Source organism: Sceloporus occidentalis, unplaced genomic scaffold (assembly GCF_023333645.1).
Source record: "Sceloporus occidentalis isolate IW3139 unplaced genomic scaffold, rSceOcc1.0.p SCAF_295, whole genome shotgun sequence".
Lineage (NCBI taxonomy): Eukaryota > Metazoa > Chordata > Lepidosauria > Squamata > Phrynosomatidae > Sceloporus > Sceloporus occidentalis.
The window spans coordinates 193,946-324,495 of NW_028317275.1; the positions used below are offsets into that span (position 1 = coordinate 193,946).

The window sequence follows — 130,550 nt, forward strand, 5'->3', positions numbered from 1 at the left end:
CCCTCTATCAATTAGGAGACCGGGATTTTTCGTTTTGGATCCAACCACTGCACTCAAGGTTGTCTAAAGAAGACAACGTTATGTGTCTCTCTCCTGTCCGAATCATCCCAAGAAATACCTCCTCCTTATGCTCACTTTAAAGATGTTTTTGAGAAGAAGGGGGCAGACAAACTCCCTCCTTATCGATCCTATGATTGTCCAATTGAACTATACCCAGGATCTGCCATCCCTTTCAGTCGCATATACCCATTATCCGAACCTGAACTTCCAGCATTAAAAGACTATATTGACGAAAATCTCGCTAAAGGGTTTATTAGACCTTCTACCTCCCCAGGAAAAGAATTATGGTGTAGGAGAAAGAGAATTGTTGGCGATTAAATTAGCCCTGGAGGAGTGGCGTCATTTGCTGGAAGGAGCATTATACCCCATCACCGTGTTCTCCGACCACAAGAATTTAGAATATCTGCGCTCGGCCAAACGCCTTCAACCACGGTTGGCGAGGTGGGCCTTATTCTTCACACGGTTTCAACTTCATATTACCTACCGTCCGGGGTCCCGTAATACCAAGGCCAACTCGCTCTCCCGTATGTATGAAGTTCCCAGCATGAAAACTTCTGAAACAGATAACACCATTTTATCCCCATTTTATCCCCTTATAGTTTATTGCCATGACCCGCACCGTCTGGGACTCAGTCTGACAGTATTCTTCACGTAACCACTTACCAGAGGCCCCTGAACTACAATACCTGCACGGTCTCTACTATTAAAATGACCTTGTTTTTGTCCCTCCAGAGGTCCTGCAGGCTTTTCACGATACACCCATCGCCGGACACGGAGGTATCGTACAAACGTCAGACTTGATCCAGCGGTCTTTCTGGTGGCCTACACTGAAGGAAGACATGAAGGCTTTTGTGTCATCCTGCTCTACGTGCGCTTGAGCCAAAGAGATACCTAAGCGTCCCACAGGCCTCTTACAACCTCTTCTGTCCCATCTAAACCATGGACAAGCATATCGATGGATTTCATCACCGACCTCCCACCATCCAACCACTTCACTACGTTACTAGTGGTTGTTGATCGCTTTTCAAAAATGGCACACTTTATTCCCTATGGACATCTCCCATCCGCCTCCGAGACGGCTACGCTCTTCGTCCAGAACATATTTCGGTTACATGGCCTACCTGATGATATCATATCTGATCGGGGCTCGCAGTTTACCTTACGTTTTTGGAAGGCTTTTTGCCAACAACTCCAAATCCAGCGTTTCCTTTCCTCTGCCTTCCACCCTCAGAGCAATGGTCAGACAGAGCATACCAATCAAATGCTCGAACAATATCATCGGTGTTACACAGCCTACTTACAGGACGACTGGTCTCTTTTCTTACCGTTAGCAGAGTTCGCGTATAATAATCATATCCATCGCTCCATCAATATGTCACCGTTCTTCGCCAATTTTGGATATCACCCCACGATGCTACCTGGAGCCCCTATACCCAGTGTCGTCCCCTCGGTTTCTGAGCACGCCAATAGACTAATGAAAACTTTTTCCCTTCTTCATGAGACCCTGGTTACGGCCCAACGTTGTTACAAGAATTTTGCGGATCGTCATCACAGCGTTACGCCACTCTATCAAACTGGTGACAAGGTCTGGCTCTCTACTAGACACCTCAAACTCTCATGTCCTACTAAGAAACTTGGTCCCATGTACATTGGACCTTTTATTATTAGTCGTCTCATCTCCCCAGCAGCAGTAGAATTGAAGTTACCTGACTCCATGTCCATCCATCCAGTGTTCCATGTGTCTCTACTCAAACCGTGGAGAACTAACCCGTTTCCAGGTCGGCTTCCTAAACCACCTCCTCCAGTTCTGGTAGACAATGTCCCTGAATACGAGGTCAAGAAGATACTAGACTCAAGGTATCACCATAAAAAATTACAGTACCTTATCCGCTGAAGGGGTTATGCCCCGGATGAAGATTCCTGGGAGCCTGCCGACACCGTACATGCTCCAGAGCTTCTCACTTCTTTTCATAATCAACATCCTGATCGTCCAGGTCCTGAGAGAGTCCGGAGACCTCTCGTCGGGAGGAGGATCTGTCAGGGTCCGCAACTCCGGACCCAACGAAGCTACTCACCCGAGTACCTGATGCCCGCGGGTACTGAATCCCGCTACGCGTCCCCAGCTTCTTCCTCCTCTGCCCGCATGCCTGCCACTAGGCGCGCGCGCTCGCAACAAACTTTATGCGTCCCCGAATGGAGACGCTGGGGAACGCGCATGGATGACGTCACGGTTGGGGGCGAGGCTTCCCCCAGGCGGCAAGCTTTAAATCCAGCACTGTGCTTATCTATTGAGCTTCCCGTGCGTTTATTATATTCTCCCTGCGATTTCTGTGTACCGACCCTGGCTTGTCCTCGACTCTGCTGCCCTCCATTACCCGACCCTTTGGATACTAAACGGCGTTCCTGATATTTTTGGTTTCCTGACTCTGGCTTTGGATTTTTACCTCACTGCTCGCTATTATCCTTACCTCGGCTACGTTCCTGACCTCTGCTATTTCAATCTGCCCTATTTTAAGATGCATTTAGCTGTTAATCGCCTCCTGGGGTTACGTCCCTGCGTACCAGACTCCACCATTGAACCAGCCTCACATGCCTTAAGGTGAATGTCAGTCTGGCCGTGACTGGCATGCTGACTTTATAAAAATTGTTTAATGTACTTAAACAATTAAGTACCCATCACTTATCACACCCTTGATTCATCACAGCAGTGAAGTTCATATAGTGTGGAATGTGGAATCTAAACTCCTAGAAAAGGTTGCTTTTCTTCTAATGCTTACACCTTAGCAAACAGTCAACATAAAGGAACACACTGAACCTGATCCTTTGTGTAACCAAAGGCTGGGTGTTTCACACTGCATTCACATAATTACCGGTATATGTGCTATAGGGAAGTTTCTTTCTTTACCTATGTACTGTTGCATACCTTCATCTTCACTTAAAAGATATCTTATTTTATAGTGGTTAAAGTTCAGATCCCAGAAATATGCATCCTATCATATTGGCATTCTATAAGTATACCCATGCTAAGTGTTGTAATGTAAAATAACATATTAACACTTAGTCGTGAATTGGTCAGGTGCTTCTACCAAAAAAGACATGATCCCACTATTGATAATGGTGGCAATCAAATGGTCCTAATAATAGTCCATATGAGAAATAGGTAAAGGTATTTCGAATTCAGTTATCTTTATTCAAGACTGGAATTTACTATTGACAAAAAGCACCAACTGTGAAGTCAACTCAATTTCACCCTAAGAATCTGCCATTCTCCCTGAGATTGATGAGAGACATTCTGAGAGTCATTCTAATTCTGAGAGTTCCCAAGTATGGTGATGTTTAAATTCACTGACAATGCACTCTGGGCCAAACATAGGGTCACTAATGTCTGGGTGCAAAACATTTTTTGATGCCCCCCACTTCCCACAGTGCCAGTGTGATGCCCCCCAAACAACATTACACTAAATGTGTCAGTGACATCCGTCACTCTGATTTTGAAGAAGCAGCTAAGCAAGAGGGGCAAAGCCATAGCTAGCCTTTTTTGTGCCCGAGGCAAGAACAGAACATTGTGCCCCCCACTATATATACAGAGGTTATTTTGAGGAAAGTAGATAAATAAATAACAAGGAAATTTATGATAATAGAATTGCAGAGTTAAAAAAATTATAGTAAAACAAATTTCCCTAAACCCAGCAATGTATTCACATTTTGACACTGAGGGTATGTTCCACCAATTACCATCTAAGTAACTTCTGTATTAGCACTGGGTAGTTAGCATAGAACATAAATGTATCACTATTATGTATTAATTTTTTAATGCATATTTTTTTCATTTTTTGATGCCCCCCACTTCCCACAGTGCCAGTGTTGTTACCTTTGCCCCCCAAACAACATTACACTAAATGTGTCAGTGACATCCGTCACTGTGACTTTGAAGAAGCAGCTAAGCAAGAGGGGCAAAGCCATAGCTAGCTCTTTTTGTGCCCGAGGCAAGAGCAGAAAATTGTGCCCCCCACTATATATACAGAGGTTATTTTGAGGAAAGTAGATAAATAAATAACAAGGAAATCTATGATAATAGAACGGCAGAGTTAAAAAAAATTATAGTAAAACAAATTTCCCCAAACCCAGCAATGTATTCACATTTTGACACTGAGGGTATGTTCCACCAATTACCATCTAAGTAACTTCTGTATTAGTACTGGGTAGTTAGCATAGAACATAAATGTATCATTATTATGTATTCATTTTTGATGCATATTTTTTCAGTTTAGTGCACACAGCCTTGAAACATATAGATTGCATTCAGGCCCATTCCGAGGCAGGTCCACGGGGTGAATTCTGGGTGCTGGGCAAGTCCTGTAGATGCAACCTGGGTGCTGTGGTAAGTCCTATGAGGGCATTCTGGGTGCTAGGCAAGTGCAGCGGATGCATGAATACTAATGTGCATTTTTCACTTGATTCCACTTTGGTAGTTTTCTGTTTGTTTTTTTAATCTAACTTTGTTAACACCATAAAAATCTAATTTGTTGATCTGTGATGAATCAATGCTCATATTCTTTACTGTGAATTCTGATGGACCAACATTTCATTGTTTAATAGTTTTTTCTAGCCGGTCCTTTTATATGCTTAGAATAATGCATAATACAGTTACTTGGTGTAAAAACATGTAAAGCTTGAACCAATGTCCCAACACATAAAATTAAAAAGTGAAATTAATATACTGATGTGATGTTGAGAATTATGCTAGACCACCATCTGCCACATTATATCGTGATGGGAGCAGAGGCGTATCTACTGAAAATAGCGCCTATGGCAAGCACTGAAATTGTGCCCCTGTCCAAATAAAAACCCATTTACTAGCCCCTGCTGCCTATATATATATATATATATATATATATATATATATATATATATATTAGTCCCTGCTGCCGATAGCGGGTATAGATCAACACGCAAACCCAGATCAATTGAAATTCACTTGTGATCTCAGCACTGAAGGTATATATCAAATAAACAGAATCAGACATACAAGTCCTGTATTTGCAGGTATACAATAATAATATATGAAACGTAGCATCGCAGGTATAGATCAACTGAATAAGACATATTAACCCTGTATTTGCAGGTACACATAAATAATGTATGGAAACATAGCATAGCAGATATGGATCTACAGCATAACACAAAAACCCAGCTTTGCAGGTAAAGATCAATTGGAATTCACATAAAAACACGGCATTAAAGGTATATTTAAAACCCCCTAAATTACAGGCATAGATCACAGGTTGCACACCGCAAAGCCAGCCCTGGCGTCCACACTGCCGACATAGAACCTGGCCAGCACCCAGATTACACACATAAGATTTGCCATCTTTGTCCCCAAATAGCCCACCACAAGTCAACTTTGTCCCCAAACAGTCCGGCCAGTGCCATCTTTGTCCCATATACACCCTGCCTGTGCCATCTCGGTCCCCAAGGCTCAAACCTCCTGCTAGTGCCATCTTTGCCCTTCCACAATTATACATCTATGATACACAAACACTTTTACAGTCACTCACTAATTCACACTTTAATTCAGACAATTCATCCACACATTAACTCATGCTCGCCCTCATTCAGACAACTCATCCACACATTAACTCATGCTCTCTCTCATTCACTCAATGCATCCACACATTAATGCACTCTTTACTTATATCTACCCCCTCCCTCATCACTTTTTAACCCCCTCCCTCATCACTTTTTAACCCACCACCTCCCTTACCACTTTTTACCCCCTCCCTCCCTTACCATTTTTTACCCCCCTCCCTTACCACTTTTTACCCCCCTCCCTCCCTCCCTTACCACTTTTTACCCACCTCCCTTACCACTTTTTACCCCCCTCCCTCCCTCCCTTACCACTTTTTACCCCCCCTCCCTTACCACTTTTTACCCCCCTCCCTCCCTCCCTTACCACTTTTTACCCCCCTCCCTCCCTCCCTCACCACTTTTTAACCCCCTCCCTCCCTCCCTTACCACTTTTTAACCCCCTCCCTTACCACTTTTTAACCCCCCTCCCTCCCTCCCTTATCACTTTTTAACCCCCTCCCTCCCTCCCTCACCACTTTTTAACCCCCCTCCCTTATCACTTTTTAACCCCCCTCCCTCCCTCACTCACCACTTTTTAACCCCCCTCCCTCCCTCACTCACCACTTTTTAACCCCCCTCCCTCCCTCACTCACCACTTTTTAACCCCCCTCCCTCCCTCACTCACCACTTTTTAACCCCCCTCCCTCCCTCCCTCCCTCACTCACTCACCACTTTTTAACCCCCCTCCCTCCCTCACTCACCACTTTTTAACCCCCCTCCCTCCCTCCCTCACTCACCACTTTTTAACCCCCCTCCCTCACTCACCACTTTTTAACCCCCCCCTCTCACCTTGAAGTCCAGCGACGGGAGCAGGATGTTGCTGTCTTCCTGCACCGCTCGCTGGTGCCCGCTGCTTCACTGCTGAGCGCCGTAATATGACGTCATATTTCGGCGCCCAGCAGTGAAGCAGCGGGCACCAGCGAGCGGCTTTTAAACACTGATGCGGAGGAGATAGAGGGGCGCCTAGCAACCGCTCGGCGCCCCTCTATCTCCTCCGCATCAGTGTTTAAAAGCCGCTCGCTGGTGCCGGCATTTCATGCAGAGCGCCGCAATATGCCGGCATATTGCGGCGCTCTGCATGAAATGCCGGCACCGGGATGGGGGTAGAGGGCTCGTGGAGGAGCATCAAAAAAAAAAAAAAAAAATGCCGGTGAGCGGCATTTAAAAGCCGCTCACCGGCGCCCCCCTTGGGATGGCGCCCATGGCACGTGCCATGGCTGCCATACCCTATATACGCCTCTGGATGGGAGATTAGCCAGACCACCGTCTGTCTCTGTCTTGCTTTAATGATAAGTGATACACTGTACCTCCCTGATTGTCTGGATCACCATGTAATGATACAAGTATATACAATATGCCGTATTGGCTCGAATATAGGCCGCACCAGAATATAGGCCGCACACTTAAAGTTTGGTGCTATTTTAAAGATAAAAATATTTTTAAAGAAAAAAATACACATTAGTGGAATGGTAAAACAGTATTTTATCTAATGAACAGGCATACATGTATTTTAACATTTTTGGTATCTATTATACAGTTTGTCAGCATATGTTATATACAGACAGAAAACCAATAGCCATTTTAAGGTCTTAATTCATAATGCACATTACTTATAGATATGCCCATCTGCCCCTTGATATGCCACTCTGTGCCCCAGATATGCTTTTTAACCCCTGATATGCCACTCGGCCCCTAATATGCTTTATGCCCCCTGATATGCCACTCAGCCCCTAATATGCTTTATGCCAGGGGTGTCCTCAAACTTTTTAAACAGGGGGCCAGTTCACGGTCCCTCAGACCGTTGGAGGGCCGGACTATAGTTGGCAGTATAGTTCCCCCCACATTAGGCTGGCAGTATGTTCCCCCACAGGCATACAGGCTGTATGCCTGTGTACTGCCCCATTTCAGTGTTCCGACCACCGCTCCGGCCATAGCAGGACCGGAGGATCGGTGGTCAGAACACTGAAGGGACGCGCCGCTGGTAAACACTTACTTCCAGCGCGCGTCCTTGCTTCTTCGCTTCTTCTCTTCTTCTCCGCTTCTCCGCTCCTCCGCGCTCGGTTGCCATGGGTGCACGCATGGGATGTCAGTGACGTCGCTGCGTCCGCCTGCTCCCGGCGGTCCCCACGTTTTTAAAGTAAACACGTGTCGCAGGGACTTCACAGAGGCATCCTTGTGTTCCGAAAGCATCTTTCGGAAAACACATGAATGTCCTGAGGCAAAAACACCCGGCGGGCCAGGTAAATGCGCTCCTGGGCCGTAGTTTGAGGACCCCAGCTTTATGCCCCCTAGATATGCCACTCTTTCCTCCAGATATGCTTTATAACCCCTGATATGCTTTATGCCCCCTAGATATGCCACTCTGACCCCCCTAAAAATGCCCACCTGCCCACTAGAAATGCCCACCTGCCCCCCGATATGCTTTATGCCCCCTAGAAGTGCCACAGTCAGGCTCAGTATATATTGATAGGAAATATGCTGCACCATCCTCAGTGTCAAAATGTGAATAAATCACTGGGTTTGGGCGAATTTGTTTTACTATTATTCTTTTAACCCTGCAGTTTTGATATCATATAGCCCAAAGAGGTGGAGTAGGAAATGTGGTTGGAGGGGTTATGTTTGTTAAGGGGAGGAGTTGGCAATATTGCACCCAACTGAGGGAGGCACCAAAAAAAAGTTTGCATCCAGGCTCGGCCCTGGGGAATCTATTAAAAAAATTGGGGTCACAACATTTGTGAATAGAATAGATAACCAGAAAAAATCTTCTTGGTTTCCAGTTAGGAAACTAAGTACGTAGGTGCATCAATGATGAGTTATAATGAAATATGTATAGCCCTAAATGAAATTCCAATGGAACCATATTTTCTTTTTAATCATACACCACACTTTATGGCAATGCTAAGTAGTCCCTCCATCCATTGTATTGTTTGCTACAGGCAGTATGATGGAAGAATTGTTTTAGAAAACAGCTTTAAAGAAGTTTATGTCTTCATTTTTCCCTCCGGCCCAGCCCGGACAACCATTAAGATATTATAGAATTCTAGGGACCTATTTTGTTGAGCTTCGGGAGATAGTTTACCCCCATTGATATCATTGAGCTAAAAAGCCTTGTTCTAAATTTTAATTTTAAGCTTAGTATAGAATACAAGTTAAACTTTATATCTATTGGGGATATGTTCTTCAGTTTTCTGCAGTTAGCATAAAAATATGCATCATATAAGTAGTTTAAAAACTACTTGGAACATCCACTTAGAAACACTGAATGTTCGAATAAGAACCATTCAGCCCATCTAGTCTGCTTTATTTCTGAATAATTTCCTTAGTCCCTGTCTTTATCTTATAGCTAAAATAGCCATATGCCTACCTCATGCATGATTAACCATTTCAGCTAGAAGACTATTTCATGCATCTACTACCCTCTCAGTAAAGTAATATTTCCTGATATCACTTTTAAACCTTTGCCCCTCTAATTTAAGGGGAACCGCTGTTCTAGAGATACAGTCTCCGGTACTGTGTAAAATACTCACTTCCCTCTTTCTACCGCTAGTACCTCTCCCTATACAACCAAGCATTTTCTGCTGCTCTATTGCATTGTCTATCTACCTTTAAATCCTCTAAAAAATTAATCCTAAATCCCTTTCCTTAGATGTTGAGATTAGGACAGTAGAAAATATTCTATACTCTGCCCTTGGGGTTTTTAGCTCTGGCCGTTTTATTCCAGTTTACCTAAATTTTTTGTAATTTGGCTTATTCCTCCAGGAATATCAACACTGTTGCACATCTTTGTGACATACCTATCTTCGATCTGCTATCTACAATCTTCTATCATTGTTTGCATCTCTGCAGACATAAGACTTTCCACCAAAATGGCAATGCTCCCAGTGACGTCCTATGTCTGATTGGAGGATCGAGGGGAGGGCGTCGCTGAAAGCGCAGTCAGTTTGCCCGAAGAAGATGAGGAAGTGGTCAGCCGAAGCAGAAGTGGTTGGCAGAGAAGGTAGGGAAACATTTAGAGAGCGTGAGAGACATGATGAACGGGAAAAAGAGAGAATGTGAGAGAGTGAGTGAAAGTGAATGTGGGCACTGGGCAACAAATTTCTTTGAATTCAAAATGCCCCTGAATTTTCGGCCGAACCAAATGGGCATCGGACGTCATTTTTGCTCAAAAACAAACGGGCCAAAAATTAAACAAAAAAAAAAGTCTGAATCGTTTTTGGTCCATTTGCACATGTCTACTCATTGTCATTTTTATTAACTGAGGTCCCTTTCCTTAGTTTTAGTGTGCAAAAACTGAACAAATTTTTTTACTGAGGCAATCAGCTAGATCTGTCTACATACCTTCCCTCTTTTGGTTTTATTGAATTAATCCTTGTTTTACATTCTTTTTCTCATTTATGCATCTTATCCATGCATAAAGTGAAGTTGTACATTAACCAAGCATACGGATACTCAGTATAATACTTTTAGATATACGCCTGTTCAAAAGTAGGTAGTCAAACTTGTTATGATCCTAAAAGACTACTATTAGGATTTTTGCTTCATTGCAATCATTTTAGTGATGAAAATCCATCACACTGAATTTTGATGTAAAATAAATTACTTTCCACTCTTACAAAGTATATCTTTGAAAGAAAACTATGCAGTGATGTTAGTCTCTATGATCTGACTCATAGTTTTGACACTGAAAATTACCACAGTGAAGGTGCATCTTGTGAAGATTTGTTTTTTGGTGTGAATGGCTGGGTACACTTTTGGTCTCCTCTTGAATATTTCAGTGTCCCCTCTCTATGGGAAGGGATCAAAAAGATCTGGCAGGCCTGCTAGACAAGGACAGAAAGAAGGGCTTGCAAATCCTTTGGAGGAGTGTTCCCCATAAAGATGAAGATTTGTGGGTCCAGTTTCCATTGTGGCCCTTACTTTGACACTTTGGCACCAACCATCCTTTTTCACTTCACAGTAAAGTACTGAGCCTCGAGCTTAAAAAAAAAAAAATCTACAAACTGAAGCATTTACAGAACATCATAAACCTCCAAACAAACATGAATTATGTATGAATTAAAGTTTCTGGTCATGTTTTGTTTCCAAATTTATAGACTTGATTGTTATTTATCAATGACTAAAAATTGTCACGGAGAGAACATTTTATAACTTTATAATTGGATCAAACCTGTTTTGCAACTATTAAAAAGTAGGACCCTATAATTCATACAGGCTGTTAACACGGGGAGTGAAGTTATGAATTGCTTTAGATACCATGGTTGGCTGTCATGATTTCCAGCCAAATGTCATGCTGCATTTGGTGTGCATAATGCCTAGTAGAATGCAGTTTAGAATAGATTACACAGTTCACTTTACATACCTTACATGCCCTAGTACCTTTATAACAGGTTTTATTAAAACCCTTTCCTTAAAGTCCTGGGTTCATGCTAGTGCTCTGGGGTTCTCCTGAAGCCCACGGTGCTCAGAATGGGCCTTAGTGGGCCGTTGACTGTGTGCCGAGCAGGGATAGGTCCTGATGGCATTTTTTGAATGTGGGGGGAGGGGTTAATGGTGGGCTATTTAGGGGTTTGGCGCCAGTGGAGCAGTCTCCATTTTGTCTCACCTACCACTCACTGTTTGTCCCACGCTCCCTCCCTGTTCCTTTTGTGTGTTGTGTTCTTCTGGTGTGTGTTTGTTGTGACGGTCGTGCGTAAGCTTACCAGGTATCTAGGGGGTTAATCCTGGTAGGTGGAACTGGGAACCTTAGGTTTGGGTTTGGGCATCTCGGTATGTCCTTCCCTGTGTGGTTCCTGGATAACCTGGTAAGCTTGGGATGGTTTACATTAAATGGTTAATGTTTAATTATGTTAATTTATGTTATTTATTGTTCTGTGTGTTGGTCATTGTCCTGTTAACGCACCTATTTTTGGTTTTAGGTCTGCGTGGCAATGGCCTGCATTTAAATAAATTTCGGCTGTGGCCTTTTACACCCAAAAAAATCTATGGTTGTCGTGTCTTTATTGGGGGAAAGGTTTGTGTGTTCTTGCAGGGGCCTAGCCCGGGAGTAGAGGCTACTACAGTCAAGAATATGAGGCAAATTTAGGTCATGTTAGTCATAAGAACAAGAGCGAATCTGGGAAGAGCAAATAACACACAGACACAAAAAATCTTATGAAATACGATTTCTGAGGGATTAACCTAGTGTTGAGTCACTCCATACCTTTGCTTGTGATTCAGCATTAACTCACTCCACTACCACTATAAGTAGTGTGGATGTTTATTTAAAAAGGTTGACGTTCATGTTTTCATTTTACAGGTGAAAAAGTTAATTGTTACAATTTGCATCACATCTACATAAAGCGACACTCTAGCTGTCATATGTAGTTTAATGCATATTGTAGATGGGTGGTCCATTTAAATTACACCCTTGCAAATGCATTGTGGAGTTCTACAGACTCGCCTTACAAGCAATTTTCCAGTCACCCCCCAAACACCCTATCTGGCATTCAGGAAATGTCTTTGGCTAAACACATCTCCTAATTTTGTGATTTACCTACCTCCAGTCAGCTCCACTCACATTGGAGTCTGACCAGGGCCACGTGTGAATGCACGGAAAGGGCTCCCACTGATTTGAAAGGGGGTGATTTCCTGTCACTGATTGGCTGCTTCATATGCCACAAATAATCACAAATAATCAGACCACAGCATCTACTCATTGTATTAAGTTTTTTAATATGCATTTCTTTTTAATAAGGCTTTGTCATTTTAGAACACAAAATGTGTTAGACGATTAGGAACCATATATTGAATTAACTTTATTTCACTTGTAGTACTTGTAGTATGTACTGTGGAAAGGGTTAAAATACAATATGTTTATCTTGTTTCTTTGAACTTGAGAGACCGTCATTCATTGGTTGGATCTGGATAATCCAACTGTAACGCAGGTCTTTCAACTAAACATTTATTTAACTACTTGTTTTAAGTCAAGAATAAACACAATATCTGGCATGTTTGAGCCCTCCAAGGACTGAAGATGTGCATCTATTATGTAAACTAATGGCATATTGCTTTAAATGCAAGGTATCGTAGCATCATAGAATTAGAAAAAGGATTTATTTTTCATCTGGAACACACGTCTTCACCTTTGCATTGTACTTTCTAAGAACTATAAAATGCAAAGTATTCAAATTAACCTTACTGAATAAACATCAATGATATCTCCAGAGTCATCTAAGTATGTTGGGTAAAAAAAAAGCTCTATACATGGACCCTGCTAACAACTTCCTTGCATTAGTGCTATTAGTATGATTCAAATGGAAGCCTCACAAGCCTGTCATGTAATCCTTGAGTCAAATTTCGATTGTAAAACTGTTTGAGAAGGGTCCGTCTTACCTTCTGTTCTTAATGTGATGCACTATTTGTTATGAGTGCAGAGTATGACAGCCTTATATGAATTTAAAAAAAACAATAATAATCCACAAACTCCATCTGTACTAGACTTGTGCACAGCAGGCAAAATCGATTTGGGCAAAATTTTTGTTTTGTTTTTGCCACATTTGTTTTTGGGCAACAAATTTTATTTCCCAGCCGTTCTTTTCTTTTTGATTCAGAATGACATTCGGGGGCGTTCCCAAAGGGGGAGGACCCTGACACCTTCTGGACTCATCTTTCATTACAGAAATTTATAAAAAGGTTCCAGCGGCAGTAGTAGCAGAGCACTGGGTCAAGGTTGGCAGACACATGCAGCCCTGTGGAGCAGGAATTAATTTCTCCAATATTATGTAATATATATATATTATAATGAAAGGTTTTGTCACCAATATGTACTGTATTTGCTCGATTATAAGACGACCCCCCAAAATCTGAATATTAATTTAGGAAAAAAAGAAAAAGCCTGAATATAAGACGACCCTATAGGAAAAAAGTTTGACCAGTAAATGTTAATTCATGTAAACTATTTTTTTTAAATAAAGCTATAATTGAGAAAACTATTTTGTTTTTATTTTCCAACCTGCCCCCCCAGTTATGCACATCTGCCCCAGAAATGCCTTATACCCCCTATATGCCACTGTGCCCCATGATATGTCTTTTAACCCTCTAAATACCACTGTGCCCCATGATATGCCTTTTAACCCTCTATATGCCACTGTGACCCATGATATGCCTTTTGACCCCCTATGTGCCACTCCACCTCCAGAAATGTCTTATACCCCTATATGCCACTCTGGCATAAAAAAACCTTGTCTTATAATCGAGCAAATACGGTATTTATGGATGAAGAATAATAGATGACATGATAGAAAGATAATATAAAAAATAACTTGTCCACAAATAAGAGGTTTGGCTAGAAGCATACATGGGCAACTATCTTAATCCCTTAAGGATAATGGGCGGTCCCTAAACCCATTAAAAACAATGCATTTTGAGCCTGTACATGTACTTTGTCATTAAGGGGTTAAATGGCTAAACTCTACTCAGGAACGGCGGAAAAATATCTACTTTGGTCCCTGTAATACACTAGAATACTTGTCCAATCCACCCTACAACAGTACATTTTCTGCACTAAACTATTTATTAAGCGAAATGTCACTATCACTGTCTCACACTCCAATTCCCATCAGTTTGTAACTGCTGCTATTGACAAGTGGCATCAGCACACTTATATATATATCTAATGCTTGTCTATTCTCTTCTTGTAAATGCTGACTGGTCAGAGTGAAGTATGGCCTCTGATCGTGATTTTCTGCACATGGGAATTGGCCATTGGTTTCAGTTAATTCTTGTTAATAAAAAGTTATCTTCCTGTGCATTGTAAGTAATTACAATGAACACATATTGTATTGTGCACTGTAAATATGATGTTTTGTGTGGAGACAATGGGATCAACAAATGTATTTAAACATCATACCATGTTAATACATTTTTTATCGCAGACTTATAAGGAGTGGTTTACTTATACATGTGGGTGTATTCATATTTGTACAAATACATTTATTTGTGTTAGTTTCACGTCACTAGGTAATTGCTTATTTCTAAATAAGCACATCCTTCCTGTAGCAACCACTTTTGTATTATTTAGTGGAGGGTTTTGCTAATTGTAGATTTTGTCTCAACTCATGAGTCATACATTCTTCCATTTATTATAAGTTCAATATCAGGTTTCTGGAGGAAGTAAAAAAGCAAAAAAGTTTTCCCTGTTTTGAGTAATTTACTTTTGGGTAGTGCTGCAGACAGTCAAATTAATGGCTAGCACAACTGACCAGCCTTGACTGAGCTTGTATGCCCTTGCATGCTGACGCTTCCAAATCAACTGAAACATTTATTAGCATGTGACGGAGACCCGTACTCGGACTGAGTAGCTCCACTGTAGAAATCCCTCTTGCCATGAATGCTCAATTGCTCAAGGGATTAACCCTTCATATTCATATTCAATATAAATAAAATAGGTAAACTAACAAAAAGCATGACACAAAAAAAAAAAACTGCTAACTGCAGGTAAAAATCTATAGAAATTAATATATATGTAAAAAAAAATAATAATAATAAAAAAAATTATATATATATATATATATATATATATATTTGACTTTCTAAAAACATAATCAAGACAATAAAAAGGGGTGGTCTAGGTCCAGCTGACAAAGGCACCCAGTGCTGCTGTACAGGAGCCAAGTGTGAGCAGTACTACATTAAGAAGATGATCTCTAGTTATAGAGTTGAAGAAGACTGCAGCACCTTGCATCCACTGTATAATTTTCCAGGTTTTACATGTGTATGCAACATATGATGTTTAGATGCTAAAAATCAGAGACTAACTGATGGCAAGGGAAATGGTGGCAACAACATGGATTAGGTTTTCACACTGGTCCTGTTTTTTAGTTTAGTGAAAAGAAAAATGGAAACAATAAATAATTAGACTGAAAATTAATGAAGGGAGTTATATAAATGAGTATAAAGATCTAGCTGACTGTCTGAATAAGTACCTTTGTTCAACATTTACAGTGAAAGGTGAAGGAAAGGGACCTCAGTAAGATAAGAAAAATAAGGACACATGTAAAACATTTATGTTCACAGAAGAATATATTCTACTTGAGCTCTCCAAAGTAAACAAAGAAAAATCAAAGGAACCTAAAGTTATTAAAAGAGCTTTGGAGTGTTCTGGTAAAACTATTAGCAGTCACTATTGACAGGAGTACTTCTAGAAGACTGGAGATTTGTAGCAAGGAAAATTCAGCCAACTACATACCAGTATGCTTTACATCAGTAGTTGTGAAATTAATGGAAATAAAGGAAAGAATTGTTAAATATCTGGATGTAAGTAGTATCTAACATTAGAAACAGTATATGTGTACTGCAGGAAGATCTTGTCAAACTAGTTTCTTTTTGACTGGGTAAAATAATCTTCCTGGGCAAATACGTGATTTAAGTATATTACAAAAATGGTTTGACAGCTGCAGTTCAATGTTGATAAACGTACAATAACGCACTGTGAAGATAGAGGGGAGATGTGATAGAAACATTTAAATACATAAAGGGATTTAACAAAGTACAGGAGGGAAGTTTATTTTAAAGAAATGTTAGAATAAGAGGCCATAGGCTAAAACTAAATAGTTAGAGGCTTAGATGTAATGTAAGGAAGTTTTACTGTACTAAGAGGGTGGTAGATAAATGGAATAGCCTCCCAGAAGAAGTTGGTACAGGCTAATACAGTTAGGGAATTTAAGAATGCGAATAACGTTTGAGTCTTTACATCAGGAACGGAACAGTTCTTACCTGCCATCAAATTCTATGTTTCTAACTCAGATTTCCCTACTTTCCACTGTATCAGAACAGGGGAATTTGGCAAAACTGAGATGCTTATAGAGGAATTTCTCTTTATATAACAATATACTAAAACTTCAAGATTAATCTTACAACATACAAAGCAAATTCCTATCTACCCTACTGGAAAAACTATAGCTACTCTATTATTATTTGTTATGGTTTGACAGGTGGAATGTACCAGGTGAGGATAAAATAAGTACAAACCTATTTGCTTTCGTTTATGGAAAAATGTTGCAAGTGAGCCTTATAGATAAGAAATGGAAAAACGATTTATTTTCTAAAAAAAAACAACAAAAAAAACCCGTAATTTTACATAAGCATTTTAAAGCATTATTTAATAATGCTATTATTGATAATACTATTTATATTATTGGCTCATATATATTAAAACATGTTAGAAGATAGGTGGTTGTAGTGAAAAGTGTATTTTGCAGTGTATTTTTCTAAACATCTGAAAGTTCTCTGAAACTGGCATTATATGTTATACTGTCCTCAATATTCCTGGCATCTTTTATGGATTATGGAGGTCTTGAATGGTCTCTGGGTCTTGAATGTTTTCACCCTTCCCCAATGATTTTACAATTGAGGTCTCAACTCTAATAGTCTGTAGTATAGTCTTTTTGATAGCACAGAAAGCTCAATAGAAAAAAAATACCTCCATTTTGCCGTTGCATACTGCATTTAAACATGTTTTCACTAGTTGAGGGCTTTTTATTTACACCAGTAGTGATTTATATGCCTATTTGATTGAGCACTTATTTAAATGGCAATAAGCTTTAAAATAAACTCTAGCAAATAAATGGATACCAGCATATACCAAAGGCTGTGGTCAGGTTGCAATAACATTTTACTACAGCTGTTGATATCTTTGATTTTATGTTTGTCTCCGTGCAGCATTGTGTTTATTGTAAATTATTTGAAAAAGGGAATCGGTGGAGGGGCACCATGACCTGGGTGAGGAGCATGGATTACTCATCCTGAGGCCATTTACATGCTCTTGGCAGGCTTGGCAGGCTTTCCCATGAACTCCCTTCCCCCAAGCTAATGAGGCAGGTAAAGGGGGTGCACTGAAGGCAGCCAGGCTAAGAGAAAGCTTTTTTGGCGGGCCATGTGAGTTTTAAGAAAGGAGAAATTCCCACCCTCTGTCCTCTCTTTTAGGAGGACATGTTTGTCAGTTGGCGGTTGATGGTTACCGTTGGTTATTAGAGATATGTAGTTGGCTGGTACGGTGCTGAGGTATGGTTGCGCTCGTGTAGCAAAAGCTTAAGGGCAGACATACAGAATACTCCCTGGGCATACGCTTAGGTGATACGGATGTTGCTGTTTGGCTGCTGGTCTTTGGATGCAGGCAGTCTCTACGGGTGATTTATCTGGTTACACCCATACCAGCCGTGATACTTTTATTTCACACATACCTACTTCTAAAGTTCTAAAGTTGATCCAAAAGAAGGCAAAAATTACCAATTATGCCACAACAGAGAAAAATCCTTCTTGATTCCATAGTGGCAATCAGATTACTACTGTCCTTTTAACAGTTGCAGCCCTTTATGTTATGCTTAACCAGAAAAGCATCCAGACCTTTCTTAAAAATATCCACAGCGTTAGATAATACAACATCCTTAGGCAGAGAATTCCATTGTTCTTACTGTAAATCTCCTTTTCTCAAGTCTCAACTGATGACCCCATGTCTTTTGTAGAAACCTCTTGGTGAACAGAACACTAAGGAGCTGTTTATACTGACCTTGTATGTATTTGTACAATGTGATCAGATCCCCTCTTAGACATCTCTTTTCAAGTGAAAACAAGTTCAGTTTTTCTAGTCTTTCTTCATAACTAAAATTCTCCATTCCTTTAATTAACTCTGTAGCCCGCCTCTCCAGCTCTATAACATCCTTCTTAAAAACTGGTGCCCAAATTTGCACAGCATATTCAAGGTTAGGCCTCACCATTGCTTTATAAAGAGGTCAAATTACATTTTCATCTCGTGATTTAATACTCCTCTTTATACATGCCAATACCTTACTGGCTTTTGCAACCACTGACTGGCACTGCACTTTGTTGCTAAGTCAAATTGATGCAACGTTAATGGTGGTATCATATAGGTTGAAATAAAGATTCAATGTTATAGGTGTGTCATGGTTGGGATGATTTTAAGCATTAACCTTGGCCAATTTTTAACGAAAGCTGAATAAACAATCTTGTTAAAAATGCTCCCTGGGGTATTGAGGACCGTGGTTAACAATACTAAGGTCATGGCAATTCTACAAAGAGGAAATGTTCAATTTGTAATGGATGAAAAGTTTTTAAGATCAGAAACAACATGGGTTTACTTCAGGGAGATGATGGATTTTGATTGGGTGACTAAAATAATAGATCATAGTGGTGCAGTAGACATTGCTTATCTAGATTTCAGTAAGGCTTTTGACACTGTCCCGCAAAGACTTATAAATAAACTTCAATCAGTGGCGTCGGCAGGGGGGAGCCAGAGGGCAGGCCAGGGCCTCCCCCTACATCATACCCTACCGTGTGCCCCCCCAATTGAAACACGTTTTTTTATGCAGCCGTGAGGAAGCGCTGATTGACCCGGAGGAGAGAGAGGGGCGCCGATCGGTCACTCAGGAATAAGTTTTCAGCAACCGCTCGGCGCCTCCTCACTCTCCTCCGCGAGGCTTCTGTCCTGGTCGCAGTACCAGCGTTTCATGCTGAGCGCGGGAATATGACGTCATATTCCGGCGCTCAGCAGTGAAGCAGCGCACGCCGCGACAGAGCAGCGAGACAGAGGCCTCACGCTTCTGCAAGGTAAGTGAACTTCAAAGGAGGGAGAGGGTGGTAGATAGAGAGAAGGGGTGAGAGGGGGTAGATAGTGAGAAAAGGGGGGAGAGTGTAGATGGTGAGAAAAGAGGGGCAGGGTAGATAGTGAGAAAGGAGGGTAGTAAGAATATTGAAATAAAGAGTCAAAGTAAGTGAGAGAATAAATGAATTAATGTGTGGATGTATTGTGTAAATGAGTGTGAGAATTAATTAATTTATGAGAATGCATTAATGAATATGTGTAAATAATTTGTGTGAAAGAGTGAGAGAATAAATGATTGAATGAAAGTGTGAATTAGTGAATGACCAAGGGACCAATGTAGGACAGGTAACGTGTTTATGGGATAAATGGTGGCACAGGGTGGGCTGTTTGGGACAAAGATGTCTTACGCTGGGCTGTTTGGGAACAAAGTTGACTCATGCTGGGCTGTTTAGGGACAAAGATGTAATGTCTTATGTGTGTTATCTGGGTGCTGGTCAGGTTCTACGTGGGTAGTGTGGACGCCAGGGCTGGCCTTTGGGGTGTGCAACCTGTGATCTATGCCTGTAATTCAAGGGGGTTTATCTATACCTTTAATGCTGAGTTTTTATGTGAATTCCAATTGATCTATAAATGCAAAGCTGGGTTTTTGTGTTATTCTGTTGATCTATATCTGCTATGCTATGTTTCTATACATTATTTATGTATACCTGCAAATAGAGGGTTTGTATGTATGATGAATTCATGAATGCTGTTTCCATGTGATCTATACTCTCAGTGCTGAGTTTACATGTGATTTCTATTTGATCTGTACCTGCAGTGCTGGGTTTGTGTGTTCTGTTGATCTATACCTGCAATGCTATGTTTCCATACATTATTTATGTATACCTGCAAATACAGAGTTTTTATTCAGTTTGATCTATACCTGAACTACAGAGAGTAAATAAAAGAGAGGTGTGGTTTAGTGAATGAGAGGACAAATAGACTCTGGGGATGAGCATCATGGAAAGTGCAGTTAACAGTAGATGTTAGCTGTGACTTACAATTCCCATGATGCTCAGCCAGCCAGGTGTCCACATGACTAGGCATTGTGGGAGTTTAAATTCACAACTAACACCTGTCATATCATCTGCTGTTAACTACCGTTCACATGAGGCTCAGCCAGACATACTGCTTCCATGATGCTGGCTGAGCATCATGGTTAGTGCAGTCAACAGTAAAGCTGCAGATGCTGGCTGTGAACTACAATTCCTATGATTTTCAGCCAGCCAGGGTCCACCATAAAGCTGACTGAGTATCATTGGAAGCCTCCCTCCCAGGACCCTTACACACTGCCTTTACACACACCTGTCCATAAACACACACATATACACATACTCTGTCCTTACACACACACACATATACATACACTGCCCTTACACACACATATACAGATACACTTCCCTTACACTCTGCTACAATGTAAAGTAGTGAGTGTACAGCCTGTATAACAGTGTAAATTTGCTTTTCCCTTAAAAATAACTCACAGCCATTAATGTCTAAACCTTGGCAACAAAAGTGAGTACACCCCTAAGTGCAAACGTCCAAATTGGGCCCAAAGTGTCAATATTTTGTGTGGCCACCATTATTTTCCAGCACTGCCTTAACCCTCTTGGGCATGGAGTTCACCAGCGCTTCACAGGTTGCCACTGGAGTCCTCTTCCACTCCTCCATGACGACATCACGTAGCTCGTGGATGTTAGAGACCTTGCGCTCCCCCACCGTCCGTTTGAGGATGCCCCACAGATGCTCAATAGGGTTTAGGTCTAGAGAAATGCATGGCCAGTCCATCACCTTTACCCTCAGCTCCTTTAGCAAGGCAGTGGTCATCTTGGGGGGGTGTTTGGGGTCTTTATCATGTTGGAATACTGCCCTGTGGCCCAGTCTCTGAAGGGAGGGGATCATGCTCTGCTTCAGTATGTAACAGTACATGTTGGCATTCATGGTTCCCTGAATGAACTTTAGCTCCCCAGTGCCGGCAGCACTCATGCAGGCCCAGACCATGACACTCCCACCACCATGCTTGACTGTAGGCAAGACACACACGCTTGACACCATCTGAACCAAGTAACAACTTACCTGCAGCTGCTACAGCCATAGCAGACTCATGCAGACGCCGCCGGACCTTGCGCATGCGCAAGCCACACCTGAGATAGCCGACCATTTACTCCTGTGGCTGTATACGTATGTGCAGCTCATTTCTCTGTCTATTTGTGCACGTGGTTTGGGGCGGGGTTATCTGCCAGGGGCTTATTTTAGGGCTCTTTAGCTGTCCACCAACTGCCTGTCAAAGAGATTCTTGCTTTGTTTCTCTGGGCTCAGTTGAGATTTTGTGTTGTTCCAAGTTCTCACTTCGGCTTCGGTTATCCTGACTTCTCCAGCTCTTGACCTCGGCTTCGTCTCACGATTATCCTGACTTCTCCAACCCCTGACCTCGGCTTCATCTCATGATTATCCAGACTTCTGCAGCCCCCGACCCGGCTTTGTGTTGGTCCTCCAGTACCATTGTGCCTGCTCTGGCTCGTGCTCGGGTTCGATCCTCAGCTACTGATCCTGACCATTCCTGGCCGTTACAATAAGTTTATCTTGGTCTCATCGGACCACAGGACTTGGTTCCAGTAATCCATGTCCTTAGTCTGCTTGTCTTCAGCAAACTGTTTGCGGGCTTTCTTGTGCATCATCTTTAGAAGAGGCTTTAGAAGTGCGCGGCGTATGGTCTGAGCACTGACAGGGTGACCGCCCCCACCCCTTCAACCTCTGCAGCAATGCTGGCAGCACTCATACGTCTATTTCCCAAAGACAACCTCTGGATGTGAGGCTGAGCGCGTGCACTCAACTTCGACCATGTCGACCATGGCGAGGCCTGTTCTGAGTGGAACCTGTCCTGTGAAACTGCTGTATGGTCTTGCCCACCATGCTGCAGCTCAGTTTCAGGGTCTTTGCAATCTTCTTATAGCCTAGGCCATCTTTATCTAGAGCAACATTTCTTTTTTTCAGATCCTCAGAGAGTTCTTTGCCATGAGGTGTCATGTTGAACTTCCACTGAACAGTATGAGAGAGTGTGATAGCAAATTTAACAGACCTGCTCCCCATTCTCACCTGCGACCTTGTAACACTAACGAGTCACATGACACAGGGAGGGAAAATGGCTAATTGGGCCCAATTTAGACATTTCCACCTAGGGGTGTACTCGTTCACGATTATAAAGAGATAATGACAGGCTATCCCTGTGCACTAACAACAGGCCGTTCGTATAAGGTCGAACTTCTAAAATAAAAAGCCAGAGCAACCATTTTCAGGTTGAGTGACGGGACCAAAACCCCTAAACCGAACTTGCAACCAATAAACCATAATAAAACCGAGACCTGAGCATCAACACCTACAGGACTGCCAGCGACATGGAAAAATTCCAGCCATTGCCTACAAACCTGAGTATAAGCAGACCTCATAGCCAGAACCAAGGAGCGACTGATGAGGAATCTCACCTGTCTCCAACCAGACTCCATATCCAATCCGGTATATTTATGTCCAATTGGTCACATCACTAAATACACCTGGGACTTGCACCGACTGAATAAACAAATGTCACCCCCTGTAGTGCTAAGAACTAAAACCAACCCCCTCACATTGAAAAAGAATGGTTAGGTACACCAGGATGAATAAACTCACCAGGCTGGGGGAATGGGCCGAGACAAGCCTAATAAATGTGTCTTATTAACCTGATTAGTGTGTCTTGTTGATCTTATGGTCCACTTGGTTTAACACTGGGTGTAGAGTTGAAGTGCATTGTAATTTGTCATGTTGCCCTCATATTATACTCAATTATTCTGGCTGGAAAAAACCTAGTTAAAAAACCACATCTGCTTTCAAATGCAAGATGTTTCAGCCTCCTTGTACCTTTCTCAAGCTGGAACGTATGATATTTAATACCATATTTATATTTATTTATCTACACTCACTTGCCACTTTATTAGGTACACCTTGCTAGTACCGGGTAGGCCTTTAGAAATGCTTTCATTCTTCGTGGTATAATTTCTAGAAAGGTGAAATCAGAGATTTTGGTTCATATGGACATGATGGCATCATGCAGATGCTGCAGATTTGTCGGCTGCACATCCATAATTCGAATCTCCCATTCCACCACATCCCAAAGGTGCCCTATTGGATTGAGATCTGGTGACTGTGGAGGCGATTGGAGTACAGCGAACTCATTGTCATGTTCAAGAAACCAGTTTGAGATGATGTGAACTTTGCGTCATGGAGCATTATCCTGCTGGAAACAGTCATCAGAAGATAGGTGGTCATAAAGGGATGGACATGATCAGCAACAACACTCAGGTAGGCTGTTGTGTTTAAACAATGCTCAATTGGTACTAAGGTGCCCAAAGTGTGCCAAGAAAATGTCCCCCGCACCATTACACCCACACACCACCAGCCTGATCCGTTGATACAAGGCAGGATGGATCCATGCTTTCATGTTGTTTATGCCAAAGTCTGACCCTGCCATCTGAATGTTGCAACTTTTCTCTTTTTCAAACCCTTCTCTGTAAACCTTAGAGATGGTTGTCCGTGAAAATCCCAGTAGATCAGCAGTTTCTGAAATAATCAGACCAGCCCGTCTGGCACCAAAAACCATGCTATGTTCAAAGTCACTTAAATCCCCTTTCTTCCCCATTCTGATGCTTGGTTTGAATTTCAGCAAGTTGTCTTGACCACGTCTACATGCCTAAATGCATTGAGTTGCTGCCATGTGATTGTGTTAACAAGCAATTGAACAAGTGTACCTAATAAAGTGGACAGTGAGTGCATCTATCTATCTATCTATCTATCTATCTATCTATATATATATATAGATATATATATATAGCTATAGATATCTATAGATATAGATATAGATATGTAACCTACAGAGACACAAAGTTTCAAAATGTAAAGATTACATTGATCATTGTATGCATGAGTAATATAGGCTTAAGTGCATTGGCTATTGTGGGGTTTCCTGTATACCCAGTCCAGGGTGGCAGCAGCTCCTCTACCGCATAACAGAGAACCTCCGGCACCCTGCAATACCACTAATCAGTGAGCAGGTTAAAACAGAAATCCTTCCTCTACACCCAGTTGGCACAGTTTTCCATTGTTTCCTTCTGCATCTGGGGTATGATGTCACATCCAGATGCCCAGAAGCAGAGCAGTGCAGAGGGGGTGGCAGGCAGCTCTGCCCTGGGTTTGGCCTAAGGTAGCACCAAAGAGTACCGTATTTGCTCGATTATAAGACGTCTTCTAATCGGGGTCGTCTTCTAATCAGACCTCAAATAGAGGGCTGATTATGAGACTAAGATCCAGATCCCCCGCACCGCTGCAGGGGACCTGGATCCTCCTGCCCCCCCCCCACACACTTACCGGTGCTTCCTGCTGTATTGCCGGGGCAGCGGGTTGATGTCTACGTGATACGCGTAGACAACGTCCGCTGCAGCCGGAAGGAGGTGTGGCTAGCAGCGGGGGTTGTCTGCGTCCATCGCAGATACCTTCCCCGACTGTCAGAGATCAGAGTGCGGCACCGGTGCGGGGAACTCTGATCTCTGACAACCGGGGAAGGTATGCGCGACGGACGCAGACAAACCCCCGCTGCCAACTCCACCTCCTTCCGGCTGCAGCGGAAGGAGACGTCAACCCGCTGCCCCGGCAATACAGCAGGAAATTGGAAGCACCGGTAAGTGTGTGTGTGTGTGTGTGCAAGTTAAATGGGGGCATAGGGCATTTCTGGAATGCCTTATACCCCTATATGCCACTCTGGCACTTAGGGGGTTAAAAGGCATATTATGGGGCAGAGTGGCATATAGGGAGGTATAAGGAGGCAGAGTGGCGTTAAGGGGGCATTTAATAGAGCACTCTGCCTCCTGAAATGCCTTATACCTCCCTATATGCCACTCTGCCCCATAATATGCCTTTTAACCCCCTAAATGCCAGAGTGGCATATAGGGGTATAAGGCATTTCTGGAGGCAGAGTGCTCTATACAATGCCTTTTAACTCCCTTAATGCCACTCTGCCTCCTGGAATGCCTTATACCTCCCTATATGCCACTCTGCCCCATAATATGCATTTTAACCCCCTAAATGCCAGAATGGGATATAGGGGTATAAGGCATTTCTGGAGGCAGAGTGGCACATAGGGGGTCAAAAGGCATACCATGGGGCACAGTGGCATATAGAGGGTTAAAAGGCATATCATGGGCCACAGTGCCATATTGGTGTGGAAAGCCTGGGGGCAGATGTGCGTAACTGGGGGACAGGTTGGACAATACAAGGAAATAAAAACAAAAAAAATATTTTTCTCAATCATAGCTTTTATTTAAAAAAATAGTTTACATGAATTAACATTTACTGGTAAAACTTTTTTCCTTTAGGGTCGTCTTATATTCAGGCTTTTTCTTTTTTTCCTAAGTTAATATTCAGATTTTGGGGGGTCGTCTTACAAACAGGGTCGTCTTATAATCGAGCAAATACGGTAAATACATCACTGTGTACACCATGCATGTTCACCGATGCTTACCATTCATTGTGACTTAAGAATATTTTTTTCATGTCCTGAAAGTCAGGATTGTTCAGGTATTAGTTGCTCAATTTACAGTAATTCAAGCTTGCCTCATGCCTCCATTGTAGACCTGATCTCAAGTTACATCATAGAAGACACAGGTTTACATTATTCTATTGCTGTCTTAGAATTTTGTGTTTTGCCTATTAGAAGAATTTATGTAGAATTTATGTAGAATTTATGCTGTCAACATAGTTGATTAAATATCGAATGTGTGCTATAACCCAAATTATGTAATTTAGTTGTTTAGCTCAATTTAATGTAAGATTGACATTTTTTCTGTAGTAAACATTCACAATATAACTAAAATAACCTCTCGGTACTTGAATATATTTGATTGTAAAATCCCTTTAATATGAATGAACAAGAAAGTGTTAATATTAGTAAGAGATTATTCTGGAGGAGTCATTGCTACTATGTAGGACCATGGGATATCTATGCGCTTTCCAAACCAGGTCTCTGACCATCGTAAAAACAGATGTTGTCACCATAGATTCTAATGGTGCTGCTTCCCTGTTGGAAGTTTTTGGGTGTAAGTACAAAGATTTTTTTGCTTCATTAGTTTTTGAGGTTGTCTGGTGTAACTTCACCCAAAGAGTCAATAGCAGTAATATGGAAAGATCAACAGTTGCAATACTGTTGGGTTGGGACAACCTAGTATTTCAAAAGGCTTGTTGCTTTCTCTGTGTACATATGAATATTTACTCATCTTCCTCCATTGCAAATATTCTTAAACTGGTTTTATTGTTAGGACAATCAGAGTTTAAGAAATCTATTAATCTGCTCGCAAGCCTTGAAGAGGACGCTGAGAACATGAACGTGACATTCAGGTGATTTGGAGAAGGTGTTTACTTAGTATTTTGTGATTTTCCAGTGAAGGACATGCTTATTATTGTTCTGGACTTTCTTTACCGTCATGAGGACGTCAGTTTAGAAATTCCACTTTCTACTGCCTCATTCATAATTTTCACATTTCAAATGTTTCATGTTTTATTAGTATCTGATGTTGAGGTGTCTTGATTACTAGTCTTGATTTAGTCACAATTTTAAACCATAATATTGCAAGCAGGTAACCTTTCTAGCACTACTAATGTAATGTAATGTCTTCCTTTGCCTAAACCTTAAAAATCCCTAAATCTAAATCTTTCTACTCGTCTGGCTCACTCCCTTAACACTCCCTTTGACACCCTTAGCAGGTACACAGTGGTGTGAAATTGTGAAGCCAGCTATCTTAATATGTTATTATCATTGAGGTCCATTCTCCTCGATTAATGTCATATACTAATTTGAGTTGACAGTAGCGTACCTAAAGGGGGCGGGGGAGGAGGTCCACCCCGGGTGACACTCATCAGGGTGTGTCGTGACGGATTATAATAATAATAACAACAATAATAATAACAACAACAACAATCTAATAATAGAATATGAAGTAACAAGCCAATGTGTAACAGCTTAATTAAAAAAAGAATGGGTGTAATGAAGATAAACACATGCAATACTCACAGCATACCAGAGCACACAATTGGTTATTGAATTGAAAAATGAGTCATAAAATAAAAATATCATTATGCTTACCCTTCATAAACAGTTGCATCAATAATGACACAAAATATAAATATCTGTGTACACATGGGAAAAACCCAAGTAGTTCAGTTCTAATTAAATTGTACATTATAAAGTTATAATTCAAAACCTAAACAGATAATTTCAGTCTACATTTTATTCTGTGAATATTGGTCCACTAAAAAAGATTACCAATTTTTTTGTTAGGAGAGTTCCTAAAAAAGAAAATGTTATTTTACCTTCCTTTGTTATGTTAGCCTTTAATAAAGTGACCTGAACATCGGGTTTAACATTGAAGTATACAATAATAAACAATAAATAAATAGCATTTAATGCTGAGGCGACACTAGGGTGTTTTATAAATTAGCAACATAGATACAGATACCGGTACTTCTCTTTTTGAGCTGAACCCTCATACATCTCAATAGTTAGCTAGAGTAAGTCAGCTCATGAATAAAGTTACATTTGCCCAAGACTTTATTCACAGCATAAAATCAGAAAAGGCAAAACATTTCTCATTGTTCTTACTAAACTTGTGCATTCGTATTTGGGAGAAAATGAAAACAAACACGAATAGTGTGTTTTTGTTGTTCAAACCGAATACTGAATAAACTAATTTGGCGGCGGGTAAATGTACACGAAGACGAACAACATGAAGAATCTTCGTGTCCGTCTTTCCCTGGTCCCTTCCCACTGCCTCTAGCCTAGCTTCTCTACGCAGCATCGCAGGGGTTAACAGGAATGGGAATCCGTAGGATCGCGCCAGTAGTTAAGGTCCAGGAGCCGAAACTTAGCCTGGGATGGAAATAGAGTTGACATTAACTGAAAGCTAAGGATTTAAAAGTTCTAAAAGGCTTATCTCTAGTACTGTTGTTATACAGAGTTTTTAATCATAAATAAACACTTTGCTAATTATATTGTTTCCATGTATGTCATTGGACACACCTGGACTGACCATCTGGTAAACCAGACAAATGCAAGGTGGGCTGCTGGTTGACAGAGCCAAACAAGATCTGACGCTCTAGCGTGACCATAAAAACGTAGTATGCGGCCACTCATATCTAGTCATTGGCTACAATAACATCATAAGGCTCGATGTCTTTTATTAATACCTAAAACTAAATCCATTCCATACCGATTACTATCTCATTTTAATACCAATGTTTCCAAAATGGTTAAACCATTGGAAACTTTAAATGTTCTTAATTTGGACTGCTTATGTTACTCCTTCACTCTTTGTTACAAATTAATATTCTCAATGGACCAGAAACGCCTTCACAGTATTTAAAGAAGTTGATCATCCATACCTTGTGCACCAAATGCTTGTTCCCTTAAGTAACTTCTGTCAAAGGCAGTGGAGTGTAACATGACAGTATACAAAGACAACTTGTATTGTTTGCAATTGCTTCATCATCACTCACTATAATAATGGAAATGTTATCCCCATACATAACACTTCACACTTCATTTTATAAAGTTTTATTTGCATACATAAGACATACAAATCATTTTTCTCAAGAAAATACATCAAATCATAGCTGAATGGAAGACAATTTACACGCACCACTTCTTTAAACGGTGTACATGTCCTGTGAATTTGTAAATTGTGCTTGCACACTGCTGGGTAACAAACTGTGTATAATCTTAGTGCACATGCATAGATGATATAATTCCTCTGGGGTTTTTTTAAAGGACACTTGTATTTCCATTGAATCATTGTCTTTTTTTAAACATTAAAGCATTCTTAAATGTGGTATAAAAATATGAAACAAATAATTTGTAGATAAATAAATATAGGTGATTTTGCCCACTGGTGGTGGCAAAGCCTTTGTCTAGAAAACAAAAAAGGAGAGAGTATTTGTTTCTTCCTGGATAAATAAATATAGGTCATTTTGCCCACTGGTGGTAGCAAAGCCTTTGTCTAGAAAACAAAAAAAGAGAGAGTATTTCTTTCTTCCTCGACACTTCACCTTGACCCTTCAACAAAAACTTTAGTCTACATACAACTCCAGCCATTAACTAGGTCAACAGAGCTGGGCCAGGTGGCCTCAGCTTTAGTGCAGATACATAAAACATAGAAACATAGAATTTGATGACCGATAACAGCAATTCGGTCTATCTAGTCTAACCATTTTTTTCTTGATGTAAGATTCAGTATAGTTTTAAGCCTATCTCATGGCTGTTTAAATTTCCTTTGTTTCCTGAGTTTCCACTGAACCATAAAATGCTGCAATAAATCCATCACCATAAGTGGGAACATTGTGGCTCCTGCTACCCAGAGCCCTCCCTTTCCCACTGAATTCCCACTGACGTGACAGGTCACACAGCTGTTTAAGGGGGAAATGGGAGTGGGGTGTGTCATAACGCCACTCCAGCAACCTAGAGTTTTCCAATGGAGACCTGGAGAAATGACGCTAGAGAGTTCCCAAGTATGTCTATCACATGATATATTTACAGATAATTTAATCTGCTCCGGGAACTTTTATACTGGAACCACTTCCTTTTACATCTTTTAAAACTAAATACATAAATGAGTCATTTCTCTTCAATGCAACAGATATATTAATTGCAATCAAAATTGTAATGCATTTCCTTGTGACACAAAAAGTGATTAAGTTGCTGATGAAGTTTTATTTTGTATGATTTGTTTCCTCTTGGCACATATGTACATTTTATTTGTAAAAAGCTTTGTTTAGATGTAAAAATAACATTGTTGGCCAAATATAAGTATTAAAGAGAAATAATAGGATGTATAGAGCATTACATATTACTATATGTCAGGTATGATTTCATAGAAGAAAAGGTATGAGGTAATTAAATGTTGGGCTATCACTCAGCATTGCATAGGTTTGGGTTCATTTCTTGGTAATATATGCAATAGTACAGGGGCATCCAACCTGCGGCCCTCCAGCTGCTGCAGGACTACATCTCCCATCCTCCTCAGCCAGCCCCTTAGCTGAAAGAGCATTATGGGAGATGTAGATCTGCAGCAGCTGGAGGGCCGCAGGTTGGACGCCCCTGCAATAGTACTATGAACCTTTAGCACAAAAAACACTGATGTCCTTAAACTATGACTATTGCCAGTTGTTTTTCCTAAATAGAACTGTTTCCCCCACCTACTGTAACTCTGTGTGAAGACTGGCATCTTCTGGCCCAGGGAATACACAGCCAGGTGGCAAATTAATACAACAGATCAGAACATATTTGAGATACAACACAAAGCCATCAAAGGGGCTGCATAGAATAGGAGCATGTGAATGATCTAGACAGTGTCAATGCTGAATTAATTTCTTGTGTTGTGTTGCACTCTGATTTTGGCCCTGAATGAGAGTAGCCCGTAGACCAATTGCAGATTGCCCCAATTGCATGCTATTCCTTGCTGCTAAAAATTAGTACAACCAGTACTGATCCCTAAGACCTCAATTGGAGCCCATCTGGATTAGGTCCTTACTGCCTTCCCTGAGTTTGTAAAGCACAAACAAAGTGATGAATGACTTGGAAGTACTTCTTCTTCATGGTCCTCCTTCTTTTTACAACTAACCGAAGGGGTAGCAGTATGATGCCACCCTACAATCTCAGTTACTGAGAAAGTATAACGTGCATAGGATATAGTCCTATATTCAGGGTACAAGTCAGGGTCACAGGCAAACAAGCATTCAAGTATCGCAAGTCACGGTCAATAACAGATGTCAAACAGAGAACGTGGTAGACAGCCAGAATAACAGAGCATTGTCTACTGGAAAAATGACAGCTTCATACAGTTCTCTCATTTGCTGACATTGCTGATATTTTTGGCAACAATGGCCAGGGACATTCTGATAGACCTCTGATTCCTTTCACATCGCGTATGTATGACTTTGGTGACGCCCACATGCATCTAGCATAAAACCCCCATATCTCATGAGCCTGGCACGTCAAAGTGAAACGTGAAAATGCCATCTGTAAAAACATCTTGAAACCTGGTCATGGAAACCAGACACTGCTGCCATCAACCATGGGTATCATGACACAGTCAAATATTAGTATACAGTCACCTTTGTATACAATTGTACACATATATTGATCCTTTCTTATTCTATTACTAACCATCAGGAAGCAAAAGGGCAGAAGCACATGTTTGAATATTTGAATAGTTGTACTTTTATCTCTTCTGTTTGCAACTCAATAAATGAAATTAACATTTTACCACACAGTTATTCATTTACATTATTCTTCAGGCTCCCACATTAATCTATCCTGCGTGCTCTCAGCTCCACATTTAGTAGAAAAAGTATGTTCCCCGTCATTTAACCCAGGGTAACAATAATTAACTTTTATTGGGTAATCTGCCATATTGATGCCCACGGAGTCTGCATATACTTGAGGGGGCCTTGACAGGGATGCAAATCAGGGCTAGGGCAGGGGGTCATATAGAGTTCCCAGGTAGCCATGGGGTGTTATGTGGTGTTATAGCCACTGGTGGTAAAGTGTTGGTGGGAGGTTCCTAGCTGGGCGTGTTTGTTGGAACCTCGGGTGGGGGCAGGGCTTCACTGGATGCCATCCTATAGGTGACGTTTATGGTTTGGCCCTGGTTGATCCTGGTAAGCTTATGGGTGCTCAGTTTACTATGCAAGTGGTTTTGGGTGTCGTGTTAACGCACCTTTTATGTTCACAGGTTGCATGACAATCACTTGTTTAATAAATCGGCTGTGGCCTTTACATCTCACATTGATGTCTGTGTTTTTATTTGGCATAGCCAGGCTACTCCTGTCCCAATCATGTGATGGACACATATGATGGTGTACTGCACCACCTGATCTTGTGAGAGTTTGTCCAGGAACAAGGAACAATGGCTGGTCTGATCAAAAAAGGAACGTGCCCAAGATGAGTGTTGCAAGTGAGATTCATTATCCACGGCTGGAATTATGTAATAGGTTCAGAAATTAAAACGAAGTATGTATTGTCTTTCTCTTTGTCAACAAATGGGACATTATTTGCATGATTACACATTTATACACGTTCTCAAGAACCATACATGAATACCGTAAGAAATATAATGTTAAGAAAAAGTGCAAGAATTTAAAATGTTTCCTCATTCTTGTGCCAAAAAATGATCAAGTTGCTTTAAAGCAGTTTTTGTTTTCTTAAGGTTCATTTACTTCCCAGTATAAAGCAAAAATAAAATTTTACGTTTCACAAACTTTGACACGGTATGTAGATTTTGTAACAGCTTTTCCTGGGGATATGTGTATTTACCGCTAATTATTGTAACTCTGATATGGTCATTAAGCATGACAGAGAAAATAGGTTAATTACAGGGTGCAGTCCAAAGTTTAGACTGGAACTCCAGATAAGAAAGAAAATATTAAATTAGCCCAAAGAGACACCAATGGCGTAACCTGAGGAAGGGTTCGGGTCAGACATGCCATGTTTGCTAGTAGCAAAACTGCAAATGAGGTGTGATAAAGAGAATGCATTCTTCACAATAGTTGATATAAATATATGGAATACACTGCCCACAACTTTTGACTGCAAAAGTTGTTGAAGATCTTTAAAATGATTGATAACCTTCTAGCCACAAAGATGTTCATTAGTATACATTTAACTTTTTACGTTGTTGTTCCAGGATTATTCTCAATACCCATAAGGTTTTTTTTTGCTTTCTGCGTGCTTTTTGAATGTGTTTAAAATAATTTTCTATTTTTTTTCCATCTAGGTAGATGCAATTAGGAATCTAATACAAATACAGAATTAATCATTTAATTAGGGTAGGTTTTAATAGCCAATCTTAAAATGTATGGAACTACTAAGTGTCATCAGGGCCAGACTAAGGATAATGAGGTGGCCCTGGCACTTTAAGGCATGCGCCTTAAAATCATGTACAGTAAGTGCGTACGAAGGCTGGATATGAGAGGCTGCACATTGTTTTGCTCTTGCAGCGTGCGTTTGCCCCAGCCAGTGGCTTCACACTGCAGCACCAGAGCGATGAGTATGGAGTGATGCCTTTGTATTTGGAAAAACACTGAGATATCAGTTCTTCTGGTGAAGATTGACAGGGACTATGCACAAGCTGCTGAAGTTAAAAGGTATGAAGGCATCCGACGTTCCACTCCTAGCAAGTACAGTAATAAAATAGCGGTAATTAGAACCTATGGGTTTTACTATGGGTCTGCCCATCTTTTTTTTTTTTATTATTATTTTTTTTAGCTTTTTTGATCTGTGTCTGTGTTTCTCTGCGGGCACGAAGTCTACTGACACCTGATGTGTCACATATGTACTGCAAGCAGACTTTGCATCACAATATATACAGTATATTTTCCTTTTTCTATTTTATATACTTCTTACGCTCACATATATTTGGACATAATTTTTTAAAACATGTTTGCATGGCATGACTGGCTCGAATGCAATTTAAGTTGATTATACACAGGTATAATTTAACCCCTTTGTGAAAATGGCTGATTTTATTTTTTGTACCCTTCGTGACAACGGCTGTTTTAACATTTCTGCGTTGCTCGTGTTTAGCTGTAATTTTCTTCTTTCCCCTTTACTGAACCCACACAAGTTATATATTGTTTTTTTCAGGACAAAAAGGGCTTTCTTCAGATGTCATTGTTTTGATTGTATCATATAATTTACTATAAAAAAAGTATAAAATATGTTAAAAATTTTAGAAAAAAATGACTTTTTCTAAATTTTACTTGAAAAATCTTTTACTCATCTATAAAAGCTAATGAAAAAAACCTGGTAAATAGATTCTACTATTCGTCCTGAGTTTAGAACTACCCAGTTCTTTGTTTTTTGCTTTTTCTGCACGTTCTGGGGCAATAAGTACAAGTAGCGTTTTGCTATTTCAAAACCATTTTTTTCAAATCTGGTAATTCTTCCCCCATGTGCTATTTCGGGTATCTTTGAAGCCGGGCAATGCAATTTACCCCGTCAAGTCATATATTTTTGAAAACTAGACACCCAGGGTATTTTTTGTGTTTTTTTGTTTTCACACACATTTTACTTCAGGTATGAGTTAACAGGTCCTGGTATATGTCGCTGTCACAAAGCACCCCAATATGTGTTCAGCTGAGTACAGTGATACCCCACATGCATGGGTTTGTTGGGTTTTTGGGGGGGCTAAAAGGCCACATTTGGGACGTGTGCATTTTTCAAATTGGAAATTAGACGTGTGGTCATCCTTCCTCCTGTGTTAATTAGGACATTGTTTTAAGCTAAAGCGCTAATTTTAGGACTTGCCCCTAAAATATTTGTGACATCAGTGGGAAAATATTTTTACATTTTACTATTTTGTTTTTAACTATTTTTTTTTCTTATTATTACTTTTTAAAATGTATTTTACTAATCACATTGTGATTAGAAAGCTGGGCTCCATTAACTTGCATGGTTGAATGCAGTACCTGTATTCAACGTGCAAGTGGAGCCAGATTCTAAGGGAGGGTCTGGACAGACCCTCCTGAGAACTCTTTTCAACTCCATTGTTTTTTTAAAGGACGCCGCCATCTTGCGAGTGGCAAAATCACTCGCAGTGGCGGTTGTGATCGCTCTCCGGAGTGGTCACGCCGCGTCCTGGGGTGGGAGTTCGGTGTCGCTGAATGCCATTTTAAAATGGGCGTCCGCTGCCATACAGTGCATGGCGGATGTTGACGCCCCGGGGAGGGGCCAGACATGGCCCCTTATGCTGATCGCGGTGTCATTACAGCAACACCGTTTGGGTGCAGAAAGCGAATGTAGATGGTCCTGGCACGTCAATTGTCATTAACCCTTTGTTTGCAGGTGATGTGACCCTTACAAAAAAAATACTGCCATTTTTCTGAAGTAATACTGCAGTTTTTTGGACATGAAAAAACTGCAATACTGCACTTTTACTGCAGTATTACTGCACATTTACTGCAGTTGTACTGCAGCTGTACTTCACTGTACTGCAGTTGTACTGCAGTTATTTTTGCAATAAAGCTGCAGTACTTTGAAGTACAACTGTAGGTTTGCAGTATAAAAAAAAAAGTGCAGTAAATGTGCAGTAATACTGCAGTAAAAGTGCAGTAAAAGTGCAGTATTGCAGTTTTTTCATGTCCAAAAAACTGCAGTATTACTTCAGGAAAAACTGCAGTAATTTTTCGTAAGGGATGTGCCCGGACTGTCAATTGTCATTAAGGGGTTAATATAGAACTCTTACTACAGCAAGTAGTATAAATCCCATTAGATGTATTGTATTCAATTTATTTCAAGTGACTATTTCATAATTCTCTGAATACCCTTGTCTTTCAAATTATGTCTAATTTGGAGGCATGAATATCTCTTGATCATGACATGGCTTAAGACGCCAACACACCAAACACTTAAAACCAAAACGATATTAAAATCATCGCCATCAGTTTGCCCATACATTTCAGGACATACCGACATTGTGGTAAAAAAAGTACCTAACTTTATATAACATTTAAACAACAGGAACCAGGGCTGGACTAGCCATCTAGCACACTGGTCAAATACTTGGTGGGCTGCTGGGCATCAGTGCCCTATATCTCATCAGATCTGTCCATCCAGCGGATATACCTAACCGCACGTTATATGAGGATAAAAACACGACAGCACTAACATCATCAGGAGGCCTTAATTCATTACTTTTTTTTACAAATGTGCCAGTAACTACTCCAACATAAATTTGACAAATTTAAGTATTCATCGTATAGGAATATTGGAATAAGGACATCCTGAACATAAGACAAGGTCAATTGGGGTCTGAGATCTTACAACTTGTGGTTTTTTTAATAGAATGATAGAATAAATATTACCATATCTAGTACATTAAGAGTAAATGGGAAACATACATTCAAAACAACTCTTCCTGTTTAAAAGGTTCCACTTCAGTTTTTGTATCGTTCAAAAGCATGTAGAAGAAATTGTAAGGTGTTCCAATGCTAACAGGCCATTCCCATTACTTGTGTCTTTTATATGCAACTAACAAGAACCATACCCTTCATCCTTATTATTCTTTTTTTTAATATATTTTTTTATTTTATGCATATAAAAATAAAACATATGACAACTTATAAAACATATAAATAGAAAAAATACAAACAAATACATCCAACAGAAATTCTCATATGAGTCTATATCAATATGACTTCAAGTTTTGCCACCTGAGAATTAATTCATCCATTCTTTCAGATCTTTAACTTTAAAGTTTTGATCATTGTTTTAATTTTCTACAGCTCCACCACATATGGAGCATATTTGCTCTTTCCATCCCGCATCTCCAACAATTGGAGGTGTTTGATCCATTCATTTTATGAAGTCTAGTCGGGACAAGGTACCATCTGTATATTAGTTTATAGTGAGTTTCCCATATGTTGATGCCATGAGTATATTTCCTTACTGTGTTTATTCCTTTTAGCCATTCCTGACAATCAAATTCACAATTGATATCTTGTTTCCACTTTATCCAAGATTTGTCTTTCTGTTGTTCTAACTGAGACCTTAATAGCTTAGAAACTTTGGATAGACCTTTGTTATCCTTATAATTATTGTAAAAGTCTTGAATGGCTGAATTATTTACAATTTGTTTCCCTCGAAGATAGTTATTTATTCTTAAATAGCCGAAAATTTATTTGGCAAGATTAAATTGCTCTTGAATCTCCGCAAATGGCCTTATTTTATCCTCAGATAAAATATCTGATATCTTATTAATGTTTTTTTTGGTCCACTCTTTTAAGTTGATGTCCTCTATGCCAAAATGACCTAGCATGCATGTATTATGGATCTGATATATATCTGGAAAGGATAATCCCTTTTAACTTGTGTGTCTTTTTAGTCCAAAGAGACTCTAGGTTTTTTTTATTCTGCCATATGTACTTAGAGAATAGGTCCTGAAATAGTTTTAATAACGAATATGAAATCCTAAATGGTATCGTTCTAAAGAGATAGGTAAGTTTCGGTAAAATATATGAATTTATTGTATTAATTCTTCCCATCCATGAGATTTCTAGTGTTTTCCAACTGTTTACTTCTTCATTGAGTTTTCCTAATAACTCAGAAAAATGTATATTGATAGATTTTTTCCAATCTCTTGCCAATTTAATTCCTAGATATTCTATTGATGAGTTGTCCCAATTAAGCGTGAATAATGTTTTTAAATTGTTTTGCTCTTTTGGAGGAAGATAGTTACTCAATACTTGCGTTTTAGATATATTTATTTTGTAATTAGTTAATTTACTATATCTATAGATAGAATTGAAAACTAATGGAATTGATATTATTGAGATAGTTAGCAAGACATCGTCTGCATAGAGAATCAGCTTCATATGGTGGCCCTGTATATTTATCCCTATAATATTTGGTGTCTGTCTTAGCTGCCAGGGGTTCCATTGTTAATACATATAAGAGTGGAGCAAGAGGGCAGCCTTGTCTAGTCCCATTTCGAATTGCAAACTCTTCTGATTCTATCATTTTACCTAGAACTTTTGCGGAAGGAATTGTATATAGGGCCATAATTCTATCTCTTGATTTTCCTAAAATGCCGAAAGACTTCAGAACTTGGTCTAAAAATAACCAGTTTACCCGGTCGAAGGCTTTTTCGGCGTCTAACGCCATAATTACTGAGCTGATTTTCTCTGTATTAATGTGATGTATGACATTAAAAATTATTCTTGTATTATCTGAGGTGTTTCTACCTTCTATAAACCCACATTGATCTTCATTAATAAGATCAGGTAGAAAGGATTTTAATCTTTTCGCTAGAGTACTAGTAGATCTTAACATCCAAATTTAATAGTGAGATAGGTCTATAGTTTCTAAGTTGAGAAGATCTTTCCCTGGTTTTAAAATTGGGAGACTTTGTACCTGGAGCATCTTTTTAGGGAATGGATTATTAAAAGAGATTGTATTGAACATTCTTAGTAATATAAGTGATATGGTATCTATACATTTTAAATAGAAATTTGCAGAATATCCATCGGGTCCTGGAGCTTTTTCTGGTTGTAAGTTTTTTATTGTTTGTTTAATTTCAAATAATGAAACAGGTTTGTTTAGTTTTAAGAGTTTATCTTCTGACAATTTTGGAAGATTAAATTTATTTAGAAATAATTGGATCTCTGTTTTTTAATATCATTTTTTAAATTATATAGTTCTTTGTAATATGCCCCAAATGCATTGCCAATCTGTTTAGGGTCTAACATAACGTCCCCTCCTTTCATAATTTTTCGGATACTTTCAGTTTTTTGTTTATTTTTGAGTTTGTTTGTTAGTAGCTTATTTGTTCTGTTATTTGAGCTATACCACTTCTGTTTTAGGATTTTTATGTTTTTATTTATTTTTTCATATAGTTTTTTTGTTATTTGTTCTCTTATACATTTTATTTGTCCTCCTATTATATTATCTAGGGTAGTTTTATGTTCCTTTTCCAACCTGGCTAGCTTTATATATAGGCTGTTAATGTCTTCAGCTTTTTGTTTTTTCTGTATTGATCCCAATTTTATTAACCATCCTCTCTTCACGCTCTTGTATGTACACCAAAGGTTTAAATCTGATGTGCAACCATCATCATTAACCTTCAAAAATTGGGGTGTAAGGCATATAGGAGGGTATAAGGCATATCAGGGGGCACAGTGGCATATAGGGGGGCATAAGACATATCTGGTGGGTGGAGTAGCATATCTGGGGGCAGAGTAGAAAGCCGTGGGGCAGATATGCATAACCGGGGGGGGGAAGGGGGGCAGGTTTGCAAATGAAAGGAAATAAAAACAAAAAATGCATTTTTCTCAATCATATTTTTATTAACCCCTTATAGACCAGGCTGTTTTTACCTTTTGTACCCTTTGGGGCCGAGGCCGTTTTAACACTTTTGCGGCGCTTGTATCTTTGGATGTAATTTTCTTCTCACTCATTTAGTGTACCCACACAAGTTATATATTGTTTTTTTTCAGGACAAAAAGGGCTTTCTTCAGATACCAAAATATACCAGAAAATAATATGATATGATTATGATATAATAATATTGGAAAAAAAACTAATTTTCTGACTTTTACCCGAAACATCTTTTACTCATCCAAAAAAGCTAGTAAAAAAACCTTCTAAATAGATTCTACTATTTGTCCTGAGTTTAGAAATACCCAATGTTTTTATGTTTTTTGCTTTTTCTGCATGTTATTGGGCAATAAGTACAAGTAGCGTTTTGCTGTTTGAAAACCATTTTTTTCCCAAAGCTGGTCATTCTGCCCCATGTTCTATTTCGGGTATCTTTAAAGCGGGCCAATGCAATTTAACCCATCAAACCATATATTTTTGAAAACTAGACACCTCAAGGTATTTCAAATGCTGGTATTTTAATCCCTTCCACTTATTCTACTACCACCAGAGCAGAGTGGGGCAATTGCCCCAGACGGCGCCTTTTTTTTTTTTAAGCGGAGGAGAGAGAGGGGCGGCAAGTGGTTTTCGCTTACCTGCTCGGCGTACCTTTCTCTCCTCTGCGAGCCCTCTAGCTCGGTCTCGGTGACGGCTTGTAATGCTGAGCGCCGGTAATTTCTGGCGCTCAGCAGTAAAGCAGCGCACACCGTGGCAGAGCAGGGAGACTCGCCGCAGGACTGCTGAAAGGTAAGTGCGAAGGGGGGGGTAGGGTAGATAATAGGGAGGGAGGGAGAGGAAGGGTAGATAATAGGGAGGGAGGGAGAGGAAGGGTAGATAATGACCCCTGGCGGGGGGCGGCATTTTAAACTTTGCCCCAGGCGGCATTATGTCTTGGGCCGGCCCTGACTACCACCCTTTGTTAAACTTTGTGGTAGTAATTTATTTTATGCCTATGCCCTATCTTTGAGCCATGCCACTCAAATTTACCCCATCAAACCATTAATTTTTTTTAAATTAGACACCTATTTGAAATGCTTTTACTTTAACTCTTTCCATTTTTGGGAAGATACAGCGCTAATTTTAGCACTTGCTCATAATAATAAACTTTATTTTGTTTATCATTGGATTGATATTTTTAATAACATATTTATTTAATATAAATGAACAATTAGTCCAATTAAGTTTGTAAATATTCTGTTTAACAGAAACACATTATGTTACTTCATTGAAGGTGGGAGTTGTGGCAAAAGGTGGCACAAATAACATGTGAAATTAATTTCATATTGTACTTTTTACCACAACTTTACAAAGGCTATTTGAACCAATCAACAACAATCAGCAACTCTAAAACAGGAGAGAGAGATTTGAATGGGAATTAATGATCATACAAATTCTGGAAACAGGAATTTAAGAGAACCACTTTCAGGAAATAAACAGAACATGAGTTTCTAATACATATATATTGTTTATTTTTAATTTGTAAACACTATTACATAGATGTAGCTAGTGCACTAAACTATAAAATGTAACATCTGGGAAATATGAGAGATCCACTTTATATACTAGGTATGTAGAATTGCTTTGCAAAGGTACAGAAGTATACAGAGGGTGGGTAGAGTCAACTGATTGAGATGGACATTGATAGCTGGGCTTGAGCTCATCATTGTGTAAAGAATAATTACACTTTATTATTATTTCTTACTATATCAATTTAGCAGACATACACTGCATTAAAGTATATTGACTTACCATGGAAGTCAGATGTTTAATAAATTACTACACACACAACAACATCTCAATTATTCTGCATTATCATTGGTAATTTTATTTTTCATGTAGATTGAGTGACACTGCCCACATGTGGTTATGTAGTTAATTGATTTAGTAGAAAGCAAATGTATTTAGATTTTTACCCTAGGAAAACATTGAGTAGGGAACATGGCATATATTTCACTGTAAATATTCTAAGGATGTTTGTATGAATAGTGTCTACATGGACTCTAATCTAGGGACGTCCAAAGGTTGTGATCTCAGTTGTGTCAGCCAACTTTCTTCTTCAGTTAAATCTCCAGGTCCTCAGATGTTGCTGGGACTACATTGCCTACAGGGCAGTGTACTTTGGCAACAGTGAGAAGCTTCTAGGATCTGTTTTTCCATGATTGATCCCCTGACAGCTGCTGCCAACAACACGGTCATCTGACTGTTTCTGCATCTACACAAGGTTCGACGGCCAATTAGAAATTGTAGAAGATGGACTGCTCAGCATCCTACTCAAGGCCACTGGACCTAACTGCCTCCACATGCACATGCGACTCTGGGTTCCACTATGGAGTGTGATGGCAGGGAAAATGTGCTGCTGCAAGCTCAACTTTTGCCTCAGGAGTGTTATAGGATCCCCAAAGGAATATACACTGAGTTAATAATGTACAATACTAATGCTGTTTGATCTTGAACATATTAACTTAATAAATGAGTTTGAAAAACATGTAAGTAAAGTTCAAACACGCATTCCAGTTTTGATTTGAAAGATATTCACAGTACACTGTATGGCTTAGAAGTACATTTAATGACCATATATATTCAACCCCCCAAAGTATCAATCACACCATTGAATTAATGTGGGACAAGTCCCAAACAATATACATAAAATGCATTTTTGTCTTTGTCAGGATTGTGTTTGGAGCATAAAAGCAGAGTATAGTCCAAAACAATGTCAGGAACAGTCCAATAGGTCAGGGGTGCAATCAGAGAAAACGGTAATTCAAGCTAGGGTCAGGAAACAGACAAATGGGGTAGTCCAATAGGAAAGCCAAAGGTCATGTAATGGAGAATCCAATAGAGGGTCTGTAGCAAGGCGAGCAGAGAAGAACAGGAATCTGGATTCCAAGGACATACATACTGGAACACTGGAGTAAAGTGGCTATAGTTTGAGGTTTTTTTTATAGTGCTGCAGATATCTACTCCTCCGCTGTGCTGAACAAGCTCCTCACTGGATTGGTTACCAGAGAGCAGTGATTCCATAGCACCTGGTTCACTGTTTCTGTGTGTGAACATCATTGGTAAAGAGCTGATGGTGGAGGCAGGCTTTACCTCCACTCCACAGGTGTGCAACATTATACTGATGTCTAGGCAACACCTGGAGTCTTCCCTGGGGTCTGTTGTAATTTTAGACCGCGATTTTGTTACAATCGCAGGTAGATGCCGCTACTACAGATCGCTGAGCTTTTGGGAGGCCTGCAGCGACGAAGGACAGCTGGGGAGAACAGGTAAGGGTGAGAGATCTAAGGTTGGTGCCCCCAAGTGCCTCATGTTCTATTATTGTCATGCAGCAGAGTGCAGTCTAACTGCATTGAAAAACATCAATCGCAAGGAGCCAAAGTGCATATGCACCTTATGTTAATTTCCTTCCCGTCTTTGTTCTCTTGTGTTGCATACTCCCATGGACACAATAATATAGGCTTTCCTTTTTGCTCCTCTTATTCTGATATTCCAGACTACAAAGACAATATTGTGAGGGTTTTAGCTCTCCTGCTACTAGGGATGGAGGAAATAAATTTAAGTTTTTCCACAAAAGGCTTTTTTCCTCACATGAAAGCAGTACTTGCTTCAGAGGTGGACCTTTCTTTCTCCCAACCCACCATGGTAATGATGACTCTGAGTTCCAACGTTGACCTATAGTGAAGATGTCGAGTTGTGAGAAGAATAAAGGAAAACAGAGTAAACATATAGTTAAATATCAATCTTTTAATAATTTATTAACTAAACTTTTTTATATTGAACTACTTATATCATCAAAGAAGCTAGTATGTTTAACCTAACCTAACATATTTTTTTATGGTGCTCTTGCGTACGTTCCAGTAAGTAAATATTTCTTAGACCATAATCCTGTCGAGCAAGCTTAACTGCATTATTATTGATGCCAAAGTTTGTTTGTTTAACAGTATTACTGTGATTGTGAGATATGAGATATGTAGTGAGATATGTAGCTGTTTTCATACATGAGGTTTCACTCCACTCTTTTAATAAGCCAATTACATGTTGTTATTTTTTTTTTAATATGTTCTTAGCATTATCCTTTTAAATTTTCATAAAAAAATAATATTTTGATGAAAACTAAAATAAGGTTGTTCAGGCTATTTTGTATCCCCAGAAAGGCCGATATGCTCCCGAGAAGGGACCCACCGTAAGGCAGGCGATTAAATGGCTGCCTATACTTGGATGAGTTGTTAAACCTTTTTTGAGGTGATTTTTGCAATTTTTCATGAGGCACATATAAGGTGAAATTATTAATCACTGGAAATTATAAGACAGAATAACATAAACTACAGATGAAATCTGAGGAAGACAGAACCTGCTTTGACAGCATGACCTTAGTATCGTCAACTTTGGCCCCATTCCCCAATAAGACAAATAGACAACGTATGTAATTAAAATGGCTTTATTTATTCGATTTTGGATAAATTTGGCCACGGTCCAAATTCCAGTATTATCCCCAACCGTGACACTCATTATATCATATTTCTTAAACGTTATAAATCATAATTAACCACAAATTTGGCTAAAAGCCAACCGTATAACACAGTAGATCTATCAGGCTGGTAAGGGCGTAACTAATCCACGTCACCTGTAGAGGCTGCCAGCGTCTAAAGCCCAGCAACCACACGTCAACCAACGTATCGCCTGAGCAACGCGCCAAGGGAGTGTTCTGCACTTCCGCCCTTAGGCATGTGCACCACGAGTACAACCATACCTTAGATAGTTGTCTCAAGCACCGAACCAGCCAACCACATTTGAACAATGACCATAACATAAACACCAACCGCCACACACAGCAATGGACCATAAATAAAATGAGGGAAGGGAGGGTGGGGATTTCGCCTACTTAAAAAACCTACAAGCTCATCTGTGAGTAGGTTCCCAAATTTATTTAGTTGATGACACCCAGTGCCCTCCCCATCTTCCTGTCCCTGAACATTCAGATTGTGGGGGCAAAAGTTCACACAGGGGTCAAGCGGTCACAGAGGATGTATGTATCTAACAAACATTTAACCCCTTGTTAGGTCATGGGGTGTTCCTTGTTCCTTCCCCGGTCATGGTGCCCCTACACCTATTTCTTGCTCCGGGGCTGGTCTAAATATGTGTTTTTGCTTTTGTAGCAGATATGTGATTGTGCACCACAATAATATATACTTTGATAATGCAAACATCATATGCACCTTGAAAAAAACTTGATCGAAAAACGAGCCACCGATGCTTACCCTTAAACTATTAATATATTGGATACAGTATATTTTTATGAAGCTTTATTAAGAAATGAGCACTGGCATTATGACAGTAAAGGACAGACAGAGGGACAAAACACCTCAAAGATATGACAAAAGTTATTCTGTTTAAAGCTTGTTTTTGAGATTTGTGAATGTTCACGCAGCGCTTGTCTTAACGTAGCCCAGTCAGATTCCAATACCAAAATTCTAAAGACGATCACAATATCAACAATAGTAAGCCAGACAAAATAAAAGATAAAAAAGGACACTTTACTTCAACTGCAGTCTGGCAAGTTAAAATGGATTTAATTGAACGTAATTTAATTTAATATAAACTAAAACAAATCGCTGCACCTAGTGAATGTCTTGCATACAGTACTTGGCTCTACATGTTACATGTTCTAGAAGAGTCTGACCAAATTTGTCCAGCTAACGCTGTGTACACTTTTTGGCTATGAGTTCCCCCTAGGGGGGCAGCAGAGTTCCAAGAGATGCTCATTGCTTTGTGAGTGGGAATTCTCAAACATATGGGTACTGTAATCTAGGTATTCCCACTGATTGGAACTGTGCTTAATAGGAAAAAAGTGATCTTTCCCTACTGGTAACTAGACTTTTGTGGGCTTGTTTGTCCTACCCATAAGTCCTTGGGCACAACCCGGGGTCGAGGAGGCAGCAAGTAGCAATATCAGGGTCACAATCTGGGGTCAATGCAGGCAGCAAGTAGCAATAACAGGGTCACAAGCCAAGGGTCAAAACCAGGAAGACTTCAAGGTATAGAGAAGGAACAGGTAACACACAGGTACACAGCTTAACTATTAGCTATGAGGTGTCTGTAGGGTTTACATAGAGGTAGGTATCAGGATCCACCCCCCTCTCCTCTGGTCTCCTCCCTCCCTTGGCACCTGATAGGAGGAGAATTCAGAAGACTCCGCCTCCCCTCTCTTTCCCATAGCGTCTCCCGCCAGGCTGCCTCGTGCCAATGCGGCCCTGTCGCGGAGAGACCAGCGGTCGGGAGTGGCGATCCGGGGTGAGGTAATAGTTGGTCTCCATGCCTCACAGTCCCCAAACAGCGTAGCAGTGCCACCATATCCCGAAACAGCTCGTATGTGCCATCAGCCCCTTCCCCCCAACATACGCAGTGGTACACATATGCACTCACTCTCACACAAACATACACACTCACGCTAACACATATACACATCCATGCTAACACACAACCACTTACACGTACACATCCATGCTAACACACAAACATATGAATTTATGCTAACACACAAACACTTACACATACATATCCAGGTTGGACCAGCCTTTGGTGAATAATTTTGACTGGCCCCGAGGGGAATTTGCCCACCATGCCAGCCCACCCAGTGGCTTTAAGGGGTTGGACAAATGGGACATGGGGTGAACATAGTCACAGTGTTGTGGTGTTTATTGTTCTCTGTTTAAAGTTACCCTCTTTACAACATCTGTTAAATGCTGCTTATTATGTACCTATAATTATTTAACTATTTAGGGACAGACACTTTCTATTGAGGACTGTTTGCAGCTATATAACATTAGTATTGTTGTTTGTGGTAATACGGATGTCCCAAAGAAAAAATATTTTTCTCCTTGAGTATAAATTACATTGCTGTATACAGTAATAACCCCCATCACTGTATAAAGAAATGTAGGTGAGTATTGAAAAAAACCTGGTTTATCTAATTGTGAGAAGGGCCCTCTTCGGTTTGTCTTAGTCTGTCAATTCTACTGTTGTCATACCCCTTGAATATATATATATTGTATTAAGCGCTGCATAAATATATAAATAAAATATAATAATAATAATAATAATAAAAATAATAATAATAGGTATTACTGTAATTAGGAGATGTTTCTGAACATACATTGGGTCATTGTTCACATGTGGCACTTACAGTACAGAAGAAAGTGTAAGGAAGATTGCAAACATTTTTTTTTTCTATTTTAGTATTTTTTTAATCTATTATCTATAATTATGAAAACCCCAAGGACTGAGTTAAAGCATTGATTTGTCTATCATTATTGAGTGGGTTTCACAGCTTGTAATGTAATAGAATATTTATATTCTAATGAACATTGCTATTTTAAAATATCATAAAAATAGTTTTTAAAACATTCTGAATTATTAGTCCATGTAATTGAGGGAAAATAAATATAGAATTAACGGAAAATATTTTTGTATGATAAACATGGAAAAGAAGATTTATATTCTAATGAACATTGCTATTTTAAAATATAATAATGATTCCAACAAATGCTGAATTATAAATCCATGTAATTGAGCATGGAGAGTAAATATAGTTTCACCGTAGACTTTTCCAATTTCGGTAATTCGCACAAATATCAGAACACAAGGAGGGGCCCTAACAAAATAAAAAGAAGGCTCTCTTACTCCCCTTCGCAATGTCTTCCTTCCTTCTCCACCAACTCATTTTCTGCAGCTACATTACTTGTCTTGCCTCTTCTTGTTATTTTGTGTTCGGTATTTTTTCTTCTGTCTTCTTTCTTGGTTCACTTCTCCATGCTATCTTCTCTGTTGCGCTGGCCTTCTAAAGCGATTTCACAACAGAGTGGAGGGTTGATGCACACCGCAGGGATAACCTCACCCCAATTGGAGGAATGGGGGAGAGGCTGTCCCAATGGTGTGTATTCCGAGAATCATTGTGTAATGTGTTCTGTGTTACTTCAAGACTCTATTATATTTCAGCTTGGACATGGTTTTCACACACATTGTGTGGTTGAATGGTGTAAAATGAGTATAATTTTGCATAAGAATTAATAATATATAGGATATAAAAGATGTTTTCTTCCTACAAAGGTCAAATACTCAAGTGTCTTACAGAAACCCTTGGTTTTTCAAATTGTCATAAACCACCTTTTAAAAAACACATTATGACAAGCATTTTGGTCTACCTTGAAGAGTTGGGTGATGATAGGGTCATAAATGGGGGAATGATGTAAGTATAAACCACTGGTGAGCCAATGACCAGGAGCAAAAAATTATTTAATTAAATCACAAAATGAAATTCAAATGTTAATGTAGTGTTTTCATTTTTTTATGATTCCAGGTTTTAAGGCACAGCGAAAAAATCTGACTTGGTGTACTGAGTATACTATGTGCCATCAAGATGTTTAACATTTCTTAGCTCTTATGTATACAGTGTTTAAACCCATACAACTGATAGGATCAAGAAAGTTCACTTTAACTACCTTTAACAAAAAGGGTTTTTTTTGTACTTTCCTTAAAACATTATTTCTAGATGGCACCAGTTGTGGAAAATAATTAACCAAACAGCCTGTATATCTTTTCTTGTTCCTAAATAATCCTGTCCTATATTAATTTGCTAATCATAAAGATAATATATTAAGTACAAAAATTGCCATTGGGACATTTTTTGATACATTTGTGTACATATCTTAATGAGCTGAGATGATGTTTCAAAATATTATATTAAACTTCTTAATTAGTGTCTTTATCTTCATAACATTTCATCCGCACACAGGAGCATTCCTTCACATAAACATAGGTGTGTTCTATTGTTCCACCGTCCAAGCACTGGAGTTGAATCGTGCGGGACTCTTTTTTAGTTTCCATACAGCATGAACAATTGTGAGACATTGTTTGGGATGAGTGAGCATACCTGAAAGATTAAACATTTACATTAGCAATAAAGTGTTCCTCTAGCATGAGGTACATACCTAGGTTCTGCATTCAGCTCATCTTGCAATTACAGTGTGCACAAGTAACAAAGAACACGGTTTAAGTGTGTTCCCAAATAAATGGTGTTAAAGCCATTTTCTTGAGAATAAGAAAATATGATAAGGTAAATGTTTACGGATGTCTGTCTATGCAGGGGTTCAGCTGTGACAGTTCATGAGATCCAGAGGAGGCATGCAGTTATGTATTAATTAATCTTTATACTGTGTAAAACTATAGTGCTTCCGAATCTAGATAAAGGGTGATGTGTTCTAAGGGCTTTGTAGGTCATAGAATTTAATAAAAACAATAACAATTTTTTTTTACAGAAAGTAATGGGGGCTTTTTGTTGGCTGCTGTTTAAATGTGTATTAACATTACACATTTCAACAAATATGTTTCATTCCAATAAGCCGTTGGTTGGATGTCTTGTTACATACCATGCAGATGTAGCACAGTGTCCAGCACAATAATTCATATACACTTTCTCCGCTGTTTTACAGCTGCCCCAATATATTTGTTCATCTTTTGTTAACACAAGGCACTCACCTACAGAACACAAATACAGCAAAGAAACAAATTATCTGGTGTTAAGCTGTCAATGGGGCCTGGTAAATACTAATAATGGTTATGGGGTGTTAGATCATTGAAGTGCAGGGCATTGTTTGATTGTGGCCTTGTAGACACTGCCATCATAGGTACGATACTAGACAATATAATTGTCTTTAAAAAATTCACCACAGAGATGCTACTTTTCTTTTTTTTATTCCAGTTATATCATTATCCTACCACGGCAAATAATTGCAAAACCCTATCCACTTTGTTGCCGTGTGTGAAATACCAGGTCAACCATAACAAGCTATTTTCTTACATCTAGAGGCATCGACATCTAGGCTTAGAGAGCTGGAAAGAAAACAATAATTCTTCCTTGCTTAAATATAAGCAATTGAAACATTGTCTCAACATGAGGTATGCCAAATCCTGGTGAGTTTATTACCCTTACTTTCTGGGAGTTCAAATGTCAAGGTCTAACAAAGATGGAATGAACAAGAAACACCCGGACGAGTATAGCACTATGTCCAGTTCTTTAAACCATCCTTCAGTTTTTTATTTCCATTAGTTCAGGGATTCCCTTTCTGAGAATAATATAGATTGTGACTCTGTACCTTTTATGTTTTTGCATTGAAAGCCAATGTGACAGCCTTACTTATTGATGACCTTCATTATTGGAGAAATAGACCACTAGTGAGGCATTGTCATTCACTATGCTTGTACTGTTGTCTTTAAGGTTGGTATTTCTCATTGAGACTGGCTAAATTTAACAATGAGAAGATGATAGCCAAGCAGAGCAAAACAACTTCAAAAAGATTTTTAAGTACATTAATGCCACAACATTTAGGAGGGACAGTGTAGGTGTTTTGAAATCTGGAGATGGTAAGTTAATAAGTTAATGACGATCAGGAAAAGGCAGCAATACTAAATGCCTTTTTTTTCATCTGTATATAACAAAGAAGAGCCACTACCTGCTGATTGGCAATTCAGCACTACAGAAACCTTAAATCAATCGTGGGAATGGCTGACTCCAGATAAAGATTTTAAACATTTAAGTAATCTTAAAGTAGACAAAGATCCAGGGCCAGATGGGATACACCCAAGGATACTATGGGAAGTTAGTCAAGAAATAGCCAGACCATTTTTTTTTATTTTCAAAGATTCTTTCCAGTCAGGATTGGCGGAAAGCTGATGTGGTTCCAATTTTAAAAAAAGGATCCAAATCTGAGCCTAGGAACTACAGACCTGTAAGCTTAACATCTGTGGTGGGGAAATTGTTTGAGAGTTTATTAAGAGATGGCATACAGGAATATATTGTGAATAATGATATAATCATAAGAGTCAGCACGGTTTTGTGAAGAACAGGTCATGTCAGACCAATTTAATTGCGTTTTATGATGTTGTGAGTAAATGTTTAGATCAGGGTGTTGCTGTAGATGTTGTCTATTTAGATTTTACAAAAGCATTTGACACTGTTCCACAAAAGGACGAATAGGTCTTGGAGAAAATGCCTGTGTTTGGATTAGAAATTGGCTTAGTGACAGGGTGCAAAGAGTTGTTACTAATGGTAAATTCTCAAGCTGGACAACTGTGGTAAGTGGGGTGCCTCAGGGTTCTGTTGTGGGTCCAGTTCTCTTTCACTTATTTATTAATGATCTTGAAATAGATATTGGAAGTCACTTGTCTGTGTTTGCTGATGACACAAAATTAGGTTAAGTTATAAAGTCTGATCAGGATGTAGTGTCTCTTCAGAATGATTTGGATAAACTATGGGAATGGTCAAATAGGTGGCAGATGAGATTTAATATAGATAAGTGTAAAAAACTTTGGTACCAAAAATAAGTATGCAACTAACATTCTTAAGGCCATTGCATTGAGAAAAGCAGAAAATGAGAAGGACTTTAGGTATAGTTGTAGACCATAGACTTAGCAACAAAGTGCCGGTCAGCGCTTGCAAAAGCCAGTAAGGTATTGGCATGCATAAAGAGGAGTATTAAATCACGAAAGGAAAATATAATTTTACCTCTTTATAAAGCAATGGTGAGGCCTCACCTTGAAAATGCAGTGCAATTTTGGGCACCAGAACTCAGGGGCATAACTAGAAACCTCAGGGCCCCGGTGCGAGAATCTGTTAAGGGCCCCCCCCACCCCCAACCCATCTATTCCTTTCTCACTTTCTATCCTCTCCGTCCCTACCCCCCCTTCTCACGATCTCCCTCTCCCTCCCTAACCCCCCTTCTCACGATCTACCCTCTCCCTCCCTACCCCCCTTCTCACAATCTCCCCTCTCCCTCCCTACCCCCCCTTCTCACAATCTACCCTCTCCCTCCCTACCCCCCCTTCTCACGATCTACCCACTCCTTCTCACGATCTACCCACTCTCCCCCTTCTCACGATCTACCCACTCTCCCCCTTCTCACGATCTACCCACTCCCCCCCTTCTCACGATCGACCCACTCCCCCCCCTTTTCACGATCTACCCACTCCCCCCCCTTTTCACGATCTACCCACTCCCCCCCCCTGTAGGTCACTTACCGTCAACTCCTGTGTTGGGAGCGTGAGGCGTTTGTCTCGGGTGCCGGCGCTTCACTGCTGAGCGCCGGCATATGACGTCATATGCCGGCGCTCTGCGTGAAGCGCTGGCACCCGAGACAAACGCCTCACGCTCCCAACACTGCACTCTGGGCAGCGCTGAGGCAGGCGGCGGCGACGACGGCAGCAGCAGCAGCGGGGAGCAGAGGCATCCTGGATTTCTGTCAGTCAGGGGGGCCCAAGAGTTGCCGAGCGGTCGTTTTCAGCAACCGCTCGGCACCCCTTGGGCCCCCCTGACTGGCAGAACTCCAGGGCCCGGTCGCAGTCGCGACCCCTGCGACCCCGGTAGTTCCGCCACTGCCAGAACTTGTTTTCACTTGAAAAGAGACGTCTAAGAGGGGATCTGATCACATTGTACAAATACATACAGGGTCAGTATAAACAGCTCTTTAGTGATCTATTCACCAAGAGGTCTCTACAAAAGACACGGGGTCATCAGTTGAGACTTGAGGAAAGGAGATTTCAGCATCAGCATTGGAAAGGGTTCTTCACGGTAAGAACAATAAGAATATGGAACTCTCTGCCTAAGGATGTTATATTATCTAACTCTGTGGATATTTTTAAGAAAGGTTTGGATGCTTTTCTGTTTCAGCATAACATAAAGGGTTACAACTGCTAAAAGGATAGTCATATTAGAAAGCTGATCCAGGTAGTAATCTGATTGCCGCTATGGAATGAAGTAGGATTTTTTTTTTTTACTTGATGGACTGAAGTATATTTTCAACCTACTATACTATATTATACTATACTAAAACCTGCCCAAACTTATTAAAAGTAAATCTGTATTATTATTATTTACTTACCACGTGGCATTTCTGTGGTTTGAGACACTGAGGCTAAAACGATAAATAAGAATGGATGTTCACAACAACAGTAGTATTTGTTTTCTAATTTTAAATTCTATGTATTTTTTCCAGACAAAGCAGACATCATAACATTATCAGTGTTCAATCATTTAATCTATTTCTCTGTCTACGTCTCATTTTATACAAATTAATTGTCTGTAATTCTTAGTGGGTAACTTGATTTATACTCACTTGGTATAAATGTTTTTTCAACTTCCTTTAGTGTTGAAAAAAATGATATTTCTCCTATTGTAGTCATGGGTGTTTTGGAAGCATTAACAATTTGGGAATATGATGGAGTGGTTTGTGCAGTTCCTCTTGATGAATGGATGGTTGGTTTCGTAAAAATCTTACTTTTACTTGTTTTTTTAGTCTTTAGAGGTAATGAAGTATATGACTCCTTGGTTTTTGTAAAGATTGTGGACTTAGTGTAGGGTGAATAACCTATAGAAGACAGATGTGGGATTGTACGATGGGTTGTTTTCATAATTCTTGAAAATCCTGATAAAGAAAGCGTTCCTTTCGCTGGACTTGTTGTGGGCATGCTTTCCAGGGTTAAAGCCAAAGCTTCAGGAGTTGTTTTCTGTGTATACAAGGGACCTGTAACGTAATCATACAAAATAATTACGATAGCCATTCCAAGTAACATTAGAATATACATGTAAAAATTCATTCAAAGTAAACACCCCTTGAAAACAACTAAGAGGCTCTGCAGCCATGTTTCCTGATGCATCTGAGGAAAATTGGCTCCTTCAGGTTAACCTATTTGGTCCCTGATTCTTCACTTACCCTTAAAAAACCTTAGCGGCTTATGAGCAATATAGTTAACACTATATAGAACTAAAGTTAGTATATTCCATTATTCTTAATCCCAAATTGAGAGTTTTTCACCAGCTGTGACTGCTTTACTTAGGGTTTTACTTGAAATAACTAGCACAGCAGCAGTACATATATTTTCAGAATCCAGACATCCCAACTCTCCCGGTAGTTCCAGGAGTCTCCCACATTTTAATAGCGGCTCCCTGATGCCCGCAAGCTGTAACAGTGAGTGAGCGCAAGTTCCGTTATGACCATTGAACTCTCTCTTGCGCTGGCTCTCAAAAAAAAAATCTATGCTCAGGTTCTCCTGTGGCCTTTGGTCCTCCTCTGTGGTGATTCCTGATTGGTTTCTCTTTGTGCTAACTAGAGTTTTCTCCAGGTAGGCTTTACAGTGAAAACCGATAGGTTAGTTAGCGCAAGAGGGACCAATCAGGACGCGCACTGTATCACTCACTCTCCCAGTTTCTTCAGAGTCTGTCTACCACAGAGGAGGTTCAGGGCACAGGTACCGGAGGACCATCATACATGTTTGATGTCTTGGGGGAGGGGTTATGGCCGGTGAAGCTTCCTCCCTGAAATGACTTTTTGCAGGTTGGGATGTCTGAGAATATGTTACATAATCCAATAGGAAATGACAGGAAGAAGCTTCCATTCATACAAAGTTCCTATGGGTTTATCCACATTCTTTATCAAATGAAAGGAGTATTAGATTTCTCTACACACGTGTAAATATTTTTTCAGAATATGTTTGTGTTGGAAAATATGTTTCTTTTCTGCTTCCTGTTGCCATTGAAATTTTTGAAATGTTTAATGTTTGGGTGTATGATGGAGTCGTTTGTGCAGACTTACTTGTTGAATGGATGACTGGCATTGTAAAAACTGTTTTCTCTGTAAGTTTGGTTTCCGGAGACAACGTAGTGGGTGAAAATGGCTTGGTCGTCGGCGAGAACATCTCTAGAGTTAGATATTGTCTGGTGTAGGGTGAGTAACCTAGAGAGGACAAAAGACTATCAATTTCTCTATTCTATCCTATCACACTGTACATGCATACAGAACATGTTACATAAGCTAACACTCTAGGATGAAATGGCAAAGAGGAATCATGCTGAAAGTATCATAGCATTATAATGGTTGAATAAAGATGGTGATACATATGATGACAAAAGGTATTCAAATATAAAAATTGGATTGTTATCTTACACATGGTAAGTAATTCTTCAAGCAGCCAATCAGTGGCAGGAGAGCACTCTCATTGTAATCAATAAGAGCGCCTACTGTACATGTGCCCAGGGGGCATTATTAGATTGCAAGCCATCAGAGGAGCTGACTGTCGGTAAGTATATCACATTGGAGATTTGTCTGACATCTCACATCTGCATGGAAAACAGCTCCGGGTCAGGGAAAGGGAGAAATGCATGTGGCGGTGATTCTGCAGAATCTCCCTATGCATTTGTAAGGGGAGCACCATGTAAATTTAACCCCTTAAGGACCAGGCTGTTTTTTACTTTTTGTACCCTTTGGGACTGTGGCTGTTTTAACACTTTTGCGGTGCTCGTATTTAGATCGTTATTTTCTCCTCACTCATTTAGTGTACCCACACAAGTTATATATTGTTTTTTTTCCAGGACCATTTGATCATATTATCTAATTTCCTATAAAAATAAATAATAATATATGATGAAAAATTGAAAAAAACAACTTTTTCTAATTTTTATTTGAAAAATCTTTGCTAATGAAAAAACCTGCTAAATAGATTCTACTATTTGTCCTGAGTTTAGAAATACCTAATGTTGTTATGTTTTTTTGCTTTTTTTTCTGCAAGGTATTGGGCAATGAGTACAAGTAGTGTTTTGCTATTTCAAAACCATGTTTTTTCCAAAGCTGGTCATTCTGCCCCATGTGCTATTTCGGGGATCTTTGAAGCCGACAAATTAAATTTACCCAATCAAACCATATATTTTTGAAAACTAGACACCCCAAGGTATTTCAAATGCTAGCATATTAACCCTTTCCATGCATGAGATTCTACCACCAGCCTTTGCCAAAGTTTGTGGTAGTATTTTTTTTTGTATTTTTTCACACAAATTCTACTTCAGGTATAAATTTATAGCTCCAGGTATACATCACTATCAAACAACACCCCAATGTGTGTTCAGCAACATCTCTTGAGTGAAGTGATACCACCCATGCATGGATATGTCTGGTGTTTGAGTGCTAAAAGGCCACATTTGGGAAGTGCGCTCTCCCCCACCCCCAGGGAGGGGCCAGACATGGCCCCGGATGCCGATCTCAGTGTTGCTGAATGCCTTGACATCAAGGCATTACAGCAACAACCGTTTAAGCAAAGAAAGTGATCGTAGATCACGTTCTAAGATTGTTTTAATGAAATGACGTGCCAGGCACATCATTGGTCGTCACCTGACCATTTTTTTCAATGGACGTTAAGGGGTTAAAGGGACCACTCAGTGCATATGATGGCTAGAGTGTCCATTTAACTACAACTCTTTACCAAACTACCATCTTTATGCTATACAGATACTACTACCAGAACTAGGCATATATCCCCAGGCCTAATTATAAGGTAATTTCATATTGTATGACATTGATTAGGTACATCCACATTATCTATCAGGTGAATTTTATTTTTGTTGTACTTTTACTCACGTGTAAATATTTTTTCAGAATATGTTTGTGTTGGAAAATATGTTTCTTTCCTGGTTACTGTAGCCTTTGAAGTGCTCAATGTTTGGGTGTATGATGGGGTGGTTTGTGCAGATTCACTTGTTGAACGGATGAATGGCGTTGTAAAAACAGTTTTTTCTGTAACTTTGGTAGCCGGAGACAACATAGTAGAGGAAAATGCCTTGGTTGTTGGCGAGAACACCTCTAGAGTTGGATATTGTCTGGTGTATGGTGAATAACCTAAAAAGGACAAAAGACTATCAATGTATCTCTTCTATCCTCCATGTTAACAAAGATATATAGTTGTACTGTGTTAGGCATAGAAACAGAGGATGCAAATATGGTAAAGATTATACCCTTATTGGCTAACTGATGTATAATAAATTGCAGGTTTTAGAGATCTAGGAATATGCCTCAGGAAGAAACTAGATAGTCCCGAAAGCTAGCAATCCATCATACATCAATAACCATTAATAGCCAATACATGTATCATCTTTACCATATTTGCATCCTCTGCAACATGTGCATCCTCTGCAACATGTGCATACAGAACACATGTTGCATACACTAACAATGTAGGATGAGATGGCAGAAAGAAACCATGCTGAAAGTAGCATAGCTGTATAATTGGTGAGAATAAAGATGGTGATAAATATGAGAACAAAACAGTATTACAATATGCAACTTGTTCTGTTGCCTTATACATGCTAAGTAATTATAATATTAGTCGGGACTTACCTCTAATTTTACCTCATTTTCCATGATGCCTCATCTCTGTCCCCCGCAGGCTCCTCCTGCGGCAGCTTTCCCCGCTGGCACTAAACAGCCTCCTCTCACTCCTGTCTGGGAATGCGCAGTCACATGACGTCACGTTCTGGAGTGACGCACATTTGTGACCACACATGACCCTGTCTGACCTCATGTGCCTTGTTGTCGGCTCCTACAGCCTATATTAACGTGGGACTTTCATTATATCATTACCCTTGGTGTAAGTTGTGCTTTATATGGTTGCTAAAGTTTGCTTTCATTAACCAGTTTTCACCCAGACTGTTTGACCTTGCTCCCTGTCTTCTGTTTTGGCTAAGTTACCGTGCTATCCCATTGCTGACCCGTCTGGTTTTGACCTGCTTCTTGTCGTCTGATTTGGCTACCCTTCGTGCTCTCCCGTTGCTGACCTGGCTTGTCTGACCTTGGGGGCTCCAGCCTTTCTAGTTTGGTTGCCTGCTCCTGACTTTCTCTGCTCTACATGATCCAGCGTAATAGTCGCATTACAATATTCATTTGAGAAAATCATAGCTATTATTGTCAATGTTTAAAGCAAAATCCCAGTGTCCCATGTAGTCCCCATAAAATAATACATTAATTAAACTAAAAAAGGAAAAAAACTTAACCTAAGGAGAAGTGGCAGTTCTGGAGTTGCAGATCCCAGCCTCCCCTGAGGTACAGTGATTCACACCAGTGATCGGCGGCTTGAAGCAGTCAATCATTTGAAGGAAAGCACTCACACTGAAATCAATAAGAGCGCCTACCTTATAAGATTGCAAGCCAGTAAGTATCACAAGAGAGATGCAACTCCAGAACTCCTTAACTCCTTAGGTTAAGTTGTGGATGTGGTAGAGATTCTGCAGAATCCCACTATGCATTTGTAAGGGGAGCACCGTGTAAGGGATCACTCAGCTATTGTATAAAATTAAAGTCTATATGATGGCTAGAGTGTCCCTTTAACTACAAAACTTTACCAAACTACCACCTTTGTGTTTTATAGATACTACTACCAGAACTAGGCAAATAACCCACACCAGCCAGCCTTTGCCCCCCATGTGTATCAATGAGCCTTGGCTGCCCATGACTCTGTTGCCGGTTCACAGCTTTTCCTTCCTTAAACCATTTTTCGTAGGTGCTGAGCGCAAGAGACCAGGAACACCACTTCAAGATATGCAGTTTTGGAGATGTCTGACCCAGTCGACTAGCCGTCACAATTTGACCCTTGAAACAGTCGCTTAGGTCCTTATGCTCATTTTTTTCTGCTTCTAACACATCAACTTTGAGGATGAAATGTTCACTTGCTGCCTTATGGTCACTGACAGGTGCTATGATAACAAGATTATGAGTATTATTCACTTCACCTGCAAGTGCTCATAATGCTATGGCTGGTCGGTGTATATAATGGGCCATAATAGCCATTTCACATTGCACTAAATAAAGTGCTAATATTTAAGTAGTGGATGCACCCATCACTGAAATTACTTGCCCAAAAATCTATCTCTCCCTTTTTTCCACCACTTTTCTCTCCCTCTTTTCTCTGTTTGCTCCTGTTCATGCCCACCGTTATCTCTTTTCACTTCTCTTTTTCTCTTCAATCCACTCCTTCTTTCCTCTCCTCGCATCAGGCAGTTTCATACATACCCTGTCCTTACACAGCCAAATTAGACCAATGGGAAATCGCATCAACTTTATAAATTACAGTGATTTTATAGCAGAGTTACCTGCAGAGGTAGAAATGGTAGGTGTTCTTCTACATATATTAGATGAATAAAAGATTTCTCCATTAGGGCCACAGTATCCAATGGTACATGTACGCCCCTCAAAAATGGTAGTGATTTCCTGTAAGTATTGATAGGTAGTTCTGTTGTAACAACATAGGCACTCTGGACCAGGAGAGAAGACAAATTAAATTGATGTTATTTACTAAATGTTTTTGTATATAACCTGAAAATGTGATTGATGGCTTTTTAAATAATGTTTTGAGTCTTAATCCGACATTTTAATAATAAATTGTTTAAATTACAGACCATTTTAGATATTGGCTAGGCTTTCTAGAAACATTTTCTTCAGTGTCTTTAAGGTACCATAACACATGAACAAAATGAAAACATTGATGTGAAAATTAAAAATTACTTGCTGTGTCTTCATCACATAGTTTTTCTTCTGGGTCACTGGGGAGAAAATAGAAAAGTCCATTTAACACCTAAACTCCATTAAACAAAAAGTAAATATTCTTGTCATTACATATGGAATTCGGAGATTTGTTGCCCACCCAGTGGTCTACAGCAAGATGAAGCATTTTATATACCCGATCCTGCCAGATATCACCTCTCCCTGTTTGGCATTGTGCATTTAACAGCATACAGACCCTCAGACCCTAAGCCTACCACATTACCATGACTTTACATAAACTTTCTATCTAACAACTCTTGTTGAATATGGTTATTTTCTGTTTTCCAGCTGCAAAGTAGAATTTTTAAAATTACCTTATGTGAGAACTTCTAGGTTGCCATATGTGAGAATTAGTATGATAGCTATTTTATGATTACTATTGTATTCTTCCTTTTTAATAATTTCAGTATGTTTAAGTAACAGTTTCATAATTTGAGCACCTTCAAGTAACAAATTGAATTAGCATACTTGTTTGCTCCAAGAACACATAAGTATCATACCAAATAGTGCAGTTGAGAACTGGAACACAGCGTTTGGTTTCTTCATCAAAGTAAGGCCGGTGTTTACTACACACAGGGTAACAACCTTTGCATAGATAAAAAAAGTAAGGGTTACTAATGATGAGTTAGTGTTACTACTAAAAAAGTTCTATTTTTCAATAATCTAAAACTTTGATATGATCAGGTTTTTTTTCCAAAATGAAATGTATTAAAATTAATATTTATTTTTTAAAAGGTCCTGGAGCTATAGAATTATGTTCTTTCTGTGTACTCTTCACAAACAGTGGTGTATTTACATTCTGTACTGCCCTAGGCCTAATCCAATGCAGCGTTACATGCTGCCTATTCTGCGCCTACATGCTTTCTACTGGGTACTGGGATATGACGTTAAGTGCAGCACGGTGCTGAAGGAAACCATGAAGGATTGTGCGAACTCAGCATACCCTTCCATAGAGTTAAATGGCGAGTTGGGGAGATCAGTGATCTCCTTTTAAACTGGCCCGCTAAATAGTAGCGGTACAGAAGGCCTGATAGCCCAATAGGATCTGTAGCCCTAGGCCAGGGCCGTATTGGGCTAGGCCAGAATACACCACTGCAGTGTGACAGCTATGCCATCTAGTGACTAGGCGTTACTTTCCTTTCAGGCTTCTCGAAACATAATAAACCTAGACGTACCTTCAAGCTGCTGTGATTGGTTATCACACTTTCCCAATGGATTGGTGCATGTCAGCATACAGGAAACTCCACAAGGCTTGTAGTGCCATTCACAGTGACCATCTTTATTATAGTAATCACAGAACAAAGCTGGAAAAAAAAACAAAAAACAATGGACACAAGGTCTGAATAAATAATGATTAACATTATTATTTAAAAAATAAGCGTATCAACTAACATTTAGTCTGCAGAAAAAATAATTATAATAACAATAAGGGCAGTCATGCATATTCCATATCTGCTTTGGAATCAGTGTAGTAAAGTTTGTCTTACAAATGTCAGCAAATCCGAGTAAGAGAGTGGTTATTATTTTACTTAATAAGCTGACATCCCTGTATACACAGGCATTGAATGCAGATGTCGGTGAGATGTATGTAATTTATACATACACATATGAACAGTATGTGAAAAAAAACATCACTGTTAAAAAAAAAATAAAATAAATAAATAAAGGAGCACAGGAGAAGTATACTGTATATTTCATGAAATTGACAGGAAAAGTGTAGGAAATCATACGACAAATATCAGGCGTCCTCCATGCGATGCAGACGTCATTTCTCCTGCAGGCGGCAGAATATGCAGCTAAGGAGGTGCACAGACACTCGCAGTCTCCACCTTCTGTACAGCTACATGAATCTGAGACACATGAATCATAGAATGGTATCGGGTCCACCTATGATGAAACACATTCTTTATTAATAGAAAAGTATTGTTTTATTTCCGTAGGTAGGTGTTGAATGTTAAATGGTCTTTTTTTTTCCTTTTAATATTTATTTGATTTTCTTGTCACTTATCATAAATATAAACATAAAGTATAAATCACAATTCACAATCGATTTCAGTAGCAGTTTCTTATTATTCTAATATCGATAACATAGAGAATACAATACAAACATAAAATCTTAAATACATTCATTTAACATTCAAACTACATACTGCATAAAAAAAGACATAGACTAGTACCGGTTGGGAGAGTTAGTCATATATGAGAATTTCCATCCCTTTATCGTAAATATGGTAGTTCTTAATAATTTAGCTTGAAGCTAAGTAGGAATATTTATAATTTTGGTCCCAAGTGGACCATATCTTTTTAAAAAGGTCTAGCTTTCCCTCTCTATAGTAGAACCCTTTTTCCATATTAAATTGGAAATGTATTTGGTTTACCACGTCCCACCATATAACATCCTCTGACTTTCCTGGAAATACATATCTTAGTTGCCAAACATATATGAGCAAACAAATTTCATTCCACTAGGAGAAGGAAAGCCTGTGGGGGGCATATATCATCTATAGAAAATAAGGAGTTTATCAAATTGTAAAATTTGTGTTTTAAATTCATTAGTCTCTTGCATTCCGACCAAATATGTAAAAAAGGATCCTCTTTCACTTCTACATCTCCAGCAGGTAGGTGAGTTTGATTTTTTATTTTGTGCATCTTCGTCGGTACCATATATGAGATTTTATAGTGGAGCTCTTCTAGAGTTATACAGTGTAGACCAGGGGTGCCCAACCTGCGGCCCTCCAGCTGCTGCAGGACTACATCTCCCATACTTATCAGCCAGCCCCTTCGCTGAAAGAGCATTATGGGAGATGTACTCCTGCAGCAGCTGGAGGGCCGCAGGTTGGACAACCCTGGTGTAGACTATTCCTAATTAGCTTTATCTCTCGTATCCAGTACTCAGGATCAATTTCAATATTTAACTCCCTTTCCCATTTTATTAAAAATAAAGCTTTTGGTTCTTCCTTAAAGTTTCAAATGGGATTAGTAGCACTTGTAATTTGCATTTCTCTATTCTAAGTTTCCAGAAAATCTATCGTGTGATAGGATAATTTCTCTAGTGGTAAGGACATTTTTAATTCTAAGATTTGTGAAAACTTCCCTTGTTAGAAGAGTGAACTTTTCCTGGATTTGGTTAAATGTATTTAGTTTATCTAAACTTAATATATCAGAAAGATAAGAAATTGCATTATTCTTCCCGTTGTTTATCTGAAGATCATCAATACACAAATAAAGCATTTGAATAGAAGAGGAAGCTGGAAGAGATTTTATTACGTCAAATTTCTTTTAAATAATGCTCTTAGGCAAGAAAAGAAGGATTCCATTTTCAGTTATATGTTTGTTCTCTGATGTAAGTAGACTGTAATATAATTCTGAGGATTACTCATGTAATTGTTAGTATTTGTGACCCATTTATTAAAAGCAAGCAATGCTAGAAAAACTCCCACCTCTAAATTGGCCTCTGGCTTGGCTTGGCCAAGTTTTCTCTTGTTATGATGGGAATGATTATCTGATTTAAAATTCAATTAAATTTTTCTTAAGAATGTTAACTTGAAAAACCCACTGGATAAATTAGAAATGGTGGAGTAGTAGGCAAATAGTTGGTAGGCTGCAAACTACAGCTGCCTACTGTGACTCTCATCATTTTCATGTATGTCTCTGTAAAAAGTCACAGTACCTTTGGATGACATGGAGCAAACACGTTGCTTTTTATGAGACTGCAGTGCTTTTGGGCCCAAGGTAGTTTTGCAGGATTCTCCAAGCATGGTTCAACTTTTGTTCCACTGTTACATCCCTGTCTTACTTTCCAGCTATCTGCAAACACATTTTCATTCCCCTCCAGTGAATGCCACGAAGAGGTGAAGTCATTATTGGAACGACCATCAAAATTCCCACATAGTCCGCAAACAATGTCCTAGGAAATAAAGACTTTATTAATTACAGAAAGGATATTCTTACTTTACAACAATCCAGCAAAACAGCCGTCCCTCTAAAACCTTGTCATTCTTCACCAAATCACTTTGTCTTGGTATGTCAGGTCTATGCCTCTACCAAGATCCCTGTTCCCAAGTGATCCTTTGAAACCACAGCAATTCTGTCAATAAGCCATTTCTGTTTTACCCACCATTGCTCAGATGTGTTCAATCTTCCTTTGTAGGATAATTAAAGTTCCTCTTAAAATATGAGAACTATTCTTTTACCTCAAAAGAGCTTGAAAGCTGGACAATGACTGTTGTTTTCTGATCCCACATGAGAGTCAGTCCATGAATAGTCTTCAGTACAATGTAAAGCCCAACCATATCTATCTTGTAAAACTCCTTGTTCCCTTTGTCTCGATTGGTTTCTTCTACACGTCCCTCAAAGAGTTTGATAGTTATGTTCTGCAAGGATATTTGAAAAAAGTTGCGTGTGTGTGTATAGTTATTGTTTCAAAATGTGAAAACGAAAACTGGTTAAAAGAATGGATTATATAATCCTTTTACATTTCCTGGTAGTAAAGGCTACCTATATTGCAAACCATATATATTCGTACAATAAGTAGCAATAAAATAATTTGCTGACATCCATGAATCTTGGTTTTATAAGATTTTCCACAATTACTCTAGCTTTTCTTCTTAATAAACTGTAAGCTGAGAAAACAAAGCATTAGATTCTGTCTTCTCTGGAACATAATATTTTCTTTGCAAAAAGTTAGTTTGTGAAACTTCATACCTACTAGATTTCCAGGGTCAACTGTAAGTGGTATTATTGGAAAGCGGAAGCGTTTAAGAACATCAGCAACTCAGCCACCAAGCAGAAAACCTTGTAAAGTCACAGAGCAGGGTCACAGAGTGCTGAGGTGCATGGTGCGTAAAAGTCGCCAACACTCTGGTGATTCCATAGCTGAAGAGTTCCACTGGCATTAATATCAGCACAAAAACTGTGCAGTGGGAGCCTCATTGAATGGGTTTCCATGGCCACGCAGTTGAATGCAAGCCTCACATCACTAAGTACAATGTCAAGTGGTAATGTCAAGTGTAAAGCATGCCACCACTGGACTATGGTGCAGTGGAAACGTGTTCTGTGGAGTGACAAATGACGCTTCACTGTTTGGCAGTCTGATGTTTTAGGGATATTAATAGGCTAATGTGGGTTTGGCGGATGCCAGGAGAACATTACCTGCCTGACTGCATTGTGTACTGTAAAGTTTGATGGAGGGATAATGGCAAGGGGCTGTTTTTCAGTGTTAGGGCCCCTTACTTCCAGTGAAGGGAAATCTTAATGCTTCAGCATCTCGAGGAAATTTTGGACAATGCTACGCTTCTAACTTTGTGGGAACAGTTTGGGGAAGGTCCTTTTCTATTTCAGTATGACTGTGCCGGTGCACAAAGCAAGGTCCATGAAAACATGGTTGGGTGAGTTTGACTTAACTGGCCCACAGAGAGACCTGACCTCAACCCCTTTTGAATGAACTGGAACAACATCAGTGCCTGACCTCACACATGCTCTAGTGGAGGAATGGGCAAAATTTCCCACAGACACATTGAATAATCTTGTGGAGAGCCTTCCCAGAAGAGTGGACGCTGTTATAGCTGTAAAGGGGGGGGGGGGGCAATTACATAGTAATGTCTATGTATTTAGAATGCGATGTCATAAAAGTTCCTGTTGGTGAAATGGTCAGGTGCCCCAACAACATTGTCCATATAGTGCATGTTGTGGTACAATGTTGGGAGAGGGTCTGAATCATCTATGATATCATGTTTAGTAAAGACAATATCCAACATACTTTGGTGCCTGGTGAACAATATTATGCAACCAAAACAATTTGAATACAGATGACGAAATGCTGTAATATCCCACCTTGAAGGTGACTTTGATGGAAAGAGAACAGATGGCTTCACTCTCCCCACATGCAATGTTTTCTATTATTATTCGGAAGCTTCCTTCTCTGGGATTTTCAGGGCAAAAGTCCTTGAAATTAGATGAATTAACCATATTCAAACAATTAAAATACATAACATTAGGTAAAACAAAATATTTTCCCTGGTAAAATTATTTAACTAAATCATTAGGCATTTCCATTCCTTGTACTGGAAGATAGTAGAACTTTTAAATTATTTCCCAAACTGAGGACCTTAAATCTTTCTAGAATCTTTCCTTGTTCAAAATATAGAATTTGACACCAGATTAGGACTTTCCAGCCCATTCAGTATGATTTTAATGTTGTAAAAACCTCAAATCTTATTTAGTTCTTGGTCATAATAAAGATAACAATATGTCTATCCAATGCAAGTATTTATGATGTTCTACCATATCTACTGGAAGGTTGTTCCATTCATATACCACCCTGCCAGTAAAGCAAAACCTCTATCAAGTTCCATTTAAAGTCTCTGGCTGTCTTTATTTGGACAGTTGCTTCATTTGAAATCCCTAAAATAATGTCATCTCTGATCAGTCTTTAGCAGTTCTGTTGAGAACCACTGTAATATAGTCCAGAAAAGTAGCTTTTTGCAAAAAACAGCTAAATATTTGTAATCATATGCAGGTGAAATTAAACTTTAAGATAGAAATGCATAATTTACCTGAGTCAGAACATAATCACAATCTCCACTGAAGTCAAACTGGGATCCGTCAAAAGTCAAATAATGTCCATTTCCATACACCGTACAGATATGTGGACAAGGATTTTCTGTGCAATTCCAAGTCCTGTTCTTACAGGTACTACCAATGTTAGATAAACAGAAAACAGGATTAGGAATTGGTCATTTAAAGCTTTAACTGGTATACAAGCAAGGAGAATATAATGTGGATGATGATGGAGGGTGTTTCATGAGAGTACTTTGTAGATTACAGAACTGATATGTGAAGAACATCAAAGATGAGTTCTACCACGTCCATGTAACATGTGAGCTTGGGACCAAAATCAAATCTATGTCAAGCAATTGCACTTGGAGCATATGGTTTACATTTGGATCATTTGGTTTACACTTGGAGCATATGTATACAGCAGAAAGGAGCATTATTTTCTTAAAACAAGAAATAATTTCATTTAACTCATACTTAGCTTTCCAGCTTTCTTTAGTGTTTGACAGCCATGTTTAATTTCAAAATAAAAACTAAAGGTATTTTGGGGCCTTTGGAGATTTTTGGTTTAAAGAAACTCACCCCTGCCCAACTCTTTCATAATTAAATTGACAGGAAGTAGAAATCTTGACTTACGATTGTCCACCTAATACTGCCCAAGGTCTGTCACTATAAGGTAATTATTTCAAGGTCGTGTTGAAACGTAGCTTGTGTTGTTTAAGGTGTTTAGGCTTTAATGGACAAATACAACACCTATTTACAATTCCAGTTTTAAACAGGGAAATGAAACCTAAAGATGTCATACCACATATTGCAGGGAACAGTAATCATTTCTCCTGTGTCATAAAACTTTCCACCATAAACACATGGACACTGACTAGGAGGGATGCAGTTGCCATTGTCATCAGAAACTAGACTGGCAGGACATACACATCCAGGCAGACATTCCTTGCTGTACTAGAAAAAAAAGCCGAGTGTAAGTATTTCATTATGTTTTTCATCTCTGTGACACAAGTATTGGCACAGCAATTCTGTTTGAGGCTTCTATGTATTAGAATGTTGTTTTAAAGGAGCTTCCTAGTCTTATTTCCATTAATACATATTTGAGCTACTAATGAAACTTCTGTTTAATTTAATTTAAACCCCCCCCCCCCAAGCTGGGAAAAGCTGGAAAAAGCTGGATACATTATTCAATATGCTTCTTGCACATTAGGGTAGAATTGCCATTTGAGTCAATGGAAACAGAAACAGCCAACCACACATAAGCATACCTGGGAACTCTCCGGGTTTGACCCAGAGATTGCTGGGTAAGCACTGCTTCTCCGGTTCTCCAGGTTGCGTGAGCGGGGTCTTGACATGCCGCGCTCCCCGCCCATTTTTGCTTTAAACGGGGGTGGTTCCGCAGGAACTCCCATTAACATCAGCGGGACCGCCCACCGACATCGGCGGGACCTCCCACCGATGTCACGGGACCGTCCACTGACACTGGGCAGTCCTGGCCACGTCCCGCAAGGGAAGGCGCCGGGTAACCGGAGCCCAGAAGTTCCCAGGTATGCACATAAGCTATATGGACAGTGGAGTTATAGGATTTTAAGGCAATGTGGTATTTGTGGTTATTGTACCTTGGTGGATGTGGAATGAAAATTCAGCCCTGCCTATAATGAGTATCATATATTATTGAGCTTCTGGGTGATGTGTAACGGAGCTAAATGTTTAGTCTTACACACTGCATATCCTGAGTCTTGCAGCTTTTCTGGCATTCTGCTCCTACTGCATCTGGACCAGCATCACAATGAACATAATACATTGGAGGTTTGCAGACTGTAACAAAATAAATTCCTATCAGTATTAGTGAGTACAGATAACGCTTATTCATTTCAAGACAATATTAAGTTCAGAAGGACCAGGTTTCTCCGAGTGAAGCCCTGCTTCTGTGGGTCTTTGGATTTGTTTTTTGTATGGGATGGTGCATTTGACCATGTCCCGCTCACTTCCTCTCTTCCTTCTCACCCCCACTTTGTAAATAGCCCTGCCACTGGGTCCATCTAGACCCACCCCATACACTGCTTGCCACACCTCTACTCTTGGCTAGCCATGGCCCCTTCACAAAGCCACTCCCCTGGAAGAGGGAGAGCTCCGGATAGTTTACCCTGGGAAGCTTCCCGGTACAATACACTGTTTTTTCTGTTTATTTATAAATTGACTATGGACAAAATATTTCAAATTTGAATTTTTTGAATTTGAATTTACTAGAAATTACATTATTTTCAAATAACATTATTGTATTTTTTAAACACGTGCATGTGATTTGCGGGATAATCTAATGGTAGGTTTAGCTTTTGCTTTCAGATCCATTCTCTTCCTTTAACAGCATATGGGCCAACATGAAAATGATTGGTTGGGGCATTTTCCAATAAACCTCTACATGGTTGCACACCTACCTTCAACCATCTCATCATTGTTAGGGCATTCTAAAATCCCGTGTATGCATTTACTGCAAGTAACAGACAGAAAGAGGTAAGATGACACAGCACACTTTCAAAAATATAAACATACAAAAATTAAATACCGGCAAAATAATTGACTATTTACATGCCACAATTGGCAATGCTCGCTGGTCAAAAACAGAAACTCTTTACACCAACCCAAACCAAAGAGAGCATGGAATTAGAAGATAGTTCTCTGAAATGGTTCATAGGTCTCATAGGTTAAAGATATCTTCTCCACACTCCTCCTAAAGGTTTCCTGTAATTCTGGACTGAGTGTCCACTTGAGTCACTGATTTAACATTTATTGTGGTATAGGATCAAATAGTGCCCAAAGTATTAAACACATAAATAAGAGCTAGATCTGGAACAGATAGGTCATAGTTCAAATCAGAGGGCTTGAGTTAAGTTCAAGAAAAGGACTATTCAGAAAGAAAGTGGATTTGTAAGATCAGGGCGAATTTTAAAACCAGTAGTGCCAAACAGCTTCAACTAGTCACACAGATGTGAATGTAAATGCAAATGTAAATTGAAGGGTGAATGTACACAAATTTAGACGAAAGCAATAAGTATGGATTGAGAATTATAACATTCTTAATAGATGATATTACATATCCTTACCATAGAATTTCATCCACTTTGAGTGACTGACCAGCTGGAACTTCTCTTCCCTTGTAATTGCAGGGACATGACTCTGGAGATACACACTTTTCATTTGATGTCATGTAAGACCCTTCTGGACAGCTACAACCCTCGGTGGGAGTACTGGGTATATCACAGAGAGGGTCAGGCTCAGAAAGAGAGCGGCAGCTAAAGTTGCAGGGCCTTGGGTTGTAAGTGAATTCCATGGTTTCTGGACAACTCTCGCTTGGATCTGATATAGACATAAAGCCATTACATGTTTTGATCAGAGCTTTAATTTTATTACAGGTGGATGACAGTTTCATTTTAAATAAATACTATATAAAAGAGGGTTAGTTCACTAACTGGAGAGTTGTCAGGAGAGTTGTGGTTTCAACTCCCTCTTTCACATATCATTATAAAGGTACAACTTTGGCATGTTTCTCATAAAAGGCTGCGCTGGCCCTGTATAATGTAAAAAACAAAGGGTGAAGAACACTGATTTAAATGTTGATTAAACAAGACCAGACAAGCTATTACTGCAGCAAAAGCTCACTGGTATTGGCTGTTCGTGAAGTTATGGTGCCGAATCCATTCAGACCTCTTAGGATGTATCAGTTCGTCTTTGAAATCTGTGGCAAGAAGCCCATTAGTACGTCTTGATTATGTTGCAGCGGAAGCGACTTCCTCCCAACTTATTGTCTGTAATGGTACACCGATGGTACACTGTTTTTCAAGGAATGCCCAGTCATATGATTGGGCATTCCCTTTCGGTAGGTGTCACTGCTGACCCCCTTTGGTAGTTCATTTGAGGACAGTAGAGCCTCAGCAGGGTCTTCCTAGACCTAGCTGGGCTCTCCCATTTCTGGCAGATCACACATATTGCAATCAGCAATGCAGGGCTACGAACAGTGTGATCAGCACAGACAGATCAGGAGAAGGAGGGGGAGAAAAATAGGTTCTCCCCCTTACAAAACAAAACCAAAAAAATCAAATCAAATGAAATATGAATAAAATATAAATAAAATTGATAGGGAGTCCAGTAATGTGACATTACCAACATTAAAAATATCAAGTCCTCAAAGGGATCTTGATCCATACTGCACTAAAAAGTCGTCTCTTAACCTTTACAAAAAAAAATATTAACAAAAACACTGCTCCAAACCCCTTATGTCAATAGTATAAAAAACAATTTTTAATACAGGACAATATGTAAAGCATGGGTGTGGACCTATTGAACATAAAAAATATGTATGTCCGGTATGACTGTAATCAGGAGATGCTGCCGAACATAAATTGAGTCATTGTTCAGCTGTGGCACTTACAGTATATTAGAAAATGTAAGCAAGATTGCAACATTTTCTTTCCCATTTTAGTATAGGTTTATTTTTATTTATTTTTTACTAATAATCATTTGTTTTATGTATTTCTATGGTTTTAAAAGAAGACCCTGCTTGTCCTGGACAAAATGCTGTATAATATGTGCGGTTTCATCATTGAAATCAGATTTTCCATGATGTAAGTTAAAAAAATACAGAATTTACTCACCACAAATTTTTCCTCTCCACTTCAACATTGGTCCTCCTTTAAGTGCACAGTCTCGGATATACATCGAGAGCCACGTACAAAGTGAATCATCACTATTGTCAGAGTTACAGACATCATACATACAATACTGGAAGTGAAGAATACAAAAAATAGGAAGTGGATTGACACAAAGTCTATGGAGAAGAAGCAGAATGTTGAAATAATGTATGGAATAGGAAGATTTAATAAAGTGGTCAATGACAAAAAAAACAAAGGGTACCGAAGGTATCTGTATGCACTAACCCAATATTACCTTTAAATATGCAGTGGGATCTAAATATGGGTGGCATTCAGCAAAGATCTCTGTTGTGTTTATCAGCAGGGTACACCAATGTTTGGCATATTCATCTAAGGTAAATGATGGTACAAATTAAAAAGTTTCACTGCTATAAGTATCACATGTACATGTTGTTATTAATTAAAATACAATCTATCCATGGTTGCTGGATCCCAAGATACAAGTTTGAGGTCAAGGTAGTGGATAAGTAATCTAAATATTACAAACATTATAGATGCTTGCCAAAACCAGTTTACAATTTAGGTACATGATGCATCTTGTTGTTCTCAGTGAGGTCGTCCAACTGTGTCCTGCATTTTATATATTTTATGGGGCTACCACCTTTCTTCACACAAAGCCTGCAGTATAACAAACATGAACATTACCTTTGCTGATGCTCCTGGAACAAGGGTTATCAAAGTGATCAATCATATCAGAGCAAGACGCTTGGACTTTCCATGAGTTGCTAAAAGCTGAGACAGATTCCTCCACCACTCCACTTAGCGTTTTCAAATCATCACCTTCAGCTCCATTGAAATTTCCACACAGCCCTCAGTAATTGTTATTGGGAGGTAAAAAAGTTTTTTTTTTATATTAGATATACAAGGAAAATATTGCCAGATAGATATTTATGTTGACTTTATGCAAATAAGGCAAGCTAAAAAGGTGATGTATATAAATGTTCACATCTTGTGTTAGATTGCAAAATTATAGACACATTAACCTCTACACTATCCTATATATAATAAAATGTTGTACTTGTGTTTAATCAGTTATTCAGAGTGGCAACCTCACATCTATAGAAAAATCCTTAAACATCCAACCATCATCCTGAAAATGTAACCAAATCAATTCAATCTCACCCATAAATCGTGGTATTCATCTGTTTTGCTATAGTAATATTATCAATTATAATGTTAACAATGGACATGGTTAAAGTTCTGCTCTGCTATGGAATATGCATACTTGAATGCAGCGTCAACAAATTACTGTAGATATCATGACCAAATAGACCATAGGCCTTTTTACCCATAATCCCTTCCTTACCTACAGTCACAGTGAATATTACCTATGGTTTGGCCCTGAAAAGTTGAATTCAATGTGATGAATAGTTGGAACACAGGTTTAACCTGAACTTGCACGCTCAAGCCGAACGGTGTTACCACGCTGATAAAATAAGAGGAAGGTCTGTAGACGATGATGCCATCTATGGAGAAAAGCAAATGTCACATACTCTCACACGTAGAAATGTTATGTGTAGTGGAAATTGGTGCATTATAGTGAGGACACCTTGCCCCAACTAAGGGAATTCACCTTCAGCATCTCAGAGCTGTCTCAAGCTAACTACTGGTTGACCACTTATTTGAATAGATTAAGTATTCTGCATTTATTAGTTAAGTTCAGGGAATATGGAGCTCAGTAAATATTAATGTGTTTGGTAATAATACACTGTATTTTAAATGAGTTAATGTTACAATGAAAAATGTGTCCCAATAGTTTCCTGCTGACTTTTAAGAAATGTCCATAGAAAATTGTACAAGAAATAAAAAAAACCCACAAACCTTTAATTTTTGGCAGCAATGTAATAAAGTTGTTAATGTAAACATTTCCACAGTAACAGATTTTTATTGTCTGCAACAGAGACAGAAATAGACATAAATAAGTGATACAAAAATGAGTCTCTGTATTAAGGGTACTACTGCCCTCTTGTGTGGTTAAAGAGCAAACACTATTTAATCAGATTCTATTTACATACCATATATACGTAGGCACAAGACATTTAGGACAATTGTATCCAGGCCCTTTCCTAATAAAATAAAAGGACTGAGATACTGTCGTTTGGCAGAACTTACCACCATCCCTATGTTGATGTGAACAGAATTCAAACAAGTAACACTCTCTGTCATTCCACACTGGACAACCTTGGCAATAATAGCAAATCTCTTGTTTGTGTCCTAAAAAAAACAAGAATTCAAAAGCTTAGTACTATATTATCATGTATCAGACTGAATGTTGTTGACGAATGTGCTTCCAAGTAATGCAATACTTTGGGAAAACATTTGAATCTGTGGAATATATAAAGTACTTACCACAGTACCACAGTTCAAAATATCAAATTCAATTTGTGCGTCTACCTTTCCTGAATCAGACCTAAACTTTTTTAAGCTTAACTGCTCTTAGTTATTGAACGGTCAAATCAGTGGCATATTTAGGCTGGGTTCTGCGCTGGCCTGCACCAGGAACTCCAAACCACCTACCTCCATGCCCACCATGATCTATTTTGAGTGCTGAGATATGACATCATATTGCGGTGCGCTGTGTTTTAAGTATGTGTAACACAAAAAAAGTTTGCGATGGAACCTATGCTGTCTTGGCACAGTATTCTAAACTGTTTATGCAGCAGTATTATGTAAGGTAAAAGATGTAATTACCTCTTCATCATGACTAAAAAATAGAAGTTTAGGAAACCAACATTTATTTTCATGTAGATATTTTAGTAACCTCTAAAACGATTTGTAGACATCTAATTAAAAGGCACTGGATAAACATATTTAACATGTATAGGCTGTATAGATTATGATTTACCATACCTTGGACACTACATACTGGCAGTTTCCATGGAAAGTGAACTCCTTTTCATCGTAGGTCCTTATGTGAGACCCTCCTCTGAGACTGCAGCTTCCAGAGCAAGGGGCTTGAGTACAAGCCCACTGGCCCATAACACAAGTACTGCAAAAAAATAATGTACATGAAATCTATGTAGCTTTTAGAATCAACATTAAATGATTATTAAACTGATAAGATACTGGTTTTAAATTCCAGTACACACAAACATAATCATTTTATATAAACAAATATGGTAGACTTCCTCCGTAGAGACTCAAATGGACATATGGAGTGATAAGAGAAAAGAGATACACATAGTGTAACACTGTATAAGAAACAGTTACACTTTCTTGAAAATGCACTCACACAGTATATACTCATTGAGAACCAGCTCAAGCATTAACAAGCTCAAATATTCAGGGTTACCAGAAGCTGCCCTTCTGTTAGGCTGAAGACAGGAATTTAATCAAGACACTTTCTCATGAAGTGTATGGATGTGTAGGCTTGGTGCTCAAATTAGCAACTATCCACTTGCACCCTGGCAGACTTGGTGCCTGAATCTGCTTTGGGTTTGTTTTTTGGGGGGGGATGGGAGCAGGAACGCAAATTTTATGATGAGGTGGGGTTTAGCTAGAATATGGAATAATAGATGGGAATAACATCAGGGCACATTCCATAATCTGGGTGTTTGGACATTTCAAATCTCTGACATCACTAAGCATTATAGAGGGCCAGCACCAATGAGCTTTTTCTTGTCTGAACTGCATAGTACATAGTTAATAATGTGGTGATTCTTTAATATCATCTCATGGATTTAACATACATTATGTAGTGTCAGTTGACACCAGGGTTGTCCCTTTATAATCCAATACGTAATACTATGCAAACTCCATAAAACATGACCTAAAATGCAATGTATATGTTACTTTTGTAAAAAATGTAACTTTAAAAACAAATAACTTTTTTATTCCTTTAAAAGACCATTGCAATGTCATCGAATAATGTTGCTGCTAGCAACAGAATGCTAGGATGTTATGCTAGTTACACAATATAACATTTAATAAAAAATGCATACAACCCAAGTTGCAGATTAGCAATTCATTTCTTAAAGATTATACCACTGCTGGCAGGCAGTAGAATACGACTCTCCAGGGTTAAAGATCTTTCCACTGTGTACACATGGGCACTTGCTTTGTTTCACACACTCCTTGCGGTGATGCACGTCATCCAAAAGGGTTCCTGGAAGGTGAAATTGGTCTTAAAAACATATCAATTTGCATGGCTGTGGATTCATCATGTCAATGTGACAATGGTAGGTGCCTTTTTGTGGATAAGTAAATTATGAAAATGTATTTTTAGTTGAATGTGTCAGAGAAATTATTATCTTTTATAGTCAAGCCATCTAGTCATGTTAAGGTTCAGTTTTATTTCAGAATTAAAGATAAAATTAGGAAATTACCTGGGGGACACGAGCAACCCTCCATGCAGTGTTCATCACACAATGAACTTGCCGTAGGATTGGAACATGAGTCAGGACATGGTGACACACACTCAAAAAACTCCATGGTGTTTGGGCAGTTCATAACTAAAAGGAAAAGGAAATACTTAGAACCCACTCATATTATGACATTCTTCTCGGGTGGGGGATAGATGGTAAATTGGTGGAAGATGCATATAAGGAAGCATTTAATTATTTCAACATTTGAGGATATCATCAGGATTTATTTCTCCTCTCCTCTACGTTCAGGAAAATGTATGTACTTACAACACAAATCCGGGCGCCTCCAGCTTCCAGGATGTCCGCCTGCAAGGACACACTCCTTGGAAAATTGGTTCAGGGTGCTACAAATGCACATTGTCTTGTTGTTTGAATTACAGCTACACAAGTCCCCCTTACAAGTATTGACATAATCCTGGTAAGAGCCAATTTTGTCTTTGCAGTTCCCCATACTTGAGAGGTGATTCTCACACTCCCTCATCTATATAGGCAGAAGAAAAGTGTAAGTTTTGGCTTTATGGAGGAGAAGAGAAAAATTCTCCATGATTTGTACATATTTTGTAAACATTTTTCCCACCAAACACCAAGTTTTCTTTAGCAAGTAGACCCATGTAACAAAAGTCTATCATTGTCTACCACCTGTAACTTTAAAATATCTATAAGTTTATCTAAGTGCTAGAGTATATTGTTTATGAATACCTGCGTCTCGCATTCATCCTTCACCATCTCATCATTTTGTACATCAGCCACATCTGGACAGTCATCCTTGGGTCCATTTATCCTTTGAACATTGCCAAACAGTATGGGAGAAACTATGTATCCTGTAGAACAATAAACATTAAGCATTGGGTTTTCTGTGTAACTGATTACCCCAAAGCAAATCCTGCAAGCTTAATTTTTGTCATGTAGTTTGAATAAAAACTACATGACAGACAGGCTATATATTTTCTGAGAACCTACACTCTAAAGGGTATCATGGGGTTTCAATATCGACTGGTATAAAAAGAATTTGCACTCATTTTCTGCTACCTCCCAATTAGACCAATGAGAAGAGGTTACGGGGTATTGGAGATGCAGGGGTCAGGGTAGCTACACCTAAGCCCACTTGTAAAAAACTTTATATGTACTTATATTCATACTATACTTTAATATTTATTTTGAAACATTAACATCTATGGAACATGTAATATTAGAGAGCCTGCTACTTTTGTAAAGACGTTAATTAATTACTAACCTTTCCAATTAATATCGTTGGTGGGTGTACCATCAAAGTTGCCACACAAACCACAGGTCTGGTTCATATACATATCGTCCAACTCCAGCTGAGAAAAAAAATGTATATTACACAACTTTAAGCTTTGACACAGTGAGTCACTAAAAGTGTTTGTAAGCATTTACGTAGTTGCATTAACACTATATTAACATTTGTATATTAAAACTAATATACAATATACTACTAATAAATCTGGTTCCTACCATAGTAAAGTAACTATTAAATTATATTATAAATTTAAAGGATTAAAAAATGTCACATGTAGTGCTTAAAAAATGCTTAAAATAAACCACCAAAACAACAAACTGTATGAATCCCATTCCACTTTTGAGAAAACATTTGTTTAGAACTGTAGTATTTTTAACGTTCCACTCTACTTCCTTTTGGAGAAAATTGGAATAGCTGGGAGGCACATAACTATATAGATTCTGGCAAATACTTAATCTGAAATGTCCATAAAAAAGTTTTCCTGCACCCCATTTAGGAGAATTTGGAGCTCCTCTAGTTTGCAAATGCAGGTAAAATTATAGAAGATTTAACAGATCTTGGGGAATATTACTAACTACACATTGAGAGGTGTTTTTTGTACTTGTCGTGTATAATTGAGGAGAAATCTACTGCAATGCCAAAATGGGTATTTAAAAATTATGAAAAAAGTTCTATAATATTTGGGAGACATTGACTGCAAAAGTGTGTCTCAAAATACCTGTCATGAATACCCTGGGTTACCAGTTTGAAAAAAATACTTGCTTTTGTTGAGTGGTTTTAATTTTTTTTTAACTGCTATCAGGGCTCCAGTACTAGTAAAAAAAAAAACTCTAGTCTTGATAACCAAATACATTTTTTAATGTATGTTGAAAATATTTAAATTTAATAAAAAGAATAAATGTTAAAAAAAAATAATTAATTTTTTAGCATTTTTTTACTCATTTTTTCTAGTTGTGTACAATCTATACAAGGTAAAATTGTAAAAAAACCCCGCTTTTTTTAAATGTTTTCTATTTTTTAATTTTATGCGTACTAGATGATGATAGCTGTAAAACTGTAAGGTTTGCAATGAAACCTGAAGGACTTACATAATTTGTGTGGGTACAATAAATAAAAAGCAGGGAATAAATTAAAGCTGCCTGTATCCTTACATGTAAAATAGCCGTAATCCTTAAGAGTTTTGGCAACATGTGAAAACTAGACTTGTGCATTCGTCTTCGGGCGAACATGAAAACGAACACGAAGAGTGCGTTTTCGTGTTCGTTCCGAAGACATGAAGAAGAGAAGACAGTGCCGGTAAAACGTAGGCGAAGACGAAGACTCACACACGAAGACTCTTCGCCTTCGTCTACTATTCTCCCCGGTCCCTTCCCCATCTAACTTACCTTATCTTCACAGCATCGCGGGATTTCCGCTCCCGTTAACCCCTGCGATGCTGCGTTGGATAAATGTAAAACCAACAGAGGGCAGCATTCTGTCCGAAGACATATGGCTAATATATGTTCGGACAGAATGCTGCCCTCTGTTGGTTTTACATTAAGTAGCATTGTTCCATATGCTTGAAAGAAATCCAGTTATTATGCTACTTAATGTAAAACCAGCAGAGGGCAGCATTCTGTCCGAACATATATTAGCCATATGTGGCAGTGTGCTCATTTGCATTTATTCAAATAAAATACATTCCCATGATCCTTTCGTGTAATGGTTTAATACAAAAAACCCCCCAAAATAAATAGAAAAAAAGAGTTTGCAAGTTCGACAGAATTAATGTCTGCAAGTGCGGACATTTAACTGTTGCAGCGGGGAGACCAGCGGATCATGGGAATATATTTTATTTAAATAATTAATAAATGAAAATGAACACACTGCCACATATGGCTAATATATCTTCGGACAGAATGCTGCCCTCTGTTGGTTTTACTCTGAGTAGCATAATATTCTGCCCGAGAATATATTAGCTATATATGGTAGTGAGCTCATTGGTCCCCAGCAGGAGGCCCCCTGCTGGCGACCAATAGAGTTGCAGCAGAGCTGCTGCGGTACGCGTTAACCCCGTATTAACCCCTTAACCGGAAAAAACGAAGAAAAAACGAATATTCGCCCGAAGAGAAGACAGGAACGGGCGAATATTCGCGGAATACGAAGATTTTTTTTTTGACGAAGACGAGCACGAAGACGAACACGAAGAGCCCCCTGGTGCCCAAGTCTAGTGAAAACCACACTTTAATATAAAGTTTCAAAAAAGATCAAAATGCAGTATTAATACATCATCTTCACTGCAAATGTTGGAAACAAAAACCTTTCTTTTGATTTTCATTTTAGTGCATAAAGCTAAGAGTTGTGCTTATGTAGAGTTTTCCCTCCCCTTGTTATTTTTGTTATTTTACCAGACAAATCAGTTCCACTTTACTTACCTTTAGGTCATCTCCCCAATTCCATGTCAATGTCAGCCCAATTCTAGAAGTGATTTTGAAGTTTTCACACGTGTCATCAACAACTATGCTCCTCTTAGTGTATGGCAAAGAAATTCTGAAATATACAGAGACTATTCTATACTGTCTATACCGCAAACACTTGTAGACATAGCCATGGTGCCATCATTCATATTTATTTTAATGACAAAATGTGGCTCATAGTAATAACATACTGTTTCACATCAGCCCATTACACATGCAATTTTAGAAGTATATTAATAAGAACTACATCCCAGTGGAGAGTTATTACATGCAGAGCTGCCGTCAGAAATTCTGAGGCCCTTAAAGAACAACCAGATGTACCTCCCTCCCCAGATGACACCCCTCCACACCAGGATTATCTCTTGTGCTCATCTTGTTTGGTTGCAAAGATGCCACAGGTGGGCTGTTTGAGGGGGCAAAGATGGGGCAGGCAGGTTGTTTGGGGCACATGTAGGTTGTTTGAGGGCACTGACTAGCTCTTTGGAGTCAAATATGCCACAGATAATATGTTTTGGGGCGCTAACAATCTGTTTGGGGACAAATATGGCACAGGCCAGCTGTTTGGGAACAAAGTTGGCACTGACAAGCTGTTTGGGGACAAAAGATGGCATAGTGAAGCTGTATGGAGGCAGTGACAACTTGATTTTGGCAAAGACGACACAGGCAAACAATTTGGGGGCACAGAGAGCACTGACATCCTATTTTGGGGAAAAAGACAGACTGGGGCAAAGATGGCACAGAAAACACTAATGTTTTAGATTGAATGTCCCTCAAATACTGTATTGTAGCACCACAGGCTATGTAATATTTAATCATATTTAAAGGGTTAAACTTTTGTAGCAAGTAATGATTAATTAACTGAATGCGGATGAAAATATTCAAATTCAAGTTTTGTAACAATTATTGCTTGGGGCCAGAAAAGGCACAAACAAGCTGATTAGGGACACTGACAATCTGTTTGGCCCAAAGATGGCACAGACAAGTTATTTTGGGGTAAATATGACATAGACAAGCTGTTTGGGGACAAAGATGGCACTAACAATTACACACACAGTCACGCACACACACACACACAGAAAATATCACACCCACACAAACAGTGGGTTTCTTACCTGGTGCTGGCTGCAGCTTACACTGATCACTGTGTGAAGGAGGGTATCAATCAGGTCAGGTTTCTAAACTCTTCCTAAATCAGGAATAGATTCTGAACTCTCGGGAGAATTGAGAAGTCTTTCCTGATTGCCTGAGACCTTTTACTCAGAGCTCTCATTTCAGAGTATGGCCGCTGAGCTTGTTTTAATATTTTTTTTTAAATAAAACTGAAGGAGGCTGTCTTCCTGAGCGGGCCACTCAGGACCCTTACAACTGTAATGGTTGTACCCCACTGATGGCGGCCCTGATTACATGTGTAATAAAAGAGCCACGCCATACATTATCAAAGACGATTACATTCCAGACAAATAGAATATATAGTTTGATACACCTATTGCCGTCAGAGTTGTGTTTTTATGATATGATTATATGTAACAAAACATGGACATATCAAAATATAAAGACTTAAAGAGCATTTAAATAAACTGGGCAATGTATTAAACCAAGTGCTGAATATGAAGAGATGAGCCTAAAGATCGACAGGGTGTCATATTGTGTTACATAACATGTTTCATCAATTTGAATTTATCTACATAACAACACAAATATTACTTTTTTTTCCAATTAAAAATAAGCCTATTTTTTCCATGCATCTGTGAAGCATGGCCATGTAAATAATATACATATTTTTAAATACATTGTATTAGGGTTATTACAGTATAAATAAAAAATATAGAGCTGTCTGCATACATAGGTTTTAGGAGCCATACGAGTCCATATTTTTGCAAGGTAAAATGTTGCATATTAACAAATTGATTTTTCCAGTTACTTATATGACACGGCCACTGTTTCTCATATTGTTACAGCTCATGTCAACACTTTGAAAAAGAAAACAACATTAGTATTTTTAGTACTGTTATTACTGAATTGTTGAATGAAAGACTTAAAGAATGGTCATTACTTACTCATCTCCATCAACAGTGATACTCTCCTCACTGATGTCAATTATTACGCTATCGATAATGGCTCTAAAGTAGACTCTGTTCCACTCATCCCCTAAAACTCTCTGAATCTTGATGTCAAAATCAGGAAAGCTGGAATGGCAGTTTGAAGCAAACATATATTCACATTTCCCAGGGAAGGTGAAAGAGGTGCCATCAAATGTTCTGAAATGGTAATTTCCCCAAGTGCTACAGTGCCCCTTGAGTTCTTCTGTCTTTTGAACTGGAAAGATAAACCCAGAAACTTAGTTCAGTACCCAATACCTAAAATACATAATAAACATCCATTTAAAGGTTGGTTTTTGTTTAATACCTGAGTTTTAAACTTAATTAAAGACCTAAAGTGACACCAGATGGAAGAGAACTGCACAAAAAGGTCTCTGTTTTTTACAGTCTTTCTCGTCTATACGTTTATAAAACACAATAGCAACTTATTCATACTTATATTGTAAAAAAATGAGGAAAAGATCAAAGTGGTCATTTATTACTTCTTTACCATATGTTTTTACACAGACAATTATACAATTTCCATCATTATATAGGAGGTTTCATTCATTGATCGTTACACTTTGGAGCTCTTTCCATATTGGATGCTGTTTTATTATCTGAGCCACTGCAATTTGTGGTGTTACTTACCTTGGATCTGATTTTACCAGCCATTGATGTAGCTATTTGAGTCTTTCTGCTAGTTATTCTTAAAAGCATGAGGTGAGGGAACACTTGTTATGGCACAATGTCTGATCCCCTACATAGGCTTTTCCACCCCAGCAAAATTTACTTTAGTTTGTGTATTCTCCATTACTGACATGTAACCAATGAATACAGCAAATGTTCTTACATTTAGTCTCTTAGCTCGAAGCCAGCGATGTTAGTTACTGCTGATGGGGGAGTCTCCCAGCCGGAGCAAAAACTATAGGGCATACTGTTACTCCTTGGTCATCTAGACCATGTTTTCTAAAATGTAATAGTACAACTTGATGTCACCAAGCATTAAGAGTATCTGATGTATTTAAGGGAGATTTAAACTATGGCATTCTAGCGTATAATGTAATTTGAGTGGGACAGGAGGTAATCAGTTCCAGTTAATGCGACCAAAGAAATCTACCCCTTTTTTCCCCTGAACCCCAAAATTATATATGGGACATATATTTCTTTAGCTAAAGCTGGGCAACTTTCATTTTGTAAAATCAAGAACCACTCTTTGATGTAAAAGATTCCCCAATGATAAACCAGTAACTATAGGTAATGTATTAGATCCTTAAATAAGTAGAGATTGTTACTGAAATGGGTTCAATATGTGAAGCTGTTTCCTCAGGATAAAAGCCTTCATAGGAAAAGCAGCTATCTCTCCTTATATGCTGGCTGTTAGCTTACTTTATTGCAAGACTCTTAAACAAAGGTTACAGTGACCCAGTGAATGTCAGATTATGATAGATCCTTGTTCTTAAGCACAGGACATTTTCAGAGAAGCATTGTCCATACAATTATGTATAACTAGTTAGTAGGAAAGGGCACGACCCATCCATTTTACCACTTAAGTATTAAAGGGTTACAAATTATTGCACAATGTAATTATTACTGTAAGGATGTTTATTATAGAAATGCCAGCTGATAACTCAACAAATTCTTACCAAAAACTGTTGTAGAGCTTAAAAACCAACTGCATTATTTATTTATTGACTTATATACCATCATAATATTCTTTATGACCTTAAAGGAACAAAAAGGTAAACAAATATTTGCATCATAAAGTGTCAACACCAGTGACATTGTCCTGCACAAAAACTTGACCCGTAAATCAATAGTTAAGAATGAACCTCCTATCTGTGGTTTTTATTCTGTTAATCAACTGACTTGTCGTTAAGCAGGGATTTTAAATGATGTACTTTAAATGCTGGTACAATGATGGGTAATGAAAGAATTAGAAGATTTCTAGGCATATAGGGGGGAATAAGGCATATCTGGGGGCAGATTGGCAAATTGGGGGAAATAAGGCATACCTGGGGGGGGCAGAGTGACAAATACAGGGTTATAAGGCACATCTGAGGAGCAGGGTGGCATATAGGGGTATAAGGCATATTGGGGGCAAAGTGGCATATCAGGGAGGCATAGTGGCATATAGGGGGTATAAGGCATATCTGTGGGGCAGAGTGGCATATAGGGGGTATAAGGCATCTCAGGGGCAGAGTGGCATATCAGGGAGGCAGATTGGCATATTGGGGGGTATAAGGCATATCGGGGCAGAGTGGCATAAAGGGGGTAAAAGGCATATCTGGGAGGCAGAGTAGCAAGCCATGGGGCAGATGTGCATAACTGGGGGGGGGTTGGCAAATAAAAGGAAATAATCAGGGTCGTTTTATAATCCAGCAAATACGGTAATCTATTTACATATACTATCCTGAAAGTGATAGCACTCTAATAGATGAAGCCACCCTTATGACATAAGAAGATAGCACTATAACTGCCATGGGCGTCCACAGGGGGGGTCACAAAATATCCTTCACCGCTTTCCCCTCTGCCACCCAAATACCTCTTTACCCCATCTCTGTTGCTTACCTTTGTTGGCTTCACAAAGAGGTTTCCTGGTGCAAGGCAAATGTTAGTTACACATTAATAGGAAAAGTGATATGATGCTGGTAATAGTAGCTACAAACCAACATGTACTTACACTAGCCCAGTCTTCTCCTTTTGCACCACTTTGTTACTGCGTATGATTTTAAATAATTTTACTGACTTTTTTCTAACAGCGCAACAGAATCTGCTGGAGCCATATAAATGTAATGTAATGGTGTTCAGCCAGTAATGGGGAACTGTATATCATGGGAGCTGCTGTCAGTGAATAGTGTAGATCATCACAACACCTGTCTATAACTACAATTGCCAGTTACTACATTAACACAAGTTAGTGTATGTACTGAAGGCTTATTGTAGCCCCCAAGTCCATTCTACAGTTACCAGCTACCATTCCTGCTATTGCTGGCTCAACATCACGGCAACAAAGGTCTGTACAAAAAAATAAGTGAAATCTTTTCACCAACAACCAGGAGTTTTTTCTGCCTCTATGTCTAGCTAACTCACTCAAGCTGACATTCCTTATACCTTCTAAAATGAAAGATACTAATCCTGTGCCTGTTGATGAGCTTTGGGTAGTCTTGAACATTGTGGTCCCTGAAATTCGCACTTTCGAGCATTATGAGCCATTTTATTTGGTTAGTCATTTTTATTTACTGGTGAGTTTTTTGAAAATATAACTTCAGTAAACAAAAAAAGACTAGCAAAATGAAAATATTTCTGTGTACAAAGCTTGTGCTACACAAAGCAGTTGGCACAACAAGGAAATATTCAATTTCCGAGATCGATTTGAATTTATTTGACATTTTATTTTTGACAACCCACCTTGCCCTGATGTTTGTTGCAAGGCGTTTTCCGAGCAAAAGAAATAGAAAAAATGGTGCAGAGTGTGTGCAGAAAAAAAGAGTATCAGAGTCTTTTCTTCCCTTTTCTGCAAGGACTGAACAACAGTTTAAGGTATTTCCAAATAAAATTACAATATTAGCTTTTTTTTGTTTTGTGTTATTGAAGTTGCCTGGCAAAAACCAAAAATGTTTGGTTTACTTTTAAAAATATATAGCATTGGGGGGTTCATATTAATTAGTGGGGAGCTCATTTGCTCCAGCCAAGATATGAGGCTACCCAACAAAAGAGCAAATGTGTGGGGTATTTTTTTGACTGGCACATAACTCGTACAAAAATCCTAAGCAACTACATGGGCATATTGTGACTGCTACCATGTTACTTTCAAAAATATATTTTTTTAAAACCTTATACATGTGTTGTATTTCTGTATTCTGCAGCTGCCCTTAATCATCTTAAGTACAAGAGTTGGTAAAATGTTGTTAAATACCAACTTTATCATGAGGTAACCTTTGTCCTTTTGGGGTGTCATTCAGCACTGTGTAGCCTTATACCAACCGATGCAGGCTGGAAGGCGCAGAGGAATTCAGAATTTGGTTGCTGGCAAAGAAGGTGATATATAAATACAGCTCTTCCCAGGCTGTCTCTGTGAACTTGGTGTGAAACTATCAAAAACCCAGCATTGCTTGTATGGTTTTTCTACTTCTGGTTCGCCCCTTTAAGAAATAAAGGAATATTGAACAGTTTTTCTGTTCTTCCAGACTCATCTTACTGGTGCATATCTTACTGGTGATACGGAACAGTTATGCAGTTGGCCTATTTCACAAAGTGGTCTCATACACATGGGTGATATGTAAGTGGACCAAAGGTTAATTTAAGAAATAAAAGGTACCAGGTTACACAATTTTAGGGAATTCCACAACACAGGTATTGTTTAGTAATCGCCTCCCTACATAGTGAGTTCTGATACATTTTGACAAGAAAACATCTACCTCTAGTTGACTTGTAGGCTAAGATACCATCCTTCAAATGCAGGTTATCTCTTAAAGGAATGATAAAAAACATGCATGTTTGGTATTTCTGTATTCTGAAAATGGTATATTTTTTTGGCAGTTGCATTTACCTGCTTAAGAAATAGTTTTTTTGGTCATTTCCATAAAAGAAAACACATATAAGCATGGTGTTACCTTGATGAAAATCAGCACAAGGCCTAAAAAAAACTAAAAAATATCTTACTTTTTGCAGAAGAAATGCACAGTTTTCAAGAGATAGTTAAAATACTTCACAATATAAATAAAAAAATTGAAAATTCATAGCTTGTAAGGTATTATATAGGTTATGAAATCATTACATTTTTGTATGCATTTTCAACACCTAACACTCAGAGATGAATGAGCAATGTAAGGCACTTTAGTTTATCCAGAAGGCTTAATAAAGTGGAGAAGATGCTCTCACATGTTATTTTATCGTAAAAAACAATGCTTACCTCTGAGTAGTTTCTGTTGTCCCGAAGCCCCAAACACAAAACACAAGGTCCACAGCAAGTATGTTGTGATTTCTGCCATCCTAGCTAGCTTGAAATGTTGGCAATGGACAATGAGTGCCTGAATGCCACATTGTACAGGTGGAGATTCTGGCAGCTGTTTATAGACCTGGTTGTAGGTTAGGATCAGGAGTAGGTGTGTTTAGGTAAATTAAGTAGATTGATGAGGTGTTTTGTTTCCCGGCTGACCAGGAGAGCTTGTTGCAGTTGCGTGCCCTGGGTCAATATCTAATTTTGCACTCTGACCATTTAACATTTTGGTTAAACAATCCTTCAATCTTGAACTCTTACATTTTCAATTTTTCTATATGTAAAAAAGAAATACATATTTATTAAACTTAGTTGGAACTAATTTTTTGTTTTGTTTTTGGTCTGTTCGATTTCAGACAATTAATTTTATTCCTTGCCCTTTCGGTTCTGACAAAATTTGGAGAACTTTTCTCATTCGTAAATAAAATTCATTGTCATTCTGCCTTACACACTCTTCCTCACTAACTCTCTAGTCTGACTCTATTGCATGCTTTCTCTCACTCACTCTCTCACATGCTCTCTGTTAATGTCTTGGTATGTCTATGAAGATATTCCATTACCCTCTTGACGACAATTGATGTGTCCCCTTAATGACAATTGTAGTGCCTGGCACGTCATGGGGTTAAATGGGTTTAGAAATCCATCAAAGATCCCTTTCTTCTCCTAAGCAGTGTTGCTGTAATACCCCAATATCGAGGCCTGGCTGATCGCTCCCCATGTCCCAAATGTGGCCTTAAACAACCTGACAATCCTATGCATGGGTGGTATCACTGTAATCAGGAGATATTGTTGAACACATGAGTTGCAAATGCATACCTGAAGTACAATTTATGTGAAAAAACCTACCAAAATACAAAAAAAATACTACCACAAACTTTGACAATGGATGGTAGTAGAATTAGTGCACGGAAAGACTTAATACAACAGCATTTAAAATACCCTGGAATGTCTAGTTTTCAAACATTTATTGTTTGATGGGGGGTAAATTAAACTGATTAGCTTCAAAGATGTCCAAAATATGACATGAGGGCAGGATGACCAGATTTTTTAAAAATGGTTTTGAAATAGCAACATGTTACTTGTAGTTATTGCCTTATAACTTGCAAAAAAAATAAAATCATTGGGTATTTCTTTACTAAACTACATATAAGAAATCTATTTAGCAGGTTTTTTTATTTTTTTTTCACCACATTTTATATTTTTTATAGTAAAAATAGATGATATGATCAAAATAACAGTATCTAAAAAAAGTTCATTATTGTTCTGGAAAAAAACAACAATATTTAAAGATGGAAAAAAACTGAAAATTACAGCTAAACAGCAACTTAAAAAATAGTCATTTACAACATTAATAATGTCTACACTGTATTTGTAAATCATTTTAAGTTATTTTAATAGACAAAATTTGCTTTTCTTTAAAAAACAAGGACATGTTTAAGTGACCCCAAACCTGAACAGTATTATATACATATATTTTCCTTCAGTTCCAATATTCCACTTTAGTAATAATTACCAATCACTTATGGGGATTTCCACCTAGAGTGTTACTTAACCCTTGAATATGAAGAAACATGTTCATTATGTATCATGTCTACCTTCTATTGAATAACCATGAAAAAAATGTAATTAAGTTAGATGAACCAAAGATAATTCTTCATATGGATTTATTAGAACCACTGGATGTCAGGGATATGTATTACAATAATGGGAGCTTCATTAAAAATGTCACATTGATATTTTGTGTAGAAGTCAAAGCCCGCCAGGAGCCTGGACATTTGCCACTTCATTCTCTGCTCACACCTCCCTTGGACAAATTCTTAGTGAGAAAGGTATTCTTGTCCACTCACATGGTCATGCTCAAATGGTTAAGTGCTCTACCTAAATCAATGTCTTTATAGCACTCCATCTTCAGTGATTTTCTTAGCCTCCTAACTTGACACACGAAGGTTGATAACAATGGATGGCAGTTAAACCTAATCTTGATAATTAACACTATATTTTCTGGGCTTCTGAGGAGATTTTACTTTTTTCTATCTTTGATAATGATTTGTGTAGTTATAGGATAGTCTTGGAATAAAGTAAACAAAACAGATGGAACACAATGCATACAGTCCTTTATATCCTTTATAAATCCTTGTGACACATACCCCCAGGGTAAAAGTGTGAAAGACCACGTGAACGTTGTTGAGCATAGCACCTGTGTGTTTGAAACTGTAAACAAAGGCATTTGATTAACTGCTTCTAAGTGTGAAAAGCATATGGCATATTATACATCCACATCCATTGTCTGTGCCAGTTCATTAATACTTGTTAGTTTTCAATAGCCTGTATTTTAAATATAACAGAGGTCACTTTCCCATATTTGTCTTTATGTAAAAAAAGTTTCTCCTCTGACAGCTCACTTTGGCAGCAAATTAAGTAAACAGCACTAATAAGTAACAATATATGTTCCATACTGCCACAATTGTACTGTATGGGGCCTACACCTGTATGTGCTTGGAGCTATGATCGCCAATATAGGCTGTTTGTGGAATTATGGCTGCTATGGATGAAAACCTGAGGTAGATTTACATTAAAGGTGCATCTACTGACTATGTTACTTATTATTTGACAGCTCTTAGTGTGCCTCCCTTTTGTAAGCTATAAAGCTTTAAGTAAACTACAAATGCCTCTTTTACACAAAAAATATATAACAAACAAAATTAGTAAAAATGCTTAAAAGACAGCTCAAGAAAGGTGGACACTGTCTCAAAACCCATATACATAGACAGGCGTGAGCATGGTTCTCATTAAGCCCATCTGCATTAGCAACCTTTAAGAATTTTGTTTTGATGATCAGTCAACTTTGGAGACTTCCATTTATCAGTCTAGTTTTAATAAACATGGTCCTTGTTTCCTTTTGAAACATTTTATTTAAATAATCAAAGATACATTGTACAATATCACATTGCAATCATCGTTTCGTGTAGAAAAAAAAGGAAAAACAAACTTAACATGAAGTTAGAATGAAACCAAAAAAAGCCAATACCTTCACTCATTTATTTTGTCCAGCGTATCCATGTCTATAAATCAAGAAAATCATCCCTAATAAAGGTCAATTCACCATACCTCTGTCAACAAAGTCCATCAATAGACAAGTAAAAAAGGGGGTCATAGACCAGATAAGTCAAGAAGCAGATGTGTCAATCAGGTCCATGTAGGAGTGGCGTCATGTACCAAGGAGAATTCTGGTACACAGATTTAACCTGAAGCCTTGTGGCAAGTGGTAATGTTTTGATACATAGTTGCCAGGTTTTAAAAATAAATTCTGGTATTCTCTAGGTGAGACCTCTTAACAGAGAGCCGTGACATATAAAAAGAAAGGACAACTTTGGTTTAAAGAGAGAGCTAGAGGGTTTGAGGGTTCCGTCCAATGATGCAAGATGATACATCTTTAAACCATATAAGGATAAGTAAGGGTCACCTGTTCAAGTCTATCCTGTGTGATTCCAAAAAAACATAAATAAAGATGTAAAAGGGAATGTGAGTTTTAGATCTCTCATTGCGTATTACCGCACAGATCTCCAGAAGGTCTGGATGTTCCAAATCGACATTTGGGCAGGTGCATTTGGGGCAGCAATCCCCATTCCCAATCGGGATGGGGAAATATACGCCCAATGTAGAGTTTTGTAAAACATTTCCTTGGAAAATGTAGCAGGAATTGTGCATGCTAATTTGTCGGGTGTAATGCCAAACCAGTGTTTCATGCCTGTAGGGATAGAGTCGTGGTCGATAGGAGTGCAGAGTTGAGTGATATAGCAGACCAGGCATGTAGCCTCCCCAGGTAAGGTATCCAATGAGTTATTCCAGTCAGTCTGTGAACAATTACTCAGCATAGAAGAAAAGGGCCATATAGACCTTGAAGTCCTGTCAATAAAAGTGCAGATCAATGAGATGCCCAGACGGCCCATTGAAAAAAACATCAGACAGGTATTTTCCAATGCATACAAGGATATAGTAGCATACTTACTGTACATCTAGTGTATGATACCAGAGAAGAAATAAGGTATTGTCAAAAAGCATGGGACAGGTCCCCATAAAGTTAATATTGTTTAAGTAATATACCAGTCCAGGAGTATACCCCAAAGACATAAAAACAAAGAAAGAAAAAAAGGAAAAATAAAAACAGAGGCAGAGGTGGATCAAAGAAATGCAGCAATTCCAGATTAAAGGAATGGAGATAGGTCTCTGTCTTCACTTTATACACGTGTCAGGAACCACTTTTTCGCTGCCTGAACCATGGCTTTTTCATACCTGTGGTATATAAATCTGCTACCACTAGTGGCCACCCTCCACCCTCTGGAGCACTCAGAACTCAATTACTAGGATTAGGTGTACCTTATTACCTGAGTTGAGCCCTAATCAATACATCCAGCTGGGCCTTGTTACCTGGATTACCCTGCCTTTATGAACCTGCCCTGCCTTTCGTGCCCTTCCAAGCGGGCTCTGTGCCTTTCGTACCCTTCCAAGCGGGCTCCCTGCCTTTTGTGCCCTTCCAAGTGGGCTCCCTGCCAAAAGACTTATTACCGGTATTTATTTATCCTGCCATACGTCCGGTTTCTTGCTTACAGACTGTATAACCCTTATTTGCTTGTCCTGTCATATACATAAAATACATTGCATTACCTAGATTTCTGCTTGTAGTGTCTTTGTATAATCATGCATCGTGGGTTACAGACCGAACCCCAAGTATCCCCTGCACATGGGCTCCTACCCGACCTGATTACCCAAGAGTTGTTTGATAAACAGAAATAAAAACAACAAAAAGAAATTAGGACACATTATGGATAAGAGATGTCACAGCAAGTATGTTCCCAAAAAAACATCTTCTCTATAATAGATTTTGGCACCTAGTTGTTTTCCTTCAGTAGAATCTATGACTAGTAGTTGTCTTAATATGGTAGGTATAACGGAAGCCTCCCTGCCATGGGCTCCTGGAGGGGCCTGAGTGCCAGCCTACTACTACTGGCCTTGGAAGGGGTTCTGTCTTTGGGGAGGTGGGTACAGGGAGCCCATTGTGACTACTTCTTACCCCTGGAACAGTTCCCCCAAGTACCAGAGACTCTAAAGACTGTGGAGGACGCAGATTTGGGGCACCTGCATTTTGGGAGGGGGTTTATGTGTGTTGTTACTCTCCATCAGGTGAGGATTTAAAGGACAAAGACCTCCATGGATAGTTTTTGCACTAAGATCTAATATAAAGCAGACAGAAGTCAGGGAACAGCCCGTGTTTACCTTCTTCCCCACAGACTACAATAGCGACCCCCTACTGGGCTGAGGTAGACTCAGTGCAAATACGGAACAATGTGCAAAGAAGGCCTGATGAAGAACTATGTGTGGTTTGCTGTCTCTATTGTATGCAAAGTACCTTGTACTGTTTAAATACTAGTATGTTTTAAATAAAGACCAAGTTCCTGTTTCTTCTTGTTCTTCAGTCTACACTAAGCTTCGGCTAGTGGTTTGGGTGACTGGTGGCGTATATTATGTTCCTTAGCTCTTTTGAGAGTTGATTAGCGAAGAAGCAGGGTTCTGACAGAGGTACCCAGCAGGAGTACAAAGGGGGTTCCATCACAGTAGGGATGTTCCGGTGTTGCAGATTTGTATCTAAAACAAAGTTTGTTATTCCTCACATAAAAAACAGACATTTTCTATTTTTTAACTGCAGTACTAAGTGCTGTTATACCGTATTTGCTCGATTATAAGACGACCCTGATTATAAGACGACCCCCCAAAATCTGAATATTAACTTAGGAAAAAAAGAAAAAGCCTGAATATAAGACGACCCTAAAGGAAAAAAGTTTTACCAGTAAATGTTAATTCATGTAAACTATTTTTTTTAATAAAAGCTATGATTGAGAAAAGTATTTTTTTTGTTTTTATTTCCTTGTATTTTCCAACCTGTCCCCCAGTTACGCACATCTGCCCCCAGGCTTGCCACACCAATATGGCACTGTGGCCCATGATATGCCTTTTAACCCTCTATATGCCACTGTGCCCCATGGTATGCCTTTTGACCCCCTATGTGCCACTCTGCCTCCAGAAATGCCTTATACCCCTATATCCCATTCTGGCATTTAGGGGGTTAAAATGCATATTATGGGGCAGAGTGGCATATAGGGAGGTATAAGGCATTCCAGGAGGCAGTGGCATTAAGGGAGTTAAAAGGCATTGTATAGAGCACTCTATAAGGCATTTCAGGAGGCAGAGTGCTCTATTAAATGCCCCCTTAACGCCACTCTGCTTCCTGAAATGCCTTATAACTCCCTATATGCCACTCTGCCCCATAATATGCCTTTTAACCCCCTAAGTGCCAGAGTGGCATATAGGGGTATAAGGCATTCCAGAAATGCCCTATGTCCCCCATTTAACATACACACGCACACACACTTACCGGTGCTTCCAAATTCCTGCTGTATTGCCGGGGCAGCGGGTTGACGTCTCCTTCCGCTGCAGCCGGAAGGAGGTGGAGTTGGCAGCGGGGGGTTGTCTGCGTCCGTCGCGGATACCTTTCCCGGCTGTCAGAGATCAGAGTTCCGGCACCTGTGCGGGGAACTCTGATTTCTGACAGTCGGGGAAGGTATCCGCGACGGACGCAGACAACCCCCGCTGCTAGCCACACCTCCTTCCGGCTGCAGCGGACGTTGTCTACGCGGATCGCGTAGACGTCAACCCGCTGCCCCGGCAATACAGCAGGAAGCACCGGTAAGTAAGTGTGGGGGGGGGAGACAGGAGGATCCAGGTCCCCTGCAGCGGTGCGGGGGATCTGGATCTTAGTCTCATAATCAGACCTCTATTTGAGGTCTGATTAGAAGACGACCCCGATTAGAAGACGAGGGGTATTTTTCAGAGCATTTGCTCTGAAAAAAACCTCGTCTTATAATCGAGCAAATACGGTATATATGATCACATGTTTACTTTGCAATATACAACACATACAGTATCTCACAAAGGTGGGTACACCCCTCACATTTTTGTAAATATTTTATTATATCTTTTCATGTGACAACACTGAAGAAATTACACTTTGCTATAATGTAAAGTAGTCAGTGTACAGCCTGTAAAACAGTGTAAATTTGCTGTTCCCTTGGAGACCAACATAAACTTATTTGGTTCACATGGTATCAAGCGTGTGTTGCGGCAACCAGATCAGGAGTACTGCAATAAAATATAGGGCCAATACAAACTTCAAATAATTGGATCAACACATATGTATGTGCGTCAAAAATAGGCAGAGTCACTTAGATGCAAACAAAGGTAAAACATTTAATATGAACAAAAATAGAAGAAGAATATAAAAAGAAGATAACAAAAATAATACGAAACAAGTCTTACAAAACCTTCTAGAGGAATTTAGTTCATGACATCTGTCCTATGCATTCCTGAGGATGGAGGGAGGGAGTGTTGGGACGTGAAGAGTCCGTGGATGGCAAGTATATCTTCCCTCTACCTCTCCTCCCATGCTTCTCCAAGGCTTAACTTATATACAAATTTTGGATAATGATGTCAGTCTTGTCAGTCTTTTGGTCTTCACCTAATTGGGTAAGCATGCTCACTAAGATCTTTACACGTCGAAACCCTATTTTAGGTGGTCACTGTACGTATATTGTAATGCCCTTTTACAGTTACAACTATACCATACATTAGCAAGTTACTATCCTATCTATAGAATGCCTGTTCAGCAAATCCTTCATTCTATATTTAAGGTCAAGGAAACCTTGAAGCCTATCATTGAAACATATTAATATATCTTAATAATCATTTATTTATGAACAATGATTACATATCTTTGACTACTGCCTATACCAATAATTATATATGGTCCATTTCTTAATTGAGGTTAGAAAATGTATTAGAATCTTTTACAAGTACAAAGAAAAGTGTGTCTTGCCTACAGTCAAGCATGGTGGCGGGAGTGTCATGGTCTGGGCCTGCATGAGTGCTTCCGGCACTGGGGATCTACAGTTCATTGAGGGAACCACGAATGCCAACATGTACTGTGACATACTGAAGCAGAGCATGATCCCCTCCCTTCGGAGACTGGGCCACATGGCAGTATTCCAACATGATAACAACCCCAAACACACCTCCAAGACTTGCTAAAGAAGCTGAGGGTAAAGGTGATGGACTGGCCAAGCATGTCTCCAGACATAAACCCCACTCAGCATCTGTGGGGCATCCTCAAACGGAAGCTGGGGGAGCGCAAGGTCTCTAACATCCACCAGCTCCGTGTTGTCATCATGGAGGAGTGAAAGAGGACTCCAGTGGCAACCTGCGACGCTCTGGTGAACTCCATGCCCAAGAGGGTAAAGGCAGTGCTGGAAAATAATGGTGGCCACACAAAATATTGACATTTTGGGCCCAATTTGGACATTTCCACTTAGGGGTGTACTCACTTTTGTTGCCAAGGTTTAGACATTAATGGCTGTGTGTTGAGCTATATTTAAGGGGACATGAAATTTACACTTTTATAAAGGCTGTACAATTACTACTTTACATTGTAGCAGAGTGGCATTTCTTCAGTGTTGTCACATGAAAAGATGTAATAAAATATTTACAAAAATGTGAGGGGTGTACTCACTTTTGTGAGATACTGTAGGCCGTACTAGCCATCCTTTAAAATGTTCCCTTACAAAAAATTACTGCAGTTTTTTCTGAAGTAATACTGCAGTTTTTTTTACTTTTACTGCAGTATTACTGCACTTTTAAGTCATTATATATTGCAAACCTACAGTTGTACTTTAATGTACTGCAGCTTTATCGCATTTGTACTTCCTTACAAAAATAACTGCTATAAAACTGCAGTACAGTGAAGTACAAATGCAGTAAAAGTGCAGTATTGCAGTTTTTTCATGTCCAAAAAACTGCAGTATCACTTCAGAAAAAACTGCAGTAATTTTTCGTAAGGGTTGCGTTATGGAACATATTTGTGCCATCATATATGTGTTGATTCCAGCTCTCCAGTTAGTAGACATTTTCATAAGTGTAACAGTGGAGGCATGAAAAACAAAAAATGTTGGTGTGCTAAGCTAGTCTCAGGCTCAAATAATACAAATGTATAATACAAGGCCTACCAAACAGTGTGAGCGTGCTGCAAATACAGTGTATTGGCTGTACAATGTATACAAAAACTGTCTGCGCTTCTCACCCTAATAAAGTTGGAAACAAATATATAAACATAATATAAATGAGAGGTTTTGGCTATATGAATTGGCCAAAGCATAATTAAGCTCACCCGCCACGTCAAGGGACACTCTCAATAGGGTGAGAACCTACTCTCACCTCCTACATAGTGGGCACAAAAAGCATTTTATACTGCTACCAAAACCTTATTAATCCATTTAACCCCTGGACAGCAAGCTGCAACCAGACTGATGAGGAGCCAACAACCTCAAATATGTGCAAACAGGGAAAAGAAAAAATGTGCGTTAAGTGGAGACATGACATTTTAAGGCAAAGAAAAATGTAAATTATATATTAGAGGTGGTAATATTGATGCCTTTCTCAGTCGAAGAGAGGTATTGTGGATTTTCAAAGTTAGTACTAACTTCGGTGTTAATCAAGAATGGGAGATGAATTGTTTCATAGACTACTAATTTATTTGGAATATATTTATAATAATTAATTAGGTATATAATATATATTTTTTTGTACCTCCCTTATTTCATACACATACATATATATGATCATATATTTATATACTCTTCCATAAATCATGTCATATATTATTGAAATTATTGTGATTCATCATACTTATGAATTCATTAGAATGATTTATTTATTTTTATATATATTATTGGAGATCATTGTATTTGCTTGATTAAAAGACACCCCCCCAAAAAAATTTAAATAGCAAAAGAAGAAAAAGCTTTAATATGAGACTACCCTGTAGGAAAATAGTTTTACTAGTAAATAGCAGTTCAGATGTAATCTATTTTTTCATGTTTAATAAAAACTATGATTGAGAAAAATGCATCTTTTGTGTTTATTTCCTTTTATTTTCAAACCGGCCCCCCCAGTTTTGCACATCTGCCCACAGTTATGCACATCTGCCTCACTGATATGCCACTCTGCCCCCCAGACTTACTAATGCATCCCCAGACTTGCCCCCATGCTCCAGACTCCCTCGTGTCTAATAGAGGCAGCAGGTGGACGTCTGCGGCTCTGTGGGGAATCTGGATCTTAGTCTTGTAGTGAGACCTCTATTTGAGGTCCGATTATAAGACCACCTTGAATATAAGACGAGGGGTATTTTTCAGAGAAAAATATGGTATATGTATTACATTTATGAAATAATTGATATAATTTATTATATTGTAGGCACCCACCTTATATATATATATATATTTGATATTTATTGATGCATTTATTCATACCTTTTTTGGCACCTACTTAACTTTGATGATTCATGTTATTTTTAGTATATATACCATACATGTGAACATGGTTTTGTTCACCTGTTTGGTATATATATTCAGTATATATACATACAGAGGCTGTCGGTAGCGAACAGCCTGGGACCACGCGGGAGTGATGCCCTCTTTGGCCTGATTATCATGAACCTCTGTGGACACGCAGTGCAAGTAACAGGGAGGTGACACGGGTAAGGTCTGCACCTTTCTGGCTTGTTACTGAGCCAGATAACATTTATGCAACCTGCCCCTTAGAAGCTACTGATAAACATACCTGGGAACTCTCCGGGTTTGACCCGGAGATTGCCCGGTGAGAGCTGCTCCTCCTGTTCTCCTGGTCAAGACCTGAATCCTCCGGGTCACAGGGTCTTGACACGCCCCGCTCCCCGCCCATTTTTCCTTTAAATGGGGGTGTTTCCCGCTGCTGTCAGTGGGAACGTGGCCAACGTCAGTGGGAACGTGGCCGACGTCAGTGGGAACGTAGCCGACGTCAGTGGGAACGTGGCCGACGTCAGCGGGAACTCCCATTAACGCCAGTGGGACTGCCCACCAACGTCAATGTGCAGTCCTGGCCTCGTACCGCAAGGGAAGGCTATGGGTAGCCGGAGCCCAGAAGTTCCCAAGTATGCTGATAAAGGATCTTTATCTTCACAGTTTAATGTATTTTTCAGGGATTTGTTCAACGCTATTTTATTTTTCTCTACCTAACGCCGTGTGCAAGGAGCCAGGGAGGAAGACACTGAATGCTACTTTTCATCGCATAATGCTTTGGCTTCTTTCAGTTTTTTAAAACAAAATAAATCGTGGGACAGGGGACACTGGGAGATTGTTTGTGCTGGGTGTATTTGCTACATAATCATTAGTGAATACTACCATCTTGTGAAAGCTTAAGGATACTGCATCGAGTCTACATGGAGTGTACCTCTCCTTGACAACTTAATTTATTAAATTACCTTCCACATATCAGAGTATTCTTTGCTCTAGTGAACAGCAGGAGTTGCAGTTGTGGTGGTCTTGTGTGTCTAGCAGTTCTGGCACACTGTGCAGCTTCTCTCACCACATATATTCAGACCTCTTGCCTGGGCTGGAGCTGGTGTACTGACAGCCTCTCCCTACTAAGGATATTCTTTGCCTTATGAAAAACTACCGGTAAGGCTACTGATAAACTAGCCAAGGATTCCCACAGCTCTAAATCAAAATTGAGGGAGATACCTTCAGATGCATTTTCGCCTTCCTCGCCCTCTCATGAAGAGCCACCGTTTTTGCCGATTTCCTCCGCTTCTCATGATGCAGCAGAAACAGCAGCAGAGGTGGCCAAGGTGATATGGCTATTACTTGATTGTAGGTCCCAGGAACTGTCTTCTAAAATAGATTCTACCTTGGCTAAAATCTCAGCAAATTCAGCTAAATTGTCACATTAGAGCAGTGGTTCTCAACCTTCCTAATGCCGCGACCCTTTAATACAGTTCCTCATGTTGTGGTGACCCCCAACCATAAAATTATTTTCGTTGCTACTTCATAACTGTAATTTTGCTGAATCGTAATGTAAATATCTGATATGCAGGATGTATTTTCATTTTTACAAATTAAACATAATTAAATCATAGTGATTAATCACAAACACAATATGTAATTATATATTGTGAAATATTTGTTTTCCAATGGTCTTAGGCGACCCCTGTGAAAGGGTCGTTCGACCCCCAAAGGGGTCGTGACCCACAGGTTGAGAACTGCTGCATTAGAGCAAAGGGTCAGTGATAATGATGCCTTACTCCACACACAGGAAACTCCAAAGCAGAATTCCATGGCAACTCAAACTTTGCTGAACAGGATTGAAGACTAAATTGCAGCCATAGGAACAACTTGCACCTCATCAATAGATCAGCACCAACCTATCAAAACTTTTCAGGAATGGCTGACGGACTCTGTGACTCTCCTGTACTCAAAGGATAGATCTATGGTAATTGAGAGGGCGCACAGGATGGGTCCAAAAAGGAAGGATACTCATGCTAAACCCAGACCAGTGATTATGCGCACCTTAAATTTTCTTGACAAGGAAAGAATTCTATTTGGATATAGAAAATGTCCTGATCTCATGCTTGACTCTCAGAAAATACTAATCTTTCAAGACTTTTTAGCACAGGTTATGGCCAAGTGTATGGAGTTTACTCCGCTATGCAAGCAGCTTTATGAGGCAAAGATTAAATTCAATCTGCTATATCCTGCGAAACTACGCATCGTGGGTGGTAGACACACATGTCTTTACTGCACTGGTGGAAGCTAAGGTCTTTTTGGCACACTCTCTCCAGATCACTAGCGACTCATGAACATTAGTTTGTGGGCCTGTGACTGTTCGGGTCAAAGACCGTCCACACTACTGCTTCCTTTGTGTTGGAGGTGGGTGCGAGATAGTTGGCATTCACCAATTTATTTTTTTTCCTTTCTTTTTCTGCAGAAGGCAAGTCTGGGGAGACACACAAATTTAGAAGTTCAAAATGTTTTGTTTATAGTTTTTGTTGTTTTCCCTTTTTTCTTGTTATTTTTGTTGTGGTCATGGTCAGTCCAAATTTAACATTAGTGTCACGCCCCATCAAGGCTGCGGAGCTGCATATCTCTGTCTCGCTACAATCCATTCCTGGATTTCTTTGTGCTCTGTCCTGAACTTCGATTCTTTGATTCCAGTTCTGCTCTTAGCTTCAGCTTCTGTCTCCTTTATAAGTTATGCCCCACCCATTTGTTATGTTTGTCGCAGTCAGCAGTCTATAGGTAAGTCTTTCTGATATGTGTTCAGATTCAATGTTTAGTTTGTTTATTAGTAATTCAGTAGGCAGGGTTTAGTGTTAGGACCCACCAATATATTGGAGTACTTTGGTGTAGTGGTGGGCTTAGCATGCTATGGCCATAATATGTGACATAATCTCCAATTTTATTATCTTAGAAAGGGATTCTATTCATGTCCTTGTGTAGTCTATCCTGTTTAGTCCTGTTATTTCTGTATAGTCTTGTCATGTGTAACTTGGTGAGTCTTGTCATCCCTGTACTCTGTTGTCCTGTCCTGTGCCCCAGCAGAGGGGTGTACTGTCCTGTGCCCTGGCAGAGGGGTGTCCTGTCTTATTTATGTCAGATCTTGTGTGTAGCCTGTCCCTGTAACCTGTATTCTTGATTCTGGAACCTGTTTCTACTCCTTTGGCTTTGTCCTACCTTTTCTGTCCTTAGCTGCCAGATATCTCTATATCCTGTTACAGGGCCGCACAGGGGCTGAAAAGCAGCCCTGGAAACTATATAGTTTATCTCGCAGTCGAGCTCTTATACCCACACGCACCCCTTATACATACCCGAGTCACACTATTTGCCATACAAATAACTATAAAACATTCTTTTTATCACATTATTTGTATTAAAATGCCAGAAAGCAAAAGTGTTAAAAAGGTCCTAAAAAATTTAATACATTAGACATAATGGAATTAAAACATTTGCTACTGCAAAAAATTTTTGATGGAAAAGTTCCATTTTATTCATTGGAACAAAACAGTGATCACATTATTTCTTTATTAATTCATGTAAACTATTTTTTCATATTTAAGAAAAGCTATGATTGAGAAAAATATATTTTTTTGTTTTTATTTCCTTTTATTTGCCAACCTGCCCCCCAGTTATAAGGCATTTCTGGAGGCAGAGTGGCATATAGGGGGTTAAAAGGCATTTCTAGAGGCAGAGTGGCATAAAGGGGGTTAAAAGCCATATCATGGGTCTCTCTGCCTCCAGAAAAGCCTTATGCCCCCATATAACCCCCCCCCCCGACTTACCACTGCTTCTGACTCCCTGGTGTCCGGTGAGGGCAGCGGGTGGAGGCCGGCATTCATGAAGTTAAAGGGGCCGGCGCGGTGCGTGCACGCCAGCCCCCTTAACTTCATTAGGCCGCTTTCAATCCCGCTCGCAGCCGCTTAGTGGCTGTTTTGAGTGTTGGTCTGCCGGCCGCCCGACCCACGGACCGGTATCCCAGTCCGGCCCTGTCCTGTTATCTGTACTGGATACCTCCCGCTGCTATCTCAGCGTCCTGGTATGTAGCCACACAATCCTGATGGCCCAACACTCAAGGAAGTGTAGTTACCCTGCATATGGTCCTGTGTCTCCGCTCTTGCACGGTGACTCCTGCAATTCCATCAATGGGCGCTCTGGGTCATTACAGTCATCTGTATAGACCCCCGTAAGTCGCACTCTGGTCTTGTTGGTGGGCTTCCCCCAGGCGCTGGGAGATGGGGGTTCCCAATTATTGTTTAACTTTCTCGGTTGTTACCCTTTTAAACTGGGGTATGGCTGATGTTGCACTGAATTCAAAACACTGGGCCTAACAGTTTCATACTACCTCATACCCTGAGGTTGTGTTCCTGGAATGTTAATGATCTATACACTCCGGTGAAGCGTAAATTAGTCACTAGTCACCTTAAGAGACTTAAGTCACAGGTCATCTTCTTACAGGAAACGCACTGGAAAAAAAGATTTATATTGTTCGACAAAAGTGTGATTTTGGTCAATGTATATGTCCCTAATGCACCTAATCATCATTTCTTTGGTAAACTGTTTGAATTGCCAACTGAAGTTGTTTTTTCAGATATCCTTATGGGAGGTGACTTCAATACAGTGTTAGATGGTAAACTAGACAGATTCGGACCTGTTCGTTCTTTACAGACTGAAGCGCCAGAAGATATCAGACTTATTACACACAAACTGAGCCTTTTAGACCCCTGGAGAGCTGCTCGCCCTATTACCCAAGACTACACACGTCTCCAGGGCACATTGTACATCTTCCAGGATAGACTTCTTTTTAGTTACACCCTCTCTTATTTCTTAAATCAAGCATAGCTCCTTAGAACATATCATTATCTCAGATCATGTCCTAGTGTCACGTCTGGAGGATAACCTTGCAGTATTTAAAGATGGAAACCAATGGCAAGAACCCAAAAAGTGGTACCGTAGCATCACAACAGGAGGAGTAGACAAGTCGAAGTCAAGGAGGGAACCGAGGTCGAGGTTGGTTGCGGGTAGCGCAGTCAAAGGATAGCCAAGGTCATATACTGAGTTATCTGTAATTGGGAATCAGGAACAGGAGTGGGAACAGGAACCAGGAACCTGGGACAGGTGTAATAACGCTTGGATATCTCTGCACAAAGGCTCAATAACCTAGCACTAAATGTATTTTGCTGAGGGTTTAAATACCTCCTGGTACCCAGGGCATGTCTCTGTTGCCAGGGGGATAGGAGGAGCCGTCCTGAATTAGGGTCGGTGGGCCGGTCGGACGGCAGGCAGACGAACATTCAAAGCAGCCGCAAATTAAAAAAATAAGCGGCTGTGAGCGGGATTGAATGCGGCCGTCGTGCCATTAGTGTATCTAGCGGGGGGCGGTCCACCCCGGGTGCTGCTCATCTGAGGGGTGCCACCACACCGGAAACGATGAGCACAGCAACTGTGGTTGTCCTTGCTACAGTTTCCCTAATCCTTGCTATAATTCTCCCTTTGCAGTAATCCATTCCTGTATTTCCCTATGCTCTGTCCTGTACCTCTGATCCCTTGATGCCAGTCTTGCTCTTTGCTTTAGCTCTGTTTCCTTTATAAGGTGTGCCCCACCTGTGTGTTCTGTTTGTCTCAGTCTGCAGTCTACAGGTATGTCTCTGTGATATGTGTTTGGGTTTCATGTTTAGTTTAAGTACCTCTGTAGGCAGGTTTTAGTGTTAGGACCCACCGTCATTGGAGTACTTTGGCGTAGTGGTGGGCTAAGCATACTATGGCCATATGATGTGACGGAATCTCCAATTGTTATCACATAGTCCTAGGCTAGTTCCTGTATTCATGTTTGTCTGTCTCTTATGTACCTTGCCCTCCTTTCCCTGAAGCACCTGAGGCGTTCGGTTCCTCTCTCCTCTCCCCATGTCCCAGTTAATTTGTCCTATCCTTGCTTAAAGGAGAAGCATCCGAGGATTCTGGCTCCTCACTCCATCCCCTGTGTTCCTTGCCTTGTTCCCTGCCCTGTGTTGTGCCCTGTATCATGTATGTCTTGTCTGGTTATGTTTCTTGCTTAGCCTCCCTGTCCCTTGCTCCTCGCTCTGCCCCCCTTGCTCGCTCTGCACCCCTTGCTTGCTCTTCCCCCCTTGCTTGCTACATTTCTGTTTCTCCTGTACTCTGCTTAGCTTCCCTACTCCCAGCCTGCAGCATCCTGCCCATTTCTATGTTCTGTTATGTCCCGTACCTGCTCCAGGGGGCCTGCAGGTTGTTACTTTGTTTTGAGCTGGACAACATCCGCTGCTACGTCAGGGAACTGGTATGTGGCTGCAGAACCCTAGGTGCGACATCAATGATGTCCTCTGGCATTTACGAAGGGATGTATGTGTGTTATTTTTTTTAAGAAGGATGTTTTCTTACTTTTATTTGAAAAATCTTTTACTCATCTGCAAAAACAAATGAAAATACCTGCTAAATAGATTCTAATATCTGTCATGAGTTTAGAAATACCCAATGTTTTTTTGCACATTATAGGGTAATAAGTACAAGTAACATATTCCTATTTTAAATTTTTTTTTTTCAAAATATGGTTATACTGCCCCGTGTCAAATTTCAAATGCTAGTATTTTAAGTCTTTCTATGCACTAATTCTTACCACCTGTGTTTTGTTTGTGTTTGTTTTTTTCCACACAAATGTTATTTTAGGTATGAATTTACCGTTCCTGGTATATGTCACTTTCAAACACCACAATATGTCTTCAGCAACATCTCCTGAGCACAGTGATACCCCACTGTTGTTTGAGGGATAATAGGCCACATTTGAGAGGTGTGCATTTTTTTACATTTAAATTTTGACATGTTGAAAATTCTGCCCCCATATCCTATTTCAGAGATCTTTAAAGCCAGACAATTCAATTTTCCCCATCAAATCATATAGTTTTGAAAAATATACACCCCTGGGAATTTCAAATGCTGTTACCACCAGCCTTTGTCACAGTTTGCCATAGTATTTTCCTGTGTATCTTTTCCCACATGCATTCTACTTTAGGCATGAATTTGCAGCTACTGGTATATGTTACTCTCAAACAACAACAACTCAATATCTGTTCAGCAACATCTCCATCTCCTGAGTACAATGATACCCCACATGCATGGGTTTGTTGGGTTATTTGGGAGGTAAAAGGCCACCTTTGTGACGTGTGCATTTTTTGGAATTTCAACATCTGGTCAATCTGTGCCCATGTCCTATTTTTGCGAGATCCTTGAAGCCAGCCCCATCAAATTATACATTTTGTAAACAAGGCACCCCCTAGGCATTTAAAATGCCAATATTTTAACTCTTTCCATGCAATTTTCTATGAAGCTATAGCGCTAATTTTAGGACTTGCTCAGAATTTTTTTTTATATATTAGTGAGCTGGTCTCCATTGACTTGCATAGTTAAATACAGGAGAGTTCTCGGGAGGGGTTGGGTAGACCCTCTGTGAACTCATAGGTGTGTCAGTCAGTGATGGTGCTTGTGGTTGCTCTTTGGAGCAATCACAAGGCAATCTGGGTATGGGGGTTGTGTTGCTGAATGCCTTGATATTGAGACATGTCAGCAACACCGTTTACACTTAGGAAGCGGTTACTGATCGCTTCCTTAGCTCTTTTTTGCTGACCACCACCGCCATCTTTGTTGAGTGGTCCAGTAGCTGCCATTTTCTTTTTGGGGGAGGGCTTTCCTCCCAATATTCACTACTAGCCTCACGTGGAGGCTTCCTTGGATGCTGTAATCGGGCAATTGCAGGTATGTCAGGAACCAATTTTTCGCTGCCTGAACCATGGTTTTTTTATACCTGTGGTGTTTACATCTGCAACCACTAGTGGCCACTCTCCACCCTCTGGAGCACTCAGAACTCAGGTGTGCCTTGTTACCTGGGTTGAGCCCTAGTCTACATCCAGCTGGGCCTTGTTATCTGGATTACCCTGCCTTTATGAACCTGCCCTGCCCTTCGGTCAGGGCCTTTGTATTGAAGTCTATGGACTTTCCTGCTGTGGCTCTGCACCTGTACTGTTCCTGGTTCCCTGCTTTGTGTCCTTCCAAGTGGACTCCCTGCTTTGTGTCCTTCCAAGTGGACTCCCTGCTTTGTGTCCTTCCAAGTGGACTCCCTGCTTTGTGTCCTTCCAAGTGGACTCCCTGCTTTGTGTCCTTCCAAGTGGACTCCCTGCTTTGTGTCCTTCCAAGTGGACTCCCTGCTTTGTGTCCTTCCAAGTGGACTCCCTGCTTTGTGTCCTTCCAAGTGGGCTGTGTGCCTTTTGTACCCTTCCAAGCGGGCTGTGTGCCTTTTGTACCCTTCCAAGCGGGCTGTGTGCCTTTCGTACCCTTCCAAGCGGGCTGTGTGCCTTTCGTACCCTTCCAAGCGGGCTGTGTGCCTTTCGTACCCTTCCAAGCGGGCTGTGTGCCTTTCGTACCCTTCCAAGCGGGCTGTGTGCCTTTCGTACCCTTCCAAGCGGGCTGTGTGCCTGTCGTGCCCTTCCAAGCGGGCTCTCTGTCTGTCGTGCCCTTCCAAGCGGGCTCTCTGTCTGTCGTGCCCTTCCAAGCGGGCTCTCTGTCTGTCGTGCCCTTCCAAGCGGGCTCTCTGTCTGTCGTGCCCTTCCAAGCGGGCTCTCTGTCTGTCGTGCCCTTCCAAGCGGGCTCTCTGTCTGTCGTGCCCTTCCAAGCGGGCTCTCTGTCTGTCGTGCCCTTCCAAGCGGGCTCTCTGTCTGTCGCGCCCTTCCAAGCGGGCTCCCTGCCAAAAGACTTATTACCTGTATTTTATTTTGCCATACGTCCGGTTACTTGCTTAGACTATATTACCCTTATTTGCTGGTCCTGTTATATACATGAAATACACTGCATTACCTGGATTTCTGTTTGTGGTGTCTTTGTTTGCATAATCATGCACCGTGGGTTACATACTGAACCCCAAGTATCCCCTGCGCATGGGCTCCTACCTGACCTGATCACCCGAGTCCTGACAGAATACAAAGGCCATTACAAGGAGTCAGCGGGGTTACTTTCAGTCATCAAAGTGATAGGAGAATGCTTGCTTGAACTGTGCAAATCATTAATGCAAATCTGGGACTCCAACTCCAATCACTCTCATGAAGACCATTCACCTACACCTGCTACATCACCTGAGAAATCCAACAAGCCTGTTACCAGTATTAAAAAGGAATCTCCTAGGAAATCTAGGAAACGTGAACCCCTTACCACAAACGAATTACAACAAAGGCGTGATGAGGAATCTTGCTTTTACTGTGGCAAAAAGGGACACTGGATCACCCAATGTCCTCTGAAACCAGCTAAACCCACTGCAACCCACACCAACAAACCCCAGGCCCAGGAACCTGCATGTGACAACAGCAACGCATCAAAGCTGGAGCACACCCTATCTCTTCCCCAACCTGGTGATCCTTGGGTTAACCAATCCACAGTACCTGGCACTTCTGCGCCATCTGTAGCCATGTCGGATGACCTCCAGACCATCTCTGATGAAACCGACTGGTCTGATATGGACAGCGTGTCTTCAGATGCTTCTGTTGCTGATACAACAGACACACCCGCAATTGATAACCCCACGGCTGTTTGTGCAGTTGGGACCACCACTCCCATTACTCCCAGGAATAAGAATCATAGACCCCAAACAGCAAAACACTCCTTAGGGGCTCCTGGTTACATCCTAGCATCTGACGGGACGATTGTGCATAGTAAAGAACTTAACCATTACGAGCAACAGATGCGTGAACAGAAGTCTGTTAAGCCTGTCACTCCAGCCTTGAACCAGTGCAGTTCGGGTACTACCCCCCTGCCCCCAGAGGTGCCCTGGGTACAGGGCAGCTTCGTGACCCCTGGTGCATGGACAGCCAAGAAAGAGAGAGTATGGAACAGTGCCATCATGTCTATGCATCCAGCATCCAATACCACTATGTCTTACAACTGCACTGCAGATGACCTTTCCTCAGACTGCTTCATTGCCTCTAACGGAACTGTAGTAAGAAAGGAGGACCTGCACGTATTTGAAAAAGCTCTACGTGCTAGGGCTAAGAATTCTTACCACAGGTTTTGATACTGCCTCTCTACAGTCCCAGGAGCACCCGGAGGCCGCTCCTTGGGGAGGGGGTACTGTCAGGAACCAATTTTTCGCTGCCTGAACCATGGTTTTTTTATACCTGTGGTGTTTACATCTGCAACCACTAGTGGCCACTCACCACCCTCTGGAGCACTCAGAACTCAGGTGTGCCTTGTTACCTGGGTTGAGCCCTAGTCTACATCCAGCTGGGCCTTGTTATCTGGATTACCCTGCCTTTATGAACCTGCCCTGCCCTTCGGTCAGGGCCTTTGTATTGAAGTCTATGGACTTTCCTGCTGTGGCTCTGCACCTGTACTGTTCCTGGTTCCCTGCTTTGTGTCCTTCCAAGTGGACTCCCTGCTTTGTGTCCTTCCAAGTGGACTCCCTGCTTTGTGTCCTTCCAAGTGGACTCCCTGCTTTGTGTCCTTCCAAGTGGACTCCCTGCTTTGTGTCCTTCCAAGCGGGCTGTGTGCCTTTCGTACCCTTCCAAGCGGGCTGTGTGCCTTTCGTACCCTTCCAAGTGGGCTGTGTGCCTTTCGTACCCTTCCAAGCGGGCTGTGTGCCTTTCGTACCCTTCCAAGCGGGCTGTGTGCCTTTCGTACCCTTCCAAGCGGGCTGTGTGCCTTTCGTACCCTTCCAAGCGGGCTGTGTGCCTTTCGTACCCTTCCAAGCGGGCTGTGTGCCTTTCGTGCCCTTCCAAGCGGGGTCTCTCTGTCTGTCGTGCCCTTCCAAGCGGGCTCTCTGTCTGTCGTGCCCTTCCAAGCGGGCTCCCTGCCAAAAGACTTATTACCTGTATTTTATTTTGCCATACGTCCGGTTACTTGCTTAGACTATATTACCCTTATTTGCTGGTCCTGTTATATACATGAAATACACTGCATTACCTGGATTTCTGTTTGTGGTGTCTTTGTTTGCATAATCATGCACCGTGGGTTACATACTGAACCCCAAGTATCCCCTGCGCATGGGCTCCTACCTGACCTGATCACCCGAGTCCTGACAAGGTATTTGAAAGCAGACCGTACATGTACGGGTTTTGACTCAAATGAATTGCATCGTGAGCATGTACAAGTACAGGCTTGTTGTGAAGGGGTTAAACTACATAAACGAATATAACAAAGTACAAGACGCAAACTTATTTAAAAAGAGGAGTAATGTTAGAACAAGATATCATAGTCTAAAACTAGATGTTCAGAGGCTTAGAGGTAATGTAAATAAGTTCTACTTTACTGAGAGATTAGGATATGACTGGAATAGTCTCCCAGGAGGAGTGGTAAGGGCTAATACAGTGCGGGAATGTAAACATACATGAGATAGACATAAAGCTATCGTTACTACCGGACCAGACTGATGTTTTAAGTTTTATCCTCTCAATGCAGTTGGGAATGGTTTTGTAATATGATGAAGTTGGCTGTCAGTTTGTCTATCACTGACGTTAAGTATCCCTCCTTCTTATCTTCCTGTGCCTTTTCAAAATTGTTTAGAAAGGGCCCTTCTGACTTGGACCACACCAGGCGGGAATTTTTGTTTGTTTGTTAGCTAGCTAGTATGGATGTTTATTTGTGGGTGTTTGTGAACATGGGTGTCTAATTGTGTGCATGTGTGCAAGCATGCATGTGTAATTGTGTGTGTGAATGTATTAGTGAGTATGAGTAAGTGTGTGTAACTTGTGTAAGCATGTCTGCATATATGTGCCAGAGTGTATGTTGGAAGGGAGCAAGGGGCAAAGACGGCACAGACAGTTGTTTGGGGTCAATGATGGCTCATACCAGTTGTTGGGGGAGGCCTAGGGCAATTTTCGCACCAGGGCCGTTTGGTTTCTAGTTACGCCCCTGTTGTCCTTTATAACTAAGATGCAACATGCTTGATCAACAGAAATAGTTCTTGATGCCTTAGACCTTGTGGAAACATTTGGCAAAATATGTTTTCAATCTATTACTTGTACTCCAAAGCCCCCATTAATGACAGATACTGTGGCTATACTTTTATTTCAGGAATATCCTTCCTTAAATCCCAAAAGGTAATATGACCCTGCTGAAAATCAGCATAGAAAACAAAGTACAAAAAAGATGAAGAGTATACTTGAGTTTTGGCATGATAATCAATTTTTAAATTCGTAACAAATACAAGCATATTTATTTCACCATTTCACCAAAACGAGTTTTGCTCTGTAGGAAGAAAGATACAGTGACAGAAGTTCTATTCATCTGATTTCTACAGTGCACTAAGCAGTTAATGAAATAATATATACTATTCTTAGATATGGCAAGCATAATAACACACGTTGCTAACTATGTTGCTTTTACAGCCACATAATGTGCTATTGATGTTTTTATTGTATACAATATCTGAGAAGGTAGTTTCTAGTCTTTCATGGTCTTGTCTTCAGGTTCTGTAACTAAGAATTTAAGATCATTTGTAGGAGTTAGAGGTTAGGGTTCACACTCTGTGCTAATGCATCCACATTTCTTTATAACAGTTATATTGAAAAGAATATCACCCTCTCCATTGGGGCAAGTGAGTTTAATCTCTTGTTGGTCAGTTTCCAGCTCATGGCAGCAAACACAAGTGCCTTCCATCGCGAGTGTGTTCATTGAGAATCTGTAAGAAAATGCATTTACGTTTTACTACTTGTTATAGTCTCAGAGGCAATTATTTATATTAGTCAGCAACTGTGAACTTTAAGATTTCAAAACAGTGTGCAGAAACCTTTATAGTCCTTAACCTTGTTAAGTCAAGCCTAAGATCCACAGCTTTCCCACTAGACAATAAAAAGGGGCTTAGAATGACTGGGTCCCCATGAAACTCTGGGCCTGTGTGTAATTATAGCAATGCTCTGAACTGTTTTTGCTTTAGTAGCCTTAACAAGCATTAAGATTGGTTCCAAAATCTATGCCTAACCACGGGTTGGCCAGACTTAATGTGTTTCCCGTTAATCACAGCTTTGTCAGGGGATATAAGATATAAGCTGCACACCAAAACTGAGTAATAAATACTTGTTCATATTCAATAATATTCCTAAAAAATAGCATAGTACCTACAAGAAATTAATAACAAGCAGACACCCTCAATTCTCCCAACATTTCACTATTGCCATCCAAGGTGATGTAAGTGTTTTTCGGAAACTGTTGTTCCTATTTCTAGTATTGAACTTTTCTACTATGTCTTTTTTAGTAATAAGTTTTTTTTTCATGATTGGCTGCTATTTTCTTTTATTCTTTATTTTTCTTTAGCATTTGGGTTGTTATTAAGGTGCTGTATGTACCTAATAATAATCTACTGATAAGTCCAAGGAATTTGACTCATTGAATTTGAAGCATTGGAAATAAGATGAAGTGGCTAAATGTAAAGCTTATGACCCTCACTTGGGCTGCATACTCCCAAGGAAAATACACTACATGGACAAAAGTATTGGGACACCTGACCATTACACCAACAGGGACTTTCATTATAAATACATAGACATTAATATGCAGTTGGTCCCCCCTTTGTAGCTATAACAGCCTCCACTCTTATGGGAAGGCTTTCCACAAAATGTAGGAGTGTTTTTGTGTGGATTTTTGCCCATTCATTCAGTGGAGCATTTGTGAGGCCATGCACTGATGAGAAGGCCTGGCTCACAATCTCTGTTCCAGTTCATCCCAAAGGTGTAATGATCAGGTGTCCCAATACTTTTGTCCTTACAGTGTTTCTGTGCACACATCATGGATGTAATTCCCCATCAGAGACGATTACACTGCTCTAGCACTTACTTCCGACTACTTGAGCAAGTTCCTTCACAGAATGGCAGTGAGAAATTGGCACCACATCCTTTATATAAAATAAAACGTAATTTCTTCTGGACTCTGCAAGATGTTGCTGCTGTAGTCAAGAAACATAAGAAACAAGTATAATTATAATTATTATAAAAGAAAAAACATTTTTCACATATTTGCTCATTTCTGTTCCCATTTGTACAGTCTAACTGCTCACCCCATGTTTTGGCCCAACCATTTTCCTGTAATGGCATGATGGACATCAGCCTTTGGTAATATGAACAATTAAATAAAACCACATCTACCTGTGAACCATTTAAATATTGCTATATACTTCTTAATACAGGTATTTGGACAGCTTTATGATAAACAAATATATAAAAGTGAACCAGACCAGCACTATTTATTTTATCATTTATGTGAAATTTTGGTAAAATTTTGTGGCTTATTGAATAAACACATATTACCTTGACATACGTTACAACAACCATCAGGTGTCTTCTTCAGTATCCCCTATACAATATACAAGCAAAAAAACATTACAAACAACTTATTTAACAACATAATTGTATTAACTGTATAAAAACCGTGTCAAGCTATTTCTTTTCATTGCTGTTCAATTTTACCTTACAAAGGACTCGTCGTAATATTAGTTCAGATCAAAATAAAGAAATGCTTGGAAACTCACAGACTCACACTCCTCTTCATCATGGTCTGGGCATATCTTTTTCAGAGTTGTCAACGTGAACTGTTTGTTGATGACATCACATGTATACATGGTGCAGTTGTCACCTGCAAAGTACTTGGACTCTCCAGGCTGGAATTTGGAATACATGGATGGTTGCAATGAGGAGAATTAATGTATAAGTATTTAAGAAGAAAAAGTCCCTCTGGGGTCCAGAAAGCTTAATCGAAATTACTACTTTTTTCAATGCTAGCCCAATAAAACTGTCCACTAAGCAATAAATTGCTTTTATTTTTAAACATTTTGTAATGACTTAAAAGATGTAATAAATGTGAATACAGAGCTAAAGATCTTTTAAATGTTTGTTTAATTTTTTATTATTAAACAAATTCTATTTTAACCCATTCAAGACTGCAGACGTACCTGCCAGGACCACAAGGGGGAGGCTGTATCCAACCGCTCAGTAACCCGACCCATCGTTCTACAGCCATTCCCTCACATTTCCATGCCCATGATCGCTTTAAAAGCATATCAAGTGCATGCCTTTGAAAAATGACAAATAGATACAGTGTTTATAAACATTGTATCTATCTATATTACCATGGCTCTCTCCTCCTCACTGGTGGTTGTGAGTTGGAGAGAGAGGAATTTGAGTCGGAGAGAGCGCAATTTGTTATAAAATATTTTTTGGTATATCTTTCACTGCTGATCAGTGCTCTGATCAGCAGTATTTGACCCTAAAGGGTTAATTTGTTTTTCTCAAAAAATGCTATAGTGTGGGTTTATCTGCTCATAGTGTGGTGTTTGATATCGTTGACCACTGTTGCAGTTATTGGCCCACGATGTTATATTAGAAAAAAATGCAGTTTGAAAAACATGATACGCACCTTGCAATATTTGCCTATAATGGCCAAAATAGATCAAAATCCTGGGCACGCTGGGTGGATACCAAATCAGGAAGTTAATATATATTTTCCCATTGGTTCTAGGTGTGTACAATTTATATACATACAAAACTTTGAAAAAAAGGGTTTTCATTTTCTCCCACCTTCTTAAATGTTATTCATACAAAGCAATATATTACATATCTTAATAAGGTTTCAAATGAAAGCCTGTGCTGAAAAACAATATATATGCACTAATTGTGAAAGAGAGAAATTACAGTTGAAGAAAAAACACAAAAATCGGTCTGGTCCCTGGCGCAAACATTGTAAAAAAAATCTTTGGTCCTGGAGGATTGAAGAGGTTAAAATGTATGGAATCTTATGAACGGACAACTCAGAACACATCTATTTCATTGTGTATGACATTATCATTAAACGGTCAAGAAAACTAGATACCTGCAGAAGTTGTAGAGTCCCATCACTGGCTTTTGCAACACAAGATGCCTGCACACATTGGCCACAGCAATCATTGTCAGGTTTTTGATAGACAAATCCCTGCAGAAAAAGGTTTGGAACATTGTTCAATGATACAGATTAAATGGAGTAAATAAGGTTAGGACAAATAATACATTTCATAGCAACACCTATTCTTCTTAAGTGGAGGAAACACTGAAGGGTATAAATATTTAATACTATATCAGTAACATAAGGGTTTGTCAGTGCTTGTGAATTGGGGGTACATATGGCACAATTCTGTATTTGGCCAAATCTATGTAGAAGCAAATGGGCTCAGCCTGTCTCCTTTTATAGAACAAACACCGAAAAATAGTTACCTGCGCACTATCCCAAACACCTGTGCTTATTTAGACAAATGGAGGTTTTTAGTTTCACTCCAATGGCCATTAAAATGGAAGCTCGTCTGCCACGTCACGGCAAACCTCTTAGGAGAGTCCTACACTAAACAACTCACCTCGCTGCTGTGAGCTAAAGGTAAAAATGGCCATTGGAGTGAAACTAAAAACCTCCATTTGTCTAAATAAGCACAGGTGTTTGGGATAGTGCGCAGGTAACTATTTTTTGGTGTTTGTTCTATGTATTTTTGGGCTGATGAACACTATAGCCGTTGCTGACGCCCAAGAGTGATGGGAGTTTGAACGCAGGGCTTTCTTCTGTGTGTTTCTGTCTCCTTTTATGTTTTTTCATTACTTTGATAACTGACATAGTTCAAAAGGCACAAGAATGGCCTGTGTGATATGATTGACAAGATCGAAATGAACAGTGGAACTAATATTAAATTGGTTCAAATACTTACTAGCGGACAATCGGCTGTACATTTAACATTTTCACAGCTGACAACATTAAGTCCAGTCTTGACATCCTTTTTGTCTGTGCACTGGCAAGTCTTGCAAGATGTCTCTTCTGTCCAGATAAATTTCCCCACCTGCCAAGATAGGTTGCATGCTTTAAATGAATCATATTTGCTGAATGTATAACTTTCAAGCAGAAAAAGTAATTACAATCTAGTAATCCATCTAGATTGTAAATTCCTGCGGTAACAGGGCCCTTCATTCCTCTTGTATCTGTATGTCAATTGCTGTATTGTACTTGTCGTTATCTGAAAATGTTCATCTTGTACAGCGCTGCGGAATCTGTCTGCGCTTTATAAATAAAGCATAATAATAATAATAATAATTATTATTATTATATAGTCTTACCTCATATAGATTCCCTTCATATACGCAGATATCCATTGGCTCTATTAAGGAAAACAATATTTATTTTTATATGTGGAAACTGTTAATTGAACCACGAAACTGCAATAGCTTTATATAACTCACCATCTACATGTAAACGTATAGACAAAAAAGAGCAAATTATAGTCTTCTGCATACAATAGCTTTAGAAAAAACATAATACTGAAAAGTAGCTAAAGAGGTGTTTAGTTTCTGTAATCTATAACCATTATCCATTTATTACATACAAAATAAATTGATCCCTTAAGGACACAAGCAGTTTCCTTTTTACTGTCTTTTACTGTCTTTTTAAAACTCTAATTCTCCTCTGGCTCATTTAGACAAAGTATGTATGTTTTGAGGACATGAATTCTTTTCTTGAAACCATATTTATATACATAAACTAACATTTACTTTGAAAACAAATCTGAAAACCTATGAGAAAATAAAAAGTTCACAGTTGATGCAAAAAAACTAAAGTCGAAGCATGTTCTTTTATGCTTATCATATTTTGTTAGCTGTAATTGTAGCCTTAATAGTGCCCAGACATTGCAAAAGGATATTAATGAAAAACAACCCCCCTACACTATTTCACATGCCATCATTTTAACGCAGTCATTTCTCCACCAACCTCTTGAGAAAACACTAGTATTTTAGGCACTCTCTTTTAGAGTGTAGGTGCCACTGCTGAAAAAAATTGTTTGTTATGTTTTGAATGATGTATACCTTATATAAAAAGAGTTCTACACAAGCCCTTATAAAAATATATTGTTTTATTGTACAAAAGAATATAAAAAATCAAAACATATATAGTATTTCATAATAAAGACAACAGAGCTCAAGGAGAACCGAAACGGCGTAGGGGAAGTGGAGGTTAATATGGGTAAGCACTATAGCACTTTCAAATGACTTTCCAAGATGTCTCTTTTGATTGTCTGGACTATTTAGATATTTATTCAAGTTATTAGTCCTTTACATGTCTACAGAATCAATAAGTGCACTCCATAGTGAGTAATAAGTAATAGTATTTGAATGACTCAGCACTTTATGATTCACTTATTGTTTACATGCACTTGAGACACTTTATGTATATAAAACCATAGTTCCTCCATATGCTCTGATTAGTTTCCTAGAAACCTCTGTTGTCTTTATTATGAAATACTATATATGTTTTGATTTTTTATATTCTTTTGTACAATAAAACAATATATTTTTATAAGGGCTTGTGTAGAACTCTTTTTATACAAGGTATACAAGTTTATAGGAGTTTCCCTGTTTTGTAGGATGAGATCCTTATATACACCACAATATTTGTAATATCATGCTATTTGTGGAACATGTTGTAGGATTTTTGTGTGTTATATGTTTTGAATGATATTAAAGGGCCAAACGCTTTGTATCTCCACTGGGAGGGATATAAGACATTTACGGTTTTTATACCTACAATTTTTTTTATTTCTGAAAATTGTACATTTTAAGTTAACCCCCTTTATATTTGCTTACTAAGAGATTTCTTGTACTCACTGTGCACCCTTGGTGACTTTTTGCTAAGTTTAAAAAAAATATATATATTATTATTATTGTTGTTATTATTTTATATTTTTTCTTATACCGTCGGTCAGCTTAGAGCTACTGAGTACTATTACATTCTGCATCCTTAAGAGACTAACAGGACATTTATTTTTTATTGGAAATATAATGTTTGCCTTGGTTTTTACATTTTTGCTGGGTAATTCTCTTTAAGAGAAAACATTCTATTGTTCAGGGGCAAAAATGAAAGTAAGTAAAACTAACAGTTTTAAAAGTTATCAATACTTACTACAATCAAATTTGGGACAGCAGTCACCGTGTCCCATCAATGGAAAGGCTTTGTACCCTAAAGAGCAATCCGGTTCCAGATTGGGGCATTTGGAAGGTGTACATTCTAAAATAATAACAGACAAGCTTGATAAGATTCAGTTTGACAATAATTATTATTCATAATAATATACATTTCTAGGTTATTAATAATAACACAGATAATTGATTTAGCATGCACAATGCATTACTTTACAAAGAGGATCTATTTCTGAACTGCAGAAATATGTGTGCGCTTAGGTCAACCCCCTTAAGGACAATGGGCGGTCCCTAAATGGGCGGTCCTACATGTACGGGCTTTGTCATTAAGGGGTTAACTGCACATGTGGCATGATATCAACATTCCCTCTTCATCTAGTCTTTGGAATGGGGCAATTAAATTAAATATAAACAGCAATGAGCCTAATCTAACATCACTCAATACCATTTTAGTAAATGTCTTCAAATGTTTATCTAGCATTGTAATTTGATGCCCACGAATCCTCCCTTTTCAGCCCTCAATAATCTCAATAAAAAAAATAAAAAAATGCTGCTAGTTACACATGGGTTCTTATATACATTATGCCCATCCGTAACCAGTATTTGTCTTCAATGCTGTCTAAGGACACAATAACTCCCAACGTTATAACTCACGGCATTCAATCCTAGGGCAACATTGATCGGACTCAGTCAGCATTACAAAAGGCTTGAGCCAAGGTTTATCACATATGGGCTGGTTAAGCTCCATACACTCCACAGGTTCACATAAAATCTCCATCGAGTTTTCTTTGCAAGTGCATGTTTTGCAGTGTTCTATCCATGTCTCTCCAGGCTTCAAAATTATATAAGTAACATAAAAATAATATTAAAAGGTCAAGTTACATTTATCCAGTTATAATTGGTGATTAATAAGGAATATAAATCTCCTATTTTCAAAAGTCTGAGCATGGATTATTCAGTTTGTTGGTTGACTGATGTTCTACGCATGAAAGTAAGAATCTGAGACTAGGAATGATTTTCTAAATACAGGAGAATAATATTCAAGTGAAGCTTTGTATTTGAAAGAGATTGACAGTGGATTGGACTTCAAAACAAACAGTCAGATTCTGGGTGATCTATATGCCTATATAGATACATTTCCTTCTCTTCAGGCATAGTTTTCCTTGTGACAATGTGGGACATGAACTCGCTATTATTATTGTGCATATAAGTGAGGTTTATAGAGGTCCAGTCTGCTGCCAGGTTCTTTTGTTATGAGGTGGAATGTATATTTGGTTTTGTTACCGATATATATATATATATATATATATATATATATATACATACAATATCTCACAAAAGTGAGTACACCCCTCACATGTTTGTAAATATTTTATTATATCTTTTTATGTGACAACACTGAAGAAAAGACACCCTGTTACAGTGTAAAGTAGTGAGTGTACAGCCTGTATAACAGTGTAAATGTCCTGTCCCCTTTCATTGAGGGAACCATGAATGCCATGAATATTTATATGCACGGTAAAGTACAGGTGAAGGTTTAAGTATAATGTTAATAATAATGCTAATATTGTCTATAGTTTCTAATGAAAATTACTATTAAGTGTTTCCTTCCACTCAAATACATGAATTTCCAGAGTTGAGCTGACTCAGCTCATGGAGGCTCAGACTGACTCAACCCTAGCTTTCACTGCTCATTCTGAAGTATCTTTTTTTCCAAAACAGGGGTACTCACACGTCTTTTCATCCCATTAAAGCCAATGCAAGCTGAAAGACAATATAAAAGTTTGCAACACTTAGTCTTACTGATAAATTTTATAAAGCTATTATATTATTATATCATAAGAAATTGAAAAGGGTAGAGAACCTTACATTGTTCCCTGATAAAGTTCACATCAGTTGATCGTATCTACGGTTAGACCATTGTATAGACAACTGAAAATCATTAACAAACACAATACATGTCTTCTAGAATGTTATGTCGGGTTCCTACCAGGTTGCTAACACTGTTTTTTTTAGTAGAGATGCTTTTTCAAGTTTTGAAATTAAGGAACATCTACAAATCAGTTCATAGGAGTCCTATATCAGGCTAGGTGATGGTCCAAAGTCAGTTTAACAGGCATTTTTTAATAGAAAATCAGCCATGGTTACTTGTACATAAAAATGTCTAGACATTGTAACATTTTAAAGCAAGAATTTTTTTTTTAAAGAATGTAATTTCATAGTTTAGTCTTTTGGCTCCCAATAATATCTGTAACTGGTACCGCACTTACATTTACATCCTAATTAAATAATGTCAGTGTTTCAAAAAGGTAAGCAACAAAAGCTGTAGGCGTGTTTGTTCAAATCATGTAAAACTTACTTTTACACTGATAATGAAAACAGCATCCATCTTGGTCATATATCTTTATAGGCTTCCTCCCATCATCACAGGCAAAGTTTTCATCTTTTGGACATGGCAATGTGTTAATTTCAAGATCTCCGTTTGATAAACAAGTTGCATTTATGCATTTGGAATAATACTGTTTTTTTTGAGTCTGCAATAAAACACAGTGATTGTAACATATGATTATAGTACTGAGGATATAGTTAATGTGTCTGATAAAGACAAACACATTATGCTCATGTTTGCCAATGTAAATCTCATTGTTTTTTTATATTTTACAAATAAACTAACATAGCTTACTATGCCTAAGCATAAGTTCTAAATTTAAAAAAAAAAATATTGGCCATGTGGGGGCAAGCTGTTTGGGGGAACAGATGGAACATGCATGCTATTTGGGGCTAAAGTTTTCCTCTGTTTGGGGCAAAGGTGGCACTGTGGGACATGTTGCTTCTGATGTCAGGCACTGTTTCCAAGGCACTTATCTGCGCATTTTAACACTTGTTTCCTGGGATTTTAATAATAATGGGGTATTCTGTTATCATTAATGAACAATTTAATATATTTTTAAAACTAATGACTTAAAGCTTTGAATGGCTAATAGTGTGACTATTGTATGTATAAGGGGTGTGGCATGTGGGCACAAGAGCTCGATCACATGATAAAATGTAAGGGGCTGGTGTCCAAATATACAGCCTATAATTAAGCCTCTCTCAAGGCAAAAAGGCAGTTGGCCTTTCTGATCCGTCATGACTCAGTAGTGTGTGTTTGTGTATGTATGTATGTACTGTATGTATGTATTTTTATGTATGTTTATGGATGTGCATGTAGTGTACTGTACTGTAGGGTATGTAAAGTGTTATAGTTAGTGTTTTATATATTAACATATTTACTGAAAAAATATACTATACTGTTTTACTGACTTAGGCTTCTGATGGTGGCCCTGACTACAAAATAATAATCTTACTTACTTCTGTAGTTAGTATTGTTCAACTTTTCTCTCCCAACTTGACACATTTTAGATAGCGTACACTATGAAAGTATATATATATAAATACCAGTGCTGTGTAAAAACAACTAAGTTGTCTACATTAGATCAGTTCTTGTGTTATAAAAAAAAGAGATGTAAGGCCAAAGACACAGAACCAAAAACCATAGTGTGGGACATATATAATGTGGAAAAATAATGTATAGGAAGGTGCATTAAACCCTTGCCTTTAGGGGGGGGGGTTATGCACTGCTCCCCTGGGGTATAATTCTTGTTTCCACTTCCCCATGTTCTTACACCAGAAGCAGAAGAGTTATTGAAAAAGAAGAAAACTCACATAGTATAATACTGTATTAATAGTGAAAATATTTGGAAATGTAAATTGGGTTCTTGCCCTTAGGGGGAGCCGTACTTGTTTGGTTCCCTTTTCAGGGAGGAGGAAGATTATGGCTCCTGTTTTCCTTGTATGACAGAAAAATAGCTTTGTTCTAGTTAAAAATATTTATTATTCTCAAAATTAAAAACAATAAAAATAGTTGTATAAAACAATATAATAGAATAAAATAAAAGCCAGATCCCCCCCCCCTGAGAAGGGAACAAACACAAGGGGAATCAGGCAATAGACCCTTTTGGAGCCTGGTCTACAACTCCCCTTAAAGGCAAGAACCCAATTACATTTTTTGTAATATTATCACTATTAATACAGTATTATACTATGAGATTTTTGTCACCTCTTTTAAGAGTTTCCCTGTCCATGAAGTAAGCACAGGAGTAAGCAGAAACCAGCGCTACAACCCGTGTGAGCAAGATACAGCCCCTCCCCCAAAGGCAAGAGTAAACTACATTTACAAATATTATAACTAAGAAATACAGTATTATACTATGTGAGTTTCTCTTTTTCAAGAACTCTAATGCTTTTGGAGTAAGAACAAGATAAAGTGGAAACAAGCATATCTCCCCCAAAAGGCAAAAGTTGAGTTCACCTTTCTAGTCACCATTTGTTCATATCATATACGTCCCACACTATGTTTTTTTGTTTTTTTTTTAAAGTAATCAAGCATCCAAGAAGAAGTTTGGACTTGCATCTCTTTTTATGACATAAGAACTGATCTAATATAAGGACGACAGAGGAGGTTTTTTTACACCAACACTGTTATTTATATTTACACTAATCTTTCTTTTGTGAGCGAAGACAACACTGTTTTTTTCACATATTATACTGTAGATTACTCATATCACAAAAAGTGAGACTTGTGACATTGCTTCTTTTTTGCTGCACCATACCATTATCAACTGTGTTTATAGGAGTGCACTTATACACACCTAATTTTGTTCTCTTCATACACCATAAATGGTCAATACTAAAGAATTTTATCTGTATGCTGATACATTGATGGATTATTTTTCAAGTGTGATTTCCTTTCCTATCAGTAGATATAGTAATTCAAAGAAATTCTTTTCTCTCCTCTACCCCCTGTGCTATGAGATAAAAGGAATTAAGTATATTCAATTATAAAAAATATTTGAAATAATTTAAATAAATAACTTGTGCTAAGCCCCCTCTAGTAAGTACTGGTTGTTAACAGGTTGTATTGGTTAAGTTGGTAGTAGCGAATATGCTAGATGGATTCTCGGGTCTGCTGCTGTACAGTTGAATGTACTTGCACTTTAGGGAAAAGAGCTGAAAAAGATAGACAACCATACAAAAACTAAAACAGTAAGAGCCATATATTGCAGCAGCTAAATAGTGTGCTGTAAAACAAAAGCGTGCTCTTTTAATTACATTTACTACATATTTTTGTTACCTGCGGACGTGTTATGGTCGCCACTAAATCACTTCTAATTAAATGTGGGTGTGAAGTGACATTTCCAGGTTTTGGTATTTCCAAACTCTCAGTCGAGGGTGGTTTAGTTGTGCCTTGGATTTCAGTTGAGCGTGAAATGCTACTGCTGGCTATGGATGTTTCCTGTTCTGTAAAATAAGTGAGCTCACCAGGTTCATCCCTCCGTGTAGGCAAAGGCCTAGGTGAGTGAGATTTATGTATAGTCGTTAATTCTAATGCAGCTGGAGTTCTTAGCATTGTTGAAACTTTAAAAGGTGTTATAAATTTAGTAGTACTACTGGGTCTTTGAACTCTACCTGAAAAGGCAGCACTGGAAGATTTAATTTGCAAAGATTCTTTACTTGTAGGTAAAACTTTCTGAGATGTTATAGGTGTAGTATAGGCTTTGGAGATTACTAATGGTGCAGATGTTACTTCTTTTTGAATTGGGGTTTCTGATGGTCCTTTTGTTGTAGTTGATACTTTAGAAGATCTTAAAAGATCTGTAGGTGAAATTTTCAAGCCTGTAGTAGCTGAAACCTTTGGTGTTCTTGTCAATATAGTGGAAGTTTGAGAGGACATATATGGTACATATGAATCTACCAAATGAGTTGTAGTTGATAAAGGTTTCAGGGATTCAGTAGGTGTAGCCAAAAGTGTAGTGGGTCTTGATGTCATGGTGGAAAGGGGGGAGGCACCTACAGTTGACTTTGACACTCCTGAGATTGCGCTACTTGTGACTGAAATCTTTAGAGTTGTTGCAGGTGTTGTGGAGGCTGCAGAAGGTTCTGATTTTGTAGGTGAAAACACAGAAGTAGTTGAAGTGGTTGTGGAAACCTTGATAGGCTGTGTAGTTGAGACTGAGATGTTTGCGGGTGTTAAAACTCTAGATGAAGCGGTAGACATCACTTGAGGTGTTTTTGAAACTTCAAGGAGTCCAGTAGTTGGAGCCTTTACTTTAAGTGTTGATTCAAGTGTAGTAGAGCCTTCGGAGGCTCTCACTGTTGTGGAGGACAATTTAGAAGTTGTCATTGTTATTTCAGAAACCTTCGTGGATCTTGTATATGCTGTTGAATTTGTGCTGGGTATTAAAGATGTGGTTGAAATGGAAGAGCCACCTGCAGGTGAAATTTTCAAGCCTGTAGTAGATGAAACCTTTGGTGTTCTTGTCAATATAGTGGAAGTTTGAGAGGACATATATGGTACATATGAATCTACCAAATGAGTTGTAGTTGATAAAGGTTTCAGGGATTCAGTAGGTGTAGCCAAAAGTGTAGTGGGTCTTGATGTCATGGTGGAAAGAGGGGAGGCACCTACAGTTGACTTTGACACTCCTGAGATTTCGGTACTTGTGACTGAAATCTTTAGAGTTGTTGCAGGTGTTGTGGAGGCTGCAGAAGGTTCTGATTTTGTAGGTGAAAACACAGAAGTAGTTGAGGTGGTTGTGGAAATCTTGATAGGCTGTGTAGTTGAGACTGAGATGTTTGCGGGTGTTAAAACTCTAGATGAAGCGGTAGACATCACTCGAGGTGTTTTTGAAACTTCAAGGAGTCCAGTAGTTGGAGCCTTTACTTTAAGTGTTGATTCGAGTGTAGTAGAGCCTTCGGAGGCTCTCACTGTTGTGGAGGACAATTTAGAAGTTGTCATTGGTATTTCTGAAACCTTCGTAGATCTTGTATATGCTGTTGAATGTGTGCTGGGTATTAAAGATGTGGTTGAAATGGAAAAGCCACCTGCAGGTGAAATTCTGAAGCCTGTAGTAGTAGCTGAAACTTCTGGTGTTTTTGTCAGTGTAGTGGAAGCTTGAGAGGTCATAGATGGTACATATGAATCTACCAAATTAGTTGTAGTTGATAAAAGTTTTGGGGATTCAGTAGTTTTAGCCAAAAGTGTAGTGGGTTTCAAAATCATGGTTGAAATGGAGGAGGCACCTACAGTTGACTTTGTTGGTCCAACTCTTCTTGTAGATATAGGTTCTGTTAAATTAATAATGTGAAATTTGTTATATTTATTAACAATTTTAGTTTCTGTTTTTTATTTGGAGAGAAACGAGTTGGCCTATTCATAAGGGTATGCTAGGAGTAGTTAACTTTTGTAGGTTTGAGTTTTAATGTTTTCATAATGAAGTCTACATTTATATATAGTTACAAAAATAGGTTATATAACATGTTCATTAACACACTGCACCACGAGATATACTGGTAGGGAAGAGTTTTTCAGATTCACAAATCTTTTATTGAGCAAAAAATACTAATTTAGTTTCTAAGATGAAGCCTCTGCATATGTTTCTAATTATAAATACCTTTGGTTGTTGGACATAGAGATACCACTGTTCCATTAAGTCCGCATTTAACAATAATGCAGTTTTGAAGACTGTTCTCTGTCTGGATGATTTCACCAATATCCATGATTTGCCCCTGGAACTCACAGTAACACGCTAAGAACAAAAGAGAAGATTTATGTTACTGTAAAAACACAAAGATTATATTAGATAGCAAAAATATTTTTCATACTAGTTTGTATTGACATTTGTGATATGTGTATCCATGAGAAATCAATGCATCACAATCAAAACTGTGAGATATTTGTCACTTTAATGTAGTGTACAGATAATGTAGTGCAGTGTTGGTAAAGAGACCCCTGGAGACGTATAGGCAGAAGGGGTTACATGACCCAGCCATGCACTCAGGAAGGAACTGGGCGAGGATTTGGGGTCAAACATCGGTCAGCTACCCACCTGGGTGGATTTATTTTGGCGGGAAAATATACAGTATAAATTTATGTGAACATAACTATATTTATTATTTCAACTGATATACAGAGAAGAGAAGATTAGCAGATTGTCTATACATTATGGATAAAGACATGAAATGCTATTATCTAGTATGAGAGAGGCTGCCCAAACGCTCCTTCCCGGAGCATCGTGTCTTTGGCTGCGTCTAGCGGGGACGACGACTTGCTGGATCCGGCTCCTCCGCCCCCCAGACGTAAGAGACGTAAGAGAGGTAAGAGTTCCAGCGGCGCATGTGGAAGAGCCTTCAGACGCGGTAAGCGAGACCAAGCGGTTTCCTTCACCTTCCATGTTTGCTGTCCCGATTATTTCTTTTACAGGCAGTGCCAGCAAAACGAAGCAGGAGTGCACATGCTCGGAGCTCGTCCCTGCAACGTCAGTAATGAAGGTGACGTCTCGCCGGGATGATGTTTCTCGGCTCACATCAGTGACGCCTTTCAGCCAGGAGATGGCAGCAGTTCCTTCCTCAATCGTTTCTAGTGGAGTCAGTGCTGTTCCTTCTACTCGATGTGTGACTGCAACGGGACCTGGTGCTGGCAGTGGAGTTCTCCCCCAGTCCAGTGAGTATGTTGGGGTGCCCCCCCTCTCTTTTTCCTTTCAATTCTGCTGGTGGATTAGGTTTGACTGGTGGTAGGGGTGGGTCATCCATATTGCACCCTGAGAATGATAGGGGTTTGTCATGGGTTGAACAATTTAAGCAGGATTTATTTGATGGTATTAAGGACATATTGCAGCGTTGTGAGGATAGGTCTCAGTCCCCTGGAGTGGCCAATGTCGAGGCTGCGGCTAGTGGTGTTTGGGGTTCAAATATTCCGGGTGCAGGCTGTACGGTTTCCCCGTCGTTCTCTGGGACAGGGGGTGCAGGGTCAGCTGCATCTGGGGTACCAAGTATTGTGCAGGTTCCGGTGGTAGCAGGGAATGCTGGTAAAGTTAGTGAAGAGGGAAAAATGGGGAGACTTTGTCTGATTTTGCTAAAGCCGAAGTGTATGTTTGCTATGAGGGGCGCATTTGAAACGGAAACTGAGGGAGAAAATATGGAAAGGGGAATGTGTAGACATATTTTCTCTCCTCCCCCTAGAAAGGTTTAATTTGGACAGGGTATCTAAGGCTGATGACAAGAAGAAAAGGATGAGGAGAATCGGCGGCATAGGCTGATTCCCTGCACTTTTTCGAATTGGATGCAAGCTTTTGCAATTCTTGCCAGCGTTATTAGTGAGAAATCGCCAGTGAGTTGTTCTGCATTATTTTGTTATTTAGACAGCATTGGTGAGGCGCACAGAGTTTATGGAGGCCTAGCTTGGCTAAGGTATGATGAACAGTTTAGACTGTTGTGTTCGCAATTTAATGAATCTCAATGCGTGTGGGGTTAGGCCTGTAAATATAAACATGAGTGCACAGGTTGCGGGGATAGCCATGCCTATGTTAAATGATTCAAGAAGGGCAAGCAGCCTAAGCTGCCCAACCCCCATACTCAAGGGGTTTTCCCTGGTGAGCGTGGACACGATGCTGCCGTGGCTACGGCGGTATGGGAATTAGGAGGGGGCTGAGCTTATTGAAAAAGGTTTTCGTTTTGATTTTCATATCCCCTTTTCGGGTGAAGTTCGGGGTTTTATGGCAAAAAACCTTAAGTCTGCTTTGTTGCATCCGCAGATGGTAGGAGACCAATTTGAGAAGGAGGTGTTGTTAGGGTGTTTGGCTTTACCTTTCATCGACCCCCCTCTGTCTGATATGATGATTTCACCATTAGGTATTGTGCCCAAAAAGGAGGCAGGTAAATTTCGCCTCATTCATCATCTGTCTTTTCCTAAGGGGTGTTCGGTGAATGACGGGATAGACAGGGAACTTTGTAAGGTCTCTTATACATCTTTTGACAGGGCTGTGGATGTGGTTTGGGCTGCTGCTCGGGGGCCCTCATGGTTAAGGCAGATGTTGAATCTGCATTTCGTTGGTTACCGGTGCACCCTGATTGTTTTTGTTTATTGGGGTGCCATTGGGATGGTTATTTTTATGTAGACCGTTGTCTTCCCATGGGGTGTGCGATCTCCTGTGCGCACATTGAGACTTTCAGCACGTTTTTGGAGTGGGGTATTAGAGATGCGTCTGGAATGTCGACGATTGACGATTTTTTACGTGTGGGACCTGCGGGGTCTCAGGTTTGTGCTGTTTTGCTTCACACATTGCAAGGGGTGTTTAAAAAAATCCAGTGTTCCGCTTGCAGCGGATAAGACTGAGGGGCCCTGCTCAGTTATCAAGTTTTTAGGAATTAAAATTGACTCAGATAGGATGTTGTGCAGGCTTCCGTTAGATAAGGTTGTCTGAGTTACGTTTGGTGGTTCGTCAGGCGCAATCTGCTAAAAAAGTTACACTAGTTTGGCTGCAGTCTCTTTTGGGTAAGTTAAATTTTGCTTGCAGAATCATGCCCATGGGTAGTTTTTTTGTAGAGGGCTGTCATTGGCCACTGCAGGTATATGGTCCCCACATCATTTCATCCGACTGTCGGCTGCTCATAAGGCTGATTTGAGGGTATGGAAGATATTTTTGTGTGAGTACAATGGTAAGTCATTGTGGTTGGACAGAGTGTCACATAATGATGCTTTGTCTCTCTGCACTGATGCTTCGGTGGCGATCGGTTATGGTGCCTTTTTCCAGGGAACGTGGTTTGCGGATGTCTGGCCCCAGCTTTGGCAGCAGCATGGTTTGACTAAAAACTTAACATTGCTGGAGTTGTTCCCCATAGTTGCGGCTCTGGAGGTTTGGGGTGCGAAATTGTGTAATGCAAAGATAATTTTTCAATGTGATAATATGAGCGTGGTTCAAGCGATTAATCATTTAACATCGGCATCTAAACCGGTTTTGAGCTTATTGCGGCATTTGGTGTTACGTTGCCTACAATTGAATGTGTGGGTTCGGGCAAGTCATGTGGCCGTGGTGTCTAACGTTATTGCCGATGCTTTATCCCGACAGCAATGGCAACGTTTTCGGGAGGCCGCGCCGGGTACGGACGAGTTGGGAGCAGACGTCCCTACGTGGATTTGGAGTCTGGTAGACATCACGTCATGAAGCAGATTGGCAAGTCTCTGGCTTTGGCGACCTGGGCATCATACAGGGCGGTATGGAAAGATTGGGTTGGTTTTTTGGATGAGGAAGGTAACCCATGCTCTGAGGATGACCAGTTGGTGGTGCTATTGTGGTATCTGGGAAGTGAATTTGCCAAGGGTACGTCTGTTGCTGGCATGGATAGGCGGCTGGCGGCATTGGCTTTTTATTTCAAGCGGCAGGGGACAAGGGATATTACTAAGGAGTTTTTAGTTGGTCAGGCAATGAATGGTTATCAAACGAATAAAAGGAGGAATAAACACCAGGTGAGTAGATAGAAAAAAAAAAATATATATATATATACTCTTCCTCACAGTACTGCCGCAGCCCAAGATAACACTCCTCTCAGTGTTCAACAGAAGACAATACAAACATAGGGGCGCATGTACATGTGGGAAAAAAAGAAGAAAAATAATAATAGTGTGATAATGTATGATACAAAAAAATTATATGTAAGTGTTGTGAATGCACTCACAAAACGTAGAAGGTGAACAGGCTCTTCAGAATAAAATGTTTCTTTTATTTCTTCATGTTTCTAAAATATCCAAATAAAAGAGAAAAAAAACCAATGGTGCAGTATTTTCTTATAATGGTTTAAGAAAAGTTGGATTGCACTTACAAGACAGTCGATAAAATCAGGCACTTCAGTATAAAGTCCACGGGTACAAATGAAAAGTCCTTTTTTTTAACCCAGTATAACGATAGAGCTCCTCTAATCAAAAAAGCCCTTAATAGATGTTGGCCTATCTTGAAAGAAGACCATATACTACAGGGTCATTTACCAGACAGACCAAAAGTCATTTATAAGAAATTAGCCAATCTAAAAACCATATTGGCCCCAAGTGCACTACCTAGCATAGATAAAAAGAAAGACCATCATCACTTTCTCACAGAAAAATCTCCTGGTTTTCATAGATGCGGTAGATGTAAAGTGTGTGGAACTTGCAACACTCAATCAAAGAAAATTACTAGTTTCAAATGTAACAACACAGGGAAAGAATATCAAATAAAAGATTTTATTCATTGTAACACTAAAAATGTCATATACTTATTGGAATGCAAATGCGGCCAACAGTATATTGGCCGCACTTCAAGAGAACTCAAAATCAGAATTTTGGAACATCTGGGGGGAATACGGAACTATAACATCAAACATAGTGTACCTCGGCACTGTAATACATGTGAAATGTTCTCATTACGGGATTTCAAGATATTAGGCATAGATTTGGTTAGAACACACTGGAGAGGAGGTGACATAAATTCGGCTCTGTCCAAAAAAGAGACAGAGTGGATTTTTAAATTTCAGACATACAAAAGAGGTGGCTTGAATACCGATTTGGATATACATACTTTTATAGATTAATTTATTAATATATTGATCTGGACATTTATCAATAAATATATTTTTATAGATTAATTCATTAATATACTGATCTGGACATTCAACATATATACATACTTTTATAGATTTATTAATACACTGATCTGGACATTCACCAATATATATATATATATATATAGATTAATCTATCAATATACTTATCTGGACATTCAACATATATACATGGTTTTATAGACTTTTATTTATTTATTTATTTATTTATTTTTATACTATCATCTTATTATTAGATAGTAATTTATTTTTCAGCATTTTATTAGAAATAATTTAACAATTTTAGATATGAATTTAAATATTATAAAAACAAAAATAATAAGTTTATAATATCTTAACATATGTCTCTCTATATTCACATCTTATTTAATGCTATTTGATATCTCCTATCTTAGAATACTAACCCCGTTTTGGGTTCACAATACTACCTCTTCTTTCTCCACTCTATGTGGTTTTTTACCTATATTTTCTTACACATACCGTCCCCGTTTTTTCCTACATATTGTGTGGATCTACATAGATATCAAAATTAGATCCCTGATATGTCTCCTTTTCTCCCCCCATAAAATATTTACGAAACGAACATTATGATTAAAATAACGATGATCGGTGACTCTACATAAAAAGAAAGCGAGAAGATGCATATTTATCCAGCGGGAGGAGCTACGGATAGACATACAAGAATAAGCGTCCAGGCAGCCTAGCAACGACGGAGGCAACGTGATGACGACACACCCGAAGATGGAATCAAACACAACGTCCCGGATGCCTAGCAACGACGGAGAGAGTGGAATGACGACACACCCGGAAGTGAAGACGACGGCATAAACCGAATGAAAAATAACATCTCGGCTGCCTAGCAACGACGGAAGGAACGTGATGACAATACACCCGGAAATGAAGACGACGGACGGAATGGACAGAACGGAACATGGATTTAACGTATAAATAGACGCTCATTTTCATGAACTCTCATTGCGGATATAACCTTTTATTGTTCTCCTGAGGAAGCCTAAAGGCGAAACGCGTTGAGGACTATTCAAAGGACTTTTCATTTGTACCCGTGGACTTTATACTGAAGTGCCTGATTTTATCGACTGTCTTGTAAGTGCAATCCAACTTTTCTTAAACCATTATAAGAAAATACTGCACCATTGGTTTTTTTTCTCTTTTATTTGGATATTTTAGAAACATGAAGAAATAAAAGAAACATTTTATTCTGAAGAGCCTGTTCACCTTCTACGTTTTGTGAGTGCATTCACAACACTTACATATAATTTTTTTGTATCATACATTATCACACTATTATTATTTTTCTTCTTTTTTTCCCACATGTACATGCGCCCCTATGTTTGTATTGTCTTCTAATGAATGGTTATCGTCGGGGTGGTAACAGACCTGACCCGCGGCATCCTGTGACATTTCGGCTCCTTGAGCCTTTGTAGCATTTGTTCTTCTGGTTTTGAGGTAGGACTTTTTCATTTATATTTTTTATTAGCATTTTTTTGGCAATACTAAATCGCAGGGTGGCTTGCAACTTAGGGATGTTTGCTTGGGGACGGAGATGGTTGAGATTTTGATTAGGCATTCCAAGACAGAAAAGAATGGTAAGGGTTTTAAGGTGCAGTTGCCCTCCTTTCCGGGTTCCGACCTTTGTCCTGTAGGTTAATCGCGAGCATACTTGGCTATTCGGCCTGAGGGCAAGGGTTCTTTATTATGACATGCTGATGGTACTTCACTTTCCAGGTTTCAGTTCGTAGCAGTTTTTAGAAAATGTCTTGGCAGTTTGGGTCTCGCTCCTTCTGAATTCGGATCGCACTCGTTTCGTATTGGAGCAGCGACTCAGGCAGCTAGATGGGGCTTGAGTGACGCATAGGCACGTGGGAATCAGGCCGGTTTAAAAGGTACATCAGGCCCTATTTGATAATGCATAGCATCAATTTTCGGTTGTTATGGCGTAACTGTTCTTTCAGTACTTTGTGTTATTTCGCACTTACATTATTTCTTTGTTCTTTTATAGATCTAGAGGTTTGCTTATATGTTATGTTGAGATTTCAGGCGGCTTTTCCGGGTGTTATTTTCGTTTGGTCCCACATAATCCCGCGGTTGTTCTGGCGTATAACGGAGGAATTGTTGTTAAGCACACAGACATTGAGGAGGACCCTTCTGGGATGCTGGGAAGGGATGGTGTGCATTTGAATGCTATTGGTTTGGATTTGTGGTGCTTGGAGGTGGCCGATGGATTGGCTAGAGCGGTTCAGGTGTGGTCAAGCACGTTGGCCCATGGCGGAGTGATCCAGAGGTTTTTTAGACCATGATCTAGTTTGTCGCCATTAGGGCGTGGTATGGGCATACATTCATGTTGTAGGTTAGATGATAGATGTTAGAATGATGCCCATACGGTTTTCTACATTCAAGGTGTTTATTGCTCCGACCCATCGTGTCCTGAGTTTTACAACAACCGGTGGTATCTGGCGAGGCTGGTGGTCGTCAATAGGACGATTAGGTTACGATCGATTCGGTTTTAAATTCGGAATTTAGGATGTGTACATTTCTTTAATACTGTTAAATTTGGGAGTAATAAACAATGTCGCGGCATTTCGTAAATAAATGCCGTGGCCAATTCTAAATCCAATTTGCCTCTGTGTCGGTTTTTTTTGTGTTTTGAATGGTTAATACGCAGTGCCGTAATGATAAGGTGAAGTGCATGGGTCATGAGAATTGCAATGCTAATTATCGTCAGTAATTTAAACTTACCACTGAAGTCATAATGGCACACAATTCCCGATACAGTACATACGCTGAATGACAAAAATAAGCATGAATTACATGTTTGCATACAAATCAGACAGATCAGCCTACCATTTATTCAATGGTTTGCTTTTTTAAAGATTAAATATTAAAAAAACAACCTAGTTTACCTTTTTATGTCATTGAAATTAATTAGGGAACCCGTTGATGCTATAACTAGCATTATACTGGGTTTCCTTGCAAAAGCTGCCTGTACCAATGTACGACTATCATCAACTTAACAATATGAGAGGTAAATTAGTGAGGGGGATCATCATACTGATTATGAAAAAAACATAAAAAAATGCGCTCCCATGATATATCTTATTACAAAGTGGGATATTAATGTCTATCTATTTATTTATAATGTATTTTACCAGAAAAGAACTGTAAAAGGCATCAATTGGTAAAATAGTTTTACTTGGTCTGGATTGCAGTATGTAAACTTCTTTTTTATGTGACCAATATGACAACCCTAAGAATAATAAGGAAGGATGTTCTGTAAGTCAGAAAAGGCCATTGTAAAATTCATAGAATGGATTGGGCATTGTGGACCCTTAAAGGGGCACTCTAGGTTTACTGCATTTGATAGCTGAGAGGTCCTTTAACTTTACATGGTGTTCCTTTTGAAAATGCATGGGGGCATTCTTGTTTTTTAAGACCACATATTAAAGTACTCACAGACTACTTTAATACACATTCTTCTATAA

At 39.3% G+C, this 130,550-nt stretch overlaps 1 protein-coding gene across 1 annotated transcript; it reads right to left on the reverse strand.

The window, feature by feature from the left end:
- Positions 1–48,056: 48,056 nt before the first annotated feature.
- Positions 48,057–105,082, reverse strand: LOC149275195 (mucin-5B-like). The gene is made up of 30 exons (XM_089504896.1): positions 105,055–105,082; positions 100,569–100,680; positions 99,708–99,845; positions 82,718–82,743; positions 80,126–80,384; positions 78,027–78,141; positions 75,586–75,673; positions 75,051–75,172; positions 72,838–72,957; positions 72,100–72,201; positions 71,809–71,878; positions 71,316–71,453; positions 70,633–70,797; positions 70,223–70,317; positions 69,931–70,057; positions 68,383–68,635; positions 67,717–67,769; positions 66,999–67,096; positions 66,081–66,232; positions 65,275–65,413; positions 64,553–64,663; positions 62,914–63,093; positions 62,391–62,627; positions 60,451–60,607; positions 59,896–60,024; positions 59,189–59,305; positions 55,883–56,023; positions 53,951–54,091; positions 48,734–48,842; positions 48,057–48,237 (listed from the first exon to the last, which is right to left on the reverse strand). The coding sequence occupies exons 1-30, from the start codon at positions 105,080–105,082 to the stop codon at positions 48,057–48,059; spliced, it is 3,903 nt and encodes a 1,300-aa protein (XP_089361022.1).
- Positions 105,083–130,550: the final 25,468 nt, after the last annotated feature.

Excerpts from the sequence above, each read along its gene's own strand:
- LOC149275195 (XM_089504896.1), bottom strand. The coding sequence starts at position 105,082 with ATGGCTACAGATGGCGCAGAAGTGCCAG. Across the intron at positions 67,770-68,382 it reads AAAGTGGATGAAATTCTATG|TAAATGCATACACGGGATTT; the intron begins GTAAGGATATGT and ends TGTTACTTGCAG. Across the intron at positions 60,025-60,450 it reads GAGGACGCCTGATATTTGTC|CTTTGTTCTGTGATTACTAT; the intron begins GTATGATTTCCT and ends TTTTTTTTCCAG.